General features: G+C 55.1%; 6 protein-coding genes and 1 non-coding gene across 12 annotated transcripts; 3 read left to right on the forward strand and 4 right to left on the reverse strand.

Moving 5' to 3' along the window:
• Nucleotides 1-868: 868 nt before the first annotated feature.
• TRNAR-UCU (transfer RNA arginine (anticodon UCU)) lies at nucleotides 869-952 on the reverse strand. The gene has a single exon. It is a non-coding gene; the product is annotated as a tRNA-Arg (tRNA).
• Nucleotides 953-13,470: 12,518 nt separating this feature from the next.
• Nucleotides 13,471-14,550, forward strand: HES4 (hes family bHLH transcription factor 4). Its single transcript, XM_047083380.1, has 4 exons — nucleotides 13,471-13,602; nucleotides 13,683-13,778; nucleotides 13,885-13,972; nucleotides 14,069-14,550. The coding sequence occupies exons 1-4, from the start codon at nucleotides 13,516-13,518 to the stop codon at nucleotides 14,428-14,430; spliced, it is 633 nt and encodes a 210-aa protein (XP_046939336.1). The 5' UTR covers nucleotides 13,471-13,515; the 3' UTR covers nucleotides 14,431-14,550.
• A 15,811-nt stretch (nucleotides 14,551-30,361) lies between these two features.
• On the forward strand, nucleotides 30,362-35,572 carry PERM1 (PPARGC1 and ESRR induced regulator, muscle 1). 4 transcript variants are annotated; one of them, XM_047085539.1, is made up of 3 exons: nucleotides 30,362-33,471; nucleotides 34,106-34,231; nucleotides 34,470-35,572. In XM_047085539.1, exons 1-3 carry the CDS (start codon nucleotides 31,470-31,472, stop codon nucleotides 34,583-34,585), a joined length of 2,244 nt encoding a protein of 747 aa, XP_046941495.1. In that variant the 5' UTR covers nucleotides 30,362-31,469; the 3' UTR covers nucleotides 34,586-35,572. The 4 variants fall into 4 exon arrangements, with proteins under 4 accessions (XP_046941495.1, XP_046941496.1, XP_046941494.1 ...); XM_047085540.1 differs by having other exon boundaries at nucleotides 30,362-32,586; nucleotides 32,689-33,471; nucleotides 34,106-34,547; XM_047085538.1 differs by having other exon boundaries at nucleotides 34,106-34,547.
• On the reverse strand, nucleotides 35,548-43,607 carry PLEKHN1 (pleckstrin homology domain containing N1). Its single transcript, XM_047085543.1, has 16 exons — nucleotides 43,498-43,607; nucleotides 43,292-43,391; nucleotides 40,379-40,525; nucleotides 40,195-40,275; nucleotides 39,994-40,066; nucleotides 39,524-39,651; nucleotides 39,311-39,442; nucleotides 39,045-39,125; nucleotides 38,199-38,274; nucleotides 37,933-38,081; nucleotides 37,659-37,808; nucleotides 37,297-37,437; nucleotides 36,986-37,126; nucleotides 36,642-36,851; nucleotides 36,322-36,370; nucleotides 35,548-36,230 (listed from the first exon to the last, which is right to left on the reverse strand). The coding sequence occupies exons 1-16, from the start codon at nucleotides 43,578-43,580 to the stop codon at nucleotides 36,115-36,117; spliced, it is 1,857 nt and encodes a 618-aa protein (XP_046941499.1). The 5' UTR covers nucleotides 43,581-43,607; the 3' UTR covers nucleotides 35,548-36,114.
• A 906-nt stretch (nucleotides 43,608-44,513) lies between these two features.
• KLHL17 (kelch like family member 17) lies at nucleotides 44,514-50,491 on the reverse strand. 2 transcript variants are annotated; one of them, XM_047085347.1, is made up of 12 exons: nucleotides 50,284-50,491; nucleotides 49,127-49,386; nucleotides 48,918-49,039; nucleotides 48,544-48,765; nucleotides 47,936-48,052; nucleotides 47,517-47,730; nucleotides 47,054-47,198; nucleotides 46,802-46,969; nucleotides 46,290-46,378; nucleotides 46,105-46,178; nucleotides 45,728-45,909; nucleotides 44,514-45,398 (listed from the first exon to the last, which is right to left on the reverse strand). In XM_047085347.1, the coding sequence occupies exons 1-12, from the start codon at nucleotides 50,391-50,393 to the stop codon at nucleotides 45,170-45,172; spliced, it is 1,932 nt and encodes a 643-aa protein (XP_046941303.1). In that variant the 5' UTR covers nucleotides 50,394-50,491; the 3' UTR covers nucleotides 44,514-45,169. The 2 variants fall into 2 exon arrangements, with proteins under 2 accessions (XP_046941303.1, XP_046941302.1); XM_047085346.1 differs by lacking the exon at nucleotides 50,284-50,491 and having other exon boundaries at nucleotides 49,127-49,405.
• Nucleotides 50,492-52,046: 1,555 nt separating this feature from the next.
• NOC2L (NOC2 like nucleolar associated transcriptional repressor) lies at nucleotides 52,047-65,110 on the forward strand. 2 transcript variants are annotated; one of them, XM_047084601.1, is made up of 19 exons: nucleotides 52,047-52,093; nucleotides 52,244-52,396; nucleotides 53,838-54,012; nucleotides 54,101-54,223; nucleotides 54,904-55,024; nucleotides 55,111-55,201; nucleotides 55,816-55,894; nucleotides 56,022-56,132; nucleotides 56,635-56,748; nucleotides 57,450-57,638; nucleotides 57,993-58,132; nucleotides 59,008-59,119; nucleotides 60,711-60,824; nucleotides 61,147-61,248; nucleotides 62,529-62,672; nucleotides 62,797-62,910; nucleotides 63,890-64,025; nucleotides 64,406-64,507; nucleotides 64,822-65,110. In XM_047084601.1, exons 1-19 carry the CDS (start codon nucleotides 52,068-52,070, stop codon nucleotides 64,926-64,928), a joined length of 2,253 nt encoding a protein of 750 aa, XP_046940557.1. In that variant the 5' UTR covers nucleotides 52,047-52,067; the 3' UTR covers nucleotides 64,929-65,110. The 2 variants fall into 2 exon arrangements, with proteins under 2 accessions (XP_046940557.1, XP_046940558.1); XM_047084602.1 differs by having other exon boundaries at nucleotides 54,907-55,024.
• Nucleotides 65,111-65,622: 512 nt separating this feature from the next.
• Nucleotides 65,623-86,102, reverse strand: SAMD11 (sterile alpha motif domain containing 11). The gene is made up of 14 exons (XM_047084600.1): nucleotides 85,586-86,102; nucleotides 84,325-84,416; nucleotides 80,198-80,379; nucleotides 78,798-78,848; nucleotides 74,690-74,814; nucleotides 71,365-71,454; nucleotides 71,057-71,191; nucleotides 68,934-69,096; nucleotides 67,732-67,847; nucleotides 67,423-67,501; nucleotides 66,825-67,339; nucleotides 66,456-66,580; nucleotides 65,985-66,095; nucleotides 65,623-65,868 (listed from the first exon to the last, which is right to left on the reverse strand). Exons 1-14 carry the CDS (start codon nucleotides 86,100-86,102, stop codon nucleotides 65,623-65,625), a joined length of 2,547 nt encoding a protein of 848 aa, XP_046940556.1.
• Nucleotides 86,103-133,873: the final 47,771 nt, after the last annotated feature.

Consider the following 133,873-nt stretch of genomic DNA (forward strand, 5'->3'; position numbering starts at 1 on the left):
AAAAGAAGAAAAATTAGGGGCGCCTGGGTGGCGCAGTCGGTTAAGCGTCCGACTTCAGCCAGGTCACGATCTCGCGGTCCAGGAGTTCGAGCCCCGCGTCAGGCTCTGGGCTGATGGCTCAGAGCCTGGAGCCTGTTTCCGATGCTGTGTCTCCCTCTCTCTCTGCCCCTCCCCCGTTCATGCTCTGTCTCTCTCTGTCCCAAAAATAAATAAACGTTGAAAAAAAAAAAATTCTAAAAAAAAAAAAAAAAAAAGAAGAAGAAAAATTAAACCCCTCTGGTTTTTGTGTGTTCATAATTTTGGAGTCCTATGAGATTTGGGAGGTGGGTGGTGAAAATGGGGAAATGAGATGGGAAAGATTTATATTCCCAACATTTATTTTTCCACTCTTTTACTTTTTTTATTTAAAAAATTATTTACTTTCTTATTTACGTAAATTTTATTTACTGTTAGCTAACTTACGCCTGCTATAGCTATTTGTATTAGCAAAAATTTGGGAACAACCTAAATATTCAACAATATGGGATTGATTAACTAAATTCCCCTCTATACTATAATGGATTCATTATGCTATGGGAAACACATGTAGCCGTTAAAAAATTGTTTTGCATAAAAGTATCTATTAATATGGAAAAATGTTTATGATACACTATTTGAATGAAACAGGTTACAAAATGGTGAGAGTAGGATGTGTTAACTTTTTTTTAATTCCCTTTTCCTTATTCCTTAAAATATATTTTTAAATTTTTTAAATGTTTACTTATTTTTGAGAGAGTCAGAGACAGAGCACGAGCGGGGGAGGGGCAGAGAGAGAAGGAGGCACAGAATCCGAAGCAGGCTCCAGGCTCTGAGCAAGTGGTCAGCACAGAGCCTGATGTGGGGCTCGAACCCACGACTGTGAAATCACAGCCTGAGCAGACGTCAGACGCTCAACCAACTGAGCCACCCAGGTGCCCCAATGTCTTCTGATTTCTTAATACTGACATAATGGCACTAGACTCTTCGTTTTCTTTTAGTTACTTCATCCCATTGTCACCAGTTGTCTTCCTGCTTTTGATAGGAGGAACTAAATGCAAAGTCATTAAGGAAGCAAACTGACAGAACCTGTCTCAGTTCCTGGGGCTGTCATAACAAACTACCACAGACTGGGGGGCTTGAAACAATGGCAAGAAGTCTGAAATCCAGGGGGACTCAATGACCAGTATTGTCAGGCTGGTTAAAAATAATCTAATTTTATGTAGTTTACAGAAGACAGGAATCACCTGAAACACAAGGATACAAGAAATTTGAAAGTAGAAGGATGGGAAGAAACATACCACATGACTATTAACTAAAATGAAGCAGTTGTAGCCATATTAACAATTTTATTAACATATCAACAAAGAAACTTTATATGCAAAGTGTCACAGAGATACAGAAGGTAACAATAAAAGGTTGAGTTCACTGGTAAAAGAAAATAACTGTAAACTTGTATGCACCTAATAATATGGCCACAAATATATAAGTTCTAGTCTCAAACATTAATATTCTACTTATGAAATTATAATGGTCACTTAGAAGGGGACCGTTAGTTAATATTTTGTCTCATTTACAAACTAACTTAAACTTCCTTAAACCTTTAAAACCTTTCAAGTCATTTAACATACTTGATTTTATTTTTAAACCCTTCACTATCTAAAAACTGCAACAATAAAAAAAACCTTTCCAAGAATGTCCACAGTTCTTATCTCATAGAGGTTTTAGTCTCACAGCCCAGACTCTTCTATTAGTTGCAAATCTACCACCTTTACCTTTTGTTTGTTTGTTTGTTTATTTATTTATTTTACATTCAAGCTAGCATATAGTGCCACAATGATTTCAGGAGTAGATTCCTTAATGCCCCTTACCAATTTACTCCATCCCCCCTCCCACAACCCCTCCAGTAACCCTCTGTTTGTTCTCCATATTTAAGAGTCTCTTACATTTTGTCCCCCTCCCTGTTTTTATATTATTTTTGCTTCCCTTCCCTTATGTTCATCTGTTTTGTCTCTTAAAGTCCTCATATGAGTGAAGTCATATGATATTTGTCTTTCTCTGACTAATTTCACTTAGCATAATACCCTCTAGTTCCATCCATGTAGTTGCAAATGGCAAGATTGTATTCTTTTTGATTGCCGAGTAATACTCCATTGTATATATATCCCACATCTTCTTTATCCATTCATCCATCGATGGACATTTGGGCTCTTTCCATACTTTGGCTATTGTCGATAGTGCTGCTATAAACATTGGGGTGCATGTGTCCCTTTGAAACAGCATCCCTGTATCCCTCGGATAAATACCTAGTAGTGCAATTGCTGGGTTGTAGGGTAGTTCCATTTTTAATTTTTGAGGAACCTCCATACTGTTTTCCAGAGTGGCTGCACCAGCTTGCATTCCCACCAACAACGCTAAAGAGATCCTCTTTCTCCACATCCTCGCCAACATCCGCTGTTGCCTGAGTTATTAATGTTAGCCATTCTGACAGGTGTGAGGTGGTATCTCATTGTGGCTTTGATTTGTATTTCCCTGATGATGAGTGATGTCGAGCATTTTTTCATGTGTCGGTTGGCCACCTGGATGTCTTCTTTGGAGAAGTGTCTATTCATGTCTTTTGCCCATTTCTTCACTGGATTATTTGTTTTTTTGGGTGTTGAGTTTGATAAGTTCTTACAGATTTTGGATACTAACCCTTTATCTGATATGTGATTTGGAAATATCTTCTCCCATTCTGTCAGTTGCCTTTTAGTTTTGTTGTTTCCTTCACTGTGCAGCGCTTTGCAGATTTTATTTTGATGAGGCCCCAGTAGTTCATTTTTGCTTTTGTTTCCCTTGCCTCCAGGGACGTGTTGAATAAGAAGTTGCTGTGGCCAAGGTCAAAAGGGTTTTTGCCTGCTTTCTCCTCGAGGATTTTGATGGCTTCCTGTCTTACATTTAGGCCTTTTCATCCATTTTGAGTTTGTTTTATTTTTGAGTTTACCTTTTAATGAGACACAACAATCTTTGCTCTCATTCAGATCTGATTCCTTTCCCCTACCTTTCCACCTGGCCAATCACTGCTCCCTGAGACGATCATCCTGGATGACGTCTGATTAGCTAAGGGCCTTTGGTCACAGTTCGAAGGTCATGCGCTATGGAATGATGAGGGTGGGCTGCCCCCACAGACCTCCTGATGGACAGATGTTGGAAGCCCAGGCACACCATGACTTGCTGAGAAAGTGGCACAGAGCTTGTTAGTCACCGTGGCTGACCAGGAAAAGTGTTGTCAGAGACACCGGGTGGGCCAAATTTCCACTTATTGTTGAAGTCTAATTAGTTGTAAATATCTGCTGGCTGAGCTCATTAAATAGGCAGCCCCTCCTTTCCGTGCTCTGAGGGAAAAGTGTCACTCTGTTTCTCCACCCAGCACTAGGAAGGCCGAGGATCCCCTGACCTGGGCCACAACCTCACTGTCCTGGACCCCATCCCTTCTCATGCAAGAGCCTCACCACCCACTTGGTGGACACATCCCTCTCCTAGCCACAGCTCCTTGTAATGGGTGTCCAGGGAAAACAGGACTCAGTGGAGGACAGAGAGTGGAAATAAAGCTGCTATCCCCACACTGACCAGCTATCCTAGAGGGCCACTCAAACAGCCCCATGTCTGGCTCTCCCCCAAACAGATTCTGGGATAGGGGTGGTTGGTCCTCAGGGAAGTCAAGCGATAGTCTGCAGATGAGAAAGATTCCTTTTGCTACAGGGATGGCCTATGGGGGCGGGGGGGGGGGGAAGAGAAGTAGAAGGCAGACCTGAGATGCAGGGGTTGCTAACCTGGGGAGGCAGTGACTTGGAGCTGTGGTATGGGAGGAACAAGGTGGGGGGCACTGGACTTAGTTCAAACCCACAGGAGCTGGTGAGGGCAAGGAAGGAGCACACCTGGACTCTGCCCCACATGGCCCCAAGACCCAGACACACCCTGTAATCCTATGTGGCCACCTGTGTGCTAGGGACAAGTCTTCTGAGTTCTGGACCACGTGAAAACAAGGCCTGGAGTCTGCAGTGTGGAGACCCAGGGCCCGTTGCGCTGGAGGTACCGTCAAGGGGAGGAGGGGCTTGGATTGTGCCCAACCAGGCTCCCTGACGTCCCTTGCCACTAAATGACACTTTCATCCCTTCACCCCAGACCCAGCAGGGAAGCAGCAGGCACCCGACCAACCCAAGGCTGATGGTGAAGGACACAAAACAGAAAATCCAATGGGATGCATCTGTGGGCCTGACCTGTTCCGCACACGCTTTCGATGGAAGAGGAAGTGGTGGGGAGGGGGAAGAGAAGGAAGGATCAGCCATCTTATCCTCCCTCTCTGCAGAATTCGCCTCAGGAGACAAAGCCCTGATACCCCATGAAGTCTAGCCCTTGCCCTGAGCCACACCACACAATCCTTCACTCTACCTGGTTGGGATCTGGGCCTTGGGGCCAAAGCGGGGAGGAGGAGACTCAGGTGGGATGGTTGGGGGAGAGGCCACCAGTTCTTAGTGTTAAGAAATTTATCCTAAACTTGGAAATCAGGCACAAGGATCCTTCCTATCCTTGAAGGTCTCTCTGGAGGTGCCTTGGCTGATATCCTTGAAGTTACAAGTTAATACGGTGTAGACATCTGTCCCACCAGACCCAGGGGACGTCAATCCTGGAGAAACACAGTCTTACCGCCCCATGTGACATCTGCCAGTGTTGTGCTGACCTGTACTCCTCCCTCAAAGCCTCTTGGAACCTGTTGGTTTCCTCTTTGGTGAGCTAAACAGACGCTGGACATGGGCTCGCTCTGCATTTGCATGGAAGTCGTGTTTGCTTTTTGGGATTTTTTTGCCTTGAAAATCATATTTTGACATCAGATATCGGAAGGTATCCCTCCATTGCTCAGATGCCAGTGGAACGGTCACCACACTGATTTTGGGAAAAGATGGTATCATTGTCTGGATGTTGGGAGATATCATCTCTGTCACTCACTCATTTGGCCAACACGTCTTTACGGAGTACAAGGCTACATGCCAGGTACTACCCTGGGCAAGATGGAGCTCATGTTCTAGTGTGATGGACAGACATCACACGGGATGGGGAGGTGCAGATGGCACACGTTGTTGACAGGGATAAGCAGGAAGAAGAAAGAGCAGGAAAGGGGGGAGTGTAAGTCCTGAAGTGGGGGAGGCAGAGAGGAGATACCAAAGTGGCCTTTGAGTAAACACCTCAGGGAGGGAAGAGCGTCCCAGGCAGAGACACGGATGCTGCAAAGGCCCTGAGGCAGCAGTGTGTCTGCACGGGAGTGAGGCAGTGAGGCTGGAGAGTGGATGCAGAGAAGTAGGGCATATGGCTGGCCACTGAACACACCAGGCTTTCACCATGGAGGGTCCTGGCCTGATTCCACTCAGGCCTGACAAGATCATCAGGACAGCTGCTTGAAGTGAAAGACCTTGGGTCAGGAAGGGAGCTGGAGACCAATCAGGAGATTCTGTGGAAATCCAGGCAAAAGGTGACGGCGACACAGTCAGTGGCAGGAGAGCAAATGTCCAGAAGTGGCGTTCGGATATATCAGGGAGCTAGAGCTGCAGTAGGGCCTGATGGGCCACTGTGGGGAGTGGACTCCAAGTGTTAAGCGTGACGGCAGAATGCTGGCCTGAGAATTCCAAGGAAGGTCAGACGCAGAGGAGGCAAGGAGCCTCAGTCAGGCCCAATCACCAGGCAGAGACACTGCCCGCCCCGGTTGTCTAAACAGAGAAATTAGCGTAAAGACTTATTCACGAGGCATCAGAAGCCTGAGGCTACATCGGAGAACATGAAGACACCTGCTAGTCAGTGCAGGTGAGAGGCTGGGCCAGAGAGAAGAGGCTGGGGCTGTGCAGGGTAGAGGCAGGTCAAAAGTAGTCCCGAGGGAGGTTGACCTCCTCACCTGTGCCCCTGTGGTCAGGGCCTCCTAGTGGGTGGGAACTCCAGGTTGGGTGTGAAACTAAGAGCATCGGTCAAAATCCAACACCACAGGACACTATCAGGAACTTGGTTATGGGCATGTTGCAGTCGAAATGCCTATTAGACTTAAAATCAGGTAAAGGATACAGCCTGGGGTTCACGGGTAAGCCCAGGCTGTGGATACCAATTGGAGTGCCACCAGCAGGAGCCTCAGTGAGGTGTGCAAGGGAGTGGGGACACACAGAGAGAGTGAGGACTCATGGAGAAATCAGAAAGGCAGAAGGAGTGGCAGTGAGGCAGGAGGGCAATCGGGGGTTGACAGGTCTAAGAAGCAGCGAGGGATGTGTAGGCACCTCGTCACTACTAGATCAGCCACGGGGACATCCTGGTGACCTTGGTGAGCTTGGTGTCCATAGAGTCTTGGCAGACCGGGAGAGAGTTGGAGAGAAGGGAGGAGAGGAAATGGGTTCACGAAGTAGGTGGTCGCTCTGGGATCTTTGCCACAGAGCAGCAGTGGCAGATGGAAAGTGAGGTGGGGACCTGATAAGTTGATGCCGTGTGTGCTTTTCTAACCCTGAACAGCAAAATGGGAATGAATGCACAGGGAGAGGGATTGAGGGTGCAGAGAGAGGGGATGGTGCCAGGTACCAGCCTCGTGCAGGAAGCACCAGTACACGCAGAGCACGGGGCTCAACCAAAGGACGTGTGATCTGCAGGCCTGTGTGTCCTCAGCTCCATATCAGATGAGAGCAGGACAGGGAGGAGGCACTGTGGGAGAGAGACCAAAAGTGTGCTAGAGCTGTTCAGGAGCACGCTGGGGAGGGGCCAGGAAACGTAAGACGCCTGGGCAGCATCAGAGCCACGAGAGGCCCGTGGTCCAGAGTGTAAGGCAAGGTTGATCAGTGGCTCGGTGCCTCTCTGGCCACATGCAGCTACAGGATGTCAGAAGATTGACGTGACTGATAGAGAAACACGGCCACGGCATCTCACTCTTGAATCTGGCTGGCCTTGTGACCTGCTTCAGCTGATGAAATGTTGGCGGGAGTTTCACCGTGTGAGTTCTGTAGCCCAGGCCTCAAGAGACCCTGAGTTTCCGCTTCACCCTTCTGAAATGTTGGCCAAGCCACGTGAGGAAACTGGTCCGGCTTGGGCAGGATGGGGCCACGTGGCAGAGCGCCAGAAGCCCAGTGACCACAACCCCACGTGTCCATACATAGTGCCACTTGTATCCTCGCAGCCTAGCTGACCCTCAGCTGACAGCACGAGTGGGGCCCTGGGGAAGCCACCAGCACCACCCAGATCCACCAACTGTGAGAAGGAACAAAGACACAGAGATAGCTGGGATTTAACATGGGTTATGGTTTGGCCAAGTGAATCTGACGAAGCAAGAGGAGGGGGGTAGGGTTAGGGAGCAGGCACAGTGGCTGATCTGGAGAGTCTCTCTTGATACAGAGGAGGGAAAGGCCATCAGGGGATGAGAAAGTACTAACCTGGGTCTTATCCAAGGACCGCAGATCTCGGCGGGGCTAAAGGGGAGTGGAGGGCATGAGCTGCAAGGTTGGGAACTCGTCAGAGAATGTGGGCCTTGAGGTTAGACTGTGGAGAGGCTGCAGTTGTGAGAAGGACCCTGGCCAGGGGAGCGAGCGGCCAGCTGGGAAGGTGACAGGACTGCTGAAGGGGAGGATGTACAGAAGGTTGGAGAATCCCCCGTGGATTCTGAGATCACCAGGAACTATGACAGGAGTGGTTGGGGAAAGTGACAGGGAATCAGGAGTAAAACAGGAAGGATTTTAGGGAAGCCCCCAGGCATGCAGACAACTTCAACAAGTTAAGATCTGATGATATGAGGTTCAAATCTGGGGCTTTTGTGCTAGGAAAGAGACAGGTCTGGAAGTGCCAAAGAGGAGGCACAAGGAAGCTCACCTCTCACCAGGTGCAGCGGTCCAAGAAGAATGAACAGCAGCACCCGGGGGAGCCAGTGGGCCAGGCAGCGTCCCATGCAGACAGAGCTTGGAGGGGCTTCTGTCACCTCCCAAATGTAGAGAGGTGTCAGTGCTCAGATTTGGGTGAAAGCATTGATAACACCCTGACCACTCAGCGGGTACTGGGGGTCAGTGCTGTCACTCAGCGGGTGCTGGGGGGCGGTGCTGTCACCCAGCAGGTGCTGGGGGGCGGTGCTGTCCCTTAGCGGGTGCTGGGGGGCGGTGCTGTCACTCAGCGGGTGCTGGGGGGTGGTGCTGTCATTCAGCGGGTGCTGGGGGGCAGTATTTGGGAGCTGAGGGAAGGTGTGTCAGTTCCAGGTCCTGTAAGGGAGGAAGATGCCCCTCTGGCCACAGAAGATCAGGGTCGTCCTGGAATGTTAAAACAGCGTCCACAGCCTGTGCTCCTGGCCTCTGCCTGGGTCCTGGGCATTATGCTTCCCTCACCTCTATCTTGCATCCTGGATCCCATCAGCCCTGGCCTCTGTCACTTTACAATACCAGCAAACACCAATAAAAGACTCAGCCCCTAACTCCCACCTTGCAGGAGAGAAACTGCAACAGTTCTAGCCTGGTCACTGGACAGCTCTGGTCCCAGCTGCCTGAGCCAATGGGCTGCTGCCTCTTGGCAGGAGAGGAGGGTACACGGTGGGGGGGGGGGGTAGGGACAGGGGCAGGTGGTGGTCTGTGGTGTCTCTGATGTTCTGGAATCCATGCGCCAGAGGAATGTGAGGGGCAGGGTGTAAATACAGTTGTTAACCCCATGTCAAAATTTGTGGTGGAGGGGGATGGGGCTGTTTATCGGTAGACAGCACTTCACAGGCCCTCAAGGGACATTGGCTGAATACTGTCATGTGGAATGCTCACAGTGGCCTATGTGAGACCTCCTGCCCACAAGGCTGGAGTCCCAGGTCTGGCCTAGAAGATACCTCTGTCTTTCCCCACAAACTCCCACACTGACTATCTTGCTTTGGCCCCCCCACTCCGCACGACCACCAGTGGGCCCCAGAGATGCCCGCTGGACCATCAGCCACCTGGGGCTTGGCCCACTTGGGCCTGGGTACAAAAGACAGACAGCTGACCTTTGATGGCTCCAAGAAGCACCTCATCAGATGGAAAGCCAGGGCTCAAAACCACTGAGCCTCTGTAAGGGTTGGAGGGGCGCCTGGGGGCTCAGTCGGTTAAGCATCTGACTCCTGGTTTCGGCTCAGACCTTGATCTCACATGAGATCAAGGCCTGCATCGGGCTCTGTGCTGATACAGAGCCTGCTCAGGATTTTCTCTTTCTCCCTCTCTCTCTGTCCCTCTCTCGTGCACGCACGCGAGCTCTCTGTCACTCTTTCAAAATAAATAAATAAACTTCAAAAAATTAAGAATGCTGAAGAAAATAGGGAATGAGGACAGCGAGGAAGAGGTGGGTGGGAGGAAAGGGCCCCTCTCCCGGGGTCCAGGGCTTGGTCCATCCAGCTATCCCAGTTCCTACTACTGTAGTCAATGACCCCAAGATGTCATAGTAAACAACCGTCCTGTGAATCAACAATTGGAACAGAGGGGTGCCTGGGGGGCTCAGTCAGGCAAACATCTGACTCCAGCTCAGGTCATGATGACATGATTCGTGAGTCTGAGCCCTGTATCAGGCTCTATGCTGCCAGCACAGAGCCTGCTTCGGTTCCTTTGTCCCCCTCTCTCTCTGCCCCTCCCCCACTTGCGCTCACTCGCTCCCTCTCTCTCTCTCTCAAAAACAAATGAACTATTAAAAAAAGTTAAAAACAATTGGAGCAGAGCACACAGGGCAGCTGGGAAAACATAAAGTGGGTGGCATGGCAACTTCGGGTTAGGGGTTCACTCACGTGTTTGCTGAGACGACTGGGCTATTGGCTACAATACCTACGCCAGGCCTTTCCATGGGACCTCTCCTTGCGGGCTTTCCATGGCACCAGTCTGTGCTTCCTTGCAGAGGCAGCCTGAGGGACAATGGCCCAGAGAGACAAGACCATACAGATAGCGAGGGTGCGGCCCTGTGGGAAAGACACAGTGAGGACGTCGGTGGTGAGGCCGTTGGGAAAGCTCTGGCCTAGAGAGGGCTCCTGGCTGGCTGGGGCTGGGAAGGCCAAGACACAGGCCCCTGGAGACCCTGGGTGGGGGCCTGCTTCCCTCTCTGGCCAGTGTCTGAGGATGAGCCTAGGGCGTGCTCAGAGTGTAGAGAGCACTGTGGGGCACATGATGAAGCTGAGGACAGGCATCCCACTGCCTCAGTCTCCCCTCTATCCAGTTGTCTCCACCTTCCTGGGTCTCCCCTCTACTCAGTTGTCTCTCCCTGTCTCAGTCTCCCCTCTCTCCAGTTGTCTCTCCCTGCCTGGGTCTCCCCTCTACCCAGTTGTCTCCCCCTGCCTCGGTCTCCCCTCTACCCAGTTATCTCCCCCTGCCTCGGTCTCCCCTCTACCCAGTTGTCTCCCCCTGCCTCAGTCTCCCCTCTGTCCAGTTGTCTCCCCCTCCTGGGTCTCCCCTCTATCCAGTTGTCTCCCCCTGCCTTGGTCTCCCCTAATCCAGTTGTCTCCCCCTGCCTCGGTCTCCCCTCTACCCAGTTGTCTCCCCCTGCCTCAGTCTCCCCTCTGTCCAGTTGTCTCCAACTTCCTGGGTCTCCCCTCTACCCAGTTGTCTCTCCCTGCCTCAGTCTCCCCTCTGTCCAGTTGTCTCCCACCTGCTCCCCTGGGGAAGTAACAACAAGGTATCTGACATGTACCCAGTTCTCTCTACGTGCTGCGCGCTTTCAGAATAGGGTCTCATTTATCTTCCCAATAATCCTGGAATAAATAGAAAGATGACCCATTTTACAGGCGAGGATGCAGGTATAGGAAGGTAAGTCAGCCCATCTAACAACTAGTGAGGGAAAGAATGGCCAAAAACGTAGTTCCTCAGGCCTCTCCTTCCAGTCTGAATCCCCTGCCTATCTGGCCTCCACAGGAGGCTAGGGGCCCCCCAGAGCCCACCCACATCTGGTCCTCCTGGAGGCAGCTTCCTCCATCACTCCCGGAAAGAGGAGGAGGCGCCAGTGGCCACCGAAGGTGCCCGCGGGCTTCTGTCCTCTGCAATCCTCATGACCTCCTCGACAGCAAGACTAGTCTGAGCCACGCCTGTACCGCCGGACCAATCACGCTCCCAGGCTTTTCGTGCTAGCAGGGTTGGGGGGTGGGGTCCCCTTCGGAAGAACCCTGCCTGACCCCAGCGGCTTTCCAATGCCCCCTCCACTCCTCCCGCATGCTCCTCTGAGGCCGGAAAGAGGAATGGGTGGCCTCATCTGGGTGCCCGTGTGCGACTGTGTGGTGGGGAGAACTTTAGCTGCCCCCTGCCCCATCCCTGCACCCCAGGCCGACTGTGGGGGGCATCGGTAGAGGGCAGGGGCAATCTTTGCCTGGCACTAGACTAGAATCAGCCTCGGAATGGGACGAAGGCCTCTGGATGGGACCCCAAAGTGGGACCCCGGGAATGGGTGTTCGGTCAGGGGGCAGCACCAACGACACTCACTATGGAGACCCACAACAGTGGAGGGAACCCTTTCCGAGCTGCCATTTGGCTCATTGCCTTGCTCAGAAAAGGCCCCTGAGGCTCTCAGATCCTTCCTGGAGCCAGAAGCCTCTGCCCGCCCCTTCCCCTCCTCCCTTGGCCTCCGTGGTCCCTTTCGAATTCTAGGGATGCCACTCCCTCACCCTGGGGCCTTGCAAAGCTGCATTCTGCCCAGAAGATCCCACCTTGACGTGAGGTGAAAGGAAAGATTTCTTCTCTCCCAGCAGCCCACCCATTTCTTTCTATCACTTCCAAAGGAATGATTATTTTGCTTGCCCTGTCATCCACCAGATTAGAAGCCCCAGGATAGGCTTCCCCCACCCCCAGGACTGGCCAGGCCCACAGTGAGCCCCAGAAATGTCTGTGGGATGGATGGCAACACTGCCATCAGGCCACAGTGGACTGGAGACTCTGAGTACTCGAAAGAGTATAGGCCAGCAATATAATTCAAAATGAAAATAATATCACAGTACCTGGCTGGCTTGGTCAGTAGAGCATGCGACTCTTGATCTCTGGTTTGTGAGTTTGAGCCTCGCCTTCGGTGTAGAGATTACTTAAATATAAAATCTTAAAAAACCAAAAACCAAACAAAAAACAAAAAGCCAAACCAGAACAAAACCCACCAAAAAAGCCCCCAGAATGAAAACAATATGGAACAGGAAGAGAAACATAGTCCTGTTTTTCCCACTATGTCACTTTGAAACAGCACATTTTTTTTAAGAGAGACAATTTTTTAATGTGTTATTTTAGTTTTTGAGAGACAGAGACAGAGTTTGAGCAGGGAAGGGGCAGAGAGAGAGAGAGAGACAGAGAGACAGAGAGAGAGAGAAGGAGAGAATCAGAAGCAGGCTCCAGGCTCTGAGCCATCAGCACAGAGCCCCATGCGGGACTGGAACTCACTAAGGCGAGATCAGGACCTGAGCCGAAGTCAGACGCTCAACTGACTGAGCCCCCAGCACCCCTGAAATAAGCAGATTTTAGTAACTGTTCCTCATTTTTTTGTGAGCCCTACTTTGCTGTTGGGTAATCTAGACGAATGTGACATCACCAGCCCCATGACATCCCCTTGTCTGGGCTATCACCATGTACCTTCACCAGAGATATCACCTCTGTTATCTGGTGGCATCGCCAGCCTGACCAGGTGACATCCTTACATCTTCCTGCGTGACTGGTGACATCCCTCTACCTGCAGCAGCACCCTCATTGGTTCTATGTCACAATTTAAATGTCCCGTGACGCCACCCTGCCTGCCTCATGACCTTGGGCAGCGGACCTCTGTCCTGCCCAGTGGCTGGTGTTCACTGTGTCACAGGCCTTGAGGAGGTGTGCGGGCCGTGGGGACCCCGGGAGGCTAAGTGCGTGGCAGGTCAGATGAGACCCTAGGCCCTGGTGGGGACTGGCGATGGCGGAGGAAAACGGGAGGCTCGTGGACTAAAGCTCGCCAATCCTGGGGCGGGCGGGGGTGGGGCGTCTGACCCACTTCCCCTGGAGAATTCTCCTTTCAGATTTCCCGCGCCGCCCACCGTGAACTCCGCGCCCCACCCCCACCCCGACCCCGCTGGGCTTCAGTGAGGGCCCCGCGACTCCGCCCCGCCCGAGGAGGGGGGGCGGGGCGGGGCGGAGGGGCGGGGTCCGCTGCCCGGGGCCGGCCGGAGAGGCCCGGCGCAGGCGTGCGGCTCCGGCCGTGGCTGCAGAGGCGGGGGCAGGCGCCCTTCCCGCGTCGTCCCGGCCTAGCTGGAGGCGGGCGCGGGCAGGGCGCCTCCAGTGGCCTTTGTCGCGGGCCCGGAGCGCAGGCTTGACTGACGTTTGGCGGGGGCCGCGGCCGGGGGCGGGCGGCCCCGCGCGCAGCCCGCGAGTGTGCTGGGGGGAGCGGGGAGGGGGAGCGCAGCCGCTCATTGGCTGGCGCGAGCGTGGGAAAGAATGCGGAGCCGAGTTCACACGCCCTGCGGCCGCGCCGCCTTAAGTAGCCCGGCGGCCGGCGACGCTCCGCGCGGGCCCGGAGGCGCGGGGGCGCACCATGCCCGCGGAGACCCCGGGGAAGCCGAGAGCCTCGCCGCCGGCCGGAGTGCCGGCTAAGCCCCGGAGCGCGGCGGAACACCGAAAGGTGGGGACCTGCCGGGCGCGGGGTGGGGGGCGTGGGGTGGGGCGGACGCACGCGGGACTCAGCCACAGCCCGGCCCGCAGTCCTCCAAGCCGGTCATGGAGAAGCGGCGCCGAGCGCGCATCAACGAAAGCCTCGCGCAGCTCAAGACCCTCGTCCTGGATGCCTTCAGGAAGGATGTGAGTCGGGGTCGGGAGGTGAGATCGAGGGGCGGAGGGGGGGCGGGTGCCGGGAGCCTCGGCGCGCCGCTGTGTTGCCAGCCGCCCACACCGTCCCTGTCCCCAGAGCTCCCGCCATTCGAAGCTGGAGAAAGCGGACATCCTGGAGATGACCGTGAGGCACTTGCAGAGCCTGCGACGCGTACAGGTGACAGGTGAGGCGCGGGCGGGGCGCGGGAGGGGGAGGTGACGGGAGGCGCTCAGGGCCACCGCGGCGGGAACCGACCGCCTGTCCCCTGCCGCCCCCGCAGCCGCGCTCGGCGCTGACCCCGCCGTCCTGGGCAAGTACCGCGCCGGCTTCAACGAGTGTCTGGCGGAGGTGAATCGCTTCTTGGCCGGCTGCGAGGGCGTCCCGGCTGACGTGCGTTCTCGCCTGCTGGGCCACCTGGCGGCCTGCCTGCGCCAGCTGGGGCCCTCGCGCCGCCCCGTCCCCCCGGCCCAGGTCTACGGCTGCCCGCCGCTCGCGGCCTTCGACGGTCCCTTCTTCCCCCTGCCGCGCCCCGGGTCGGTCTTGGCGCTGCGGCTCCCGCCAGGCCTGACCGGGGCGCCCCTCGCCGCCCCCAGGGCTGGCCTGCAGGGCCGGGGCGCGCCCTGGAGGCCGTGGCTGCGGTGAGGACTGTAGCGGAAGCTGCACCCCGTTCTAGGGCCGCGGCCTTTGCCGGGAGTGGACCAGAGAGTATTTGTTTCCAGGGCCCACATTGAGAGAGTTTTTATCTTTTTTTGTCCTTGTGAAGAGTCTAGTCTGACGTCTCTTTCAGCGCTTAGCTGGGGGTGGGGGTGGGGGCGGTCTGCTGGTTACTTTGCGCTGGACTTCCGGGGCGGGACTTCGGGTTGCTCTTCCCCACAGTCTGCACCCTCGGGTGGGCCCTTCCCTCCGTCCCTTCCCGCCCCTCCTCCCGCCCCCCCCTCCCCCGCCGGGCCTGGCTGGTGCGCCTGCGATGGTTCAGAGGCCAGCGACCCTCCTAGAAGTGGAGTGGTGCGGCGGGGCGGGGGGGGGGGGGTGGTGAGAGGCCCCTCAGGAGGTTCAGGCGGGAAGGTGACAGTCATCACGTTTCCCAGAATGTATCTCAGCGTGGGAAAGCAGTTGTGCAGCGTCATTAGGCAAGATGTTTGTTTGTTTGTTTGTTTTTGTTTTTTTAAGGTACTTTACCCCACTGCCATTTCTGTGGACCTTGGAAGGTGGAGACATAGTCACACACTTGTCTTGGGCAGCTGAGCTGTGGCCAGAGCCGAAAGCTTGCCCTGAAGTTTCAGCACTGGCCTGGTCCACTTCCTACTTTGTTCTCTTGGTTCCTTCAACACAAAGCTCCTTGGACTGAGTCAGCCCCAGGGCAGCGTCTGCCCAGGAGAGGGTGTCTGAGTCTTGGGGACAAGGAACTGGGGCAAGACTGGCAAAGAACACTTAGTGCCAGCGGTGGGAGGGGGAGGGGTACTCCCCCACCAGAGTCCAGTCTTGACGTGTGCCCTGGGAGGGGAGGTCTCTGCTAGTGGGAGAAGACTGGAGGGTGGTCCTGCCCATGCCTTTTTCCTGAGTACCTACTGTGTCAGCCATACAGTGCCAGGCAGTGATACTAGGCAGCATTGGACATCAGCCCTGGAGTCACTGTCCTGCGGTCCCAGGTCTTCCTGAGCTGCTGCAGGGGGCTGTGCTCCAGGTGCAACGAGAGGTGTTCTGAGCCACATAAGCTGAGACTGGAGTGTCTCACCCTGAGCCCATCTGAGGCTGAGCCAAGATTCATTTCCAACTGCCGCCGAGTTCATCAGATGGTTGCCTGCCTCCTGCTTGGCCAGGGCTCTTCAGGGAGAAAGAGGGTGGGTCACTGACAGAGGTTAGTCTGCTGCTCCTCCAGTGGCCTCCGTGGCCGTGTGGTAGGCAGGAATCACCTGGTTCTCCTACACTCAGCCATGCTCACCTGTCAGGGACTTCCAAGTCCCCACCAAGCCTGTCATCCCTGCCCTCTGGCTGCTTTGCCCATCTCCCTGAGAGTCAAGGACCTGGGTCGGTGGTGCTAGATGGTGGCAGCCACGTGGGCCTTGGAGATACACGCATTCAGTGATCCTGGCCGTGGGGGAACCTCAAAGTAGTGCCTCTGTCTCGGAGCTGCAGCTGTGGCAGGGCTGCGGGGAAAGAACAGTTGATCAAGGCCTGGGAACCCCTCTTTGGCAAGAGACCTGCCCAGGGTCTATTGCTGGAGCAGGGAGCTCAGCTTGGTTGGGGGAGAGCAGTTGCTCAGGGAGGGCCTCAGTGCAGAAGAGGGGTGGGGTGGGGATGTGAAGCCTGGTGGGGGGGAGGGCTGGAGGGTGGGTAGAGTTTGTATAAAGCAGGTGCCCACACACCCTGCAGGAAAGAGAGGGTCCTCCCTACCTGTGTGGCCAAATGAAAAAGAGCCACCTGGGGAAATCACCTGGAACTTGGGGCTGTCATGCTCTCCCTCCTCCCATAAAAGGGCAGTGATAACTGTAGACCAGATCCCTGGTGTCCCATTTCCTGCCTGCCTTACTCCCTGTCCTTCCCACCCCCACCTGCACCCCCATGCTACCTTTACTTCCTGTTTCTGGTAATGTCTTAACGCTGTTGCCAAAGGGAGATTTGCAGTGAGGACCCTCCAAGGGTCTCTCAGGCTCTGTCGGGGACCACACACAGTTCCTCAGCCACTCAAGCCCCTTCTGATCTCTGTGTCTTTGAACTCAGCCTCCTGGCTGGAATTCTCTCCCCACTTTCCCACCGGTCTCTGTGGGCTCCAGAGGCCAGGGCCATGTCTGTGTCAACCACCTTTGTCCTCACAGCTGCTTGGAATGGCTCAATTCATACTGACTTGATTAATTTGGATGGAGTCAGGAGGTTTGAGAAGAGTGTCTTTTGTTATTTTTGAGGTATAGGTGATGTACAATGTTACATTAATTTCAGGGGTACAACATAGTGGTTCAACAATTCCATACAGTGCTCGCTGTGATTGGAGTAGCCACCGTCAGGGTACAAAGTTATTACAGTATTATTGAGCATAGTCCCTGTGCTGTACTTTTCATCATGACTTATTTATTTTACTCAAAAAAAATTTTTTTTAATTTATGAGGTTTATTTATTTTGGGAGAGAGAGAGAGCAGGGGAGGCGCAGAGAGAGAGGGAGAGAATCCCCGCAGGCTGTGCATTGCCAGTGCAGAGCCCGATGCAGGGCTCGAACCCACGAAACAACGAGATCATGACCTAAGCTGAAACCAAGAGTCAGATGCTTAACTGACTGAGCCACCCAGCTGCCCCAATTTAAAAAAAAATTTTAAATGTTTATTTTACTTACTTTAAGAGAGAGTGTGAACAGGGGAGGGGCAAACATGGAGGGAAAGAGAGAATCCCAAAGCAGGCTCCTTATGGTTGGTGCAGAGCCCGATGTGGGACTCACACTCACGAACATGATCTGAACTGACGAGAGTCAGACACTTAACCGACTGAGCCACCCAGGCACCCCGGTGACTTATTTATTATATAACTGGAAATTTGTACCTCTTAATCCCCATTGCCTGTTTCACATAGCCCCCCACCCACCTTCCCTCTGACAACCACCAGTTTGTTTCTCTGTATTTGAATCTGTTTTTTTAAAGATTTTATTTTTTAAGTAATCTCTACACCAAATACGGGGTTTGAACTCACAACCCCGAGATCAAGAGTAGCGTGCTCCGATTAAGTCAGCCAGGTGCCCCAGGAGTCTATTTTTCGATCATTTGTCTTGTTTTTTAGATTCCACCTGCAAGTGAAAGCACATGGAATTTATCTTTTTCTGTCTGACTCCTGTCACTTAGCACAATACCTTCTGGGTCTATCTGTGTTGTCACAAATGGCAAGATCTCATTCTTTTTTATAGCTGAGAGGGGTGTCATTCTTGCTTAGATTCGGGAGGTCTGAGCAAGCACAGCTCAGGCTGAAGCTGGCCCCCTCCCCAGCAGCCTGCCCCTTCTCAGAGCTGAGGGCACCTGGTTTTCAGGAACAGCATCCTTGCCTCCAGCTGTGGGGAGCATCCCACCCCTCCCCACGCCCAGCCTGGACACCAGCCCAGTCCAGCAGACCCCCTCCAGCAGTTTCTACAAGGCCTCCGTGGGAGGAGTTACGGCCCCAGGTTTGCAGTAATCCCTCCCTCATCAGGGGTTCTCCTTCCCACACTCCCCACTCTTCCACCCCCACCCCCCCCCAGCCCCCAGATGGGCTCTTGGTTATTCCTTTGACTCCAGCCTCCTACCCACCCAGCCAGCTATTTCTGTCTCAGCGTTTGTCTTGCAGACACTTAGGAAGCACCGTCTCCTGGCCAGGCTGGGTGGTAGGAGTGGGGGAGGGGTCCGGACCTCCTCCTCCTGGGTCGGTTCCCTTCCATAAGCAGGCAGAGTCTCATTCAGTATCTGCGTTTCCTTCCAGCCCAGTTCCTGGCAAGGATCAAGGGTCAATAAATGTGTGCTGAATCCATACGCACGGTCAGCAGAATTGCCTGCCTCTGTGGGTGTGGGAGCCCTGTTTGTCCGGGTCCCTTCTGCCTGTGGGGCCAGAGCTGGGGGACCAATCGAGGACAGCAAATCCTAGGTTTTTGGAATTTGGAGAATCGGTCCCTATGGTGACAGAAGAATAGGTCCGTGAAACTGCAGTCAGTTGGAAATTCAGAGTAGGGGAGGGGCTGGGCTGTTTGGAGCCCTGATTTGTGAGAGGTGAGGCCTTAGCTCTGGCGCCAAAGCTGCAGTGGCCGCCCTGATTGTCTCCAGGCCCCGGCAGCCTCCTCCCATCACCTGGCAAGCTCTGCCTCGCTCTGACTCCAGGACCTGCTCCTTTCCAGAGGGGAAAGCTGAGCTGAGAGTTCCCACAGCTGTGTCTGGCTTCTCTGTCTCTGCTCCCCAGACTGCATCCATCCTGGGATGTACCGTGGTCAAGGAAAAAGGCCTTGGAGTCGACCACTTCCTGGAAGGCCACCAGTGGTCCCCTCCTGGTTTGCAGCCTTGTGAATGTGACCAGTAAGGTCCTGCAGAAGTGACGGGATGTCTCTTTAAGGTTAGGCTGCAGGTACATCTTGTTCTGTGTCTGCCATATTCACTCTGGGGGAGGCCAGCTGTCCTTTAGTGTGGAGAGGCCAACACGGTGTGGACCTGAGTGAGAGTGAGTTTAGAAGTAGGTTCTCCAGCCCCTCGAGGCTTCAGGTGAGATCCCAGCCACTTTCCACATCTTGACAACAACTTAATGAGAGATCCTGAGCCAGAACCACCTGGCTGAGCAGCTCCTGGACTCCTGTCTCTCAGAAACTGTGTGACGTGTCGTTTTAAGCTATTATACTTTAATTTGTTATGTGGCAGTAAGTAATAGTAAGTTGTACGTAAAATAAATAATAGCAATAAACAGCTAACGTACCCACGGTCACCTGACAAGTCACCCCCACCTGCCTTCCTGACAATGGAATGGTGGAAGAGGTTGGGTGGGGGTGAGGACTGGACTTTTGGGGAGAGTAACCCCAGAAATAGTCCCTACAGCTGTGGTCATAAGCGGAGGGTGGATTGATTCTGCTTTTGGCCAGTCTGGCTTTGATCTGGAAGCAGTTCCTAGCAAGCCCCAAGTGGATGGGTACATTGACAGGTCCAGGGCCCTGCCATGGTGCTGACCAGCCACAGGCCGGGTCCACCCCTGAGGGATCCAGGTGAGACTGGGGATCGTTTCTGTGGTGTAAGTGATAGGGCACCCTGAGTCAGAGCATGGGGTTGGGGATTCACAGGCTACAGGTTTCCAGTAGATGAGGGATGCTTCATGCTAGAGCCACAGGGCGTACCACCCTGGGTGGGCAGCTGGCCCTGCGCCCCCCCCCCCCCCCCCCCCCCCCCCCCCGCCCCAGCACAGACCCTGTGACCCTCAGGCCACACTGCGCTTCTCGGTGGGGTGCCTCAATTCTTTTGGCAGCCTGGTAACCATGGTTACCAAAAAGTACCTGGTTGCTGCTGCCTGGAAGGTGTTTCCTCCTGGTGTCCCACCTGACGCCCGCCTACCTGGTCGCTTTGGGCTCATTTCCTGGGCCTCCACAGTCGGGAGTCTTAATGTCTGTGTGGGGAGATAGGGGCTCAGCGAGGAGTAGAAAGTCAGTGCTGGATGCTCGAAGCCCTGGGCTTGGTCCTCATCAAGCCCTGACCTTAATGTAACGGAGGTCCACACGCCTGAGCCAGCAGGAACATCCTACCCGGTGGGCCAGGAAGGGGAGCCTCCCTGCAGCTGCTTGTGCCGGCCAGAGGCTGGTGGAGAGGAACGCTTCTCCAGCCCTGCCTCTCCCCGCACTCACGGTCCCCCCCCGCCTCCCTTGCCCTGTTTATTTTTTAGTGTTTATTTACTGTGTGTGAGAGAGAGAGTGGGGAAGGGGCAGAGGGAGAGGGAGAATCTCAAGCAGACTCCATGCTGTCGGCGCAGAGCCTGACGGCAGGGCTCGATCCCACAAACTGTGACCTCGAACTAACAACAAAAAAAGTGCCCGGGAGCCAAAATCAAGAGTCGGCGCTTAACCGGCTGAGCTAGGCCCTGCCAGGCCCTGTTTAGCACAGTGAGGGGGAGCTCAGCAGCCCCTGGATGTAGGGAGGTGGCAGTGCCCATCCCAGCCCCCGCGCTCACCCCCCAACTTGTGCCACACGCTCACACCCAGAGGGCGGGGGGCTGACTGGACTCCCTTCTCATTGTTTTTTGAGGCCGCGCGCCCTGCAGTGGGTGCCCTGGACCTCAGCTCGGCTGCCTGTCTAGGGTCAGGAAAAGTGTCACGTATGTAAGTTCTGGCCGAGCTTCTTTCTGTACATTGAGACCAGCTCTGAATGCAACGCTGGGGTGGGACAGGCCATCGTCTGGCTGCGTGAGCAAGCAATTTCCTCCTCTCCTTTTCTGCTTTGGGAAAAGGGAAAGTTCCATGAATTGGCTCTAGGAGTTTGGTTTGTAAAATTAAGAGGTGAGGGTCACATCCCAGGATCTGAGCTGACCAGTCTGCCCACTTAGAGCTGGCAATCTTTGGGCAGACTTTTCCTGGAAGAGGGCCCTCGCCAAAACCAGACCCCCTCTGGCACCCTGATCTCGGACTTCCAGGTTCCAGAAGTGTGAGACATATGTTTCTGTTGTGGATAAGCCACCCAGCCTGTGGTCCCCAGAGGATTAGACACCAGAGCTAACTGTTACCAAGTAGACTGGTGGCAGGAGGCTGTTGCTGACTTTCCAGAAGTCGCCGGGCAAATGCCTGCCCCTCTGAAGACAGAAACTAAGGTTCGGGTGTCTAGGCTAATGCTCTTTTGTGTATGTGGCTCCTCCCTGGCACTAGGGTACACAGAAGGACCCCCCCTCCCCCCGCAGAGGGCACACACGGGGTCCTTCCCTGGCACACAGGCACAGACAGTTGGGAGGGTGGGGCCTGAGGAGCCGCGGGCTTCCCCCCAACCCCCATGAGCCTCATCACCTGCCTCCAATCTGACCTTTTCCCCAAAGGCGGCAAGGCAGCTTCCTCCTGGGTGGGGAGACCTGCCTGCCCAGCATGAGCCCCAGAACCCTAGGGAATGTCTGGGCCACCCCCGTCTGGAGCTTGGGAGGGTTGTGTGAAATGAATGAAATAGTGCCAGAATGTTCCAGTCCCCAAGAAGTTCTTAGGGCTGGCAGCTGTGACTGCACGGCCTGTGGCTGCAACAGCGTGTGCATGTGGTAACTGGGCTGTGGGTTTCTTGGCTGCCATCCACTGGAGTCTGGGGGGCACGGTCCCCTCAGACCTGCGATGTGATGTCGGGGGAAGTTTGGAGAAGGGAAGGTGGGGAGGGGGGAAGCAGTTACCTGCTGTTCCTAGAGCAGCCCCTGCCTCTGGGCTTCCAGGGATTGTCCCACCTAGAACTGGGCGGGTGACTGAGGGGGACAGACATGCAGTGCCAGAGACACACAGTCCCATGGTCAGAGCTAGAGACCGAGTTACATAGAGATAGAGACCCCCTCAGAGGTGGCCAAGGCCTTTCCCACAAAGACATACAGACTCAGACCTTCTCTCCCATGTCCTTGAACTTCCTTCAGTGTGCTCTGTGTTTGGGAAGGCCACAGACATGCATCCCACACCCACAATCTCTGGGTGGGGCACCCGTGTTGGGCACCCCCTCAAGGTCTTGTCAGCACAGGAGTGGTTCAGGGAAGGCTTCTAGCACAGACTGATACTGAATTTTATTTCTGCTGTCACTTCGTTGTGTGACCTTGGGCAAGTTACAGAATCTCACATGTAAAATAAGGTTAGTAATTAAGTACCTCCCTGGTAGTGCTATGTGGTTGAAGGGATTAAGTAAATAATCTGCATAACGACAGTTGTTTCCAGCAAAGATGGAGTAGCAGGGACCAGATTTACTTTCTTGCCTGAAACAACTAAAAACTGGACAAAATATATGGAATAGTAGGCTTTTCCCTCAGTGGGTCCCTGAGAAGTGAGAAACCAGTGAAGTGAGCCCTGTGTTGCCCCAGCTGTCAGAAGACGGTGTTTAGGCCTTGACCTCAGGGAGGGGAAGCTAGGCAGAGCTTAGCCGACTTCCTGAGTCCAGGAGGCAGAGCTGGCAGGGTGGGGCTGGGGGGACCACTGCGGCTGGAGTCCTGTGACAGAGTGTCAGCAAGGCGAGAGAAGCCACGGAGGGGACTCCAGAGACATGCAGAGGGTCTCCCTGAAGGCTGATTGGATCACACTGGGAGGAAACTCCTTGAGGCCAGGAAAGGAGCCTCCAGAAACGATTGGAGAGAAAAATCCTCTGAGTTTACCCAGGCTCATCTCTAGCCAGATTGGAAAAGCCCGTAATTCATAGGGCACCTGGTAGAGTATTCGGAAGGACTTGTTCCAGTAGTGAGGGATAATTAGCCTTACGGCGAGTGCCGTTCCTGATAAAGTTTATGAACAAGGCCCCAGGGGATCAAGCTGTCTCCAGACAAAGCCCCAGAACAAAGCCCAGGAATATTTATTGGAACACAGAAATATCCAGCACCCAACAATTACTATTCATGATGTCTGGCAGCCAGTAAAAAATTACCAGGCATACAAGGAAGCAGGAAAATATGACCCATGATAGGAGAAAAATCGATCAATTGAAGTAAACCAGAAATGTCACAGGTAATAGAAACAGTGGACAAAGACATTAAAACTATTGTTACAGTCATACTTCATATGTTCAAGAAGCTACAGGAAAGACTGAAGGTTTGAGAGACCTTCATAGAAACCCACTGAGCTTCTAGACATGGGTGTGATGGCAGATTAGACGTTGAGGAGGAAAATACTAGTAATAGTGAACTGCAAGTATACCCATAAAACCTATTCAAAGTGAAAGAGACTTAAAAAGTAGAAAAGAAGCAAAGACAAGAAAAGCACATTAGTTAGTTGTGGGACAACTTCAAGTGGCTTAATATACATGTAATTGGAGTCCCAGAAGGAGGAGGAAGAGGAGGGAAACAACAACAACAACAACAAAAACCACTGAGAGAAATAATGAATAGAATTTTTCCAATATTGATGTAAACTATAAACCCACAGATCCAAGAAGCTCATTGAAACTCAAGCCTAAGAAATTTGAAGAAAACTACGTCAAGGAGCCTCATAATCAAACCGCCGCGATACGGGGCTAAAACAGTGGTGTCCATTCTTGCCACTTCTGTCCGGCGGTGTAGGGAGTTCAAGCCAATTAGGCAAGGAAATGAAATAGAAGTCACCCATATTGGAAAGGAAGAAGTAAAGCTGCCTGTGTTCAAGTGACATGACCTTATATGCAAAGAAATCCACTAGGAAAACTATTAAAACTAATACATGAATTAAGTGAGGTTGCAGGGTGCAAAATAGATATTTTAAAAATCAGTAGTATTTCTAAACACTGGCATCGAATACTTTTGAAAATGAAATTAAGAAATCTTTCACTAATAATAACATCAAAAAGAATAAAGTACTTAGGAATATATTTAATAAAAAGTGCAAAACTCAGGCTTTAAAGCAACAGAACATTTACTGAAAGAGATTAAAGAAGTTCTAAATAAATGAAAAGATATGTCATGGATCAGAAGATTAAACATTGTTCAGATATTGATACTTCACAGGGGTGCCTGGGTGGCTTAGACAATTGAACATCTATCTGGCCCTTGATCTCAGCTCAGGTCATGATCTCATGGTTTATGGGTTCCAAGCCGCCGCGTCAAGCTCCGTGTCTCTGCTTCTCTCTCTCTCTCTCTCTCTCTTTCTCAAAATACATAAACTTAAAAAAAAAAGATGCTAATACTTTACAAATAGGCCTTTGGTTTTAATGCAATCTCTAACAAGGTTTTAGCTAAGATTTTTGCAGAAACAGACAAGCTGAATTTCCAAATTCATATGGAAATTTAAGCAACCCTGAATATCCAAAATGGTCTTGAAAAAGAAAAGCAAAGTTGGAGGGCTCAAACTTCCTGATTTCAAAACTTATTACAAAGCAATAATAATTAAGACAGTGTGGAACTAGCATGAGGTTAAGCATAGTGACTGGTGGAATAGAACTGAGAGTTCAGAAATAAGCCGTCATATTTACAGTCAGTTCATTTCCAACAAGAATGTCAGGACAACCTAATGTGGGAAGAGTCATTTCAACAAATGTTGGGACATCTGATCAGCCATTCCCTTCTTCACACGATACGCAGAAATTAACTCAAAGCAGATACTACACATAAATGTAAGAGCTAAAACTTTCGTAAAATTTTCAGAAGAAAATGATCCTGGGTGATGAAGGGCCTTAAGCAAAGCCTTTTTAGGCATGATACTAAAAGCGTAAGTGACAAAAGAAAAAGGATAAATTGAACTTTGTAAAAATTAAAACTTGTGCCTCAACAGGCATTATCCAAAAAAATTTGAAAGAGGAGAAAAACATTGCAAAACATGCATTTAATATATAAATATGTATTAATAGGTATTATATATATATAATATATAGGTAACTCTCAACTCAATAATAAAAAGACAACCCAACTAAAAAAAAATGGGTGAAAAATCTGAACAGACATTTCTCCAAAGATATATAAATGGCCAACAAACACCTGAAAAGCCACTCAGCATCATAGCCATCATGGAAATTTAAATCAAAACCACAATGAGATACCGCTTCACACCCACCAGCATAGGTATAATTAAAAAGGGGCGTCTGGGTGGCTCAGTTGGTTGAGTGTCTGCCTCTTGATTTCAGCTCAGGTCATGAGCCCAGGGTCCTAAGATTGAGCCCTGCATTGGGCTTTGCGCTGAGCTCTGAGCCTGCCTAAAATTCTCTCTCACCCTCTGCCCCTCTCCCCCACTGGTGCTCTCTCTCTCTCCCTCTCAAAAAAAAAAAAAAAAAAAAAAAAAAGACTGGCCCCGTCAGTACAGCATATGACTCTTGATCTCAGGGTCATGAGTGAGAGCCCCACATTGGGTATAGAGATTATTATTTACTTATTTTTTTTAATGTTTATTTATTTTTGAGAGAGAGAGACACACACACAACTCCAGGCTCCAGGCTCTGAGCTGTCAGCACAGAACCCGAGGCAGGGCTCGAACTCACGAACTGCGAAATTATGACCTGAGCTGAAGTCGTACGCTTAACCGACTGAGCTACCTAGGTGCCCAAGATTACTGTGAAAAATAATAAAATAAAATTTAAAAAAATTTTAAAGTACAGATGGGGGTGTTAGCAAACTTGTGGAGAAATTAGAACACTTTTACATTGTTGATAAGCATGTAAAATGGTGCAGCCATTTTATTTATTTATTTGATATTTTCCTTTTTCAATTTATTTTTTATTTTTATGGCTCAAGCACAATTAGTTTTTTGTTTTTTATCCAAGTTAGTTAACATGCAGTATAATAATGATTTCAGGAATAGAATTTAGCGGTTCATCACTTACGTATAACACCCAGTGCTCATCCTGACAAGTGTCCTCCTTAATGCCCATCCCCCATCTAGCCCATCCCCCTACCCAGTGCCCCTCCAGCCGCCCTTAGTTTGTTCTCTGTATTTAAGAGTCTCTTATGGTTTGTCTCCCTCTCTGTTTTTATCTTATTTTTGCCTCTCTTCCCCTATATTCATGTTTTGTTTCTTAAATTCCACATATGAGTAAAATCATATATTTATCTTTCTCTGACTGACTTAATTTCTGTTAGCATAATAGTTCTAGACAGTGTCACCTAACTATAGTTACCAAATGCAGATTGGTGGTTACCTTGGGAGTAGGGGAAGGAGGTATCACCAAGAGCATAGGAACCTTTAGGGGTGATGAGCATGTTCACTCTCTGGATTATGGTGATGGCTTCCTGGGCATCACAAATGTCAAAACTTAGCAAATTTTACACTCAAATATGTGCAGTTTATTGTATGTAAATTATACCTCAATAAAACTATTTTTTAAAAAGTTAAAAGCTCATAATTTGTGTAAAGCGTTTACGACTGCTTGGCATGTGGGGTGTCTGGCTGGCTCATTTGGTAGAGCATGGGAATCTTGATCTCAGGATCTCAGCCTCGTGAGTTCAAGCCCCGTGGTGGGAGTGGAGTCTACTTAAAATAAAACTTAAAGAAAAGAGAAAGACTCCTTGGCACATAATATCTACTCATCGAAATTGGCTTACTTTTACTGCCTCAAGTTCAAGGGCTCAAGGGGACTACATGGCTTCAGGAAAGGGAGCCCAGCATCCCCTAAGTGTCCATTCCCTCAGACCTGGTAAGGGCCGGAAGGCCTGAGCTCTGTCTGCTTCCGGTGGAATTCTGGTGCCCTCGTGTGGTCCCTGGGGGTACAGCAGGCTGCCCTCTACTTCCCTCTCCCTGCACCTTTCCCCCTGCTCGGGCCCATGCTCCCGGCTCCATGGAATGTGTGTCTGACTGCCCATCTATCCATCACTTGTTCCCCCTGGCCCAGGTCTCCACCAAGACTTAACATCCACTGTGGAACATATCCTGATGTGCTGTAGAGCTCTGCCTGGTTTCCTCATCCTACAGCAGACATCCCTCCACTGCCCCCCACGATGAGGTCCTCCAAGATTGGGTGGCAGAGGAGGAAAGGAAAGCCTCTGGGTAGAGCTCAGTCCTCACATGGCCTCACCCTAGTCCCCCTGGTCCCTCCCCGCAGTCTCAGAGCTGGTCTCCCTGCCTCTCCCAGGGCAGCCAGGGCAATTGTTAAAAAGCCCCTGTCCCAAACCCTCCAAACCTCCTCACCTTATGGGGCTCCAGCCCCATGTGGGGCTGTGCTGCTTTGCCCCTGTAGACAGATAAGCCCACACACGTGTGCCACCCAAGCCCTTGACATGGCACTGGGCCAACTAGGTGTCCACACGGAAACAAAAAAGTGTGGCAGGACCTCCCATCAATACCAGGTGGGTTGCAGATACAATTTGAAAGCTAAAACGGCAAAGCTTTAACAAAATATACAAGGACACCTTTATGAAATCTTTATGACTTTGGGGCAGGCAAAGGTTCTTTAAGAGAACAGAAATGGTGATACCATAAAGGAAGCTGTTGATCACTTGCACCATATTAAAATTTAAAACTGTTTACCAAAAGGCACTGTTAAGAGAGTGAGAATGTGAGATTGAGGGAAGGTATTGATAATACAGACAGCGGTGAGGAGTTCTCGTCCAGAGTGCACAAGCCCTACAAACCAGTGAGGAGAAGGCATATGAAGGTGGCACAGGCACCGGGAAGACACACCCTCGAGGGAATAGAAAGGCCAGGGGCCAAAGGGAATGTGGATTAAATGCAGTGTGGCATGACCACGGAGCCACCAGAGCTCCGAGTGGCAGAGACGGCGGTCCGTGAGGATGCACAGCACAGAGACGACCCGCGCGTGTCCTGCAGTCGGAGCAGATGCACAGCCACTCGGGAAACCGTCAGGCAGTGGCTTCTGAAGCTGAACAAGCTCGCCCCCCGACCCGACCCTCTGGTCTCTCCGAGGCCAAGTACACAGGTTTTCCGAGAGAAACGTTCGGGCATGTTTGCGACTGTGAAGTGGAAACAACCCAAATCTCCTTCCACAGAAACGTGATGCAGAGACGAGGCCACTGTTGGTGGTGAAACTGACCAGCACAGCCCCCGAGGTGCCTGACTCCGAATCACGTTGAGGCTCCGAGGAGGCAGATGTGAGATTGTAGAAAATACACATATTCGTTTCTGCTCCCAGTTCCTGGCCCAGAGCTACTGAAACCCTTGTGAATTCCTAAGTGATAAGAGCACCAGGACCACCTTTTGTTCTAATGAGCTGACTCCGGGTGGGCTCTGGGATAGAGATACTCACCAGAAGGACCAGCCGTGATTAGAAGCTTGGAAATTTCAGCCCCAGCAACACCCCCTCTTCCGGAGAGAGAGGGGCTGGAATTGGATTTAATGACCCATCATGCCTATGTGAGGAAGCCTCCATAAAATCCCGATCGTATGGGGTTCACAGAGTTTCCATGTTGCTGAACATGTGCAGGTGTGGGGGGAGTGGCACCCAGGCCATAATTCACCCCACACATCTCTTCCATCCGGCTGTTCATCTGTACCCTTTATCATACCCTCGTACAGTAAACCGGTAAACGTAAGTAAATGTTTCCCTGACTTCCGTGAGCTGCTCTAGTAAGTTAATCAAATCCAAGGGGGAAGGGTCATGGGAAACTGGTTTGTAGCCAACAAGTTGTGGGTGACCTGGGGACCCACTACCTGTGACTAAACTCGGAAGGGGGGCGGGCAGTCTTGTGGGACTGAGCCCTTCACCTGGGGATCTCATGCTGTCTCCAGATAGATGGTGTCAGAATTGAGTTAAACCGTAGGACACCCAGCTGGTGTCAGAAACAGAAGTGAAGTGTGTTGTGTGGGTAGCACAGGAGACTCACAGGAGAACAGTGTGAGTAGGAAACTAGTTTTTCTTTTTACACAGACGCGGAAAGGTTCTTAGGGCACAACTCCACTTATGTAAAGTTCACTATGGGCCAGGCTGGCCTGCACGAGGTGGCCGGGTGGCACACACCGACAGGCAGGGTCCTTTCCTACACAGTTTGTGCCCTTCCTGCACATGTCATACATTGGCTGGCTTACTGGGAATTGAAGCGCCCCGGCCTTGCTCCCCCTGTGTGAAGCTGCCTCTCCACCATCACCCTTATGGCCTTGGCCCTCTCTGTCTCCCACCCACTGAGTCCTGTCCCTCAGGCTCTCAAGGGCCTTTTAGTCCAAGGCCCTCTCCTCAGAGAAGTCTCCAGCCCCTCTAGGGCACCCCTTCTCTCCACAATACTTCCTTCTTCCATTGTGTTGCTGTCGGAGATGATCTCATCTACCTGTCTGTTTAGATGTTTGCTGTCTGGCTCCCTTACTCCCCCTTCACATCCCTTATAGCCTGGAAGCCACAAGTGTGTGTTACAATGACCTGTGTGGGATGGGCACTATCAGCCCTGAGATCAGGATGGCCTGGAGTGCAGCTAAGGGCGCTGGGTCCTAGCTCTGCCGTTTGCTAGCTGTGTGGTCAGGCAGGAGTCGCTCACCCTCTTTGTGCCTCACCAGGCTTAACTCTGAAAACAGGGTCTTCTTTGTGCCCCCTCCCAGGATGGATAAGTTTTGGAAAGAGTGCTCAGGGAGGCCTGGCAGAGGAGGCGCACTCTGGAGGCCCATCTCTGAGGCACTGTTACCCCTGCCTGCCTACTCTTGGTGACTGGTTGCGCTGGGGGTGGCAGCACCAGGCCCCGTTTCTTGAAGGAACAGACTCTGTTTTGCCTCCTCCTTCTTGTGCCCACCACCGGCGTCTAGGTCAGGAGAGATGCTCATGCAGAGTAATGCACTTTCCTCCCCTGAACCCTCCCAACCCTCTCTAGAGGCCAAAGCCCATTCCCCTTCGGCATGCTGGCTACCAAGAGCCCTCAGTGGCCCCACTTGTCCCTTTGCCCCCACCAGCAGGTGCAACAGTGCTGCCTGGGAAGGGGCCAGTAACCCTCTGGAGGCCGGAGGAGAGAGGTGCACGCCTCGCTCCACTATTCCACACCCAGTCATCAGCGGCCCACCTCCAAAGGATCTCTAGGAACATTCTGGAAAGGTCATTTCCCCTTTATCATCACTCAGTAACCCTCTCTATTCCACACAGACGACAGGGCAAGGCCCTAAGACCCAGACAGGCCTGGGCTGGTGGGAGGTGGGGGTGGCGCTGCTGGCAGGGCGGGGGGTGGGGGGGGTGGGTTCACAGCAGGTGAGGCCACTTTAAGAGGAAAAGTCAGCCCGGGCCAAGAGTGCAGTGTGGCCTTCAGCTTGGGAAAGAGGAGGCCCGTGCAGAACCGATTGCAGGTTCGCATTCTCTGGCCAGCATCTGACCTGCCCAGGAAGGTGTCCCTCACGTAGCTGGAGGCCCCTCAAATGCCATCTATTTGTGGCCTGGACCTTGACGGCTGGCAGGAGACATGTGACCACAGGGATGGGGTATTTTTGGCAGTGGGGGTGGGGCCTGTGTGGTGAGCCCAGCACCATGCCGCTCTGGGACAGGCAGCTCGGACGCCCAGCTCCACTGCCCTGGCTGGCCACAGGGTCCCAGGTATGACACTGTTAGTCCCTTGTTCCCACCCCAAGAAGTCCGAAAGTCAGACAGCCCCAGAGGGACTTTCCCAAGGGCCAGAGAGGAGGGGACATTTCAGTGGGTCAGGAAGCCACAATGCTCTGGTCTCAAGGAATCTTCATCTCAGCACCGGCCTGACCAGAGTGACCTCCCACCTCCCAGGGTGCGGTGGTGGCTGGCCAAAGGTCAAAGGTCACCTCCCATAGGAGGCTGAGACACTAGGGGCTCTCAGGCAGTTGGGGTCGCCTTTGTTCACAGAGATGAGGCAGGCGAGGGGGCTCTGCTAGCTGGGCAGGCCTGGGTCAGGGGCGCAGACCTTGAGGATGGCTCTAGTAACCCGCTGGGAGTTAGGAGGCTCATTTCTGCTCTGTGACCTCCTGCCTAAGCAAGGGGCAGAGCCAGGTGCTCCCTGGTGACCTCTGAGTGGGCTCTGGCCAGCACTAGAGTGACCTTGAACTCAGGGGAAGCCCGGAAACCTGTCCCAGCCAAGGATGGTGGAAGGTCATCTCCAAAGGCTGGTCGCTTGCTGGACGCTGCCACCCCTCCTCCGTGGCCAGCTGCCACCGTGGGCCGTGGGGACAGGCCAGAGTTGACCATCCCCCACGTGAACTGACTCCCAGTGAGTGACCCTTGAAATGGGTTTTGCTGTATGAAGTTTACTTTGGTACCTACCGTTCTGCAGGAAAGCTGGAGAAGGTGAGGCTGACCTAGCTGCACAGAAAATGCTCAAAGATGAGACGTAAACCACTTCTGGGGACAAAAATTCAAACACAAGGAACCCTGTTTTCTTAGTGTGCCTCACTATTTGATTTGCAGAATGTAACGTATGTCATTACACGGTTATCATCAGGGGTCAGTTTGGAAGCAGGCAAAGCGGGAGCCGCGCGTTCTCTAACTCGGAGGAAAGGTCGGGTTTGACAGCAGCTCAGCTTCCCCCCGGATTCCCTTTTCTGCTCTCTTGCAGGACATAGATGGAGTGCCGGCCCCCGAGCCGAGGAGGTGGGGGGCACCCCGGGGACTGGGCAGGGTGCTGGCAGCGTATGCTGGCCTGTGTCCGGGGCCTGGGTCCGTGAAGATCCCACCTAGCCTCAGGCTGTGCTGCTCAAGCGCCTCTGCTGACCTGAAATGGAAAACTTCCAGTACAGCATCCAGCTGAGTGACCAGGACTGGGCCGAGTTTGCAGCCACGACTGAAGAGTGTGGCCTCCCGCGGGCCAGCCTGGCCTCTGCGGATGAGCTCTTGTCCAGTGACATTGACCAAGGGGACAGCAGTGGCCACAGTCCCCCTGGGCCTCCACCCCTCCTCGAGGGGCAGCCGGCTGCTGGGGGGAGGGGCTGGCCTGGTTTCAAGAAGGAGGACAAGGCCGCTGCCCGGCCACTGGTCAGCAGGTCTTGGCGTGAGCCGGTCTTGGCCCCGGGGGCTGATCAGCAGATGCCCGGCACGTCCGCACAGTCAGAAGCTTTGCCGTCCCTCGCATCTGACGCCGCCCCTCTAGGTCACAGCTCGTCGCTCCCAGGGCCAGCGTCTTCCAGAGACGAGATGCAGAGACTTCTGCAGGGGCCAGCCCCCCAGGACCCCGATCCTAGTCCCCCTGGTGAGTCTCCTCAGAGCCCCGAGTCTCCCGGCTGCACCACTGCTCCCCAGAGGCCCCCCGGCACTCCTGGAGCCGCGCCACGCAGCCCTGGCCGGAAGAAGAGGCACGCGGCCGGAGCCAAGGGGGGCCGGTGCTCGAATACTCCGGGCTCCGCTCCCACCCACCTGGGCTCCCTGCTGCCTGCTGAGGCCAGGCCCAAGGAGGACCTTGGTCTGGCTGGGTCCAGGGGGAAGGGTCTCTCGGCTGGAACAGCAGAGCAGACACCAGGAACCAGGCAGAATGGACTGAGTCCAGAGTCTGCAGGAGCGCCTGCGCAGATGACCAAGCAAGGAACAGATTTGGGTCTGTCTACACCAGTCCCTACAACTGAGCAAGGTACGGACCCACTCAGAATGACCCCCAGAGCCGAGCCACACACCGCGTCCACACCTGCCCAAGAGACTCATCCGGATATCTCCGAAGCTAAGTCAGATGTGGCTCCGTCTACAGTCGCCTCCAAGCTTCAACCTGACATGGCTCTGTCTATACCTGCCCCCAAGTCTAGACTGGACATGGACCTACCTGTGGTGGGCCCAGTGGTTAAGCCAGAGGAGGACTCATCTACACTTGCTCTGCCTCACCTTGTTTCCAAGACCCGATCCGATGCAGGTGTGTCTACACCTGCTCCCCTTCCCCGGGCTGGGCCTGACTTGGTGGAGGTGGAGGCTGCCCCAGTGGCCAGGCTGTGTTTGAGCTCTGTTGTGTCTCCAGGAGGACACCAAGAGAAACCCAGAGGGGAGCCTTCGGCAGGTGCCCCTGGACATCACTCGGGGGAGCCCCCCCCACCAGGCTCTGTTCAAGCACCCAAGAAGAAGAGAGTGCGATTTTCCATGGCCGTGCCCAGCCCCGAGGAGCCAGGTTTGGGAGAAACCTCAGGCCCGCCCTCACCAGCCACAGCCCGGCCCGCGCCTCCCAGGACAGCAGCCGGGGGCCGAGACAGGCCTGGAGGCTGGGATGCCGTGGCAGTCGGGCCCCGGTCCCCCCAGCCTCGGATCCTCAAACACCTGCCTTCCCCTCCCCCCTCTGCCTCTGTGGGGTCTAGGCCCAGGAGCAGCTTTGCAGTGACCCTCCCAGAGGCCTACGAGTTCTTTTTTTGTGACACTATTGAAGAGGAGGATAAAGATGCCGTGGAGGCGGCAGAAGCTGACCAGGCGCTGGCCGGAGTACAGTGGCCGGACACGTGCGAGTTCTTCTTCCAGGACCGCCGAGCCCAGAGGTCAGGGCACTGGGGGGGCCGCTCCGTGGCCCACCCCCCACAAGCTGAGCCTGTGCCAGCCTGTCCGCCTGGAGACCCCGTGCCCATCTCCATCCCCGAGGCCTATGAACACTTCCTTGGGGAGGACGTGTCGGGGGGCGTGCTAGAGCTGGCTGCCCTTCCCCAGCTGCAGGCCACAGAGCCCCCCGGGTCGGTCCCCTGGGGAGTGGGGTCTGGAACCTCACCAGAGCCTAGCCCAGTCACAGCAGAGCCGCTCAGCCTGGCAGTCAGGCAAGCAGGTGAGTGTCGCGTGGGCCCCGGGGCTGTCCAGGTCCCGGGATCGTACTGTCCAGAGAGTTCAGCCAAGCAGGTGAGTGTCGCGTGGGCCCCGGGGCTGTCCAGGTCCCGGGATCGTACTGTCCAGAGAGCTCAGCCAGGAGGGCTGCTGGGGAGGGGCAGGCTAGGACCCCGGGTCGTGAGCCCTTAGGGGGGCCTTACGGATGATCCGGGAAGGAAGGACCAGCTCCTGGCCATCCCAGGACACAGTCCAGGTGGGGTGGATTAGGCCAGACACCACGGCCACTCAGGAACTTGTCTCTGCACCGACCGTCATTCTGTATCCGGGCCCAGATGACAGCAGTGCCGTGCCCCCGGCCTCTAGCACAGTAGACACCGGGACAGCTCACGCTCAGGCCTTGCTGCCTGCTGGGTCGGGCACTCAATAGACTTTCTCTCACATTTCCCTGCAAGATATTTTACAAACCAGGAAATGGTACCCCAGCGGCAAATCCTGCTGAGGTCAGCTTGACTCAACTGCGCCACACACTACCCTGTGTCTTGGGACGGGGTACTACACGGAAGAAGTGACTCAGCGTGTCTGGGACAGACGAGCCTGGGTGGAGCCGGAGCACAGAGCATGCTTCTTTTCCCTAGGAGAGCCCCGGGAGCCTCTCACCTCGTTTACCTTCAGCCAGAATGACATGTGCCTGGTGTTCGTAGCCTTTGCCACCTGGGCTGTGAGAACATCAGATCTGCACACCCCAGACGCCTGGAAAACAGGTTTGGGGGCCCTGGGGGAGGAGTGGGCTGGTGCCCAGGATGACAGCTGGTGTCCAGTCTCAGCTGCCGGGCCAGCAGGGATGAGGGGTGCGTGGAGAGGCACAGATTTCTCCCCGACCCACCCCTAGTTCTGCTGGCCTCCTCCTGCCCTTTGAGGGCCAGGCCGTGTGGATAGAAGACAGTGGCCAGACCGGAAGGCAGCCGGCACTCAGGAGGCTCTCTCGTGCTTCTCTTGCAGTCTTGTTGGCCAATATCGGTACCATCTCCGCCATCCACTACTTCCGCCGGCACGTGGGGCAGGGGCGCCGCAGCCGCAGGCCCAGCCGCAGCCGCAGCCCCAGCCCCAGCTGGTAGGATCCAGGCTTGGTCCAGGAAGACACAGGACAAAGAAGTGGCCCCAGGGGCTCAGGACGAGGTGCCGCCTCAGGTCTTGCCCTTTGATCCCTGTGTCCTATGGCATCTAGGAAGGAGCCAGTGTCCTCGGTCCTGGCTCCCTTGGATTCCACCCAAAGGTCTAGCCAGTGGCTGAGGCCAAGGCTGTGCTCCACACCTGGAAAGAGGGAGATTCTGGAAGGCTGGGTGGGTAGGGCTGAGCAAGGAGCTGGTTAGTAAGGTGGCCAGATTAGCAAATAAAAACATAGGGTGTCCGGTGAAACTTGCATTTCAGACATGCAGTATTGGAGATTGTACTAAATTACGCGTGGCTTATCTGAAATCAAATTTAACGGGGTGTCCTATGTTTCATTTGGTGAGCTGGGGTGAGAAGCAGGACAAAGTGTTGGAAACTAGAAGGTGTCAGTGCAGCAGCAAGGCTGCAGCTGGAAATCCGGGCAGGGGGCAAGGGCGAGGAGACTGGGTGGCCTTCAGGTGGAGGGGGCGTGTCCCAGAGACTGTCTGCCCTCTTTACAAGTGGACTGGGGTAGTGAAAACCTCTGAGGCCTCTTTGACCCCTGAACCCCAGGGGCGTGTGGCCAAGGCCTTCTGGGCTCCTGAGACCGTGAGCAGGAACCCACAGGGGCCTATAGGAGGGCGGCCCTAGCAGGGTGAGGGTCCGTAGGGCAGAGGCTGGAGCCCCTCCTGTGGGGAACCCTGGACGAGGTACAGGGGCAGAGTATGGTGGTGTCAGGTAAAGGGACTGAACATTTGGGGTTGTCCCGGGGCTTTGTGGAGCCAGAGATGGGGCAGGAACGTGGGTGGGAGGCTGGTGGCGGCAAAGCAACGGAGGCTACCAAGCTGGGTGCCGGGTCGGCGTGTGCACAGGGTCCCCAGGACAGGGGACTTCTGGCTGCTGAGTGGAAAACGCGGGGACACGCAGCACAAATAAAATCTTTATCTTTCTTGTTTAGTCTCTTGTCAGTTTCTCCCAGCCGGCCGCAGTCCACTCACATTTGCCCGGAACACCCTCCTGCCTCTGCTTGTGATGTCTCAGACTTCGCTGACCTCCTACCCTTGTGCTCTCTGACCTCACGTGCTCTGACCCTCACTACTCTTTCTCAGCCCTCTGGCCTTCACACCTACGCTGTTCTCCCACCCCCAGGTAAAGCCTGCACCAAGTGGCCTCCCCGTGTCTTCCCTGGAGGAATGGTTCAAGTTTGGTCCCTCCATGCATCCTGCTCTGATCTGTGTCTGACCTGAGCAGTGTCACCAGGCCATCTTCGGTATGAGGCCCTCTGCCTGGCCCCTCCAGAGCCCAGGGAACCTCAGAGTTCTGGAGACCCCTGCACCCTGTTGGGGTCAGACCCTGACTCAGCCTTCGATGGCGTTCAGGTATTGGATGCTGGTCAGCCTGTGGCCCTACAAAGAAAGACCCAGCTCTGCTGCAGACCCCCACTCCCGGGTTAATGCTGGCGGGTAGTCCCAAGAACCAGCCGGCCCAGGGGCCATCAGATCCACTGGATGAGCCCCCCACCAGCCTCAGGTGCTCCGCGGGGCCAGCGCTTGTGGGAAGGAGATGAAGCTTTGTCCCAGATGTTGTCATAGCTCCTGAGGGGATGGCCACCTGGTGGGGGGGGGGGGGGACAGAGATGCATGTGCCTTCAGGAAGCAACACCCAGAGCTCCCTTCAGAAAGAGGCAAGGGCCTTCACTCACCTGAGGGAGGCAGCAGGGGGTCAGGTGAGACTTCTCTCACAGGGGAGACCTGGGGACCCCAACCACAAGTCTGAGATCTGAGCCCTGGGGAAGGACGCTTGGAGACCAGCCCACGAATCTGCCAGATCCCACCCCTACCTTTTCCTCCCGCATCTACCCTTCCTACAGCCTCCCCCCAGCCTGCTGCTGCTTCCTGTCCTTGACCTGCCATATCTTCCCTGTTTCCGTCTGTCCTGCTCCCCCAGGGTCCCCGAGGCCACACACTGTTTCCACCTCCCCGCAGAACCCTTTGCCCAGCAGGGGTGGGTGCTGCTACTCACATGCTGAGGGGAGTCTGGGGGTGGTGGACCCTGGCCCTGGACAGAGCCTCGGTGCCGCTGAGAGGCTCGCGGCTGCAGGGCTCCCTTCTTGGAGAGCAAGTGGGGACCGGAGAGCCCAGAGCTGGGGTCAGAGACAGGCACAGACACAGGGACCGAGGGGAATGCGCTCGAGGACTCAGGTCCAAGTGAGCTCTGCATCGCGCTGAGGAACTGCAAGAAAGGGGTGGTGACCTGAGGCTCTGGACCAGAACCTCGGTAGAGCTGAGGGATCCCTGTCCCCGAAATGCCTTGGACCTCAGCCTGTGGACACATCCGGCCCTTTCCATCCCCCACGGGGAACTGACCTCATCCAGGCCCTGGACATCTGCGATCTTGTGGTAGGAGGTAGCAGGTGGTGTGTAGGGATCAGCATAGAGCGGGGACCGTGGGGCCTCCAGAGGCTGGTCTCGGGCCTCGGGGTTGCCCTCCGGGCTGTGCTTGCTCAGCTGCAGGCAAGAGGCAAGAGGGACAGGTTTCCTGAAGAGGAGGTGGCCTGAGTCCTCCCTTCTCTGAGCAAGAAGGCCTCTAGGTGGCTCCAGGGCCACCCGGGCCTGAGAAATGGAGGCCAGGGAGATGAAGGGTGGGATGGAGAACCGGGTCAGCGTGCTGGGCTCACCTTGGTCAGGTCCAAAAACAACGAGGTGGCCGGGCCGGGCCCCTCAGCCCGGGCCTTGTTCCTGGGTGACCGACTGCTGCTGCTCCGTCTCGGCTCTGCCCTCTGCCTGCTGGTGCCGGTGCCGCCAGGGTTGGCCTGGTCCTGTGGGGACCAAAGACCTTCCAGAAGGTTCCCTAGGGCCCTGACCCACTCAACCCCATGAGGCTGCACAAAGTTCCCTTCAGTCTGAGTCTCCTCCCCTGGGGAACTAGGGTCCTGCTTGAAACGGGGTGCCATGGGGGTCCAGGTTCCCCAACACAAACTGTCCTCGTGACTCCCTGCCCCCTTCTTCTGCCTATCCCTCCCCACTCCCAGATGCTCACAGGCACAGGCTGGGCGGGGCAGCCTGTGGTGGACGGCACTGAGGATCCAGGGAGAGAGTGGCTGGTGTGCGTGGACGGGGGTGCTGGGCACCCTGAGCCCCAGCTGGTTCGTCCATCTGAGGAGAGTGAGCCTCGGCCACCACCCAGGACCTGGGCACCAGGGGGCAGGCAGAGGGGAGGTGAGACAGACAGCGGGACCCCTCTCCCTCCCCACCCACCCTTCTGCCCAGAACCTGAGAGGTGGGTGCAGCGTCTGGCCTTGCTGGCCCCTCACCTGTGAGGACACCCGCAGCCCTGGCAAGCTCTCAGGGCCAGGCGGTGGGGGAGCTCCGTCCCCGTGGGAGACCGTCTGCAGGCAGAGCAGCCAATGGCTGTAGTCCTCGTAGCTGGCACACAGCACGCGAATGGTGTTGATGAGACGGCCTAGCACACGGACACTGTGAGGGGGCCTGGCAACAGAAGCCCCCCGCAAGGCCCCACTGAAGAGCTGGGGCACCCGGGAGGCCTGTGCCCGCCCTCCCAGCCCAGGCCTCCAGCCACCTTCGATGAGGAAAGAGCGGATCCGCTTCTCCTTCTCCTCCAGGTTGATGTGGATGGCGCTGAGTGGGAGCTCCCCCTGTGGGGGCAGTGATGAAAAACGGAGCCTCAGTCTGGGGTGGGTGCAGCCCCTGTGCCTCTGCCTGGGCCCATAATTCTGTCTCACCCTCCAGAGCCGGGCTGGGCCCTCAGAGCACAGGCAGGGGGCAAGGCAGGCTGCGGCTGGCATCCCCGAGGGAGGTCAGTGCTCCCCGTCTCTCCTGAGGGATACCTTTACCCCTGGACTCTGGGTAGGGCCTCCATCAGCCAATGGCAGGCACAGATGGATGCTTCTGGGGACTGGTCCCCTGGGTCACCTATTAAGACTGGGGGTAGGGTGGGAGGGATCATGCAGGAGACCCCTGTACGTTCCTCAGTGACTGAGGGTAGAAGGTTACTGTGATACACGTGACAGACACACTCCAGCTCGAGAGGACCCTCACACACACACACACACACACACACACTGGAAAATGTCCGCTCGGAGGTATAGGCCCCTCTCAGAGATACTGGGGGCCAACACAAGAGTGCCTCCCAGGAGGGGTTCTGGCCCCATGCACCCTGCCTCGGTGACGGTCCTGCTGGTGGTGGAGGATGCTCTGGCATAATAAGGGGTCCGACGCAGGGGTCCCTCCTTAGCCACATCACAGCTGAGACCAGACTGACCAGGGCAGCGGGCCAGGTGGGTGGGGCCAGCACACTCTGTCCCAACAGGCCCCGAAATACAGGTTCCTCCGGAGCCACTGCCCTCTCCCACCCCCACACACAGGGTGTCTCCCTGGGGCAGGTCCACAGTGGGGAGGGACCCACCTTAAAGCAAAGCCCATCTGCTTCCTCAGAGAAAATGGCCAGTGATGTCGGGTACAGGACCAAGAGCCGGTCCCACTGTTCCTGCAAGGGAGTCAAAGGCAGAGGGGGGGCTCGACCAGTGTGTGCGAGGGCCTGGACCCCGTTCCTCACCCCCCCCGTCTTTTGTCCCCTCCTCCATTCCCCCTCCCATCCGTCCTGTGCCCCCATGTCTTCATCCCTGTGGCCCCATCTCCTGTCACCCCTGGGCCCCCCCGCCTCCCACGCACCTGTGAAGGCAGATGCTGAAGCTTGACCCTCGAGGCACAGATGGCACTACCCACCATCTGACGCCCCGATGCTGTCCGCAGCCGGGTCAGTCTGCGCTGCAGAGTCCAGGGCAGCTCGTCCTCAGGGAGGCCCTAGTGGAGGGGGGTCGGGGGCAGGCAGAGGGTGTGGGCGCAGGGGGGATGGAAAGGGGGGTGGGGGTTCCTGGCACTCACCTGCGGGGGCGATGAGTGGCAGTGCTGCAGCCCTCCCGCGAGGGCCATCTGCTTTTCCAGGTGGTACAGCCAGCGGCCCAGCTCAGCCTGGCTGGAGCAGAGCACGAGAAGGGGAGCAGGCAGCGGGCCTGGGGGTGGAGGAGTGGAGTGGGCTGGGCCAGCAGCCCACAGGAAAGGCCCTGCCCAAGGGATCCGTGGGCACCCCAAGGCCTGGAACAGGAGGAGCCTGTGACACCGTGTGGGACCATCGGCCACTAACAGGGCCACATTCGCAGCCCTGGAGGTCCCCTACCCGCTACCTTGCACCCCTGCCCAGCAAACGCTCATGGGCACACTGGAGGAAAAGCCAGGACCCCCCAGTGCACTCAGGGTCCCTCCATTGTTCTGAAGCTCAGCCAGACCGAGGTCCCCGAGCAGCCCCAGCTAGAGGTCCCTCCCGGGGGCCAGGTCCACTCACGCCCCCCACACACCTGTGATCTGGAAGGCAGGCTCTCTGGATCCCTCGAGCGGGCAGACACTCAGCTCCATCAGTGGTAACAGCCCCTGCCAGAGCACGGGGGGGGGGGGAGAGGAGGGCTGGGGGACCCCTAGTGGGACGTGGATGCCCGCCTCCCAGGAGGCTGCTCTCTTCCTCTACCCCTAGCCTCCGCCCTTTGCCTGTTTCCCCGCACCTGGAAGGTGAGTCCTTTGGAACCATGGGCCTGGAAGTACAGGTAAGAGGGGAACAGCTCCAGGAAGCAGTCGCTGATGTCCTGGGGGAGAGCAGGGCTGCCGGTGTGACGGGCTGGGGGTCAGGCCCCAGGCTGGTACCCGAGCACCCCTGCCCCCTCCCCGCTCGGCCCGGCCTGGCCCCACCTGGCTGTGCTGGAATCGCAGCTGGACCTTGGCATAGTGTATAACCTTGCCCAGATTCCTCACAGGCACCCTCGGCCGCCCCTTCTTGAACACACTCAGGAACGGCTGCTCTAGATTTTCTCGCTGGCTCTCCAAATCTGGGATGTCCTGCGGGGAGCAGAGCTCAGGGGAGGGGGCCTCACCTGGGACCAGCTGCCCCGCCCATACACACCCCTACAGTTACACAATACAAAGGTTAGGAACACACACACACACACACACACACACACACACACCATCGCTCATAGGTACAGAACCGTATACACACTCACAGCTTCTTAACGTGGAAGTAGTGGGAAGATACACACACGAGCGAACACTGCCTGCCAGTCATAAAATTACATGGCCCAGTGGTAGAGACAGGGAAGTCTGAACTCAGCAGAGATCCAACCCTCATTTTAGACATTTCCTCAGCTGCGTACCCTTGTGTCAGTTACTCAGCCTCCAAAGACTTGTCGGTCAGAGGGGTTTGGGGGCATCTGACGGAGACGGTGCTCGAAACACTCCCATGCTTGTAGTGTTGGCTGTAAATATTTAATACCTGGTTCTACAAAGTGGGGGAGGCGATTTCGATGTAAATACTCCCACCATGGCCCATTTCAAACTACCAGCATGTCAGTGACTGGGGAGCTGGAAAAAGATGCATCAGATCAGCCCTTGAGAGTCTGTGCCGACAGCTTTGGCACACCACGGCGGGCCCCTTAACCTCACCCACAGAGAAGCCCAAGGTCCTGGAAATGGCTCAAAGGGTCCTCTGTGATCTGCCCCCTCCTCTAGTCCTGTTCTCTCATATCAGGCACAGGCTGCCTCAGGGCCTTTGTACTTGCTGTCCCTCTGCCTGGACTACTCAGGCCAACTCTCTTCTCACCCATCAGGACTTGGCTCAGATATCACCTTCTCTAGGAGATCCCTTCTGGGTAACTTTGTAACCTTCCCTGATCCCTCTGCACACCTTTCCTCCTTTACTTTTCTCCTTAACGCCACCACATCTGACTTATCATATCTTTTACTTGTTATCTGGCTCTGTCACAGGGATGGGAATATCAAGAGAATGGGGTCTTTGTCTATTTTGCCCACTGCTGTATCCCCAGGGCCTAGGCCAGGCCTGGGATGTGCTGGAGGTTCAGTGCCTGTCTGTTGAGGGGAGGGGTTGTCAGTGCCCACACACGCTTAGCTGATTCTGGCACACAGGGGGTCCTCTGCGGTCGGGGGGGTTAATCATCAGATTGGGAGTCGGATAGGGATGGGTGTTGACCTGACACCCTGGCTGGAAGGGCTGAGGTCTAGGGGCTCAGGGGCGAGTTGGGGCCATGCTTCATTTGGGTGCTAGCAGGGGCCGTCTCAAAGGCTGCTGAGTCCCGGCCAAGCTAAGCCACCCCTTGGGCAAGCCCAGGAATGTGAACAGGCTCACGGCTTCCTGGCCTCCCTGACTCTGGGTGGGGCCTCCTGTACCCACACCCAGTGTGGGGAACAGCTCAGGGATGGGACCCATGAAAATTAGGCCATGGAGCAGGAAGGGCCACACAGCTGTCCCTGTGGCCCGGGCCCAGCCTTAGGGCCCAGGGAGGAGTTAGCTCATAGCTGTGGCAAGGTTGGGTCATTTGTAGGTTCAACCTGCCTGGTCCCCTTTCCTGCTATGTCCTGGCAAAAGAGGACCACCAGGGCCACCACACCTCACGTGACTCCACCAGGGTCACATGACGTGTCCCAGGCTGGGACAGAGAGAGTCGAGGTCTGAGATGCGACCACATGGAGGGACTCCAGCCCAGCCCAGCCAGACCCTGGACAGAGTGCCCTGCCCACTTCTCTGAGACAGCATGGTTTCTCGAGCCAAGCACTTTGCCTGCGGAGAGCCCCGGGATCACAGAGGGCAAGAGAGGGGACAGGGGTGGGCTTCCCAGCCTGAGAGGAACACGTTGGAAAGGTGAGCTCTGGAAGCCCACGCCAGCTGCTAGGCCTCAAAGGGGCAGTGCGAGGACAGAGGGATGCAGGGTGTGGGCCCTGGCCCAGAGTCACAAATGTTACTGCTTCTATGTCTCCCAAGAAATTGGAGGCTCATTTCCCTCACGTGCCGGGGTCTCTGCACATAGCAGAGCCTCACCCCTACCCAATGCTATCCAAGCTGGGGAAGAGGGCTTGGGGTCTCTCCCCACTCAGCTAATCCTTAGCCTCAAGGAGGTGGGCAGGGTGAGAGGGGGTGGAATTCAGTTCAGAGGCGGGCCTAGCACACGGGAGCCACATCCCTGCTGTGTGGCCTTGGGGGGGGGCGGGGCACAGTGGGCTGCTGTGGAATGAGGCAGTAGTGGTTGCCGAGATACCCCCTGGGAGAAACAGGTCCAGAGTAGGTGAGAGGCTGGCTCACTGTTCACCTAAAGCCTCTTCCTCTCAGAGTAATGACAGAGGGTGGGGGTTCACAGCCACACCACCACCGTGACACCCGCGCCCACGCGGCGACATAGATACATGCGCTTGGTCCATCTCGAATATGCCTGGACGTGCTGTCCCGCGCCCAAGTCCTGGGGGTGGGCAGACACCACAGGCACGGTTCTGAGTGGACAGCCTGACCCTGGGGCCCCCTCCCGCGTAGCAGAGAGACTCCCGGAGGCCCCGCCTGTGGCCCGCCCCTGCCCGGTGCTCCCTCGCCCCACTGACTCAGTGTCTCTCAGTTTCGCTCTCCACTCAGACTTTCGGCCGCATGAGCTCCCTAGGGTGGGGCAGCGTCTGCTTCCTCACCTCACTCGGGATCTGACTCCCCCTCCAGGCTGAGGGGGTAAGACCCTGGGCTGAGCGAAGATAGGACAGGCACACACAGCCACACGGAGACCACCGCCACCGCACCCCCGTGAGCTGGGACACGCCCACCCGCCTGCTCACCGTCCCGGGGACGTAGTAGAAGATCTTGTCAGCAGTGGTGTCCCCGTCAGGACCGGCCTCGGTGCCAAACAGGCCAGCCAGCTTCCTTGCGCCATCCTCTCTGGGGACAAGTGAAGTGGGGCTCACAGCCTGGCCCCAGAGGCAGACTGAGGGACACCCTGTGACCTAGTGGCCGAGGCTGAGCTCCCCCCACCCCCCGCCCTCACCTATTTCCCTTCAGCGAGGGCTTTCTGGAGAAGGAGGCCCGGAGCCTCCTAGGGGCCTGAGGGACGCAGTGGCTGTTCCCCATGGGCGGCGGTAGTGGCGTGCCCCAGTGGAACAGGTCGACTGGTCTGTGTCCCTCGGTACTGAGCCTCACGTCCCGCCTCCCAGGCGGGGCTCTGGGAAGTCTTGCCCTATACCTAAGGGCCGGACGAGGGTGGAGCCTTTCTGGGAGGGACCCACCCTTCCCTGGGCCCAAGCCTTTCAGCTCTCTGACCTGGTCCTCCACACACACAGGCTAGGCTGGAGTTGGGGTGGGGGTAGGGGTGTGGGGGGTGGGAAGAGTCTTCTCCTGGGGTCCAGCCAAGAGCACCCATCTTGGCCTCCAGTCTGTACAGCAGTCGCCTCAAAGGCCTGGTTTATGAGTATGTGGCCTGCCAACACTCGGGTTGGGGTTGCCTGGGGCTGGAGCTCCGTGAGCCCAAGGATCCCCCCCCTCTCTCCCCTGCCTGATACAACCCCTCCCCACTGAGAGCACACATCCTGTTTCCACCCAAATGCCATTGAGTCACCACTGACTAAGGGGGTGTGTGCTTACTCCCAGCTGCTGAAACAGGAGTGTGCAACTTCAGGGAAGGGGAAGCCAGGACCCTCCCGCAACCTCTCCGTCCCTGGCCAATGCCCAGAAAGGAGGCCACAAACCTCCTGGGTGTCCCCAGGACCATCACGGTGAGGCAGGGGTAATGCTGTGTACACCCACCCCCCTCTCCAGAGCCTGGGATGATGAGATGGGACCATGAAGGCCTCTCCAGACCGTGCTGACAGCAAACCACACTCCTGGCTGGGTGCTTGTCCACAACATCGCCTCCCTGTCCCACCTGGATGTGACGATGCTGCCTCAAAGCCCCCAGCTGCCAGCGCAGAGCCTCACCCAGCCGCACGCCTGTCCCCGCGCCCTCCCGGTCATTCCAGGCAGGACCCCAAAGGGTGGAGATGTACACTCAGCCTCAAGCCCCCAGAGCCCAAGAAACATGTTTATTGTTCAAGTTGGCTCATATTGCTGTGTGGGGTCTGTGGCACGCTTGTGCTCAGCTCAGTGCAGGATCCAGAAAAGACACCATGCCCACGAGAAGGAAGCCTGCTGCTTCATGACTTCCTTGGGAGTGTGCCTGGCTGGGTGTGGTAGGGGTGGTGTGCAAAGCCCAGGCTGGAAGGGTCTGCACCTGCGCAGAAAGCCCCCACCCCACTAACCCTGGCCTGCTGCTCTGCATCTGCCCCTCAGTCCATCTAGGTCTGCAGAGTCTGAGTTCACCCCTGACCCATCTCTGCCTGGTGCCCCCAGTGGGGCCGCAGGACTCAGGGGAAGGCAGCTTGGTCCCAGAGACACAGGACACTTCAAGGGGAAACTGTAAACTGGTGGGTGCTGCGCTGCTCATCGATCAATAAACAATGAATAAACCAACCATTAAGTAAATAAACGGTACACACACAAACACTGAGGAACGAACACAGAAATGGACAGCCTCGACGCAGAGAGACAGGGACACACAGGGCAGGACTTTCCCGGTGGGGGTCGAGCACCCCGCCCCCGACACACGAGGCGCTGGGGCCACCCCTTGGGGCTTAAGGCATGTGGGAGGCCGCGGGGCTGGGTCTCTGTGCAATCCGCGCGGCGGCTCAGAGGCTGGTGGACGACACGGACAGCGTGGGTGAAGAGGGCGGCGGGAAGTTGAGCAGCTCGAGCACCGCCGCGCCCACGCTGCTGCGCCGCGTGAACATGCAGGACGCGGCCACCCACTTGTTGGTCCTCGGGTTATACTTCTCGATGGAGTTGAGGCTGGAGCTGCCATCGTTGCCCCCCACCGCGTACAGCCAGCCGTCCATGGCCACTAGGTCGTGGGTGCTCCTAGAGGCGTGGGGGTAGGGTCGGGGTGGTGAGCCTTGGGGGTGGGGCCAGGGAGGAGCTTCTGGGGGCGGGACCAGGAGAAAAGCTTCTGGGGGCGGAGCCAGGGAAGGAGCTTCTGGGGGCGGGGCCAGGGGCGGAACTTCTGGGGGCAGGGCCAGGGGAGGAGCCTCTGGGGGCGGGGACCTGGAGCTGGGGCGGGGGGGGGGGGGGGGGGGTTACAGATGGGAGGGGTCGGCACACCCCACAGGGGTGAGGCCCTAAGACCTATCTGCCAGGCGCTGGTAGGTGGTGGTGACAACCCCCGGGCTGTGGAGGAGGGGCGAGCGCACCTTCGGATGTTCATGGGTGCTACACTCTCCCAGGCACCCGCCTTAGGGCTGTATCTCTCCACAGAGTTGAGGCAGCTGGTGCCATCATTGCCGCCGGCCACGTAGAGAGCCCCCTCCAGCACGGCCACCCCTGCTGAGCTTCGTCGGCTCAACATGGAAGCCACGGGGGTCCACGCGTTTACCTGTGGTTGAGGAAAGTGGCTGGGGGCAGACCCACCACAAGCCTCCCTTCTCCACAGCGCAGACCCCTACTCCGGGGCAGGGTATCTGTGCGAAAGGGATGGGATGCAGAGGGTTGACCCTCTGGGTGACGTGGGTGACCAGAGTGATGACCTCAAATAGCTCTTAGAAAGGGAGATCAATGTGAGGGTTCGTACCTGGGGCTCATACTTCTCCACAGTTGCCAGGTGCGATGAGCTGTCGTAACCACCCACCGCGTACAAGTTCCCATCTGCAGAGAGTCAACATACCCACGGCGTGCTTGCTACATGTGGGGTCCTTAGGGTGGGGGCAGGTAGGGGTGGGGGTGTGGGCACTACACAAAGCAGGCTCTGTCACCCACCAAGCATGGCCACACGCACGTATCGCCTCCGGGTGCTCATGGCAGCGATGGACGTCCATGTTCCCGTCAGAGGGTCATAGCGCTCAGCACTGTGGACACCAGGTCTGCTACTGACCTTGAGCAGTGGCAGAAAGGCTGCCCTGGTTCCAGGACCTGCCCTCCCCTATGGAATGACTACAGTCCCATGCTGGGCAGTCACAGAGACTGACCCCAGAATCCCACTGCAGCAAGAAACAGGCCTTCTGGGTGGGCATGAGCCACTGGCTGGCTGCCTGAAAGACCCTGGGCAAGTGTCCACATGGGCCCAGCCCCCGGGCTGCTGGGAAGAACTTGAGAGGAAAAGAAAGGGCAGCTGGGCTGGTGCAGATGGAGAAGCCCAGGGCACCGGGTGACTCGAGTCAGGTGGGATCCCCCTTTGCTCCCCTCAGGCATGACTTCTGCAATCCTGATGCAGCCACACCTACAGCCAAACCAACCCCAAGAGGCCACCCGGCCCTGACCCCGGCCACTACCTGTTGAGGCAGGAGGCCCCATCGTAGCCACCAGCTGCATACAGGAGCCCATGCAGGGCGGCCACACCCAGGCAGCTGCGCCTTGTGCCCATGGACACCTCAGGCTGCCAGGTGTTGGTCACGGGGTCGTACGACTCTACGGTGGCCAGGTCTGAAGTCCCATCGTAACTAGGGGAGGGGTCCGTTGCCGGTCAGGATTGGCCCAGCGGGTATGTGCTGAGCCCCTGACCCCAGACCAGCCTCCGCACTTACCCACCCACGGCATACAGCCGGTTCCCAACTGCTGCCACGCCCACCCGGGCCCGGCGCGTGGACATGGAGGCCACCACGTGCCAGCGGTCAGTGCGTGTGTCGTATGCTTCACAGTCCCCGTGGATGGCGAACAGGCTCCCTCCACCTAGGGATGGGGAGGTGACAGGGCAGGACAAGGGGCCCCAGGGAGGCAATGGGCTGGGGGTCTCTAGCATAGGTCAAGGTCAAGAGTATGGGGGCTCGAAGGGTGGGTGGGGGTGGGGATTGGTGAGTGGGTCACACCACTCGGGGTCCTCTGCAGGCTGACAAGAGGAGCCGGTGTGGGGTGGGTGCAGGATGTGACCAATATAACGTGGGGTAGGCTTGCGCTGGCTTACAGATAGAAGGCATAGGTCAGGGATGGGAGGGGAGAAGGAGGTGATGTGGGGGCCTGGAAACCAGGGGACACGATAGGTGAACATACCCACAGCAAAGAGCACAGGGCCAGCGCCCTCACAGCGCCGGGGCCGCGTACGGCTGGTGCCCAGAACGCCCCTCTGCTCAGGCAGCAGGTGGAACTTGAGGGCCTCAATGAGCAGGTCCTTGCAGTCAGGGTGGTGCCTCACCAGGCTCTCGGCATCCACATGGCCCAGCAGGAAGTCCCGGCTCAGCAGGGGCAGGCGCACACACTTCATCAGCTGGGGGGTGCAGGGGTGCCATGGTCAGGGGGCAGGCCCCAGTGAAGAGACTCACTCTCAGACACCCTGGACCCTTCCTGAAACACGTGCCTGCATCACTCCTGTGAAGGGTCTCTGGACACGGCAGAGCCCAGGTGCACCCAGGCCCTCAGCCACTGTGCAGCCCCTCCCGGGTACACTGGGCCCCCCCAGGCGCTGGCCTCACCCTTGGGACATGCTGTCTCCGAGAGTCCACGTCATGCTTGACCCAGCTCAGGACGGCACGGTAGACGTCCTCCTCCGAAGGCACGTTCAGGCTGTCGCTGGAGACCAGTTCCAGCACCTGGAGGTGGGGACCCTCAGACCTGAGATCTGGGGAGGGTCTTGGGGGCCCATGGAGCCCTGAAGGTGCCTGGGAGGGAGAGTCTGATAGGGAGCCCAGAGTTCCTATGAGAAGGGGCCAAGCAAGGTCAGGAGCCACAGATTTGGTTCCTGGAGACCTAGGCCCAGAGCAGTCCTGGGGATGTGGAACCAGGGACTAGAGGTTGTAGGCAGGGATGTGGTCAGGGCAGGATGGGATCAGAAGTCAAAGGTTGAATGCTTAGGTGGGTCAGAAAATGGGGATGAGGTTGTGGGGCTTGGTTAGGGGATGGGTCGTGAGCCTGGAGCGTGGGTCAGAGGTTGGGAACAAGGGTTGGGGGCGGGGGGGAGGGGGGCAAAGGGCCAGGTCTTAAGGGCCAAGATGAAGGGAGCCAGGGGTCTAAGGACGGGGTCTGGGGTCCAGGGTCTAGGGACTGGGTCAGGGTCGAGGCTGTATGCCAGCTGGCACGTTACCTGCTTTAGTGGCAACAGCATGAACTCCTCAGTCTTGGCCACATCCACGAAGTGCTGCAGCACGTACCTGTGTGCTGCCTTGAGCAGGTCACCGCAGGAATGTGTGTCAGCAAAGCCCCGGATGCCCAGGCAGTTGGAGGGGTCGAGCTGACTCAGCAGGAACTTGCAGCAGGCGTCACGGACGCCATTCAGCTGCAGGAGGCTGGCAGCTGGGAGCAGAGTCTGTGGGGTGAGATGAGAGAGAGCCAGGGGAAGAGGGACGGAGAAACGGGACGTGAGGCACTGAGGGACAGGGAGAGGCACGAGAAGACACCGGGAGCTGAGGCACGAGGCCCAGGAGAGGTGCCGTGGGTTGTGAGATGAGGCCCCCTCACCTGTACGTTGCCCTCGCCCACGACGATCTCGGCAGTGTATGCAAACTGCACCAGCTGGTCCAAGGCCTGAGGGTCAATGTCGTGCAGCGTCACGTGCGTCTGGCGGCTCTCACTCATCTCATCTGTGGGGACAGCGGGTCAGGCCGGTCCCTGCCCTGTGAGATCTGCGGAGCCCCCCAAGTGCCCAGACTGGATGTGGTGGTACTTGCTTGTGAACATGGCGTGGAAGTAGGGGCTGCAGGAGGCTAGCACCACCTTGTGTGCTCGGATCTCCTTGGCTGCCACGTGCAGGACGATGTCACACAGGAGGCCACGCTGCCGCATGCGGCTCATGGCCACGAAGGCGTCGTGATAGTGCCGTTTGGAGTTGTGGGACACAGTGTGGCCCTCACGGCTCAGCAGCTGCATTGCACCCTCCATGGGGGCCGTGGGCCGGGCCTGCCGAGGACGCGCACGCTCTGCCTCTGGGCTGCAGGTGGGTAGTGCCGGGTCAGGGTGCACTCTGCAGGGAGTTGTCCACCCACCCCTGAAACCTCGGGCAGGGCCAGGACGCCCAGGAGGTCACCCCTCCGTCCAGCAGCCCGTACCTGGCTTCCATCAGGGACCACCCTCCTCAACTTTTCCTCACATACGGGGAGCCTCCCTGGAGTCCAGCAAAACTGCCCTGTCCCTGTTCCTAGTGTGAGGTTCAGTCACGCACCTGATGTCGACTGTCGGGCCTATACGGCTTCCTCTGCTGGGACCCTCCTGGCACCACACTCCCCCCTGCCCAGGTGTACCCATAGGAACCAGGACCCCCCTCTGCCTGTGACTCTCCCAAGAACCAGGCTTCCTCTGCCCTCCTTGGGACCAGGTTCTCTTCTGTCTGGTGACCGGCCACCGTTCCTGTTTCCCATGAGTCCAGTGTCCTCAGCACGAGCTGGGCACACAGGACGTGCATGAAGCGAAACTGGCTAATGCTGTATGACAGCTCTGAAGAAGACCCCTATGCCCACCATCAGGCCTGACCTCACTTGACCCTCCGGAGCGGCTCCACCCGCCCCTCTTCCCCGCCCCCCCCCCCCCCCAACACGCATCCTGCAGACAAGCCGCCTGAGTCTAAAGAGCGCAGCCGGAATTCAAGGGCGGCGGGAGAGGACAGAGCCTCCGGGAAGCAGCCACCTCTGGACGTCCTGTCCCAGGTCTCTGTGTGCGCGATAAACGGAGGAGGAGTTGTACCCTCCACCGGCCGGCCGAGTCTGCGGGGCGCAGAGGCCGCCTCCTCCGGGCAGCCTGCCAGGGTCGGCGCGCGCCCCTCCTTGTCTCCTTTCCGGACCCACTCAGCCCCAGGTCTGGCTTACGGTCCCCAGACCCTCGGCCCACTCACGCCGGCGGCTGCGGCGGCGGTGGCGGCGGCGGCGCCTCCGGCCCGGGCCCCGGACTGCCGTGCTCCGGGCTTTGTGTCCTGCCAGCCGGGCGCTCGCTGCGCGGCTGCATGGTCTCGGCCGCCGGACCCGCCGCGATCCGCGGAGAACGCACAGATGAACGGACGCACTGACGGCTGGAGGGCTGCTAGGCGGTGGCGGCCGGCTCAGCTTCCCTCGGTCCCGCCGCCTGCCCGCAGCCGCTGTTTCTCGGCGCCGCCCGCTCCGCCTCCCGCGCAGCCCGCGTCTTTGGGGACTGAACGAGGCACTCTAATCCTCCCAAATGTCTGGGCGCTCTGCCTGCCTCCTCCTCCAGGAAGCCCCCTGGGCCCCGCCCGCCGCCTGCCTAGGAGAAGCCTCACCGAACCATCATCCATCCCCGCCAATTCATTCAAGAAGCCCCGCCCCTGTTAGCACCCTGGACCCGAAGCTTGGAAGGCCCTGCTGCCCCTGGGGCCTGAGGCAGCCCAGGACCACATCCTCCCTGACCCTTTGTGACCCCACGCAGACCACTTTGCCCGTCTGGCCTTTGCTGAGTTCGCTCCATGAACCCCTACAAATACCAGGCCTTGAACTGGGTGGGGCGGGGTAGGGTGTGGTAGGACAGGGGTGCATGGCCTGGGGGACCTGGCAGGAGCCACGACTGCTCCCAAGAGGGCTGTGGGATCTGGCTGTCCAGGCCCACAGAGCCTTGCCTTTAGGTAGATGGGTGGAGGGAAAGAGGGCACAAGCTGGCCTTCCACCTCCTTTCTTCTCCAGGCAAGGCAAACTTCCAGCCTCTGGGCCTTTGTCCCTGCCGTACCCAGGACAGGGCAGAGGAAAAGTGGCCATTCATGCCCAGCCCCGTATGTGGACTAGGACTAGTGTATTCATAGGCAAGTTCCCGGCAGAAGACTCGCTGGACTGAAGTACAGGCACAGTACTTTAAGGAAGATTTGGCCAAACGGACTTCAGTAAGGGCTCTGGGATCTGTCCATTGCCCACCCCCCCCCCCCCGCTCCCGCCCCGTGATGTGGCCTGTCCAGTGAAATTGTAATGACTCTCATCATTCTCATCCTCGTTTGATCTGGATGAGACTTGCCTGTCCCTCAGTGTTTTTTTTTTGGTTGTTGTTTTTTTTTTTGGCGAACTGCCCATCCAAGGCATTGCCTTTTCAACTAGACCGTTTTTCCTACTAGGTTGTTGGCTTTTTATTATTGATTTGTAAAAGCTTGTTGCATAGAAGTCCTCTCTGTCAAGTGTTTCCATCTGGATGCATTTTGTCCACTGTCAGTGCGTTGACATCTCACAGGCACGTGCCATGGAGCTCTAGGGAGGCTGCGGGCAGGGCTGGGAGAGGTTGCCCCAGGTCCCGGCCTCTCTTCCCTCAGACAGGTACCGCTATTACTGTCTCTTAGAACCAGGAAGGACACAGATTTGTGAGCAGCAGGTCAGGATTCTATCATATGCAGTTCTGCCCGATTTTCGAGAGCTACAGCCCCTCACTCAGTGATGTGTGCGGGACCCATGACTGAACCAGGCCTGCGCCATTAGCCCCAATTCCGCCGGCCACCGTGGGAGCCCGGAGCCAGGAGGATGTGAACGCGCCCTTCCGCCTGGATGCCTCCGGAGCCACCGCTGGAGAAACTTAGAGCCACCGGTGGGGCGCGGAGGGGCGGTATTGGGGGCGGGGCCCGCCTGGAGGAAGTGCGGCTAACGCACGGCATTCTGGAGCCGGAAGTCGGGCGCACGCTGAGGTTTGGCAGTAATGGCGGTGGTGCGGGGCACCAAGCGGTAAGTTGAGGCTCTGAGGATCGATTCGGCTTTCCAGGGGACCCTTATATTCACAGGGGCTCTCCTTGAGCTTAAACGCGTTCCTGGTGCAGCAAGGCTGGGGCAGACCGGCCTGGCAGGGAGTCCTGATCCAGATGTCGTAACCCGCAGGCGGCTGGCGGAGCTGACGGTGGACGAGTTCTTGGCTTCGGGCTTTGATTCTGAGTCTGAATCGGATCCCGAAGGAGCCCCAGAAGCGGAGACGTGGGCGGCGTGTGAAGCCGACCGGAGTGTGGATAAGCCAGGCGGAAGCCCCTCGTCCAGGTGAGGGGAGCGTTTCCCGCGGGACGTCTGTAAAGCCAGACCCTCTTCACCGTCCTGGCCCACCCGTCACGTGTATGCTGACCAGTCCTGGGGCCTGAGGATCGCTGACCCCTTCCCCAGACCCTTCGCCTTACCCATTCTTTCTTCCCGTGTTTGCTGAGGTTCTGTTCTGTGACAGACGTACATTGGTGAATAATAGGCCCTTTTCTGGTGTAGAGGAGCTCACTCAGTCTCGGGTGATTCACGACGTGTGGTATGTGAGAAGAAATGAGTGCGGCAAACAGGAAAAATAGAAGGGGTAGAGAAATGGGGAGCATGTTGGGCACCAGCTGTTGCTGTGTTTAGTGGAGAAGGCCCTTTGAAGAGGTGGTAGTTGGACAGAGACTTGGGGGAGTAAGCCACGCAGGCGGGAAGAATGCTTTGGTATTTCATGCGGCAGGAACAGCCAAGCTCCTGAAGTGGGAGCGGGTCTGACACAGAGGTGAGTGTGTATGGAGGAGCAAGGGGGAGAGTAGTAGGAGGTGAACCAGGAGAGATGATAACGGGGTCAGATTTTGTAGACAGTTTATAAGACGTGCGCTAAAATGGGAAGCCATCTCAGGGTTTTGAGCTGTGAAGTCACGTCCTGTGACATGCAATTCAAGAGTCACTTGGGTTGCTGTGTTGAGAGTAGGTTGGAGGGTGTGGAGATAGGGAGAGACCACAGTGGTAATTGGGAGAACTGAGAGATGGTGTTGGTTTTTTTTTTTTTTTTTAATTTTTTTTTTGACGTTTATTTATTTTTGAGACAGAGAGAGACAGAGCATGAACAGGGGAGGGGCAGAGAGAGAGGGAGACACAGTCTGAAACAGGCTCCAGGCTCTGAGCGGTCAGCACAGAGCCCGACGTGGGGCTCGAACTCACGGACTGTGAGATCATGACCTGAGCCGGAGTCGGACGCTTAACCGACCAAGCCACCCAGGCGCCCTGAGATGGTGCTGGTGTAACTAGGAGGCATGAGAGGCTGTGAAGGGCTTTTGCTAATTAGGTCTCATGGCACATTGCATGCTGGGTATGAGAGGCAGAGGTTGTCTTTCACCTGAGTGCCTGTAAAGGTAGAGTTACCCACAACTGAGGTGGAGCAGAGTGCTGGCAGAGCAAGTTTGGGGGAAACCACAAGTTCAGTGTCGTATGTGGGTTTGAAATGGCAGGTGTTGAGGCAGTTGGCTGTGCGAGTGTGGAGTTTGGGGGAGAGAGGAATCTGCTGAAAACTTACTGCTGGAAATCCCCTACCTTGGTTGTGGGTAGCTGTTGTGGAGAGAGCAGATCAAGCCCTGTAGTTTCCCTGTGGAGGCTGGCGAGCTTACAGTGTGGAGGACAGGAAGCCTTACCCCACGTCCCCTACTCCCCAGTCCTGTGGGCTATGCCTGTCCTGTGGACTTGACGACCCCTGCCTTCTCAGTCGGCGTAAAGGTCGTGCGTCTGAGCATAAGGACCAGCTCTCTCGGCTGAAGGACAAAGACCCGGAGTTCTACAAGTTCCTTCAGGAGAATGACCAGAGCCTGTTGAACTTCAGTGATTCGGACAGCACCGAGGACGAGGAGGAGCAGCTGCACACTCTGCCCGACACGTTGGAAGTGAGGGCTTAGGCAGAGCTGGTGGGGGCAGGGGCACACTTATGGCCTCTGCATCCTGCTCCAGCCTGGTCCTCTGTGTCTGGTGCAGGAAGCAAGTGGGGAGGAGGAAGATTCGGATGAGGATGAGGTCCCCAGAGGACTGAAGGGGAAGAAAAGGGATTCTGCTCCTGTGACCCTAGCCATGGTTGAGAGGTGGAAGCAGGCAGCAGTGGTGAGAAGTGGCATGGTGTGGGCAGCTGGACACCCCCCACCCCTTTGGGAGTCTGCCCTTGACTCATTTTAGTTACCTGGGTCCGTGGCAGACGGGAGGAGCCCCTTCTCTGAGCCCCCACACCGGGGTCCTCTTCTGCACCAGACCTTCATGTGAAGGATGTCGCATGGTTCTGCCTTTATGCTCAGAGGCTCCAGGATTGCATTCTCCCCTTCGGTCAGAGATTCTAGGGGCTCTTTCTGCTCTCTTCCACTCAGTCTCTCTCTCGGGCTCCCTGTTCCCTGAAGTCTGTTGTGGGTTAGGACATAGTCTCTGCCTTTGTCAGGAGCTAGAGCCCTTCCTCCAAGGGTTTTACGTTGGTTTCTGCAGAGATAGGAAAGGACAGAAGGGAGAACCCTAGAAACCACCTGGTGCAGGCCACCATCCAGATCTGGGACCTTCAGCCTCTCCCCTGAGCCAGGCTCCCTGCCCTTCCAGGAAGATTCTGGACTCTGGTTTTTTGTTGTTTTTCCCTGCACGTGGCTCAGCAACACTGCCTCCACCTCTGCTCCGTGTCTCAGAATGTGGGCGAGGGGTACCTTTCTGTCACAGCAGGTTTCTGGAGCTCTGGTTGCCTATTGCTCTGTCCAACACAGCTGACCGCTTCCCCAACGTTCTGGGTCCTCTTATCCCTAATTTAGCAGCACCTTACTCCGAAGCTGTTCCATGAAGTTGTGCAGGCATTCCGGGCTGCTGTGGTCACCACCCAAGGAGACCAGGAAGGTGCTGAAGTCAGCAAATTCCAGGTCACGGACAGTGCTGGTGAGCTGGGGTGAGGGGACCTGGGATGCAGGCTCTCTGTTCTGTCTTCTGTCCTGTGAGTGGTATCTGTGGTCCCCTCATTGCAGTGTTCAACGCCCTGGTCACCTTCTGCATTAGAGATCTTTTTGGTTGTCTCCAGAAGCTACTGTTTGGGAAAGCCCCCAAGGACAACAGCAGGTGAAAGGGAAGAGGGGAGGTAGGGGGGTGTGGTCAGGACCCCGCACTGGGGAAGGCAGAGGCCTTGTGATTTGGCAGTCCCCCTCTCGACCCAACCAGCACAGAGGGATGCCGAAGACGGAACCAGGCCCTTTGCCGGGCTCCGGGGAGAGGCTGGGCGGGGCCAGTTGGGTGGCTTTGTCCTTCCTCCTTTCTGTTTTCCTTCTGAAAAGGTACATTCTCTGCCCACAGTTCCTCGGGGGGCCCCGAGTGTGTGCTTGGCTTTGCACCCCTAGTTTCTTAGGTCAGGATTCTCCCCTTTTCACTCTTTTTTTCTCTTCAAGTGAATATTTCATCCACTCTTCTGCTGTTTGCTCTGGGGATGGTGTGTGTATCTGTAGGTAGGGGCCTCATCGAGGAAGCTGACAGGTGATGGTGGAGGGGATAGCCGTTGAGCGAGTGGGCAGCAAACACACGTGTCGTGAGTGGTGCTGGCATCGGCCAGGCACAGACTCTTGTGCGAAGGGGGCCGCTGCACTGGGAGAGCAGTCACCGTGAAGGGTGGGGGGCTTTGGGGGGAGGTGTGCGGCGCGGGGGGGTTCGCTCAAGATGGGGTGGGCTTGGTCTCTCTGCAGGGTGCTGCAGCCGTCCAGTAGTCCGCTGTGGGGGAAGCTCCGGCTGGACGTCAAGGTCTACCTGAGCTCAGTCGTACAGGTGCAGTTCCAGCGGGGAGGGGGCCTCCTGTATCCCGCGAGGCCTGGCTGAAGCCAGTGGTGCAGTCCTTCCTCATGTCCCAGACGTGAGTGGGTTTGGGGCCTCGCTGACCCTCCTGCTTCCCCAGCTGGTGGCCTGTGTGACGGAGGCGACAGCAGCGGCGGCCGTGCTCCAGCATGTCAGCAGTTCTGTGCCGTACTACTTGACCTTTCCCAAGCAGTGCCGCATGCTACTCAAGGTACCCGGCTCTCTCCCTTTGGCACTGTGATCGGAGGCGCGCGTGGCCACCCCTCCAGCGTGCCCCGCTCCCAGCCAGAGTGGGGGTGGCATCTGCGCCCGCCCCCCACCCTACGCCCTGCTGGGATTCTGTTTCGGTCAGCCCTCTGCCCTTGGTGCCGCAGGCCCGGTCGTGTGAGGCAACTGCTTTCTGACAAGAGCTGTAGCAAGACGAGCTTTTCTTGTCTTCTAACGTGCCTTTCTGCTTAACTGACTGAGCCACCCAGGTGCCCCCTAACGTGCCTTTCTGGATGTGTGCCTAACAACAAAGCTGTGTTTCTGTGGTACGGCCTTCTTGGGGAGCCTCGTGTTACCTTTCACGTTTTTGTTACTTTTTCACCGAGGTGTAACCGTAGCTCTATCCTGAGGTGCTTTGGGAAGGGCTGTCTCCTAGCAGTGGCCACGGGGGCCTCTGGCTGGGCTTGGGGAGGCTGGGGCAGGCAGTGATGTCTCTCCTTCTGCAGAGGATGGTGATTCTGTGGAGCACAGGTGAAGAGACATTGCGCGTACTGGCGTTCCTGGTCCTCGTCAGGGTCTGTCGGCACAAGAAGGCTGTCTTCCTGAGTCCTATCCTTAAGGTAGTGTGGACCCCCGGCTCCTGCCTCCGATGCCCCCCAGTCTGTGTCCATTAGAGTCCGGTTGAAAGTCTTGGTCTGAGGTCTGGGCGACTGCCTTTGTGGTCAGCCCCTCTTGCTGAGGCTGTGGCTCTGGGCTGACCCAGGCCATCACTGCAGTTCTCTCCCTAGGAAGTGGGGGACAGTGACAGGGATGGGAGCTCTTGGTCCTCTGGGGCTCCACATAGACTGCTCTGCACAGCTCTCCCCTCAGCAGATGAGGACATCAGGTGTGGAGAGGGACAGGGAGCCTGCTGCTTGGCTGCACGCCTGGGGTGATGTGTCCCACACAGTGACCCTCTAGAAACCCCTGCGTGGGCCTGGCCTGTAGCTGCAGCTTTTCTAGCCCCTCCTTCCCAGTCCCTCCGTGGTCTCCTTGCCTCTTCCTGCAGTTATTCGCGCTGCGTTTTCCTTGGCACCGCACCCTCCCTGTAAGTCTCCTGTTCCGTGCGTGGCAGACTTTGTGTGGGTATACGTGTGTGGCAGCTGAGCAGCAGAGGGCCCAAGGAGCAAGTGCCACGTAGGGGGAGGGGTCTGCAGCAGACGTGGCCAGCCGTGGCTCCCACTGAGGAAAGGCCCAGGTGTCTGGCAGCGGCTTGGAGCTGGGTAGCGGGTGCACAGTGCCCTGGCAGCTCGGGTGGCCCTGACTGGGATCTTCCTGGCAGCAAATGTACATCACCTACGTGAGGAACTGCAAGTTTACCTCCCCCGGCACCCTGCCCTTCATCAACTTCATGCAGCGGACCCTGACCGAGTTGCTTGCCCTGGACACTGGCATCGCCTACCAGCATGCCTTCCTCTACATTCGCCAGCTCGCCATCCACCTGCGCAATGCCATGACCACACGCAAGAAAGTGCGTGATTGGGCTTATGGGGTGGGGGTTGGCATGTCTGGGGTCGGGCCCCACCCCACCGTATACTTAGGGCTCCACGGCTGAGGGGCTGGGACCTCCTGGAAGCCTCCGTATTCCTGTGTAGCCCTGGGGAGAGACAACCCAGTGCCTTGGAGGGCTCAGGGCCCTTGCCGGTGGGGGCTTGGGGAACAGGTGGAGGGTGCGGGCAGCTCTGAGGGTGGGTCAGGGGAGGGGGTGGGGTAGGTGGTCGCTGCTGCTGCTGGCTGGGACCCCGTGCACACCGTGGGTGAGGGAGGGCTGGATCCTTCTGGGACCCCTGGGCTGACTTGGAAACGGACTTCACTCTGTGCCCAGGAGACCTACCAGTCAGTGTACAACTGGCAGTTCGTGCACTGTCTCTACCTGTGGTGTCGTGCCCTCAGCACTGTGTACCCCAGCGAAGCCCTGCAGCCCTTGATCTACCCCCTCTCGCAAGTGGTGATTGGCTGCATCAAGTGAGTCACGGATGGGCGGGGCCACCCTGAGGGCCAAAGGAGGTCAGGGCCAGGGTTATGTGGGCTGTTACGGGGTCAGGGTTGTACAGACTGTCTTTGGACAAGGTCATGGGAGGCTGGTTTAGAGGAGAGGGTTACACAGGGAGGCATCCTGGAGGGTCAGGAGGAGCTAGTTCTCCAAGGGTGTGAGCCATCCCTGGGCCCTGGGGTCTGTTACTTGGCAGCACCTGTGGAAGGACCGGGAGTGGTGCCATCTGTGGCCCAGAGGCCAGCATGGGAGAATGCCCCGGATTCATGCATTCTGGGAGATGCTGGGTAGAAGGGACTATGTGCGGTTTGAAGGGAGTTTGGGTGTCTGTCTTACCATGGGGTTCTTGGGTAGCGGGTCTAGTACAACGTGCCACATTTCAGTTGTAACCATTGAGCTTTGGTTTCTGGGGGCAGAGAATGGAGGAGCCGCGTGTGCCCAGGTGGCTGCCTTTGTTAGCCAGGAGGGGTCGCCCCTGTGCTCCTGAAGGAGGAGCCTTGAAAGCAGGGAGCTGGGAAGAAAGAAAGCTTTGAATGAACCATCTCCCGCTGCTCTCCTCCTGCATTAAAGTGAAATTAAGTTAAAAGCCGCGTGGGATGTTCTCTCACCCGATAATTGAGTGAGGAGGCAGGTCCTTAAGACCCGGATTTTAGTCGGGGACTTTTGGTCTGCCCTGTTCTGTCTGGAGGAATCAGATAGGGCAGGTGTGGCCACTGACCCTGACAGAAGTGACCAAGAGGGGCCCTTCCTGAGGTTCGAGCCCCATGGGTGGAAACAGGTCATGGGGAGCCAGGCTGGGGTGGTGAGGCTAGGGCCTCTGCTCACTCCTGCCTTTCCATGCCCCCAGGCTGGTTCCCACTGCCCGCTTCTACCCCCTGCGCATGCACTGCGTGCGTGCTCTGACCCTGCTCTCGGAGAGCACCGGCACCTTCATCCCAGTGCTGCCCTTCATACTGGAGGTGAGAGGGTGCCTGTCGCTTGGGGTGGGAGGGGGCAACACAGTGCCTCTGTGCTCTGCTTGGAGGCGCTCCTTGCTGCGCACAGACCGCCTATCCCGAGATGCAGTGTAACCCTCCTGGGTGCTGGTGTTCTCATCTGTAGAGGAGGTTTTATGAGGACATTGCTCTGTGCAGCGCCTTGCTACCTGCCCCAGCTGGGGTGTGTGTTGGCAGGCGAGTGGCAGGGAGGACAACGACAGCTGCTCTGCAGGGCTGGCCTGAGGGTGCTGGTTTTAGGACACGCTTGAGTCTATTCCAGTGGGCAGGAGAGCTGGGCTGGAACCCTAGATCTGATTCCAAAGCTGCGTTTTTTTTGCATGCTCCTTTGTGTATGCGTGTGTCTGTGCGTGTCTGTGCGGATCTGTGTGCATGCTTGCATGCCCCGGGGGTTAGGCCCCACCCCACCTTATACTTAGGACTTCACATCTCCCTACTAAAGAGGCCCTTAGTGCCACCTGCTGGATGGGCCGGATTAGTGGCTCAATGTGGCCAGAGCTGTGGTCTGCACCGGTTTACCAAAGTAGGGGAGAGAAGGGAGCCCCTGGGGTTTCTCTTCTGATTTCGTGTTTTCTTTTTGCACAACCCTTGTACTGGTCCCTGCGTCAGCATGCCATAGACCGGCATGTCCTTTTCACATCCACAGGTGCAGGCCTGTCCTTTCCTGAGAAAATAAGTCACAGAGGCAGAAGGAAAGCTCTTTGCCCCCAGGGCGTTTTTGCCCTTGCCTCCCTGGGTGGGTGGGAAGGGGTGCTGAGAGCAGCCCCTGCTCCACCTCAGGCTGAGCCAGGCTAGAGAAAGGGCAGTGCTCCCCTAGGGAAACCTGTTATTAGCACAGTCATGGGTGCTTTTTATCTGGAGCTGCGCTGAGCTCAGCTGTGAAGCATCATCCTCTGCTCTGTGGTGTCTTCAGCATCGGCCACCCACCCCCCTCAGGACAACATCCTGGATCACCTCTGCGCGAGGGTGGTGAGGAGGGGCCAGGCATGGCTCCCGCTCCGCTATCCCAGGACAGCCCGCAGCCTTCGGACATGGGGAGGACTTCCCTGAGAGGCAGAGGCCGATGGGCACAGCCTGTGGTCTCTGTGGAGGATGAGGGGTTATGAGCTCCTCAGGCCCTTGCTGAGACCCTCTGGCCATTGGCATATCACTCCCAGGATGCAGCCTTGGGGTTGGGACCAGGCCTTGGGAATGCAGTCATGGGTGAGGACGTTGCAGTGTCAGTGACCCTGTACAGAAAGGACCTTTCTTTTGTTTCCAGACACTGGTTCTTAGGGCTTCTTGGTCTGGTTTTAGGAGAGGGTCGGTAGCAGTGTGCACAGGTGTGCTTCTGGTCCTGCCCCCATTGGCCAGAATCCCGCTCTGCAATGAAGTGATGCCCTTGGAGGCCGGAGCTCTGGAAGGCAGGGGGTCTCTGGGGTCACAGGACTGGCACTGCATGTGGCTACCTCTCCCTGGTTTGGGGGCCTCTAAGGATCTGGGGTACAGATGGGGGGGGTGGGATACAGTGGGACATGAGGCACAGCAGGCCAAGCTGAAGTGGCTTTGGGGACAGGTTTTCCAGCAGGTCGACTTCAATAAGAGGCCGGGGCGCATGAGCTCCAAGCCCATCAACTTCACTGTGATCCTAAAGCTGTCCAAGGTCAACCTACAGGAGAAGGCGTACCGGGTAAGGCTGGCCTCCAGGCCTCCTGTGGAGACGCTTGGGAAAATACCTTGGGCGGGGTCATAGCAGGATGTTCTAGGGCACCGAGGTCAGTGTACGGGGTGACTGGAGTCCAGTTAGTGTGGACGGGAGGGGGCTTGCTGCCCTCCAGTCTGTGTGGGCCTTCATGGGGCTCTTGCGGGGGAGGTGGTGCTCCTTGGCCTCAGCCATATTGAGCCAGAGTGTGGCTTCCGGGGAGGCTGTGGAGGCACATCCTCCGATTTCCACCCTGATAGCAAGCAGGCGTGAAGAGGGCTGAGTTCTCCTTTCTTCTCCGCTGCCTCAGGATGGTCTGGTGGAGCAGCTGTACGACCTCACCCTGGAGTACCTGCACAGCCAGGCCCAGAGCATTGCCTTCCCCGAACTGGCGCTGCCCGCTGTGCTGCAGGTGTGTGCCAGCTGTCCGGCTCCTTCTTCCTTTCCCAGATGCCTTGATGGCGTGCTTCGTAGCAGACTAGGCTGTCTTCATGGGCTCAGCTTCCCATTGACACAGGGGCCAGAAGGAGGCATCCTTGTCACAGCCACACAGGGTCAGTAGCAGAGCCTAACCTGCTGCGGGGTTTCATGTTGGTGCTGCCTCATCATAGGTAGCATGAACATAGGGGTGTGGAGTCCTGAGGGGTGGGGTTGGCGCAGGCGAGTTAACGGGGACCCTCGGACTTGCTAGCTCCTCCCCAGGCCTGTCACAGCCCAGGGACCAGACCGACCAAGAATTCTCTTCTAGGAGTAGTCCTGGTAGAGTAGGCTGGACCCGGCCCCCCAGCCCTGGGTCAAGCTGGTCTCCTGACTGTATACTTTCCCAAATGGTCCCGCATGCAGGTTTGGGGCAGGAGGAAGTCCCGGTCAGCCTCAGCACCAACCCTGCCTCAGTTTTCCTTCAGGTGATACAAGGGTGGGGTTGGAGTCCTTTCTCTCACAAGTCCCTTCTGGGCCTGTCAGAGGTCCACTTGCTCTCAGCCCAGGTGTTTGCCATCTCAAGGAGGCAGGGGCCTTTCACGGGAAGGGCCAGGTCCTGTCCCTGATTCTGGTGGGCAGAGTCAGCTCCCCCAGCTGTAGGCCTGCTTGGTGAGTAGGGGTGGGCTGCCCGCACCCGAACTGCACCTGGTTCAGAGGCCCATCCAGACACATGTGGCCGTGTAGGCAAGGCTTTATTTCTGGACTCCAGGTCCCAGAATCATGGTCTAGAACATGGGTCAGCAAACTGTTCTGGCAGAGAGAGCTAAATGGTATTTTAGGCTTTACAGTCATGTGGTTTCTCACAACTGCTCAGGTCTCCTCTTTGAAGTACAAAAAATCCACAGAAATGCCTAAGTGAAGGAGTGTGGATGTGTATCAATACAGCTTTATTTACACAGACAGGCTGAGGGTGGGATGTGACCTGGAGGGTAGACCCATGCCGCCTGTTCCTCTGCCCGGCCCGTAGGGTGGGCCGTCCGCTCACCAGCCCCCACAGGGCCCAGACAACAGGGGTCATGCGGCACCACGCCGCGGCCCCCACCCCACACCAACGTAACTGCCCCGTTCCCCAACTGTGTGCCCTAGGGCTGTGAACACACGTTTCCTGCTCCCCCATCACCTCCCTGTGGTCATGTGTGATCCCGGCAGATCATGGTCTGTGCCTGGACCTAGGCTGAGCACCGCGCCCCCCCCCCCCCCTTCCTTTTGCAGTTGAAATCCTTCCTCCGGGAATGCAAGGTGGCCAACTACTGTCGGCAGCTACGCCAGCTGCTAGAGAAGGTGCAGGAGAATGCTGAGTATATCTGCAGTCGCCGCCAGAGGGCCTCCTTCGGTGTGGCTGACCAGCATGCAGTGGTCAGTTGGGAGCTGGTGTCTGGGTGGGTGGGGTGGGCAGCACTGCCTGAGGGCACTAGTCAGTGTAGGGCTGGGGTTTGGAGGTTTCCCCAGGGTGGACATGATCCTGAAACTCTCCCCATAGGACACCTGGGAGAAGCAGACCCGAGAAGAGGGGACACCTCTCACCAAGTACTATAGCCAGTGGCGGAAGCTGAGAGAGCGAGAGATCCAGCTGGAGATCAGTGGCAAAGAGCGGGTATGTCTGCAGAGGAGGTTCGGAGCGGGGATGTGGGCATGACCACCTGGTTTGTTCTGAGACCAGGGTCTAGCACCCTGGCTCTGACTTTAAGACCAGAGTGGGGAAGGGGGCTTGTGGGAGGAAATAGTCTCAGGGACCATGTCACCAGGACGGTTGGGGCCTGTTCCCAGCTGCAGCCCGTCCTGGGGCTGCTCTGGAGGGACAGACATCATGCATTACTGGGTGACCAGGGGGCTTCTCTCATGACCTCCAGGAGGAGGTCCTTACGCCTTGTCAGGCCTGACTGGGCTGGGGACTTGGGGGGAATAAGTGGCCAGACTGACCTTACTTCTCAGGCCAGCCTGTGGACACCAGGAGGGCAGGCAGGGAGGGGCAGGAGGAGCTGTGCCAGTGGGTGTGGCATGGTGTGACTTGAGGGGACAGTTTCGTGCTGAGTGGCATGCCTGTGACTGTATCCCTGTCCTGGTATCATGGGACTGCAGTCCCATGATGTGATGGCTAAAGACGTGGAGACACACAGGTGGCGGGGGCGGGGGGGGGCTGTAGCTGGGCCTTCAGCCAGTGGGTGTAACTACGCTTTTGATGGTACTTAGTGGCCAGTGTGCATGGCTGGGGCCCCCTCACCTGCCTGGCAGGGTGGGTGTCCAGGAGTCCTACCCGGCGATGTCTACCAAGTTGGCCAAGCAGAGTCTGTGTGGGGGACGGGTTGGGAGGCAAGGCCTGAAGGGAAATGGAAAAGGGAATAGGACGCTGGGTTTGGGTAAAGTCTGTCTTTGGGAATGGGAGGGAAGGACAGTAGCTGCGGCCAGGGCTCTTGCTGCATGACGCGTGTTGTGACCCAGCTGTGGCTGTGAGCTAAGCCTTGAGGTGGAGGGTGGGGCCCGGGGCCGAGACATGGTGGGTTGGGGATTGGGCCAGGTGGGTTCTCTCATGGCCACCAGACCACCCTCACTACTCTGGTTTTGGGTCTTTCCAGCTGGAAGACCTGAACTTCCCAGAGATAAAGCGGCGGAAGGTGGGAGGCAATAAGAATGAAGACAGAGTGGAATTTAAGGACCTCTTTGATCTGGACAGTGACGAGGGAGACAGTGCCATGGATTTCTCAGAGAGAGGTAGGGGCCTGGGCTCCTGAGCCTGAGCTCCCCGTGGGGAAGGGGTAGGTGGCCCTGGAAGGCTTCCTGACACATCTCATGGAACCAGAAGAGGGTGCCTGCTTCCCCCTGGCTGCCCACGTTTGCGGTGCCCCTTCTCCCACCACTTCACTTGCTCTGAGGTGAGGGCCTCCCAGAGTTGGGACACGTGTCCCAAGACCTTACTCCCTCGCCTGTACTACTGGCTGGACACTTCTGAATCCTTTCCACCTGTATGAAGGGGGCCCGAGGGAAGGGTGGGTGGGTACGGGGTTCTGAGCCTGGCCCACACTCCTACATTAGCTGTCCCCAGTATGTATTTGCTGGTGGGCTTACTCCCATGGGCTCTTCTTGGTCCCCAGGGATGCCTGGGTCCCCGAGAGCTTGGCAGAGGGTAGAGGAGGAAAAGGAGGAGGAGGAGGATGGCAGCCTTAGCAGCCAAGAGGAAATCAGCAATTCAAAGGGTGAGTGATTTCCTGGGAGTGAGGGGTGGTGCAGTGGCCCTTTGAACCTGCCTGTTCAGGAACCCAAGGCTGCCGTGGGCAGTCACTTCTCGGTGGGTGGGTGGGGCCATTGGGTGGGAGAATGGCTCTAAGCTGGGCTCACACCCCTCCTTGAGGTTGCCACGCCAGCTGCTCCGTTCCCGCTGGCTCTGGCAGCCAGTAACAGTGGCACCAATAAATTAATTAGGGCTGTGATTAATTAGTGATGAGTAATCTCCAAGGCTGGCTTCTTCCTGATAAAGCAGAATTTATGTAGCCTCGGTCTCTCCCTGCAGATGGAGACCCAGACACAGAGGCGGGGCTGCACCTCGGGGAGCTGTGGCGGCTGGCGCAGGGACCAGAGGATGAGTTGGAGGAGCTACAGCTCTCTGAGGAGGATTGAGGGCTGCCGGCCTGGGGCGGGGCCTGCGGGGACTGCCGTGCGGTGTTCCCACCTTACCAGGCAGCCAGGCTTGTGTCTTCTTGGCCGGTGCTGAGACCCGAGGCCAGGGCCTGCGCGGTGCGGGGGAGGGCAGTAGATGGTGGACTGGGCTTTATTTTCGCAACATGAAAGACCAGAAAGTACCGAGCCCTGTGCAGATCCCTGGAGTGGCGGCTGTGGGGATGGAAACCAGCACCGTGGAGCCTGCCCACAGTGCATACCGCACTGCTGGGTTAGATACATCAGCCCCGTGAGGGAAGCTGGTCTGGAGTGGGACTCTGCCCTGACCTCTCACCCGATGGCAGGATGCTGAGAATCTCGCAGAGAACTGTCCCGGTTCCAGAGAGAGCCAGCAGGCATGGCCAAGGCCAGTGTGGCATGATGTGCCTTCTCTGTCATTCTTTGGTTTGTCTGCAGGTACCCAGGATGCAGAGTCCCTGTGCCTGGGCTCAGGTTTGGGTCCCCAGGCTGTCTGCACCTGACTCTACTCCCAGAAAGTTTCAGAAAGTCTTTTCCTTTGATGTCATGTTTTCCTTTAAAAAAATCTTTGTTTTTGCATCCAAAACCAAAAGGAAGAGAAGCTGTGGAGTGGGTCCTTTGTATCAGAGCTGCTGGCACCGAAGGGCTTAGGGATTAGGGTGGTCCACCCACCAGGTTAGCACAGAGGCTGGGAGGGGTCTGCAGGCCCTGGGAGTAGAGCCACAGTTCCATTCTCTTGCTTGGGCGAGGCTCTCCCAGCAGGGGGGTGCCCCCCACCATAGGGGGAAGGGGCCAATGCTGGGGACAGGGCCTGCTCTCCAGAGGTGAGCTCCCGCTCTGGGGCCCGTAGTGTTGGTGGCTGCAGTGGCAAAGCCACAGGGAAGCTGGCCATGTAGAAGACTCGGCCCAGGCGCTTGGCCACCTGCGGAGAGATGGGCCTGGGTGGGGGGGCCTTCTGGGTTGCTGGCCTGCAGCCACAAAGAGCCTCGGTGCTGACCCACCATTGTGTGGAGACTGCTGCCCCCAGCTGGCACTCACCTGGGCCCGGATCTTGAGAGCAGGCCCGAGCTTCAGCCCCATGGTGGTCAGGAGGTGCTCCTCTGTCAGCAGGGGCAAGGTCTCCCCGTCGATCCCCTGTTCTCTGAAGACCTGGGGGCGGGCAGAGGTCCGGGCCTGAGTGCTGGGACCAGTGCCCGCCCGCCCTGCTGAGTCCCTCCAGCCCACCAAATACTGAGTGTCTGGGGTTGCCCCAAGGCTTTCCAGCGAGAGCAGGGCCAAGGGAAGCTGCTGGCACAGTGTGCCAGAAAAGCTTGCAAATGGAAGGAAGGTCTGTGTGTTGAGCGTGTACGTGCCAGTGTTGGAGGCAGAGGCACTGACGCGGCACAGGGCAGGGGGAAGCATGCAATAGCATCCCCCTCCTCCCCACACACTGTTGAGGAGGGGAGATGGGGAGGGGCGGGGAGAGGCGCTCGGAACCATCTCAGGAAGGTGTCCCCCCACCGCCCTCACCGGTGCATATTCTCCACAGCCAGAAAGGCCCCCCACAAAGCTGCAGACATCATCCACTGTCCACTTGCTGAGGTCCTCAGGGGCTGTGGCCTCCTCCCCATCCATGAAGAGTCCCCCCATGGTGCCTGGGTTGGGGGGGGGGGTGGTATTACTAGGACTATTGCCAGCTCTTTCCTAGGCTCCCACCCCTGTCTGCTGACCTTTGCCCAAAATGTTCAGAGATGTTGGACTGAACACTAAAAAGGATTTTTCTTCCCATGGACACCCTCCCTGAGACCCAGGGCGTGGTGGGGGGAGGGGGCGCAGAAGGGGAGCTAGGATTCTTTCCACCCCATGGAGGGATCTAAAGCATGGAGAGGGGATGCCCACCTGTGTGGAAGTAGGGGCTGACGGCGTAGGGTAAGCCCAGGGGCAGTGGAGGGGGCAGCATGGACCCTGAGAGAAGCCCCTTCCCCTCAGGGCTGGCCCCTCCAGTTGGGGCTTGGCCCAGGGTGGGGCCCTGGCCCCCGGCGGCCACCATCTCAGGGTCCTCTCCTTCTGAATCCTTTGGGGGCTCATCCTCAGAGCCATCTTGTGCCCAGAGCCCAGCCCCCGTGGTCTCCTTGGACTCACTGGAGTGGGCTGAGGCAGGGCTGGGTCCCCCCTTCCGAGGGGCTCGGCGGACAGGCTCCCGGGGAGGGGTGGGTGGGCCGGGGCCCGGGGGTCCCTGGGGGGGCAGGGCCAGCAGCGGCGCGGAGCTGTGTCTCAGCACCAGCATGGCCCCGCGCCGCTGCAACTCCTCGGCGCCGTCGGCGGGGCGCAGGGTGGCTTCGGGCGCCAGCAGCTGCGGCCGGTGCGCGCTCTCCAGCTCCTTCTGACGCAGCAGCTCTGCCGACATCTCCAGTCTGGACCAGGAAAAGCAGACGGTAGTGTGGGTCATGTGGCTCGGCAGGGCCACCTCCTCCTCACCGGTCGCCACGGCACCTACCGGGCCAGGTTCTGCTTCCGCAGGAGCTCCTGCTGCCGGGCGAGCATCTCCGCCTGGGCAGGGGGCAGGAAGCCGTAACCTGGTGGGAAGGGGACAGACCACGAGGCCAGGTGGCCGAGTGGTCTAGGGCCGCCCAAGCCCACCTGGTCCGTCCCTTGGCTTCGGCAGGGGCGAGGGTTGGTACTACGGAAGCCCTCGTGGAAACCGGGTCGGTCATAGGCAAACCCGGGTGCACCCACACCAACGGCCTCCCGGCGTGCGCGCTCACGAGCCCCTTAGGACAGGGTCGCGCACCCGCCTACTCCTCACCTGGGGTCTGGCACAGGGCCGAGGGCACCCCCAGAAAGGGAGGCCGAAGGTGGGGGCCCAGGGCGATGTGAGGGGCATTCTGGGGCGACAGCAAGGGGGGCGGCTGCGACAGTTCCCTGTGGACGACGGGGCGGTAAGAGTGCGCGCCGCAGGCCCCGGCCCCGCGCGCCCCCTCTATTCCCGTAACTGCCCTGCGCCCCACCCCCCCTTGCCGCCGCCGCCGCCGCCGCCGCCTCTACTAATTGCCGGCCCCGCGGGCGGTCGATGCACCGCTCGTTACGGCTCCGGGTCGCGCGCCGCCCCCGCCCCCGGCTGGCGGCGCCAATTAATCTCGGCGGCGGCGCGGAGGCGCTGACCCGGCGGGCGGCGGCGACTGCAGCGGTAATTACCGCGCGGGGCGCGCCGGGCCCCCGCCTCCCCGCTCCCCACGGACCCTGGGCGGCTAGGGGGGCGGGGGCGCAATTAGCTGCAATCCTGGAGGCGGTGGAGGCAGCTGCAAATAGCGCTCCGTTGGGGGGGCGGTGCGGAGGGCTGGGGGCTCGGCGTTGTTGGGGGTTGTACCCTGGGGCCCGGCTGGAGACCACCGAGAGCCGCCACAGCCCTTCCCGCCCCCTAGCTCGCTCACCCCTTGGCCTCTGCAGGTGGACGGAGGGCGGGCGGGGGGGGGGGGGGGGGGGAGGGCTCCCTTCCCCAGCTCTCGGCTGACTTCAAGGTTTCCAGGCCTCGCACTGCTCCTGCTCCCATCTTCTGCCTTCTGCCCCCTCCACACCCTCCTCTCCACGGACTCCCCCAATCTGCCTCTAGCCCCCACACCTACCTGTTGGGGGAGCAAAGCCCTCAGCTGTTTCTGGAGCACCTGGATTCAGCCAGTCCCACAGTTGCTCAACAGAAAGTGCCATCACCCTTAGCACCCTGCCCAGAGGAGGGGTCACCCCCCCCCCGCACCCCCCCCCCATTCTATTCCAGGAGTGTTCTAGGCCTCTGACCAACTCGGGGGTCAGACCATGAACCTAGGGCCAGCACACTGCCTGGCACACTTTCTGTACCAACATGGCTGCGTGTGACTGGCGGGGGAGGAGAGTGTGTGCACGATGGAGGGCAGATGCAGGCTGTGGACGTGACCTGCAGAAACCAGGTGCTAGGTGTATCTGAGAAGCCAGCAAAGAGAATATGGGGCCTTTTCTGATGTGGGCACCCAGTACCTCTCTGAGAAGGATGGGGTGCCAGCTGGCACGGTGCCCTCTCGGTGCTGAGCCAGGCCCTGCTTTCGGCGCTGACCTGCCGTGGATGAGGGTAAGTGGACTTCCAGGCCACTGGGGCTCCTCACAGATGCTGCTGCCACCTCTTGCCGGACCCTCAGGAGATCTGGGGAGGTTGGGGGGGGGGGTGAGGATGGTCAGTGGTGGTCTAGAGGCCAGACTCCCCCAGGGCTGGTGAACATAGGACACTGGCCAAGGACACCAAGGAGACCAGGTGCTGATGAGAGCATGTCCTCAGAGCGACCTTGCCGTTTGGTCATGGGGACGGAAAGATGAACAGAAGGCCACAGGGCAGGGGAGACCAAACCCTTAACAGTGCCGCTAGCTTTGTATGGCGCTGGGAGTGGGGGTTGGGAGGCACCCACCTGTATTGAGAGAGGGGCAGGTTAGCATTGAAAGCGATGTGGGGATGCCAGTAACCAAGATGCAGTGGGAGGGAGGGGAAGGCCTCCCTTTCAGGGGCTTCTGTGGCCTCTGAATGTTGATATTGACAGGAGTTCAGAGGTTATGGAGATCAAGGCTGCAGGGGGCCTAGAGGGATGGTGTTGTGCAAAGACCCAAGAGTGAGGGATCCTCAGGCAGGCCTGCTCCTGGAGGCGTGGGGATGGGTCTCCAGCCCTGGACAGACGATGCCCAGGTGACTTCCTTCCCGGTAACACTCCGTGCACACTCGAGGAGTCTAGCCCTCTGCTCCCCATCCGGGTCCCTCCATCCTGCTCGGCCGGGCCTCTGAGTCTTCCCCCACTCCCACCGTCACCCTCCCCACCCCCACCCCCCCTCGCCCGCCCTGCGCAGCCCCAGCCTAGGCCGCCGCCGCTGCCGCCTGTTTATAAATTAATTACCCGAAAAGCGGAGGTGGGCCCTGCCCGGGCCGGGTGCCAGCCCGCAGAGCCCAGCCGGCGCGGCCGCCTGCATCGATCCCAGCGGGGCCCCTCGCCCCCGCGCCGCCCGACGGCCTCGGTTATTTACAGTCGGCTCCGCGGCGGGGGCGGCGGCGCAGGGCCATGATTGACAGCCCGGCTCCCGGTGCTGCTCCCCGGTGGCCGGCGCCCCCTCCCCCGCGCAGGCCAGCCGAGCGGGGCCCCAGGCAGGGCAGGGAAAGCAATTAAAAAGGAAGATTTTTAAATTATTAACATTTGGTGAATTATTCAGGCTCTCGGTGCCTGACTGCCCTGGGGGACAGTGCCTTGTGTAAGGAGAAGAAATCCTGCCCCCTTTCCCAGCACCCCTCACCCACCTCCAGCCAGAAAAGCCAAGCTAGCGGCAGCACCGTGGGCTGGGGTCTGCCAGGCCAAGGTGCAGCTGGTCAGGGTGCCAGATGGTGGGTGGGTGAGGTGTGTCCATGAGAGGCAGGAAGGACAGATGGACAGAGCACAGGGTGGGGAACCGGGTGGGGCAGGGTCCCCGCCTCCAGCTGGAGCTTCTCCTGAGCACCAGTGAGGTCCTGGTAGCCACATCCCAACTGCCGCCCATCCTGCCTTCTGGATGTCCTAGCCTGACTACTCCCCTCCTCTTGGCCCCTCCCACCTAGAGACCCAGGCTGACCCCCCAGGTGAGGTGGCTAGCACAATCGCACACATGGCCCTGACAGCTGGAGTAGGAAGGACTACAGCATATAGACCCGGGGACAAAGAGAAGCTGCATGTACTGGAGAGAGGCAGGTGGGCCTGGTTCAGTCCCCACCTCCCACTCTCACCGGGGTTCACCTCAGACTCTGTTTTCTGTGTCTGTGAAATGACAGTGTTTGCGTGTCACAAGTGAGGCATGGCTCTGCTAGACAGTCTGGGAGACAGTGGGGTATGCAGGTGGGGGATCCCCCACATCTGCCCAGGCAAGTGGCTGCCTGGGCAGAAGGGGAGGAGAGTGACTCCTCATTGCCCACCTACAAGGGGCCTGTAGGGACCGAGGGGCCTACAGACCCACATCCAGACCCAGATTTGGTCTTAGCAGCCAAAGACCCCAGGGCCTCTTTTCACACTGAGCAGAGGCCTCCAGGGGTAGTTAGAGCCTAGCACATGTGGGTAGACACTTGGTGTGGGATCGTGCCATGGGGAGGGGGCACATACCGTGGCTGGGGAGGCCCAGGTGGTAGAGACGCTGCGGGTCCTCAAAGGTGCCGGCCTCACTCAGGGCAGACACAAGCCGGCGGTAGTGATCCTCAGGGGCCATGCTGGGCCCTAGCTCTGGCAGCAACAGAGTCTCTGTGTTGGGAGGAGCATAAGGTAAAGGGATTCTCCTTCAGATGCCACCATGGGAGAGAGGCAGAACCTCCCCTCTTAGACCCTGCTGTGGGGCTGATTTTGCCGTGGCAGGGTCTGAGTTACCCCCTCCCTCCTCTGGGACCTGTCCCTCCACCTTGAAGTTGAGTTCCCACCTTGGGGTGGCTTGCTTCGTGCCTTCTTCTCCAGTGGGCACTCACCGCTGACGTGGGGGGTGCGGCCTGGCCTCTTGCCCAACAGGTCACCTGGGGGAGGGTAGAGTGAGCCCCGCCCTGTGTCTCAGGGCTTGGAGGGGATGGAGGCTGGGAAGGCCAGGGGCAGGGAGGGACCCAGCCCAGGCCTCGGTCCCTGCCAACCTCAGCTCAGAGCCTAGCACACGTGGGTAGGGGATCGTGCCATGAGGAGGCCCAGGTGGTAGAGATGCTGGGGAACCAAATCCATCATTGCTCAGGTGCCCTTGGATCCTGGCCAGGTCAAAGCCTTTCCCAGCCCAGGCTCCCAAAGGACATCTTGCCAGCCAAAGGACATCTTGCCAGGCTTTGGACAGGTCAAGGGACAGTTCTGATCCTGGGCTTTGGGGTATGTGTGTATGTGACAGGAGGTTTGTGGTAACAGATCAGGTGGCAACTCAGGACCCCACAGGCACCCTGCCGCCCCTACCCAGCCAGATTAGTCTCCTGTACAAAGTAATGGCCCCTCCTGGTCATTCTGCTAAAGGGGAATGGAAGGCTTTGGTTTAGACCAGAAGCCACTTTACCTCCCCTATCCTCTACCTGCTCAGGGAAGTCCCTAGGCAGCAGGCCCCCAAGGCCACCTTGAAGCCTCCAAGGTCAGGCACACCTGCCACACCAACTCCTGGGTACCTCCACCAAGGCCACACCCCTCACTGCCCTCAGAAGGCCTGAGCCAGCACCCTGGCCTTTCCGGCCACACACGTGCCTACCTGCCTAGCTGGGCTCTGAGCTCCTGAGGGCACCCCTGAGCAGTCTCACCTGCTCTACACAGCCTGGCCATAGTAGTGGGGGGAGGGGCAGCCCCACTTCTCTCCTGAAGGCCTCTCTCAGGTCCTACATCTAAAACATACTCATCTGTCTCCCCAAGGCAGCCCCTTTCCATCCCAGGCCCTAATCCCTCCTTCCTGAGCTCAGGGCCTGGGGTGGGGGTCTCTGCTGAACAGCTCAGCAGATGCCCTGCTCTCCTGGGACCACCCCAGTGCTGGCCTCCAGGCCAGATCCTGTGCTCTGGCCCCCTCTCTGACCTGAGAGGCCGCCTGGGTGGGTGGGGTGAGGGGGCTACCCCCTCTGTGAACCAGGCCTGCCATGACACCTCAGCAAGGCAGGCTTCCCAGAAGCCTAATTCCCAGAGCCTAATTCCTTTCTCTTATTCCCTTAATCTGTCATTTTTATCAGGCCGGGGAAGTGCGGCAGCAGTGAGAGGCCGATCAATCTCCACTTTACAGCTGACAGAATGGTGCTAATAACTTATTGATCTCAGCCACCTCGCTGCCACTGGCCTGGGCTCGGCAGCCCAACCCCTGCCCTGGGAGACGAGGTCCTCACTGCTTGGTTGAAGGGTCCCCACCTCAGTGACCTGGCAGGACAGGTAGGGGGCACAACCAGCCTGAGGGCCAGCCCCCAACAGCCTTGGGGGCTCAGGGCAGGAGGGCCACAACATCCAGCTGTGCTGGGCCTGGAAGCGGCTTTGGGCTGGGTCCACACCCCATCCTGCATACACCCCTTCTGGGTTTAGCAAAGAACCCAGCACCCTCACTTCCCTGAGTTCTGTTTCCCATTTTCCACAGTGGAACCTCCCCTTCCCCTTTCTCTTGGGGGATGAAGGCTCCCCTCTGTCTGGGGGAGGTGCTGCTGGAGGCAGAAGGGCCCACAGTGAGACTCAGCCCTGTGACTACAGTAAGATCCCGCCATGGAGATCTGGGGGCCCACCAGTCCCTGATGAGGGCCACACTCACTCATAGACCCACACACACAGTCGTAAGATGCCAGCGTGGACCCCAGCTGAGCCCCTCACAGTCCTCCGCGGCCCTTCCTGTCTAGGATCCAGGGAAGGACCAGGGCTGGGGTTGTGGGAATAAGATTGACAAGCGGCTCCCGGAGAAGCAAGAGGAGGTGACGGCAGGCAAATGTCTCCACCCAAGGGCCCACAGGCACAAGTGGAAGCCAATGGGGGACTGCAGCCCCGAGGAGAGGGCAAACTCTGACAAAACCTGGGCACAGCGCACACATGTGACACTCCATGCAGAGCACCTGTGACCCCTGACATGCTTGTACGCCCGTCTCAGCATAAAGTGAGAGTGAGGACACAGGTGTGTGGCATGGTGACACCCGGACACGGGGTGTGAGCTGGGTGCGGGGCCACGCAAAGGCCCCAGGCATGCAGCCCCAGCTGGGAGCAGGGCACGCATGCACACTCGTGCTGTGTACCGTGGGGAGGTCTCCATGTGTACGGGCAGCATGGGGAGGGCCTGCTGGCTTAGAATATCTCAATCACTGTGTGGCTCCCGCAGCTCCTCCCGATCGATGGGGCAATTAGATTTTATCAGCTGCCTGCTCAGCCGCCTCCAACAAGGCTCCAGAAGCAGCCCCCTCACACCCACCCCACAAAGGCCTTCCCAGGCACAGGCACGCCTGGGGGCACTAATGGGGGTTGACCGTCTTCTCCCCAGCCTTTCTGAGAGCTGTAGCCACTGCCGGAAACTTCCCTGCCCAGGGTCCGTAGGACTGCGAGGGGCCCCTGCCAGCTCCTCTTACCTCCCCTTTAGCTGAAGCTCAGCCATGCCCCATTCTCTGCAGCAAAGCCTTGTGGCCTAGTCCCCTCTGGCCTACTCCTCTGTTTGGGGGGGGGGGCGCGGTGTCCCCCAGCTGCTCCCTCCTTCTGAGCTCCTGCTGCCCCCAGGAGCCGTCCCTCTGAGATGACCCCAGGAGCTTCTGAGCTAGCACTCTCCTGCCTCACCCCTGCAGAGATGCCCCCTCTCTTAGGTGATGGACCCCCTTCCTCCAGGCGCCTGTGCTCCATGGGGCCGGTGGGCACTTTCATGCATGTAGAGCGTGTCCCTGCCCTCAAGTGAGCCATTCACGATGTGCATTTCTGAGCCTCTATGAGGCCTGCACATCCGTGACTGTCCTCCTGCTTCTGCTCCTATGGGAAGGGGATGGCAGTGGCCTTGGCCACTCCAAGCCCACCCCAGAAGCAGCCACGGTGGAGCCACTGCCTGTGCCTCCTGTCTGCCCAGCTGGCCGGGATTAACACAATTACCATCACATGGAGCCCCAGGGGACAGCCGGCCTTGCCACCTCCCGCCTCCGCTGGCCTCCCTGGCTGCCAGCCAAGGCTGCTGGGGGTGGCGGCATCCAGAGCTGCTGAGCAGAGACACTGGGAGGGTGGCAGGGCAGGCTGTCCCCAGGCTGAGCTGCAGTGGCCCTGGCAGCCCTGTTCTCTCCCCCCTGCCCCCCAGCTCCTCACCTGCAGCTCCCAGGCCGATCTCCACACCACCTCTCTGGAATTCACAGCGGCTCTGATGCTCGGGCATAACGAGGTGGCGGCTACGATGGACGCTGGATATGAGGGTGGGCAGGTCACTATCCTGGCTGTCGTGAAGCAAGACAGTGAGGGTGAGACCCCAAGAGGCCATGTGCCCAGTGCTGGGTACAGCAAATGCCTGACCAAGCTCGAGTGTGGGCACGCATAGAGCCCGAGGACAACACAAAAGTGCAAGGCATCCTACACACCTCTCTGTGGCCTGTGACAGCACACATGTGGGCATCCCCACGGCCGGTCCCAGGGGAAACATCTAGTGGGTGTGACCTATCCAGCCCCACCCAAGACCACTAGGACCTGCCAAGTGTCTACCTGGCACGGGACCTTACACTCAGGCCCCACCATTGTCCCCAGGGAGGGCGTGTACAGAGCTCAGGAGCCCAGCTCAGTTTTGCCATGCTCTCCCCAGAGTGACCAGAGCAATCACCAGGCAAGGGGGGGGGGGGGGCGGGGTCTGCTCATGAGAAGGTGCCCAGAGAGGACACACACTGTCATAGATGCACATATCACTTATCTAGCATTTAACTACTGTGCTTCACTAAGGAAGTTGCACGCACTCTTTCAACTAAAACTTGTAACCACCCACAGACCCTCAATTTCTTCAAATAAGGAAACCAAGATTCAGACCAAAGTCCTGCAGCCAATGAGGTGTGTGCACACACAGGGACACGTGTACACTCACCCAAAGGGCCTAAAGAGCATGCACCTACAGACACACACAGACACACAGACATACAACATGAATTGGGAGCCTGGTCCTCCCGTGTGTTCAGGACACTCTGCTCTCCCCAAGGCTCCCAGCTAAGAGCCTCAGCCACCAGGCATGTGCGGGCCTGGAATAAGCATGTATTTAACTCTTTTGTTTCCTCATTTCTCTTCCTGCTAAATCAACTCAATCCTACACCACAGAGTCCCAGAGAAAAGAAGGAGTGAGAAGATCTCAGTGCGACTGTGTGTGTAAATGGCCCCATTTGCTGTTGATGTTCTTGGCACAGGGAAGGGTCACCCGCCATCTCACAGATACAGCCTAGAGCAACAGGAAGTCGAGACAGAATAGGAGAGGAGCAGGGAGGGCCCTTGGCGCCCCACCCTCCCCAGGACCATTGTTCCCTGGCCCACCTGTACCAGAGCAGCCTCCCAGCTGGGCCCCTGCTAGAGGGCCTCCACGGAGTGACCTGGGAACCGACCCTAAACCTCATTAAGTAGCCCCCAGCCCCCCTGGCCTGGGCGGCTGGAGTAGGCTAATCCAGGCTGGCCCCTAAGCAGATCAGTTTCAGCCCCCAAAGACTCCAGGGCTGGGCTCTAGAGCCTTCTGGGAGACCCAGATGTGGGTTCTCTCCCCACCCCCACCGCCTCTCCCAGGAGGAGAGAAGGGCCCCCCCTACGCAAACAGGAGTGCAGGTGGGGTGGGAGTAAGTACTTTATGGGATTAATTGGCAGCAATTCTCATCCCTCTATCATCCTCATCAATGCGAAGGTGTTGAGGAGAGAACTGCTGTCCTCAGCACTAGGGAGGGGGTGAGGGGGTGTCTAGAGACGCCTCCGAGTTCTCCCCTGAGGGGATCCAATTCTGGTGTCCCCAGGGCTCCTATAGGAAGTGAACCAACTACCCGCAGACCGGATAGGTGAGGAAAGAGCCCATCAGTTTGTTCCCCATGAACCCTTAGTCCAGCGCCCACACAGGGACCTTGGACTGTACCCTCCGCCCCCCCCCCCCCACTATGGCCGTCAGTTCTTTTACTGACAGGTCAGTTGTTCGGGCACAGGTGCTGTGGCACGGTGGAAGTGAGGCCTAGTGGGAACCAGAACACTGCCGCCCACCCCACCCCTGCTCTCTGCCTTGGGGGTTTATCCCACAGGGCCCAAGACAGCCTGGAAAACATGTTCTGGTCATCTGGCCACTCACTGAACAAAATATGCCAGGTTTTATATAAAGAACTACAAAGAAACAGCAGGCTGAAAATGCGTAAGCCTTGCATTTGGCATCCCAAGTACGAGGTTCCTGTGGCCATGGAAACACCCTCTGCTGCGTCCTGCTGTGCACAAGGGACAAAGCCCATGAGGGACTTAGGAGGCTCTCTGTGGCACCATGGAGTGGGGCTGTGTGTCAGAAGGTGAGGGGGAGAGCTTGAGTGACAGAAGGGGCTACATGGAGGAGGGTATGCTGCGAGGATGAGGGAGAAGGGTCTTGCCCCTTGGACCCCAACTCTCTCTGAGGGGCACCCTGGGCTCCTCCAGGCTCCCTCCGCGACTGTCATACTGTCTAGTCCTTGCCCATATCCTAGCCAACTCAGGGGCCTCAGGAGGGCAGGGACCATATCTTCTGCCTGCTGCCTGGGGTGCATGGCCCCTGAGGTGGGAGTTTCAAGCAGGCAGGCCAATGGATGGAGAGAGACAGACAAACGGAGAGTGAGAGATGAGGACGTTCGAGCAGACAGGCACTATCGAGTGGACGGATGCAGAGATCGAAAGGATGAGAATAGCAGAGAGACGGACGGACAGAGCCTAGAGAACAGACAGGAGACAAGGACAGACAGATGGGGCCAAAAGGAGCCAGGAAGAGACAAAGACAGAGCCGGGGAGGGGGCAGTGTGAGGCAGCTGGGCTGTGTGCCTGGCCAGAGGCCGAGGGGCCGTATCAGCAGGTAGAGGGCAGATGGGCTGTAAGTCCTCTTGACCATGCTCTGCCCCTGCCCCCAAACTGCAATCTCCCCTCTGGTAAAATCCAGAGAGTCATCTCAGCCACCTCTGGGAGCTTGTGCAAGAGTGAAGGACCCCACATGCACTTGGACTTGGCCCCTTACCAGGGGCCCCCTGCGTCTGGACACCTGGGACCTTCTCTCACTTTACAAGGCTGGGGTGGATGAGGAGGGGGCTGCAGGCAGGAGGAGTCATTCTCAGAATGCAGGAGCCTCCCTTGGGTTCCCTATAAGCTTCGCTGACAAATTTATCCTGTGGCTTCCCAAGTAAAAGGCTCATAAAATGTCATCAATGTTCATGACGGTTCATAAAAATGAACAGTTGAGTGGGCAACTTCAGAATGAGGTGGAAATAAGTTTGAAGGTGTTTTCGTTGTAATCCGGCTCCAGGACCCAAACGTTTTCAGAGATGTACCTAAGAACACATATGGCACAGGGCCAGGCTGGGGGTGGGGAGCGCAAGCCCCTAACCTGCTGGGCCAGCCCCTTCCTGTGTCCTCCCTGGAAGCCCCAGGGTAAGACTTGACCCCGCTGACCAGAAACCGCAGCCTGGGCTGCAGCCACAGACTGACCATCCTCTGCCCCTCTGGAACCTGGAACTTGGGCCTTCTCAATGTCCCCCAATCTCCTCATCAGGTCCCCTCATTGTCTCTCCTTACTAAGTCTTGGGTTTGCAGCCCCCCTGCCCTCCCCCATGCTTCTACAGCCTGAAGTGCCGTGTACTGGAGCAAACCTCCAACCTCCTGGGCAGGGCCTCCAAGAAGGACCCCATCAAAACACTCTGTCAGTCCTCTGCTCAAGAACTTCTGGTGGCTCCTCACTGCCTGGAGGACCCTGTCCTACAGCCTCAGCATCCAAAGTTCTTTAGCATTCAATTGAGTCAGACCTGCCAGTTCCCCCCAAACCCCCACCCCCATCCCACACATCCCCTTGCCTTGTTCTTCCATACCTCTGCAGACTTCCTCTTTCCCTAGTAAACGCCTATGCATCCTGTAAGATCCCATGTACACACCACCATTCTCACCTCCTGGTGGGTCTTTGGGAGGGTGAGAGGGAGAGGTCACGGCCTCATCTTTGGGCAGATCGACTCAAATGGCCAGTCCCATGTGGGAAGGGGAGTGCACTCTGGCTCCAGGATTGGGCTGCCCAGAACCCATGCCTGTGCTGCTGGCAAGGCCCGTGCACAAGTCGACAGACAGACCACAGAGTAAGGAGGGGAGGAAGGGAGGGAGCTAGAGAGATTTAGCAGCAGGCCCAGGGGACATGGGGCAACAGGTCTCCATCCTGCCCATGCACAGGGTATGGGGAAAAGCCTGGCCCAGACCCGAACCCTACCTGCAGGACGTCTCTCGGAAGGAGATGTTCACGTCCCAGTGGGTGTGGACTCTGCAAGGAGAGAAGCAGAGGGTCAAAGTGGCCTCTGGGACCTAGTACGTGAACAGCAGGGCATGGGTATGGCATAGCCCTCATCTGCCCCAGAGCGCTGGCCCCAAGGGAACTGGGCTGGCTCAGCTTTGTCTCCTGTGCCGTCTGGTACCAGCTCAACCAGCCGGTGGCTGACATCAGGATAGAAGCATGGGGTGGGAGCCAGTTCCTGGTCTCACGGAACAAAGAAACTGGGAAGGATGGAATCGAGGCTGCCATACCTCTGCCTCTTGGTGCAGTGAACCCAGAAGAGCTGCCACGTTGTGCAGAGGGGGCAGGGCAGCCTAAGGCTTCTTCTGCCCAGCAGCCATATGACTGAACCCAAACTGCTTGTTGTTAGAGCTGCTTCGGCCAGGCTGGAACTAGGGCACGGAGCAAGCCCCCAGACTGCCGCTAGCACCGATGGTTCAGTGTCAGCCCAGGTGGGTGCAGCTCCCTGGGTCCCAGGTGCTACCAGTCTGCCTCTTGAAAGCGAGCACTGCGCCCCGTAGGTAGGAGGGATGCCAAACAACAGTACGACAGTCAAGTAAGGAAATAGCTCTGCCCTGTGCCTGTGTCCTCACCCACAGCAGAAAGACCCTCGGGCTGAAGGAAGGTGGTTGGAAGCCTGTGTGGGCGTGTCAACTTAGCCAGCGGGGGTATGGGGGCTGGGAAGTGGGGGTGTTGGGGGTTTGGGAGGGTTATTTGAGGGTAGGAGAAATTGGAACATGTTAAAAGACTAGGCGAGAAGAGAAAAGGCCTCGAGACTCTGGGGATGTGTGACATGTGCTGGATGGACAGACAGACAGATGGAGGGATGAAGAGGTGAGTGGACAGAGGGAGGTGCCTCTGCCAGGAGGGGAGAGGGTGGGAAGTCAGGAATAGTGACCCTCAAGGCTGGAAGGGACGGTGAGAAGCCAGGGGAGCCGCTGCTTGCCAAGGAGAATGAGCACGAGCGTTTTAGGGGCTGCTCAGCCTCCTCCTCTCTGCCTGGCTGTGGTGGCGCCAGGCCATCCCTTCCTGGGTCTCCCTGACTGCCCTCCTCCTAGAGCCGCTGGCCCAGCCTCCTTCCTCCCCCCGCACAGAACCATGTCGGCCCCTCCCTCCGGGTGGGTTCTCACTACGGTCCCGTGGCATGGAGGGGTTCAGGCTATTTCAGCTTCGGCAGATACCAAGACAAGAAAATCCAAACTTGGGCCCTGTCCTGAGGTCCAAGGGCCCGCACCCTGGCCTGGCTCTCAGCTGCCTGGAGGCCCCAGTCTTGATGTCCCTCCCTCACCACCACAGCCAGAGCCCATGTGCCCTCCCCACCTGGTCATCGGTAAAAGTACCTTCTCTTCATGATACGGACATGGGGGGTGTCCTCCTGCTTCAAGCCTGGCCGCTGCCCATAGGCGGGGCCGTTCCCATCGCTGTCACCATCACTGGCCGAGAAGCTGGTGGTCAGCTCCTTCTTTAGGACCCGCGCAGTGGGGAGGGCAACCGTCCTCTTGTCTGCCAGCCGCCCCCGGTTCTGGGAAGGGAGGGAGCAGAGGAAGGTTAGGCTAAATCAGGACCCTCAGCCTCCTGGGCAGCTTGCACCCCAGGCCCAACCTTCGGGCAGGGCCCGGGTGACAGAAGCCCTCACAGCAACCACTAAGATCAAGTAGGGACCATCAAAGGCCCTGCTAAGGTGCTTCTAGCCTGCAGTGCAGGCCCCAGGGTCCACAGGAGCCCCGGTGGCCTCAGGCGAAGACAGGAGCAGAGAGCTGAGGCCTGGGTCAGCGACCCCTCCACAGACCACCTTCCTTGCTCCATGCCACCCTGGAGGGGGGTGAGGCGAAGGGCTGTGGGCCCTGGCCAGGCTGCTCATGACACATGCCTTGTCCAGACTCCATAGTCCAGCCTCGCTCCCTCCACAGGCGATCAGCCTGAGTGCGGGGATGTCCACCTGGAGGCCAGCCCCGGCTTTCCTGGTGCCAGGGAGCCCCAAGAGGCCGTGAGAGCCCCCACAACAGAGGTCTGTGTTCTGCCACTTGTTCAATGTGCCGTTACCACTGTCTGCATGTGTTTGCCGGACAATCCCACACGGCTCCTGTGTGAACCCCCAACCGATGCCAGGTCCTTTTTCTGTTCTGCTAGTGCCATGCCAGGTCCAGTTCAAGGGCAGTGTGAAGCCTGAGTCTGGGGCCTGAGCCTGCTGACCCCTTGCAAACTGCAGTCCTGGGGTTCGCAGGTCACCTGGTGGGGAGGCCTTACCAGCCCAGACCCTTTGACCCAGCCTCTGGGGGCCCAGCCTCTCCCCTGCCCCTCTCGGGGCCCAGCCTCTGGGTCAGAAACAGAGATTCAGTATCTCTCACAATACCTACTTCTCCCCACCCTGCACCCATGTTGTGAGTATGTGGATGCATGTGTGTGCCGTATGCTGGGAGATCAGAGCAGGAGGCATTTGCACAGACGTGGAGGCCAGTCCGCACTGAGCTTGTCCACGCTCAGAGCATGCTCACACACCAATGGGACAGGCAAGGTCCCTATATACCACCGCTGCCTCCAGTGTCTTTAGGTCCTGCCGCCCCAGTGGAAGAAAAAAGTTATTGATTATTTTCTGGTGGGCAGGAAGCTTTTTCTTATTCAATAACAGGTTGCTGTTTCCTGGAGGTGGCAGGGATCTTGGGATTATCTAATTCTCTCTCATCCTTTCAGTGACTGAGGCCTCCTCAGACACCCTCTTCCCTGTTGCCAGGACAATGCCACCATACCCGGGGACCCGAGGAGGAAGGTGTGAAGGAGGGTCTTGCCTCACCAGTGTCATCCTGGACCTAATGGACAGCTGTGCAGCCACCACAGTAGTCCTGTCCTCCAGAGTAAGGGTCCTTCTCTTCAGACCCAGCCCACTCAAGCTCCAGATTTGGGCAGTGGTGCCGAGAGCCAGGGAGCCCTGGTCTTCTCCCCCTCCTCAACTGGGTCTGGGGACCACAATTAGCCCCATCCCCAGACTCCAGGAGCCAGTCTCCATAAGCCAGCCCTTATGAATCCATTGGGACACCCTCATGTTCCTCTCTGCAACACACTCAATGAGATATACGGGACAGCGTTGGGGTGGGTGGGGCAATGGAGTCTGAGGGTAGGCCTGAAAGATGAAAGGGCCTGCTTTGTGGCCCCTTCTGAGACCCTGGCCTTGGCCCTGTGCTCTATTGGAAATAGCAGAGAGTGGGTGAGGCTGTAGGTGTGACCGCCTGTCTGGTCCCCGTGCCTCTCTGTGCCAGCTAGTGGGCTCCAGGGGAAAGTGTTTTCAACAGCCCCTGGCCTGTCTGAAGTGTGCACTGCTGGGAAGTCCCCTCAGCCCTGCCCTTCTCTAGCCTATTGTAGCCCAAGCACCTGGACCTCCTCTCCTTTCTGCTTTAGTTAAACTATTCTCTCGAGAAGAAAAGGAAATGCATTTCCCTCTGCTTCTCATCTGTAAGACAAGGAAGAGGAGAGGGGAATGACAGCAGTAAGACTGCCACCTGGGACGGAGCCTGACCAGCTGTGCTGGCCTGGAGTGGCTCCTGTGAAGGGGAACTGAGGAAGAGGGACCAGGGCCCCAGCCAAGGACAGAGAACATACGTGCCTCCCAGGCACACCCAAGACCTCAACCCGTGCTCGGCAGCACAGATTTGAAAGCTGGGTGCCCAGCCTCTGCCCCTCGCCAAGCACTGGCCCCTCAGAGTGCAAGCGTGGGTACATGAAAGCCAGCTTGCATGGCTGCACGATCCCTGCGCCACATGCACACCCACATTCTGCCCCTGGAGTATCTGTGACTCTGAAGTGTGTACGTACCTTTGGGCCTGGCTGTGGGGGGGTGTGGAGCAAGGCAGTCTCTATGTGGCTAAGGTGGATGCTAGAAAGACAAGGAAGTCTGTGGAGCTCCTTCCTAAGGGTGAGGTACAGCGATAGGCTTGGGAGGGACCAGGTTCAGGAGAGGCAGGCCCAGGTCTGAGGCATCCCTCCTGTAGGGCAGTGACCTGAGAGCCCCAGACAAGTAGGCAGTTCTAGGCTGGGCCTCATCCCTGTCTGACCTACCCACCCACCCTGCCCCCAATCCAAGCAGTGTCCTGGGGAAACTGATACTGGGCTCAGGCCACCTGTACCCCACACTCTTGGGAGAGATCTCTGGAAGAGTGGGTTGGGAGAGGCGGGTCCCCTCCGACCCAAGGAGAAACTCCAGGCCAGCCTGGAAGGTGCCCAGAGGACTCTTCTCCAGTACCAGCTCCTTGGAAAGGTGCATATGTGGGGAAGGAACTCAGTCTCTTGCCCCAGGCAGGAACCGTGGTGGTGGGCAGGAGGCCGGCTGCCTGTGCAACAGAGTCTGGCGATAAGCCCGTGTCAGGCACGTGATTGGGATAGGTACACAGGGGAGGCGTGGCTGTATCCCCCTTCCCCTGTCCAATCTGTGCGTCTGATCTGGTGTCTGTCTTCACAGGGGTGTCTGTGGCTTCCCAGCTCGCCCAGCTTAGCTACCTCCGGGGTCCACAAGGAAACCAAGACGTCCCTTTCTCCTTCCTACCTCTAGTCCAAAGCAAAGAAGCCGAAGGTGGGTGTCTCGGGTCCTCTCTCACCACCTCCTGTGAGAGGGTGCTGCTGATGGTGCCAGGAACAGTGGCATAACCCTAACTGCCACCAAGAGCCAGGGCCCTAAGTGGCTCTCCCCCAGAAGCTCAAAACTGGTTCCTCTCAAGAGACAATTTCCTCTTCAGATCAACCCTCCGACTACCGCTGCCTGGAGGACATGTGACATGGAAGACAGTGCTTCAGGGGCAGGCACAGCACCCCGATCTCTGCTGCTCCGCTAGGCCAATGAGGGGGTCGTATATGTCTGCGCTGGGTTGGGGACCCCACATCAGCCTCCAACCCCAGTTCTTGACACTAAAGGCCCACACTGCTCAGATTCTGCCCCTAATTGGGTTGTATCTTCAGACTCTCCTGGACATCCAGAGCCTTGCCCAGCAGGGGTCTAGCTCTTGGCATCCCAGAGACACATGTTAGTCACAGCTAAGCTGTGACCACCCCAGAATGCACATCCAGGCCAGCCAACACTGTTACATCCCAGAACAAGTTTTACCCTGGGACCAGCCTCTCTCCCAACCTGGGCCAGCTGACACAGTGGGACCCCCCCCCCAAACATGTGACAGGCAGGATCCCCAGGCCACAGCTGGATGACATGTCCAGGGAGGACACCTTCACACCCTGTCCCCAGGACCTCAGGAGAAGCAGCTCCAAGGCTCCCCAAGGAGTGGCTCCAAGATAGGCGTGATCAGGCCCTGCATCCAAAGGGGAGAGGGCTCCCCCAGGATTCCCACCCAAAGCAAAGTCTCCCCTGTTTGCTCTTCAGGGGCTCCCTCCTGCACACTGGCACGGACTCTGGATCCTAGAAAACAGGCACAAGCTCTGCAGGGGAGAAAGAAGATCCCAAAGCCCCAACTTTTCTCCCACATCTCACCACTGGGGAGGATATTCGACAGCCTGGACAGTCGCAGATCGGAGGGTGCACCTGCAGAATCCCCTTGGACATAAGCGTCTTCAGACTTTTTCCTGTGAGGAGGGCCGAGGCAGAACCGGTGAGAGAGCAGGGCTGGGCACAGGTAGAGTCGACGCACGCAGGAACGCTTTCGGGGCGCAGTAAACTGCAAGGCCCGCTCCCCCTCCCGGCACGTGTGTGAACAACCACCTCAGTCCAACTTCCGAACCCACCCCCAGGCCCTGCCGCCCACCCCACCCTCGCGGAAGCCACGGGGATCTGCAGAGCTCAGAAACTCTAGTTCCCGGCGAGCGCCCTCCCCTGACCAAAAGCCGCCTCCTCCCCGCCCCCTGCGTCCCCCCTCCCGCGCTCTAACCCTCTCCAAGCCTGTCTGCGGGGACTGGGAACCGGGCCCAGGAAGGTCGATCCAGCGCGCAGGTGAACGGCGCCGCCAGGACCCGGGACTGCGCGTGACCCCGCAGCGGGAAGAGGGCAGCCACAGCTGAGCCGCGAACCCCAAAGCCCAGCGCGACCGGGTCCCTAACTTTCTAACGACCCCCGGCCCCCGCGCCTGGCGCTCGCCGCGCCTCCCCTGCTTGCCTGCTCAGGCGCCCGCACCTCGCGCCCTCGGAGCCAGACTCCTGAATTCTCCAAGCAGGCTGCTACCAGCCCCGCTGCCTTTCCAGCTCCGCGCGCGCCCCCGCCCCGACGCGCGCCCCCGCGCCCCCCACCTGCCTGCGCCACCCACACACCTTCCCCTTCCCTCCACCAAGTCCCACCCGCAGCCCGGCCGCATGTGTGTCCCTCGACTCCCGCCGGATCCTGGGGGCTCACCGACCAGGGAGGGAAGTGTGTCCCGCCCAGCCGGTCTCCCGCAATTTCCCGAGTTCCCGTAAACTTCCCCTGAGCCACAATGCCCAGGAATCCCGCAAAGACCTTCCGAGTGGGAGGAGGGACCGGCTTGCGTGCAGTTGGGAGCCCAGAGCACCGCGGCCCAAGCTGGGGTGACGGTGGAGGCCGAGGGAGCTCTGCCTCGGTCCACCAAGGCGACCGTGCTGCGGAGATGGGGGGGGGGGAGGGGGCAGGGGGGGGTTGGGAGGGCTGGCGGGGGAGTGTCTCTGCTGCAGCCCCGGAGCCGCAGCGCCCTCTCTGGGCGGAGACGGAGTCTCCCAGGTAGCAGAATGAGGGGGTCCCGACCCAGGGGTCCTCGGGGAGCGTAGAGGAGGGACGGTGGCGGCCGCACCTTTGTGGCGGATGCTGCGCTTCCAGTCCTTGGCCGTCTCCCGGCCGCTGACGAACTGGAACTCGTTGGGTGTGAGCCACTCCCCGCGGTGGCGGATGGACGGACCTTTGCTGCCCTGGCAGAGTTTGCGCACGTAAAGTAGCGCGCGGTTGGCGCCGCACTCCACCTCGATGCACGGCTCGCCGTTGTCGAGCAGCGGCTGGAAATCCGGTGCTGCGGCCGCAGTGGCAGAGAAGCGCTCGAGGGCCAGGGGGTCCCGGGGCAGGTGGAGGTACGGGGCGGCCTCGTGTAGGCTCAGGTAGGCGCGCGGCGAGCGGAGTGACGGAGCCAACAGCGCCTCGTAGCCGGCGGTCGCGGCGGGTAGCGAGGCGGCCGGGGGCAGGGCGGCCGAAGCTGGCAGTGGTGTCAGGTAGCCTGGGAGCGGCGGCAGTGGTAGTGCGGCCAGGGTCGGACGGAAGGCGGCCAGAGCCAGGGCCAGGTCCTCGCGGCCTGGGAGCTCCTTCTTGACCGCCGGCATGGCGGGCCGGTGGCCCTGCAGCCCGGCTCTCCGCCGCCGGCGCAACTTGCTTGGGCCCGGGGACTGGAGTTGGAGCTCGAGGGCCGGGGGCCCAGGAGTCGCCTGGCCGCGCGCCCGCCCTATCCGCTACTGCACCCCAGCACCTGCCGCCGCGCCGCCCGCCGGGCCACCTCGGACCGCTTCCCGGCCGGCTGGCGGGGCCTCGGCTGCCCGAGTCATGGTGCCGCGGGAGCTGCTATCGATCTCCTATCGCGCTCCGGAGCGCCAGGGCTCCACAGGGCGCCGGGCCACCTGCGCCCGCGCCCCGTGAGGCGGCCCCGCGCCCCGCTCGCCGGACTGCCCGCCGGGCCCAGCCTGGCAGTGGAGTCGGGAAGTCTGCGGCCCTTCGCCCCGCCCCGCCCGGGGGTCCCAGGCCCAGGTCCCGCCTCGCCGCCTCGCCGCCCCGCCGCCCCGGTCGCGCACCCGCGTACACTGGCGCGCGCCCGCCCGGCGGGGACTTGGGAGACTCCCGCCGCCGCCTCCGCCGCCGCCGCCGCCGCCACAACTTGGCCCATTTAAACGGCCCCGGCGCGGCGGGCGGGCGGGCGCGGGCTCCGGCAGGGGGTGCGTGACGGCCGACTGGGCTCACGCGGCTGGCGGCGGGGGGTGGCGGGACGGGGCTGCACGCACCCTTGCCTCATTCCCGAGTGGACGAGGATAGGAGAAAGGGAGTCCCGGGTGTGCGAAGGGGCGTATGCCAGCGAGAAGCCGCGCGCACCTACCGCGCCATTGTTGAGGGAGTCACTGGGCGCAGCTGGAGTCCGGGACTGCACGTGGGGAGGGGGCGGGCCCAGGACCCGGGAGTGGGCTCCTGGCCGACGGGGGATCGGTGGTCTGGGACCGCCTGCCTGCGTGGCGGCTCTGGGTAGGAGTGTTGGCACAGCGGCGGTGGGTGGTGGGCATTACTGTCGGGCGTGGGTGGTCTCCTCTGCATCTGCAGGGCGTGAGGCTGTGGGTTTGTGGTGTGTGGCCTCAGCAGATGTGTTGGGGAGGCTTCATGCTCTGTGAGTAACAACAATTCTGTCAGCCATTGCCACCTTACTATGCGCTTTACATGCCTTAGTTCACTTGATCATCTCAGTGAGTTTTCCTCATTGTGTCATTTATAGATGAGGAAGGTGAGACACAGAGAGGTCAAGTAACTCTCTTGATGTCACACAGCTGCTTTAAATCCAGGCAGTCTGGGGCGCCTGGGTGGCGCAGTTGGTTGAGCGTCCGACTTCAGCCAGGTCACGATCTCGCGGTCCGTGAGTTCGAGCCCCTCGTCGGGCTCTGAGCTGATGGCTCGGAGCCTGGAGCCTGCTTCCGATTCTGTGTCTCCTTCTCTCTCTGCCCCTCCCCCCTTCATGCTCTGTCTCTCTCTGTCTCAAAAATAAATAAACGTTAAAAAAAATTGTTTAAATCCAGGCAGTCTGACACCAGGACAGACAATATCTGAGCCACGTTGTGGGGCAGGAAGGTGGGCTGGGCCCTGTCTGAGTGAGGGTTGGGGGATGTGGGGAAGAGGAGGGACCAATGAATGTGGGATCGTGCACTTGAGAACATTTCTGTTCCCTATTAGGAGCCGGTCTGGGGAAGAGGAACCCGCTACATCCATGTTCACTTTGGTGTCCTGAGGTAGCAGGTCTGGAGTGAGGGTAGCTTTTCCCGCCCGTCTCCCTGCACAGCAGCATGTCAGCTTGCAGCAGGAGCATTAGGAGAAGAAACAGAAACCCACTAGCAGCTGCTGAGACAGGTTTGTCTTTCCCTGGTGTGTTATTTTGGACAAGCTGGAAAGTAGCCTCAGATCCAAACCCAGCACGCAGACAGCACCCCCTCCCCCCCGGCAGCCCTGTGAGATGCGTTTGGCAGGGTGTCCAGACAATGTCGGACCCTAGATGCACATTCACCTTTGGTGGCCCTTGTCTTGCTCTCAGGTGTGGTGCCTCCGTCTCTAATCGATGCAGGAGGCTGTTGCTGCCCAAGAGCCATGGCCCACGGAGCAGCCATCATGTTAATCTGTGGTCATGGCACAGTGTGGAGAGGCTGTCAGGACTCAGAGGGGGGCCAACTGTCTCGTCTGGCCACAGCACTGACACTGCTTTCAGAAGATGGTTTCCTCCACTCACTTCTTCTCATGTTTGTCTGCACCTGTTCACAGATCCTTAGGCCTCCTAACCCCTGACCTTTAAACTAAGGTTTGGGGAGGGAAGCCTAGTGAAGTATGTCTCTAGATCTGAGAAGGTACCATGTAGCCTGCGGAGGGAGCCTCCCTTCCTTTCTGCAGGACCACCCCTCACTCACCCCTGGCCTCTTTCATCCTGAACAGGCCCACAGTGGGGAAGGAGGGGCATAGAAGGCCCCAACCTTGGCTTTCAGGAGCAGGATCCAGCTGGCAAGGTATGGGGGCTAACCTAGCTCACCCAACCTAACCTCCATGCTACTGTCTTGCCCCACCTCTCTTTGGAGGACCAAGGTGCCTTCCTGAAAAGACCATGACTGGGGTCAAAGTTCCCTGCAGAACCCCTTCTCCTCCAAGGGCCACTCCCTGACTCCCAGGAGACCCCCTTCCAGGGGCTGTCCAGGGCTTTGGCTAATCAGTTCACCCCTACCCCCACCCCTACCTGTTTCCCCCTCTTCATGGGAAATAGACCTCTCTGCCCACAGGGTCAGAGCCACTTTCCCGCAGGGATCAGACGTCCTTAGTCCTGGACATTACACTCCTTCCACAAGGATCTGCTCACTTCTTCCCTCCTATCCACCTCTGTCCTGGTTTGGCATCTGGGGCCCCGTGTGCTCCACTGCACTTCTGACTGAGCCAGAGGTCAGACGGACAGAATTTTGGCTCTAGAACCACCCCTCGCCTCGCGTTCTGGCCTGGCGGCACCCCGGGGGAACACTGGTGGGCTAGGCGGCCAAAGCCCCTCCTCCGACCCGCAGAGGCCCCGCCCCCTCCCCTTCCTCCGGGCCTCCGCGGCGCCCTCGCTCCTCGCGGTACCCCCTCTGGGGGCCCTCCGCCGCTGGGCCGAGGCCGGAGCCGCGGCCGCCACCGCCGCCGCCGCCGCCGCCGCCGCCGCCGCCGCCAGGGAGGGGGAGGGGGGTCATAAATAACCCGCGGGGCGGCTCGGCCTGAGCAGCGCAGACTGTGACCCGAGACGTCTCCGGGGAACGCGGGGCAGCCCGTAGACCCTGCTGCCCCCAACCCGGGGCTCGGCCAGCCATGACCGCCTCCTCTGGCGCTATCTGACCCTGTCCACAACTGGCGTTCCTGGCAGAAGCCTCCCTCCCATCCTGGAGTGCCTACCTACCCTCATCCCCAGACTGCTCCCCTTAAAGCCACCTTTTGAGCCATTCCTTCACCAAGCAATCATTTATTGAGCACCAGATGTGGAACCCCGGGAAGAGAGATGGGTGAGGTTGGAAGAAGAGAGGTGCAGAGGAGACCTGCTCCCTCAGCCTTAGTCTTCCTGAGCTCATCTAGGGTGACTGTCGGGGTGGGAGAGCAGGCCCAGACATGCCAGACGCAGGAAGGCATGTAGGGACAGATCACACAGGTGTGGGCACAGCTGACACAGCTGTGAGGAAGCACATCCACGGGTACACATACATGTGCCCAAAGCCACCAACAGACGCATGCATTCTCAAAAGCTCATGCCTATACGCTTCCATATGCACGCACAGCAGCTCCCCAAGCTGCACACACAGCACAGAGGCTGACATTCTCACCACAAACATGCACAGACAGTATGTGTGTTAACTTACATCCAAGATCAAAGACACCACCAACACCTGTGCAAAAGCATACATAGACACACAGGCCTGCAGCATGAGCACCAGATGGATATAGCCGTCATACCCAAGACAGCGTGTCTGGAGCAAGGGTCTGCTGGCTGGCAGCAGTGTTCCACTCGGAAGGGTTAGCCTGGGAGGTCAGAGGTCAGTGGCGAATCAGCTAGGGCTCCTTTACACTCCCTGCTAGAGTGGTCAGAGCTTCCAGGAATGTGTCGGTTCCCAGCTGCAGGTCAGACACAGGAGGGGCTGCCCTGCTAAGACTTGCCTTGCCTTCGGCCCGCCGTGAGCTGGCTGCAGGCCATGCCTCAGGAGTAGACATGTTTCCGAGGCCAGCCTGTTCACCGACCTTAACTGATGCCATATAAAGGAGTAGAGAGATAGGGCTTAGGGTCAACCCTACATTCCCCTGTGGGTTCACAGACTCGGGGCACCGACAGGGCACACGCTGCCAGAGCATTGGTAACATATACCATGATATTCACCTGCTGCATCACGCATAAGCAGCCACACACACACACACACACACACACACACACACAGTGACCCCAGGCAAAAACACAGTGACACAGGTGAGCTTGACACACCACAGGGTGCACTGGATACACTCGGAAGCCATACAGAGGGAGTTGTTGGTCCGGCAACGTGAATGGGAGTCCTGGCTACCACTGGCTCTGCAAGCCAAGTTCCTCTGCAGGAGGAGTGAAGACACCCGCTCACTGGCGTCACCGGGGACAGAGAGCAGCACCTGCCTCGGGCAGCCTGTCACGTGCTGTGGCCCCTCTTGGGCCTGGGTTGTGCTGGAGTTAGGCTGACACAGGTGGTAAGGGTGGCAGACCCTTCAGTGGCCTGAGATGTGGGCCCTCCTAGCCAGCCACTGAATGACCCAGCCTTCTCCGCCCTTCTCAGGACCTTACTCTCTCCATCTGAACATGAGATAGGGGTTCAAAATCTGTGGAGTCCTTTGGCCCGGAGCAGAGCAGTCAGGGTGAAATGTGGCTACAGGTGCCCTGGTCAGCACGGTGAGGCAGGCCTAGCACACTCTTGATGCTTTCTCCATAAATGGGCCCAGAGTACAGGAGCTGGGGGATGGGTTCACCCCAAGGTAGGGCCAAGCAAAGGGCAGGAATAGAGTCTTCTAGGGCCCCCGGAGACAGAAGAATCTGTCCCAATGAATGGGCACGTGGGCTGGTTCCACCCCTTTCTGTCCCTGCAAACATCACCTGGTCTGCTGCCTGGACGTGGCCTGGGGTGGGAAGGGGGTCGAGGGGACCCCTGGCTGCAGCTGTTGTCCTGCTGTGTGTCCATGGGGTTGTGGTCCTTATCCCTCATGGCACAAGCCACTGCAGCACCATACTCGTTCGGATGTCAGGTCAGGGAGATGACCAGAGTGGAGTGGCAGAGCTATCGGAGTGGTGCTGCACGCAGACTCAGTTCCAGTCCCATTACACCCCCGCGTCTCGGGAGTGTGCCAGCAGGGGCTGATTGTGAGGGAAGAGCAGACCCTTACCCGAGAGTGTAGGGCTACCCATGTGCTCACGTGTGTCTATGCTGTGTGCTTATGTGTGAGTGTGCTTTCCTCCTCCTGTGACCACGGCCCTGCTGCTCACGCTCAGTGCAGATCCCACATGAAGGCCTTGGGGACCCATGCTCCTCCCTGTGGGGGTGTAGGCCCTGGAGGGTCAATCCCAGCTGTGCTGGTCACATGTTCACTCTTGGCCTGCTCACCTGTTTTGGCCTGGGAAGACCTGTGAGCATTCGGAACCTACCACGGTCCTGATAGAGACACTAGGATGTGCCACCCTCAGTCACAGGGCAGCAGTCAGGCCTCTGGGCGGGAGGAATGGGCTCAGGCGGGCCTCTGCCAGGACTGTTAGTGGAAGTTGAGGGAGAAAGGACGTTCAGGTGGGGACCCTCGGCACAGAAATCCTGGAGGAAGAGAGAAGCTGGAGGTAAGGGGCCAGTTGGTGGAGGGCTAGGAGGGTGGGTGGCTGGAAGGTACTGCCCCCAGGCCCAGCTCTGAGAGACTCCCAGCCTCCACAATGAGCCCAGACTGGCCCTGGAAGTGACTGTTTCTGTTGGACTTCCTGCTAACTGTGAGCTCCCTGCGAGCAGGACTTTTGTTTGTTTTCTGACATACCCACCACGTGTCAGCATTTGAGGCTTTTTACAGGGCTCCACCCTGGTGTGGCCCCCTCCACCCTCCCGGCTTGGCCTCCCTGGCCTGAGGCAGCCCCAGGCCTGCTAACCTCTTCTCCCAGGACCTGCCCACTGGGCTTCTGCCCAGGCAGGACTCTGAATACCTTCCTATCCCCAGAAGCTTCTTAAGGTTTGGCCACAGACATCGTCTTCTTCAGAGAGAGAGCGAAAACTCCCAAGTCTGGGGGAATCTCTTGGCCCGGCCTCATCTACCATGCTCCAGCAGGGTTGCAACTCTGTGCCTGCCTACCCTGGGAGGAGGGGTGGGTTGTTTGGGCGTACTTCACGCACAGTCCCACCATCAGGGTCACCCAGATGACCAACAGTCACCTTGTCATCATTGATTTGTCACATCAGGGATTTTCAGAAGTAGCATGCTGAGGTGGTCAGTGAGTTTTACTGTTTCACAACTGCAGCCCAGGCTGGCTTTCTGAGGTGATGACTTAGCCTGACCCCATCCAAGGCCCAGTCCTCCTTGCAAGGCTTGGATGAGTTGGTGATATGCCTGCTGAGTGCAATGATGTCGTTGTGGGTGCCCGTCTGGGTATGAGGGTTCCTTTATTACTGCAACTGTCCGCGTCCTCCACCGGGTCATTTCATCTTCCGCGTTGCTGTCTGCGGTTTCACAACAGAGTAGCTCTGCACATTTTGCCATGAGAGCGGGAACTCTGTGATGTCCGACCCTTTGAAGTTCTGCACGGTGCCCCAGGTGCAGCCCCAGAAGTGTGTTGGACTGAAGAGCACAGCCTGGTGTGGGCTGAGACACTGAGCAGAACCCGCCTGCAGAGGCCGGACCCACACCTGCCGTGGGCAGGGGAAGGGCAGCGATTCCAGGGTTCTGTCCAAGGCCACAACTTGGCACTTTCTCCAGGGTGTTTAACAAAGTCCCAGGTTGGTCCTGGGGGCCTTCCCACCTGTAGACTGGCCAGGCTGCTTGGAGGCCCATGGAAAGCGCGAGCAGAAGAGACACCGGGCAGGACTGGGGCCGGTCAGAGGGGGTTGTCCCTCTGCATAGAGGAGGGTGGGCATCCCCAGATGTGGAGTCCTCATGCCCTGCTCAGAACAAAGGAGCCTGACCTTTCAAGCTCTGTGTACATGCAGATGCTAACAGATGTCAGCGTGCTGCAGACTCCTTCCAGCAGAACAGATAGACCGTTCTTTCAGACTGGGAGGCCTTGCAAAAACCTGAGTTTGCCACATGTTAGCAGTTGAGTAACTGTGTGTCTGAGTCCAGCAGGTGTGTGTGGGCTCCCGGGCTCCTGGGGCTTCAGAGACAGGATGGGGTGATTCATGACTGGTGAGGGGCAAAGCCAGGACTTGGGCTGGGTCATCCCATCTTCCAGCCGGGAACATGGCCCTCAGCAACCTTGTCAGCTTCTGCATAAACCTTGTTTGGCATCAACACATTGGGATTTTCCTTGGTGCTTCTAGTTGACGCCTTGCTATGTATTAGATGAGCTGCACTCATGGGCCCTGAGACCCTCCTCTCAGCTCGGCCTCCCCTCTCATTCCTCCCTTCAGGACCCTCTTCTGCCTCACCCACCCCTCAAGCATAGGATGGGTGGGGGGATGGATTGATGGGTGAACGAGTGTATGATGGGTGAAAGGGTAAGTGGGTTAGGCTTCCACTCTAGGCACCCTTGCCTTTCACATGTACTTCTTTACAGGTTATGGAATCTGAAAGTCTATCTTCAGTCCAGACGCTCAAGAGTCTATAGCCTGCCATATGCATCCACCCCACGGTCCCCTGGGTCCCTTTTCCACCATCATGCTGTCATGCCTACCTCTCTTGCAGTCACTGAGCTGGCACTACACTCCTCCCCATGAGCCAAGCAGCTAGCTTCATCTATGCTCCCTTCTAGATTCCTCTCACTGCTGAATACCTAACCTGGCCCCTCTCACCTATCATATTTCTCTGATACTCCCAGACTCTGCCTGCGCTCACCCAGTGCCTGATGGGCACATCTGGCCAACTTGTTCTCCAGGGGCTCCTTTGGGAATAGTCCAGGACCCCTGGCCTCCAGGCCTTGCCTCTTCCCCAGGGCCCAACTTCCTGTTTCCTTGTCTCCCCTCAGTGTCTCTGAGTGAGGCTGAGTTGTTTCCTCTGCCCAGGAGTGCCACTCCCTAGAATCACTAACCAATGGCCCCGTTACCACCCGTGTAGCACCTTGTGTCTTTGGGAGTCCTTTCCTCCATTGAAAAGTTTTAAATTATAACTTATAACTCTATTGGTATAAAGATAAATATAGCCCATGATAGATTCATTCTTCAATATTCATCGTTATTATATTATTTTTTCATTCTGGTTTTAAGGGAAATTAAAAGTAAAATGTTTTGTGGTCTCTAATAGTACCAGGAGTCCAGGTTCTGTGCTTCCCTCACCTGGTGGTAATGTTGGCCCTGCCACCACCTACTTATCTTTAAGACTCACAGCAGCACCCCCTCCTCCAAGAAGGCTCCTAGGAGTACACTCCATTCCTGTCGGGGTCCCTTGTACCCCCGGACACCAGCACATACCCTTGGCGCCATAGATTTACTCCTGTGCTGCTGAGGCCCTGGGCAGATGAGGGTGTTCAGAGGGGCCAGGTGAAGTCCCCTTGGGGATGCTGATTTGGGTGACCTCACTTAGAAGCAATCCTGGCTGGCTGGTGCAGAGGCTGGGCAGGAAGTATCAGTAGCAGAGAGAGGTGGTATTGGCAGAGACTGAGATTTGGAAGAAAGACTTGACCTCTAGAGAGGGGCGGGCAAGGCCAGCAGATATTATTCCCAGTTCTGGGTGGCAGGATCCCAGGCCCAGGGTGGCCCATAGCTGCCAAGACCTTCCTGTGTCCGCCTGTGGGGACTCTGGACAGGTTGTGTCTGTACCTGCAGGTAGAGCCGGACCCCTCAGCCCACACGGAGGCTCCAGGGTCCCACCAGTGAGGGACAACGAGGGTCCCTCTGGACCACATCTCTGGAGGCAGGGGGCTTGACTTCCCTCTTTCTGCCCCCCCCCCCCGCAGCCATTTGGCCCCCAGAATTCCCAGGCAAGTCCCGCTTCCCCCAACCCCCAAACCCCACTCTGGCTCTGGCTGGGTTCCCAAAGGTCCACCAGGGAGGAAGGGGCACAGACATACACATGCCTGGGTGCACACCGGGTCTCTGTCTTGGCCCCTGAGTGCCCAGCCTGGGGATTCATAGTGGCTGCTCAGTCTGGTGCTCTGGGGATGGGGATCTAAGGGCAGTTACAGACCAGGTCCAGGGGATGCCTCAGTTCCTGGTGCCTGCCCATGATGACAGGAAAGACTGATCCCTGGGCACCACCAGGCTACTCTGAACAGCACAGGAGGGTTCCAGAGCAGAGGACTCCCTCCTCCCCCCCAATTCTGGCGCCTGCAGCACTGAAGCCAAGACCAATAAAACACCCACCTCACAGGAGACAGCTTTATCTTGTTGATCGGAAGTCTGCCAGCCCAATTTATGATGGAACATAAGCTCTCCAAATCTGAATTTATGCGCTGTAGTATAACGAGAGGTCAATGGGATTAAAAGTGGGCTCGTGAGAGAGCCACAGGCGGCTCACTCCTCCGTGCTGCCACAGAAACCTCATGGCCTGAGTCTCTGAGTCCCAAGGGAGGACAGCCCAGCCCAGCACCAGGACAGGAAAAAGGAAGGCAGGGGAGAGACCAGCCTGAGTAGGGGGAAGAGGATGGGAGGCAGGCAGGAGAAGCAGGGGGAGCAGGGCACAGGGCTGGGGCCACTGATGGCCCAGGCCAGCAATGTCTGATGAGGCAAACACTGGGGGAGAAGGATAAAGAGAGGGAGGGAGCAGAGGTTGTCATGCAGGAACAGGGGCGCTTTCTCTCTCTGCCAAGCCCTGGGCTAGCCCCTGGCCCCGAGAACAGGTAGGAGATGGCCCTGAGGCAGGTTGAAGGACAGAGTTCTGACCCTGGCCCAGGGGCACGGTGCCTAATGAGGTTGAAGTGGGCACACTTCAGTCACCCCACCTCTCCGTCCCCTCCTTGGCACCCTCTGTCTTCACATCCCCTTGGGTTCCGGGTGAGGGTGAAGGAGGGGTGTGCTCTGTCCAGGTGGGGGTCTGAGCACCCATCCAGCGTGAGGCTGGCTTTCTGAGCTCAGACTAGACCCTGACTTCAGAATTTGTACAAATAAACGAAATGAAAAGTGCTGGCAGTCCTGATCTGATTACGGAGTCATTCATTCTTTGGTCGTTAATAATTTGTGCAATAAAGGATTGCGGCCGCTCAGCGTGAGGAGGAGGCTGTGGCCCAGCCTTCCCTTGGCGCCGGGGCCGCGGGAGCTGGAAACATAAATTATTAGTTTCTTATCGCTCAGCCTGCCATCGCTCATGCTGCCAGGGGCCTAGCAGGAGCCAGCGGCAGTTCCACTGCCTGCCTTGGCCTGGCTCTCAGCTGCTGCTTGTTGTGGAGACTCTGGGTGCGGACCCTCGTTGTCCCTCACTGGTGGGACCCTGGAGCCTCCGTGTGGGCTGAGGGGCTGCAGCTGGCATGGAGGCCAATTCTGGAGCTAGGGGAACTTTGGGGTTTCAGCTCTTGTGCCCCGAACCTCAGACTCTCCCTCTCTGTAAGTGAGGCCAAAGCACTGGAGGTTGGGAAAGCAACCACACGCTCCTGGCCCATGGCACGAGCTCAAGAAGGGCAGCGGTCATTATGAGCAACACAACAGAGGCCCGCAGACGGCTCCCCCTACTGACCACCCCCCCCCACCCCCCACCGCCGCCCCAGATCAGGGGAAAGGAAAGGTCTGCCTCTGGGTTTGTGTCAGCTCCTCCGAGTATGTCTCTGCCTTCCTGGGTGGGACTCAGAGCAAACACCTGTACCTGAGTGTCATACCTGCAGACTTGGCATTTGCTCCCTGGCTCATTTTGTTTTCCTGTGTCCAGCATTGGTAGGTAGGCAGGCACTGAGCAAATAGTCTAGGCAAGGGTGCTGATGGAGGCACCCAGTGCCCAAGCTGCAGAAGGCTGGGGCCTGTTGGGGTGGCTGGGAGATCATGCTGCGCCCCTGGGCTGTGCATCTGTACCCCCAGATGGAGCTCCGAGGTGTGCAGAGGAGGGGGGCTGAACGCAAAGGCTGCAGATGAGTGTTCCGGCCCAAGTGGTGATTAAGGCAATTATGGTAATTACAGAAATGAGCACCCTCAGGCAGGGCTCCCAGCCTGCCCACTGCCGTTCCCTGTCTCCACCCACAATCTGGGGAGGCCGAGGCGAGGTTGGGAAATTGGGTTGGGGGGGGGGAGGGCTCTGCCCTAGACTCCACATATCCTGGATGGAGGGTGCAGACAGAATCCGGCTGCGAATCCGGGTGTGGGCACTGACGTCTGCCTCCTACCAGCTACTGGTATCGGACCTGAACTCTGATGTGCCTCCTGCCTTGGCTTGCTTCCTGGGGGACTGGGGTTATACCCTAAGGCTACCTTGAACCCGCCAGGTTGGTGAGACCTGGTGGCTGGGGGTGTGCTGCACAGAGTGCCTGAGGCTGCAAGCCCAGGGACCTGCACCCACCCCTTCCTGGCTTCATGGCCTTGGGAAGACCTTTAACCTCTCTGAGTCTCAATCTGTAGAATGGGAATGAGAATGAAACAAGACAGTTAATATATGCTGAGCACCAGCTGTGCCCCAGGCATCCTAAGTCTGCGTACAGTGGGATGGAGATGAGGCCTCCCGGGAGCCGGGCCTGCCGGGCGGCCACCTGCAGGATCTGGGTCTGAGCCCAAGTCCCCCTGGCGGAGATGCTGCTGTGTCCACATCCAAGAAGTCTGCCCTCTTCCCAGAACTGACCTCTTCTGGGAAGCCCCAGAAGGTCCCCACTGAACACAGTCTGTCTTCGGACTTCTTGGACACCTGGAGACAGTTGTAGTGCGCCTCTTCATGCCCTTGTGTGCTCACTCCGCCACCCCCACCATTTCTGGGTCAGCATCACGTGACTGACTTTCCTTCTCATGGGTCGTGTTTTCCTGCTTCCTGCCTGGTGGTTTTTAGTTGGGTGACCAGGATTGTGAACTTTGATGGGTGCTGAATATTTTCATGAATATTCTTGTACTTTGCTCTGGACATCAGGAAGTCATTGAGAGGAAGTTTGGTTCCTCTAGGTCTTGCGTTTAAGCTTTGCTGGGAGGACCAGAGCAGCGTTTGGTGTAGGGCTAATTTTGTCCTGCTTTGAGTTGAGGTCTTCCGGACTGGCTCCTGGACCGAGCACTCTTCACAGCCCCGTGTGAGCTCCGGGCAGGACTTGCTGTGACCCTCTCGCTGGTTTTCCTGGCACGTTCGAGCACGTTCCTCACGCTCTGCAGATCTCTAGGACTCCCCTCTCCGGTGCTGCCTCCTGCAAACTCTAGCTGCCTTAGCTTCCCGGGACTCTCAGCTCCTTCTCTCCCCTCGTGGGGACCCCTGAGCCTGCCGGGTCCCCTCCCTGCACTACAGCTGGAAATGCTCTGGGAAGTGAGCTGGGCCTCTCAGGGGCTCCCTCTTCATCACATGATACCCAGTGTCTTGAAGGCCATGTTTTCTGTATTTGTCTGGTATTTGAGGTTTTTTTTGCTTTTTTTTTTTCTGGCAGGAGGGTAAGTTTGGCTGCTCTGTCTTATCCATCTTCCTGTCCCATGAGTGTGCCTACGATGTGCGCCGTACCTGGTGTAGGGCCTGGCATATAGGAAGCTCTCAGTGAATGTTTTCTGAGCATGCCTGAGCTCTTTATGTGACCCAGTTCTGTGGCCCATACAACCTGCAGCACACCAGACCCCTGGCCCCATCACTTTCTGACCCAATCACAGCCTGGTAAAGCTGGGTCATCCTGAACTTCAGCCCAGGAAAGGGGCATCAGAGGGGATTCCACGGTCAGGGGCCTGCGAGCCACAGCTCCCTGAAGCACTCCCATCGTGGTACCCACTGGCCACCTCCACCTCCAGGACCTTGGGCCAATCCCTGCTGCCTAGGGTGACTAGCAGCTTTGCTGTGGGGACCAGGAGGACAGGGAAAGAGGGAATGGGCCACAGCACAGGAACTGTGAAGGTTCACCCCATGCCTGGAGCCACAAGAGCTGGGAGTGGGGGCTAAGTCCACTCTGGGGAGCGCGCGATGGACCCTGGGCCAGGAATCCATCCCTCAGCAGGGAGGGCCTCATCACCAGTGCCCTAGGATGCTGTCACTGGGGGAGGAAATTCCATCTTGGTAAGTCCCTGGGAATGGAGAGAAGCCTTAAAGATGCTGGGTTTTCTTTATTGCCTGGAAATGGTATCTGTGGACTGTATGAACAGCAGCTTCGGTCATAAACACACACACATGTGCCACGCAAGGCTGTGCATTTGCTAACATGCGTGTACACACGAGACACAGGCAGGAGTGGACATTTCCTGAAACTGAGGTGGGTTCAGATCTTGGCCGATCGCTACCCAGGGACTCCAAGGACAGGGTGTCTCTGACATGGGGAGCTCGGAGTGGGGGAACTCTTTGCAGCTGGCCCTCTAGCTGAAGAAGCAACCTGGGGCATGGTACCTGGAAGAGGTGGACAGCTAACCTGCAGGCAAACAGGGGCCTTGACTTCTACCTTCGCAGATAGATGGGCAGACAGCATCAGGAATGGGGTATTCCAGAGCAGTGTGGAGGGACAGAAAGGAGGGGAGTGAGGGCACCATCTACCTGAGTCTTGGGTTTGAACTGGGCTCTGTTTCTTCTGTTTGGGGGACAGGTTGGATCCAAAGGCTCCTATGAGCCAGGCATTCTTTGAGTGACAGGTGAACCTCTTTCTCAGAGAGAGAACCTGGGCCCAGTCCCGAATGCCACCCACCTTCAGCACAGCCAGCATCAGGGTAGAGCATCCGGGAACCCCATGTCAGAGGCTTCCATGGGGAAAGGATGCTGCCACCAGCCACCCCAGGGGAGCTTGGAGACCAGTGTTACTCCTGGGAGGTGACCTCTGTCCCCACAAGGCACTATTCTCAAAGGCAGTGAGTTTGGGAAGCTCAGTGCCCAAATAGCAGGCACCATAGACACTCTACAGAGCCATTTTCCTCCCCAGCCCCGAGCTGTCTCTGATGAGCCCCCTCCTTCTCGTCCCACACTCGCTCCCCTTTTAGAGTCTTGCCTTGCCCCCGCCCCATGCCTGGCCTTGTGGGCAGCCCGCTTAGGGTACTGCTGTCTCTCCACTGGCCTCTCCTGTACGGCCCAGAGTGTTTGACCTGTCATTTCTCGACTCATTAACTCCATGGCTCCACTGCCTGCAAGATGAACACACATTTATTATTTATCCCTGGTTTGTTTCATCAGCACTGAGTCGGACTCTGTGCCTGTCACAGTGTTGCCCACCCAGGCACAAAGGTGAGTGGTTCACACAGCCCTTTCTTCCTGGTGCAGGAGACAGAAAAGGGGCTACCTGAAGCTGGTGGGACCATCCACATTCCAGGACAGCACTTTGACACCAGTGCCCTCTGTCCGATTCTACTTGTCCTTCCATGCTAATTTCAAGTGCTGCGTCCTCTTTGAAGCTTCCTAGAGCTCTCTGGTCAGAATGAGTCCATTGTCCCTTGAACGTCTGAGCACACTTCGCTGCATTTCCAGAACTCTGACTCTGGATCTGGCTGGCACAGGAATCTGATATTCCTACCTGATCTGTCAGCCCCAGAGGGGTCTCATCTCTACTCCAGGGGCCAGTCAGCTCTCAGGAGGCCTTGGAAATAAGTGTCACAATGACTCAGCAGTTCACAAGCATAATCTCAAGTGCCCTTAGAGCAACCTGTGTGGTCGGTGCTCTTTCCACCTTCTTTTATAGATGACAGCTGGCAGGTGGTGGAATAGCTTTGAGATCTGGGCCTCTGGACCTCTGTGCTTTACCGAAGGAGCCCACAGCTGCTCTGGGCCACGGCGTGCCCCTGGGGTCATCATTTTGATTATTAATTAACCCCTTAGTTATCAGCAAAGGACTTCTCACGAATTCCTGGGCTGAAAGAAGAAGAAAGCAGGGGATCCGGTAGGGTCCAGAGGAGCCATCGGATATCATTCTGCTGCCTGGGACTGGCACTAAGAGGTGCCTGACCTCCAGCTGTCTCAAGGTCCAGAGGCTCCAGTTAGGATGGGCAAGGGCTCATCTGACACCCGAAGCTGTTGGAGGCTTCTTTGCTGTGCTCACCTGCAGCTACATGGCCACTGGTCGTCCTGCCTGTATGCTCATGAGCTGCCTGCTTCCTTCCCTCAGCACCAGGCAGAGCTCCTAGACACCAGACCCTCCTCCTGTCTGCCCTAGCACCCTACTCCGTGGCTCACCACGGTTTTCTGATCCCTCCAGGCCCTTCATCTGGGGATATAGCCTTTCCTATCTGTGGCCTTGCCTAGACTCTGAATCCCAGCTGCTACAAGGCTCAGCCCCCAGCCCCCATCCCACCATTACTCTGCAGAGGATAGACACAGAATCACACATGTCTTTTTACCAAGAGTACACATGAGGACGCACAAATCTACTAACTTGGCCCTCGCCAGGCTATGCGCTAACACAGAGATAATTCACCCCGGGTTTCCCTCACCCAGGCCCAGAAACCCTGAATGGGGCACCCCACCCCCACTCTGTATGGTCGCCTCTAGACTGATTTCATTTATCACTGGCTGAGGATGAGTAATTTTATCGTGAAACACAGTTCAGGGTGATAGATGAGGGAGTGGGGACAGGTGATCGCCTCACTGCCTCCCTCCCCTTGGAGAGGGAGTCTGCAAGGAGACTCTTGCCCTTTTATAGAGGGAGAGCAGCCTAGGAGGGGGGAGCAGGAGGGGAGCCAAGATAGGGTGGCTGGCAGGGCCACGGTGGGCGTGGGGTTGGGGAGTAGAAGGACACAGACTAGGTTGGCCCCCCATGAAGAAGATGAGGCAAGGCCAAAGTAAGGAAGCAGACATGTCCTTCCCCCCAAATCTTGCGCAGGGCCGAGGCCCAGAGGGTCCTACTGGGGTGGTTGCAGGTATGTGGCTCCAGTGTCCAGACAGAGAAAGTGGAGAAAACTTTTCTCTGAAAACCTCCATAATCTTTTCCTCATCTTGATCTTAACCTTGTCTTCTTTTTGCGGTGAAACTCTCTGAATCGATACCCTTTTCACCAGTGCCCGTCTCACCAGCATGAGCACATGTACACTTTTCAAAATAACCAAGACTATCCACACTTGTCACATAGATTTAGAACCTATAGTTTTGGATTTTCTGGAGCCTCTGTGGCTCCAATTAGGATTCTAGCCTGAATGGCTGGCTGTCAGTGGTGGGGGGGTGGGGGGTGGGAGTGCTGGCCTGCTCAGCCACCACCAAGGTCCCTGGCCATAGTGGGGTGGCTGAGGGCTCCACGGGGTGCCGAGGGAACAAGTCCACCCGTTTGTATGGCATGCGAAGTTCCTGGGGTCTGGGAGGGGGGATGAAAGCATCCAGCCCCGGCTTTCCCCTAGGTGTGATCAGCTCCTCCCCCAGCTTCATGACCTGGCAGGTTGCCCCATGGCTAGACACGAGGACAGACAGATTCAGCCCCTACTGGAGACCTGGGACCCTGCCCGCTCTCCCGCGGGGAGGGGCACAATGTTGGCTGGCTGGCGGGCGCTCTTCCTACTGGCACGCGCTGGAGCGCGCTGACAACCTCGCTGTCACCGCGGTTGACGAGCACCGAGAAAGACAGTCCCCGCCAGTCCCCCAACGGGGGCGGGAGACTTGCGGGGTGGGGGGCTGGCGCAGGAGCAGAGCTGTCCCCAGGCAGCCGGGCAGCGCGTCCCCGGAGGCCGCCGGCGGCGCAGCGGAGGCGCCAGGCGCGTCCGGGAAGTCTGGGCGGCCGTCCGCCCGCAGCTGCCCCCGGGTCCTGCGCCCGAGCCAATCGCGACGACTCGCCGGCGGCGTCAGCTCCCCCTTCCAACCCCCTACCCGGCGCGCGCGTCGGTAATTTAACCCTTCCCTCCCCTCCCCGTTCCCCGCCGGGTTGGACTGCAGGCCAGGGGAGTGGCCTCTCCCATCCCAAGTGATTCAGTCTGGATGCTGGCACGGAGCTGGGGGGGGGGGGGGCGGCTGGGGTGTGTGTGTGTGTGGAGGGTCCGAGTCTGGCCTGCGGAGCTTGGAGTGTCCTTGGGGCCTGGTTACACCGCCCAGACAGAGATCCTGGTGGGCAGCCTCAGCAGGCTGCAAGTGCGGGGACCTGCCCAGCTGGGTCCTCTGGCCCTATCTGTGGTCAGTGGCGTCTCCCAGGTCACTAAGGAGACCACACATCATTCCTTGGTCCCATACTCTACCTTACCCCATCCCCCCAGGTTCTCTGCAGCCATATCTGCGCTCCTGTGGTTCTTCCCAATATCGCAATAAGGACGCACTAAAAGCAATGACTGTTTTTACTAGTATTATTAGTGTGGTAGGCACTGTGCTGTTAATTCAAGTCACGAAGCCAACGATCACGGTGTTGCCCCGGGTTGCAGATGAGGAAACGGGTCCAGAGAGACCCAAGTCACAGTAGAGGAAGCTGAACAGGGTCCTGTCTCCTGCTTCGGGACTAACGCCCCCTCCATCCCTGCTCCTGCACCTTCCTCTCTTCCCTCCGTCACATTTCTATTGTGCGGATCTACCACAATTTGCTTACCCATTCATCAGCTGGTGAATATTCGGGTTGTTTCCACTTTTTGGCCATTGCAAACAATGCTTCAGTGGACATATGTGTATATATATATTTATTTATATACAAATATATGTATATATATTTGAGTACCAACGTTCCGTTCTTTGGGTGTATGTGCCTAGGAGTGGGATTATAGGATCATATGGCAATTCTGTGTTTAACTTTTTGAAGAACCGTCAAGTGTTTTCCTCAGTGGCTGGACCATTTTACGTTCTCACCAGGAGTGTATGAAGACTCGAACTTCTGTACATCTTCACCAAGACTAGTTATTTTTCTTTTTTCTTTTTTGTTACAGCCATTCTAGTGGATATGGAGTGGTACCTGGTGTATTCATTTTCTCGGATGAACAGTGGTTTCGGGTGGCAGCGGTTTACCAGTGGGGTGGGAGAGAAGATCGAGCTGCCTGGTGATGGGGTGAGAACTGTACACATTGCCTCTGATGGTTCTAACAACCCTCTGGGAGGCACTTTTATCTCTATGACAAAATAGCCTCACAGAGGCTGGGGGACTTGCTTAGGGACATGTAGCTTCTTACCCCAGGAAAAATTCTCCAAAGCCCCCTTCTCCTCTATTCCCTATTGTCCCTATAAGTCTTGGGACATCTGGTCCCCAGATGAGCTCAAACAAAATCCCACATATATTCACCCGGAAGTGGGGGATTGGGTAGATGTCAGGAGCAAATTTCTATAGGCAGATACTTGCTGGAACATGTGCCTCTTTCTGTGAACCAGGGGTCTAGAATTTAGGGAACCTGGCCATTGTTATGATGTCTCCCCCCCCCCCCCCCCCGCAAGGCTTCCTATTTGCTCACTCTTATTTCCACACGTTTATTTTTTGAAATTCTTCAGCAAGCAATGTGTGGGACGTCCAGGGAAGGTTGGAGCAGCATTTCAAGGAGGAGCAGCGCCCCCTCGTGGCGGCGCTGCGCTCCTTCGTGAAGGACCCACAGCAGGTCCAGCCTGGGGGATCAGGACCACGGATGGGGATCCGTGCCCTCTCAGGGACACGTAGGCAGGAGCCCATGGTATCTAGGGACAGGACACGGATGCGAGGAGGGCAGGAAGGGGCAGCCCCTCAGTCATCCAGGTACTGGAGGAGGAAAGGCAAGTGTGAGCAAGCACATGGGCCCGGCACCCCAAGCCCCACGGGTCCTGCTTCTTGGGCAATGGGAAGGGGTATCAGTGGAGCCTCACCAAACTCCTGGGAGCAGGGGCTTCTTTGGACCTCACAGGTTTGAGGGTGGAAAGGGACCTCCACACTCATATTTTCAAAGCTCTGGCTCTTGAGAAGTGGTGGCCTAGTGTAGGCCCTACCACCCTTCTGCTGCTGTCCCTGGACTTCACGGGGGCTTCTGAGAAGAGCCTGGTGACACAATAGATGAGTCGCTGAGGGGTAGAAGGCCTTGCTTCAAACAACAAAACGGTAAGACAAGAATTCGGGGACCCTGGGACTCACACCATCCTGTGTGACTGGCACAGAGCTCATCCATGAGCTCTGGTGGCTTTGCGTGGCTCAGTTATTCTCACTGATAGGGAGACATTGCAGTGACAGAGGGAACTCAGGCTGCAGTGGTTTAGTCTAGAGCTGCATCTGTCTCCCTGAGAGACCCTTCACTTGTACTGAATTCCAGGTCCCCCTAGCCCAGATCCAAGCTCTTTCTTGGGACTGGTCATTGGTGATGCTGTCTGCGGCTTGCTGATGTCCCCTCTAGTGTTGGTTCGTTCCTCACCAGCAGAGGAAAGGGCTCCCCTGGACTCTCCCCCGTGTCCTCCTGCACAAGCCTAGTATGCAACCTTTTTTCTGACATTTTGGAAATGTTTTTCTAGCTAAAGGTCCAACCTTTACGAATTACCCTCCACAATAGTATGGATTTACATAGATTAACATAAAATTATGTAAGGCCTAGTGAGGAGGCCGAGCTAGTGTCCAAAGAACATCAGCCTCTGGATTCCTTTCCAATGACAGGCCCTGGGGTCTCTGATGAGGGCCTTGTGGATGAATTGATGAGCTGTATGGGGGGTGGGGGGGTGGGGGGAACGGTCTAGAGGAGGGAGATGAACACATGTTGGCAGATGTGGGGTGTTCATTTAGTCTCAGCTCCTAAGTGCCCAGTATGTAGAGATGCTGGCAGTTGCTCAGAGGCGGGGCTTTGAGTATACCATGAAGTAATGGCTGAAAACTTCCTTAACCCGAGGGAGGAAAGACATTTGAACCCAGGAGGCAAACAGAATTCCAAATAAGATGAACTCAAAGACACCAACACCAACACACATCGTAATTAAAATGTCAAAATTTAATGACAGGAGAGAATGGTAAAAGCATCAAGAGAAAAAACAACTTATTACCTACAAAGGAATCCTCACAAGACTGTTAGCAGAGTTTTTGGCAGAAACTTGCCAGGCCAGAAAGGAGTGGCACGATATATTTAAAGCGCTGTTGGGGGTGGGGGTGGGGGTGTATGACTGGCTGGCTCATGCCAGTGGAGCATGCAACATTTGATCTCAGGGTCATGAGTTCAAACCCCACAGTGGGTGTAGGGCTTGCTTAAAAATAGAAATAGAAATAAAATAAAAATGGGGGCGCCTGGGTGGCTCAGTCGGTTAAGTGCCAGAGTCGGCTCAGGTCACGATCTCCCTGTTTGTGGGTTTGAGTCCCATATCAGGCTCTGTGTTGACAGCTCAGAGTCTGGAACCTGCTTCCGATTCTGTCTTTCCCTCTCTCTCTGCCTCTCCCCTGCTCACGCTCTGTCTCTTTCTTTCTCAAAAAGAAATAAACATTAAAAAAATTAAAAAAGAAATAAAAATAAATAAAATTACTTAAAAAAATAAAACGCTGAAAGAAAAAGCTTGCAACCAAGAATGCTCTCCCTGGCAAAGTTATCATTCAGAATTGAAGGAGAAATAAAGAGTTTTCCAGACAAGCAAAAACTAAAGAAGTTCATCACTGCTAGACTAGCCTTACAGGAATTGTTAAAGGGAGTTCTTGAAGCTCAAAAGAAAGTGTGCTAATTATGAACAAGAAAACATGAAAGTATAAATATCACTGGTAACATAAAGGTAGTGGATTAATCACTTATAAAACTAGTATGAAGGTTAAAAGCCAAAAGTGGGGAAAATAGCTGTAACTACAATAATTAGTTAAGGAACACACAAGATAAAAAGAAGTCAAATGTGACATCGAAACCATAAAGTGTGTGTGGGATAGTAAAAACGTAGAGCTTTAGAATGCATTCAACCTGAAGTTATTATCAAGTTAAAATAGACCATTAAAATATATCATTATATGTAAGCCTCATGGTATTGGCAAACCAAAAACCTGTAGTAGATACTCACAAGATAAAGAAAACTGATTCTCAGCATAGCACTAATGAAATTCAAGCTACAAAGGAAGAGAGCAAGAGAACAAAGGAACAGTGAGGAACTATAAAAACAACCACAAAGCAATTAACAAAATGTAAATAAGTACATACTTATCAATATTTACTTTATGTGTAAATGGACTAAATTCTCCAGTCAAAAGACATAGGGTGACTCAATGGATAAAAAAAACAATACACATCTGTATGCTGCCTACAAGACTCACTTTAGATGTAAAGACACACACACTCTGAAAGTGACAGGATGGAAAAAGATGTTCTTTGCAAATGGAAACCAAAAGGAACGGGGGTAGCTATACTTATATCAGACAAAACAGACCTTAAAACAAAGACTAATAAAAAAAAAAACAAAAAAAACAAAGACTAATAAGCAGTAAAGAGGAGCATTACAAAATAATAAAGGGGTCAATCCAACAAAAGGATATAACATTTGTAAATATTTATGTGCTCAACATAAGAGCACCTAAATGTATGAAGCAAATATTAACAAACTTAAAGGGAAAAATAGCAATATAATAATAGTAGGGGGTTTCCATATCTCACTTACATTAGTGGACAGATCATTCAGAGGAGAATAAAAAAGGAAAAATTGGCCTTAACATATGAGACCAGATGGGTTTAATAGATATACAGTTAACCCTTGAGCAGCACAGGTTTGAACTACAGGAGTCCACTTTTATGTGGATTTTTTTTCAAGAAATACAATACAGTACTGTAAATGTATTTTCTCTTCCTTATGATTTTCTTAATAACATTTGCTTTCCTCCAGCTTACTTTTTTTGTCAGAATAAAGTATATAATATATACAACACACAAAATGTGTGTTAATCCACTGTGTATGTTATCATTAAGCCTCTGGTCCACAGTATGCTATTAGTGGTTAAATTCTGGAAGAGTGAAAAGTTCTACATGGGTTTTTGCCCTGCAGTGGGTCAGCACACCTAACCCCTGCATGGTTCAAGGGTCAAGTGTATACAAAACATTCCATCCAAAGACATCATTTTTCTCAAGTGTACATGAAATATTCTCTGGGATAAAACATACATTAAGTCACAAAACAAGTCTTAATAAATGTAAGAAGACTGAAATCATATGAAGCACCTTTTCTGAGCACAACAGGATTAAATTAGACATCAATTGTTCACAAATATGTGGAGATCACAAAACATGCTACTGAGCAACCAATGGTCAAAGAATAAATAAAAAAATGCCTTGAGACAAATGAAAATGGAAACATGACACATGAAAACATATGGGATGCAGCAAAAGCAGTTCTAAGAGGGAAAGTCATAGCGATACATGCCTACATGAAGAAACAAGAAAAATCTCAAATAAGCAACCTAACTTTATACCTCAAGGAACTAGAAAAAGAACAAATTCCAAGGTTAGTAGAAGGAAGGAGATAACAACATCAGAGTGGAACTAAATGAAATAGAAACTAAAAGGACAATAGAAAACATCAGTGAAACAAAGAGCCAGTTCTTTGAAAAGATAAAGAAAATTGACAACACTTTAGTTAGAGTCACCAAGAAAAAAAGAGAGAAAGAGAGGGGTCAAACAAATAAAATCAGAAATGAAAGAGAAATATCACAAGAGACTACTGTGAACAATTATATGCCAACAAATCTGATGGCCTAGAAGAAATGGATACATTTCTGGAAGCATACAACTTACCAAGACTTAATCATGAAGAAATAGAAAATCTGAACAGACCAATTACTAGTAAGAAGATTTAATCAGTAATATAAACCCCCCCACAAACAAAAATCCAGGACCAGATGACTTCAATGGTGAATCCTTCCAGACATTCAAAGAAGAATTAATACCCAATCCTTCTCAAACTCTTCCAAAAAGTAGAAGAGGAGGGAATACTCCCAAACTCATTTTACAGGGCATTACCCTGATACTACAAGTAGACAAAGATGCCACAAGGAAAGAAAATCAAAGGCCAATATCCTGATGAATATAGATGCAAAAATCCCAAACAAAATATTAGCAGATTGAATTCAATAATACATTAAAATAATCATACACCGTAATCAAGCAGGATTTATTACAGGGATGCAAAGATGGTTCAACATCCACAAATCAATCAATCTGACATACCGTATTAACAAAATTAAGGATAAAAATGATATGATCATCTCAATAGATGCAGAAAAACCATGTGACGCATTTCAACATGCATTTCAGATTGAAAAAAGCTCTCAACAAAGTGGCTATAGAAGGAATGTACCTCAACATAATAAAGGCCATACACGACTAGCCCACAGCTAATATCAAAGTCAACAATGAAGAGCTGAAAGCTTTTTCTCTAAGGTCATGAAAAAGACAAGGATGCCCACTCTCAGCACTTTTAGTCAACACAGTTTTGGAAGTCCTATCCAGAACAGTTAGGCGAGAAAAAGAAATTAAACGCACCCAAATTGGAAAGGAAGAAGTAAAACTGTCACTATTTGCAGATGACATATTATATATAGGAAACCCACTAAAAACCTGTTACAACTAATAATGAATTCATTTAAGTTACAAGATACAAAATCAATGTAAAAAATCTGTTGCATTTCTGTATACTAATATTGAACTATTGGAAAGAGAAACTAAGAAAGCAATCCCATTTATAGTTGTATCAAAAAGAATAAAATGAGTAAGAATAAACTGAACCAAGGAGTTGAAAGATCTATACTCTGAAAACATTGATATAAAACATTGATGAAAGATATTGAAGATGACACAAACAAATGGAGAAATATTTTGTGCTCAAAAATTGAAAGAATTAATATTGTTAAAATGTCCATACCAACCAGAGCAACCTACAGATTCATGCAATTCCTGTCAAAATTCCAGTGATATTTTTCACGGAAATAGAAAAAAAAATCCTAAAATTTGCATGGAACAACAAAAGACCCTAGATAGCCAAAGCAATCTTGAGAAAGAACAAAGCTACAGGCATTGTGCTCCCTGATCCCAAACTATATTGCAAAATTATGGTAACCAAAGCAGTATGATATTGGAGTGAAAATAGACTCATAGATCAATGGAAGAGAATAGAGAGCCCAGAAATAAACCCATGCAGATATGCTCAATTTACTACAAAGGAGGCAAGAATTGGGGCACCTGGGTGACTCAGTCGGTTAAGCGTCCGACTTTGACTCAGGTCATGATCTCATAGCTCATGAGTTCGAGCCCCACGTTGGGCTCTGTGCTAACAGCTCAGAGCCTGGAGTCTGCTTCAAATTCTGTGTCTCTGTGCCTTTGCCCCTTCCCGGCTTGTGCTTTGTCTCTCTCTCTCTCTCTCTCTCTCTTTCTCAAAAATAAATAAACATTAAAAACAATTAAAACAAAGGAGGCAAGAATATATAATGAGGGAAAGGACAGTCCTGCAGTAAATGGTGTTGGGAGAACTGGACAGCTACATGGAAAAGAATGAAACTGGACTACTTTCTTATGCCATACACAAAAATGAACTAAATATGGATTAAAGACTTGAATGTAGGGGCGCCTGGGTGGCTCAGTTGGTTGAGCTACCGACTTTGGCTCAGGTCATGGTCTCATGGTTTGTGAGTTTGAGCCCCACGTCGGGCTCTGTGCTGACAGCTCAGAGCCTGGAGCCTGCTTCAGATCCTGTGTCTCCCTCTCTCTCTGCCCCTCCCCCACTCATGCTCTGTCTCTCTCTGTCTCAGAAATAAATAAACATTAAAAAAAATAAAGACTTGAATGTAAGACCTAATACCATAAAGAAGAAGAAGATATAGACAGAAAGCTCCTTCACATTGGTCTTGGTGATGACTTTTAAATTTGGTGACAAAAGTAAAAATAAATAAGTGGGACTATATCAAACTAAAGAGCTTCTACACAGCAAAGGAAACCACCAGCAAAACGAAAAGGCAACCTACAGAATGAGAGAAAATATTTGCAAATCATATATCTGGTAAGGGGCTAATATCCAAAATATGTGAAGAACTCATACAACTCAATAGCAAACACAAATAATCTGATTAAAAAATGGGCAGAAGATCTGAATAGGTTTTTCCAAAGAAGACACACATGGCCAACAGACACATGAATAGATGCACAATATCACTCATCATCAGGGAAATACAAATCAAAAGCAAAATGAAATATCACGTCACAGCTGACAAGTGTTGGCTAGAATGTAGAGAAAGGGGAATGTTTGTGCACTATCATGAGAATGTACAATGGTACAGTCACTGTTGAAAACAGTATGGAGGTTCCTCAAACAATTAAAAACGGAAATACCAGATGATCCAGCAATTCTATTTATGGGTGTTCATCCAAAGAAAACAAAAACACTAATTTAAAAATATACAGGCACTCCTATGTTCATTGCAACATTATTTACAATAGCCAAGGCATGAAAACAACCTCAGATACAACAGAAAAGTGGATAAAGAGGTTGTGACACACACACACACACACACACACACACACACGCATGCACGCACGATGGGATATTATTACTCAGCCATAAAAAGTGACCAAGTCTTGGGGCACCTGGCTGGCTCAGTTGTGGAGTGTATGACCCTTGATCTCGGGGTCATGAGTTAAAGCTCCATGTTGGGTGTGAAACCTACTTAAAATAATAAAAAAAAGGGATTGCCATCTGCAACAATGTAGATGCACCTTGAGTGACTTATGCTAAGTGAAATAAGACAGAGAAAGACAAACACTATGATCTCATGTATATTTGGAATCTAAAAACAAAAAACTTGAGCTCATAGATGCAGAGAACAGATTGGTGGTTGTCAGAGGTGGGGGTGGGGGAGGTGAAATGAGTGAAGGGGGTCACAAGGTACAAATTTCCAGTTAATAAAGTCATGGGGATGTAATGTATAGCATGATGACTATAGTTAGTAATAGAGTATTGCATATTTGAAAGAGTAGATTTAAGAGAGTGGATCTTAACCGTTCTCATCACAAGAAAAAAAACTGTAATATGTGTGGTGGCGGGTATTAAGTAGACTCGTGGTGATTATTTCACGACACACACAAATAATCTAATCATTACATTGTACAACGGAAACTAATAGTGTTGTATGTCAATTATATATATATTTATTTATGTTTATTTTTTAGAGAGAGAGAGAGAGGGCACGAGAGGGGGAGGTGCAGAGAGAGAGGGGGACAGAGGATCTGAAGTGGGCTCTGTGCTGACAGCAGCAAGCCCAATGTGGGGCTTGAACTCATGAACTGTGAGATGATGACCTGAGCCAAAGTCAGATGCTTAACTGACTAAGCTACCCAGGCGCCCCCAATTATACCTCAATTAAAAAAAAAAAAGACTATGACTTCCATCTCGTCCCCATACTCACCCTGAATAAGCTTGGTTACCGTGTTGTGAAGCAACTTCATGAAGGACAGGGACAAGGCCTGACCACAACCACCTGACTGAGTTTGAAAGTGAAGTTCCTCAGGTCAAGCCTTCAGATGAGACCATAAACCTGGCCAATAGCTTCACAGAAAGAGGGCTTGGGAGGCAAGGTAATTTAGGTTGTAAGGTCAGGAAGGGCTTTGTGAGGCAATGACATTTGAGCTGAGCTTAGACCATGAGAAGGAACCAGGCACCGGAAGGTGGAAGAGACCCGGACTCGGAACAAGCTTGGTATGTTCCATGGACAGAGAAGGTTGGTGTGGCTGGAGTGTAGTGAGTGAAAAGGAAAGAGATGCCATGGAAAGAGTTTCGGTGGATCAGGTGAGGGAGGTTGGGCTCTGAGCAGGGAAGGTGCAATGTGAGTAGTCTGGCTTCAGAGCTTGGGGCCCAAGAATGTTCCAAGGTTCAACAATCTGGGACACTCAGACTGAGAGAAGGAGCTGGCACTGTAGGCACACAGTTAACAGTTTATTACAAGGAGAGGATGTGTGCTCAAAGCTGTCCGTTCTAAGTGGGACATCCAAGCAGAGGTCTTGAGTGCATAGTTTGAATACGTGCGTCTGGAGTTTAGAGCACAAGTCTGGTGTGTAGATGCATATTTGGGGGAGCAAGTATCAGCAAAGTGAAGCCACAAGTGGTTTGAAGCCACGGGAGCATTCTCTAGTGGTGTGTGTGTGTGTGTGTGTGTGTGTGGACAAAGCTCTGAAGGTAGCTAGGAAACTTTCACCTGTGGGGACAGCGACCCCTGGGGCAGAGGAGGAGAGCCAGAGGGACATTTGGAAGAGTATCCCACGAGGGTTGTATGGTCAGCAAAGCTAGTCAGAAGGCAGGGAGGAGGAGGCTGAAGATTGTCCTGGACCGGCCGCATGGAGGCTGCTAATCGCCACACAGATCCTGACGGCGGTGGTGAGAAATGGGAGAGGTGAGGGAATGGGAGCCACTTCTCCAGAGAAGGGATGCATGAAGCAGGCTGCAGGAAAGGCACTGGACTGCCCCAGTCCTGGACACGGTAGCCACCAGCAGTCTGCTGAATTGAAACGCTTGAAGGTAGATAACGAACAGACTGGCCTTGTGGAGGAGTTAGCAGGCAGGGAGTCTACACCACTTGAGTGCCACCCACTGCAAGTCCTCAGATGCACCTGGGGTTTCTCTGGGGCTCCTCTCCAATTCACATTCCCATCAGTACCTTGACAGTGTGGCAGGGCACGGCCAGCCACCACCGCTGATGACTACCACAGCTGTCCTGATCAGGGACAGAGTCATGAAGGGTTTACAGCCCCTAGGCCTGATGCCCCCTGCTTGTGCCCAGAGCCTCTCAAAGCTTCCACGAGGCAGCTCCCTCTGTTTCTTACCCTCCAACAAGACTGTCACATCCTATGTACATGCCAGGCCACTCTCCCATTGTTTCCATGTCCCCTCTCTGCTCTCCCCACGCTCCCCTGCCATCAAACTCACCTTTCCTCCTTTGGACAAAAAACTACATTCCTTTCCTTATACAGGTGAAATGTCTGAGCTCCAACCCTTCCCCGAAAGTCACTGCGGTACCTAGTCTATAGTCCATGCTCATGGCTGAGTCCTGTGCAGGCAGTGCCATGCATCAGGAATGTCTGAAGTTAACCATGTCCCCAGATTCCCAGTAGGACAGTCAGCATGAGGCCTGGCTGCCCTTGGGAGGTGTCTGCAGTGTACCTGCCCCAGGTGTCCCAGCCTTTCCTTACCTGCTGGGCTTTTCCTTACCCGCTGCGCTGCTTTTTCTCAGCTTGTCCTTCCTGAGCCTTTGCTTATGTATGAGCAGTTAGCACCCTGCTGTCCTCTTGCCCAGAGCTTAGCCTGGGGGGATATTACAGTCTCCTTCCACTTTTCAACTCCTCCCTTCCCCCTCTCTCAACTGTGCTGTTGGGAAGAAAATGAAGGGGGGGGGGCTAGGACCTCGGGGCTGGGGGGCATTGGGGACCCACAGAAGGAGGAGGGGACTTGGGACTCAGGGCCATTAGAAGGGAGTGGGCTTCGGCCTGGCTTGTGTTGAAAACAGATGAGGTCCCCCTGCTCATCTGCTGGGGCTAGCAGGACATCAGTCTGCTTTTCCGGGGATTGGAAGCTGCAGCCTCACAAAGTTACAGCCAGGCTCCTCCTACTGCGGTGGGGGCAGGGGCCAGAGGGTCCACACCCCGCATGCATCTCATCCCTGGGTCCCTCCTTTCTCTCCAAGTTATACTCCCCTGCTTTTAAACAAGCGTCCTGTGTGCTGATGGCCAAGAGGTCCTGGTAAACGTGGGCGGAAACCAGGCCCTGGCACGCAGAGGTGGACCCGTTGGCCAGTGCAGCAGGACATCTGTGGGACAACCCTTTGGGGGGATGCTTCTCAGGACGCTGTGCTGGGCAGCCCACACATGGCCCCATGCTGATCGCTCTCCCACTGACCTTCCTGGGGTTCCATCTCCAGCCCCACATCTGGAGGCCCAGAGACACTCAGGCTTGGCCTGTCCCAAATGAAGTTGCCCCAAAACTGTGCTCAAACAACCTCTCCGCAGGGGTCACTTGTCTGCCTACCTCTCTTCCCCTACATTCAGGACTACCTTCTAGACACCATCCCTGCCGAACCCTCCTTGAGGGGGTGGCTTGGGGTCTCACAGGGGGGATGGAGAATCTCCAGTGCTCTGAGGCCCAAAGGTTAAAATGTGGCTCTCTTGGTTTTTCTGTGTGCCATTGTCTTATTGGCTTGGGCTCCCATGACAAAAACACCATAGACTGGGTGGCTTGAATAATGAAAATGGACTCCTAACCTCTAGAGCTGTGAGCAAATACATTTCTGGTTTTGAAGCCACACAATCTGTGGTGTTAGTGACGGCAGCCTGGCAAACGGCTACAGTAACACTCAGCTGCCCATATATATCTGGAGTGGGTAGTGCTCCATACAACAGCACTCCTTGCAAACCAGCTTTGCCTTTCAGAGGGGACGCTGACAGACTTCCCAGACTCAGGTGAGAGGGGGTTGTTATTAACTGGCTCCCACTAACCCACCCCTCTGCCCTCTGGGAGGCCCATCCGCTTCTCCTTACAGGGAGCGCAGGGGAGCGCGGTTCCCGGGGCAGTTCGGGCTGAGGGGCAGAGTCACCAGGCCCAAACAGCCTCCTTCAGCTAGGATGAGACCCTGAGGGTGGGTGGAAGGCTTGTCTGCAGGAGCCTCTTAGGCTCTGCCCAGTTACAGCTCAGGACCCCAGGCCAGGAGAGCACCCCCGCCCGCCCAGTGTTCCTTCCATCTGTTTCCCATGGCACCCCAGATAGTAAGTCGTTATCTTGGGGCTATTGGTCAACTTGGTGGCACAGCCAAGGCGCCCCCAAGACTCCTTCCCTCTTATGGTAAAAACTACTTCACACTCATCACGCATGGGCAGTCCCTCAACCCAGGCTAGCGTGCGAGGACTGAACTCTCCTCCCCACCACACAAGCGCACCTCCACACTGACATCTCTTAGTAAATAAAATTACCTGCCCACCCCCCATCCCGCTTAGTGTCACACTCGCTGACCCCCTAGACACCTTGCACACACAAACACATTCTTACACATGGGTGTACGTACATGGCATCCCTCCACACACATACAGATGTAACCCTGCTCCTTCACAGTCATCCGTGTCCCCCAACACCCAGTCCACATGGACCCTGGCCCACCCACAGGTTATACACACAGTACATACACCCCCTCCTCACATGTGCCCATGCCCCCATCACTTCACCCCACCCACCCTTGGTTGCCTGTGCAGACTCCTCTCTCACATAGACTCCTCCCTGTCCCACATACCTAGAAGGAAGGGAGGGGTTTTCCAAGTGCATCTTTTCCCTGGGACCCCCTCCAGAGACTCCAGGTCAGGGAGGCTGGACAGAGTGCTTTTTGTGGGCCAGGGTATGGTTGGTCGAGGTGGTCTGGGTCATTTCTTTCAGAGAGAAATGGTCCTAGCCCCTCCTTGCTGTGCCTAGGAGACTTGGGGACCTTATTTGTCTTGTGTGCACATAAGTAGTTCCTAACTGGGTGGGCAGCTCAGGAACCTGAGGCCAGCACTTGCTCCCATCCCACTTACTGATTTCCAGATGTGGCCTCCAAGGCCTTTGTCACAGAGGCTCGCATGGTGTCCGATTTGAAAAGGCGTTTGACCCAGAAGAGAGGGCAGTTGAGGTCAGGCCATGGAGACCGCAAATCTGGGCTGCAGGAAAACCTGGAGGGGCAGGGCAGCAAGGCTTTTACCCCTTCATTATTACCCAGCTCTCCTAGTCAATAATTCTTTACATTCAATTTTTTTAACGTTTGTTTGTTTATTTATTTCTGAGAGAGAGAGAGAGAGAGAGAGAGAACGAGCATTGGAGGGGCAGAGAGAGAGGGAGAGAGAGAGAGAGAGAGAGAGAGAGAGCATTGGAGGGGCAGAGAGAGAGAGGGAGAGAGAGAGAGAACAAGCATTGGAGGGGCAGAGAGAGAGAGAGAGAGAGAGAGAGAGAGAACGAGCACTGGAGGGGCAGAGAGAGAGAAGGAGAGAGAATCCCAAGCAGGCTTCACACTATCAGTGCAGAGCCCGATGCAGGGCTTGAACCCACAAACCATGAGATCATGACCTGATCCGAAACCAAGAGTTGCCCCTACATTCAAATTTTATTTTTTCACTACTAGGGTGAATTAATGGGAGCAGCTATTAAAAGAATGAGCCTCCTCTAGTCAGGTTTCCTGTCCCAATCCCCCAGAACCATCGCTGTAAGGTCATTGCTGACCTCCACATTGGTAAATGCAACATGCCCTATAGTTGATCCCTTCTTCTTCCAGACCTCCAAATGCTGGAGGGCTTTGTCCTTGGGCTTCTTCTCTGTCCACACTGACTCTGTGATGATCCTATCTGGTTATACACACGCTGGTGGCTCCACACATACCCCTCCCCGCCAGCCTCCTTCTCACATGGACTTGTATTTGCGTGCCCAGCTCTACGCTCACACCTCTTCATGGATGCTGATGCTGTCAGAGCCCACCCACTTTTCCCACCTTTCCTCCACACTCGCCTGTAGCCTTTTTAAAAAAAAATTTTTAATGTTTATTTATTTATTTAGTTTTTTTGGGGGAGGGGCTATTTATTTAGTTTTGGAGAGAGAGGGAGACAGAGGATCTGAAGCAGCCTCCTGCTGAGAGTGGAGAGCCCGAGGCAGGGCTCATGCTCACCAACTGTGAGATCATGACCTCAGCCGAAGTCAGAAGCTCAACCAACCGAGCCCGCACCTACAGTTTTTTATTGCAAGCCCCTGAACTCTACTGAGGGCTTTCTGTGGTTTCAGGAACGTTCTTGTCCAACGTGCCAGAGAATTCATACTCTGGTAACAGCCTCTTACCAGAGATGGATGGGGGTCAGTGGACAAAAACTCTCAGCCATCCGTGCCAGGGTGCAAATCTGAGCTGTGTTCTGCGGTCTCCATGAAGTCTCTGAAAGGACTGAGTCTAGTTTCCCACAATGATAACCTACCTGCCCCCCCCCCCCTTATGATACCACCCCTAAGAGAAGAAAAGAACTACTTGCACTCAGATACAGCCTAAAACCCATTCTCAACCCTAGGTTTCTGCACATCTTCACACCCTGGAATTGAATGCTACTCAGGCCAAACTTTTGGCCTTATTGCAAACTCCTCTCTTGTCACACTTTACACCCCTCTATCTGAATCTGACCCCTCTTTGTCCACCGCCACCGCCACCGCCACCGCCCTGGGCCATGTTGCTATTGCCTCATCTGCAGTCTGTTCTTGACCTCGTGGTGGGACCGCAGATCAGCTCGCGGGTTCCCCTGCGCGACTCTCTCTTCTCAGCCTTCCCCATCCCACCCGCCCCTCCGCTCCCTCCGCCCCCTCCACCCCCTCCACCCCCTCTGCCAGGTGCCTCATCTCTTCCCGAAGGGCGGCCTGGAGAGGCTACCCATCCCGGAGGAGCGCCCTCTGCCTGCCTTCTTTCTTCCTTCGCGTTCGTCCCTCTGCCTCTGGGCAGTGCAAGCATCCGGGGGGCAGGGCTCTCTCTGTTATTTATGATGAACAGCGCCAGGCAAAGCAGAAACGCGATTAATGTCTGTTGGACGCTTCTCCCGCAACCCGTGGCCCCTCCACCATCCCAATGACCAGCTCTGAGACCATCTGCACGCCAGGGGGATCCACCCGATGAGGCGAATCCGCTTTCTTTGCCCCAGGAGTAGCGCAGACACGCAGGTCCCTGGACTACAAGTCCCAGAAGACGCCGCGCCGCCCGCGTCGTTCGTGTCCTTTCCGATGTGGCGCTGAGCCTTCTGGGAAGTGTAGTCCACGCCGCTTTCGTGCGCAGCCTTGGGCAACCAAAACGGGCCTGTAGTTTTTGGCTGATCGGCTTTCTCCAGCGGTGAACCCACTTCTTCTGCCTTCTTCGCCTCGTTGTGAGGAAAGTCTTTGGACTCCCTCCCTCCCATGGTGGGCCAAGTGCCCCTCACAAGTGGCCCATTATTTGTGCGCCTTTAGTTGTGGGAGCATTTACTGTGTCCATCAACTTTATTGGCTGATGTCACCCACCTCTATGAGGACACCACCCCACGCAGGGCCCGCGCACAGCATTTTGTTCATTGATTCGATAGCGTTTGACCACCAGCTGCATACTAGGCTGTATAGGAAGCCCTGAAAACGTCCCTGCCCTGGATGCAGTTTTAACTGTATGACTCTGGCTATTGTATTTAAAAAGGCCTTGGGGCGCCTGGGTGGCGCAGTCGGTTAAGCGTCTGACTTCGGCCAGGTCACGATCTCGCGGTCCGTGAGTTCGAGCCCCGCGTCGGGCTCCGGGCTGATGGCTCGGAGCCTGGAGCCTGTTTCCGATTCTGTGTCTCCCTCTCTCTCTGCCCCTCCCCCGTTCATGCTCTGTCTCTCTCTGTCCCAAAAATAAATAAACGTTGGAAAAAAAAATTTAAAAAAAAAAAAATAAAAAAAAATAAAAAGGCCTATAGAGGGGCAAGGGCTGAGAAGAGGGAACCTTTAAAGAAAGAAAAGCACATAGGGGCGCCTAGGTGGCTCAGTCCGTTAAGCTTCCGACTTCGGCTCAGGTCATGATCTCCCGCTTCCCGGGCTCGAGCCCCGCGTCTGGCTCTGCGCTGACAGCTCAGACCCTGGAGCCTGCTTCGGATTCTGTGTCTCCCTCTCTCTCTGCCCCTCCCCTGACTTTGGCTCAGGTCGTGATCTCACAGTTCGTGGGTTCGAGCCCCACATCCGGCTCTGGGCTGACTGCTCGGAGCCTGGACCTGCCTCGGATTCTGTGTCTCCTTCTCTCTCTGCCCCTCCCTCACTTGTGCTGTGTCTCAAAAATAAATAAATGTAATAAAAGAACTCATAAAAAAAGAAAAAAATCACAGGCCCAAATGGTGTCACTTAGACCAAACTGGGGCTGGATACCTAATCTAACCGCAGTTTCAACCTCTCCCAGAAATGTAGTCTTCACCGGTCAGTCAGGAATTGTTCAGTCAAGGCCCCTGAGTCTGCCACATGGGCCTTCTCTATCCTCCAAAGAAAGATGCAGATTACCTTCGCTTTTCCCTCTAAGGGAAAGTGGCATGAAACAATCCATTCCTTTTGCTGATAACTTTCTTGTCCGACGTTCCTTCTATAAAAACCTTCCCTTTCATACATCCTCTCTGTTTGCTAACTAGGATGAAGTCCCATTCATGAGTCATTTAATAAAGCCAACTAGATCTTTAAAATGTACCCTGTTGAATTTTTGTTATTTAACAAGTCTTCTCATGGTGTGACCTCGGGCAAGTCAGTTAACACTTCTATGACTCAGTGCCCTCATCTGAAAACTAAGTATAATAATAGTATCTACCTCATAGGGTTGATGTCAAGATTACATAAGTTGTTAAAAAGAAAATCACATGCCCCAGATGGCATCACTTGGGTTAAGGTCCCAAGTTGGTTAACCAAGACTTAATACCAACCTAACTGCAGTTTCAAGCCCCCAGGAATGTCACTTTCAACCTGTCAACATGGGAATTTCCTGGTCAGCATTAGGAAATTTTCTTATAGACACCTTTTGTTCTCCTTAGGACTGTAACCTTGCCTAAAATAAAGGATTGTTTGCTACTAATTTCCTTTTTCCTGCTCCCTCTCTGTCTTTAAAAACCTTTCCTATGTCTAACTCAAGGGAACTCCTCTCTGCTTGCTAGATGGGATGCTGCCTGATTCACAAATTGTTTAATAAAGTCAATTAGATCTTCCAATTTACTCAGCTGAATTTTATTTTTTACAGAGTTAATGCAGGGGGAGTATTCAAAGCAGTGCCTAGTAGAGAGAAAGAGCCATGCATAATTTAATAATTCTCATTATTGTAATCAATGCCACTGCAGGTGAGAGGTGATAGTGGTTTTGGCCAGGTGGTAGTGACAGAGTAGGCAGTTAGTTAGACATGAGCTGGAGGCAAAGGCAGTGATAAGTAGGTGACACATTAGAAGCCTGAGGGCACAACACCCTGAACTTTGGGGGGCTGACAGACCAAGAGCCACAGGTGCAGAACACGCACTCTCCTCTTCAACCTCTGCCCCAGGGTAACCTATAGCTTCATTATAATATATTTACATTGTGGTTTCAACCTCCCCCATGGGGGAAGATGGCCCTGACAGTACTTTGTAGGGCCCAAAACTCCCTCTCTCAACTGGTAAGAAGAGTCCCTTAGGTGACTGGAAACAACCTCAGTCAGAGACCACCCTAGCTGTTTAGCAAACATAAAAAGAAAAGACACCCTTGACCCCAGTGCGGTTGCTACTACCTCCAGGCTCACTCTCCTTTTTGAGAGTGTAGTGTCCTTAATAAACTGCGTTGTGCTTGCTACCTTCCTTCTGGCTGTCTTTATTTGAACATGGGTCCTCATGTAAATCTTCCGCGGGGGATCCAAGAACCAAGCCCTCCATTCACATAATGCAGACTCTCCTACCGGGAACAGTAGCAGTGGGGCTCATGAGAAGTAGTCACCTTCTGGAGTCGGTTTTCAGGTGGAACCCACACATTGTGCTAAAGAGTTGGATGAAGAGTGTGACAAGGAAGAGTTTTGGCCTGAACAACCAGGAAGGCGATGGCATAATTTCCTGAGTGCAGAAAGACTGGGAAAGGCCGGCTGTTAGGAAGCATCAAGAACTGAGGTTTGGATATGTTAAGTTTAGGATGGCTATTAGACACGCAACACAAAGGCTGAATAGGGTTAGGGTTAGGGTGAGGGTTAGGGTTTGGTCTCAGGAGGCTCCAGGCGCTGAACCCACAGTAGTGCAGTTTTTTCCTGAACGTCTGAGTTGAGGGCAAAAGGGTGGTGCTGGTCAGGGTTAGTCTTTGGTTCGAAGGCTAGACAACGTATGGGCCACTGGTTGGGTAGGCCTTAGGAATCCTTTCAGGCAGCTGCAGCCCTGTCTTCAAAAGGGCATAGTGATGTTCCAGGTTCTATGCCAAGTGATCCTGCACTGCTTCTGGACCCCAGGCAGGTGGTTTTGTCAGACTTTGGTATTGGGTCCCCATGGGGAGACAGCCCTAGCTAGGGTTGGGATTCGGCCGACGGAAGTCACCAGGGCGGGAACGACTGGAGTCTCGTAATCTCCCTCGATGGCTGAAGCGACGACCCATGCGACAGTGCGGGTCAAGTGTAGGGTTAGGGTTCGTGATAGGGTTAGGTTTCGGTTGAGGGTTCTGGTTAGTGTTAGTGTTAGGTCCCAGGAGGCTGCAGGCGCTGAACCCACAGCACTGCAGTTGTCTCCCTGAAGGGCTGAATTGGGGACACAAGGGAGGGTGCCAGACAGGATTAGTCTTTGGTTCCAAGGCCAGCCAAGTCTATGGGTCACAGGTCGGGTAGGCCTCAGGAATCCTCCTGGGCAGCTGCAGCTGGGCCTTGGAAATGACATGGTGATGTTCCAGGTTCTATGCTGAGTGATCCTGCACCGCTTCCGTTCCCCAGGCACGTGGTGTCATCAAATTTTGGTAATTGGTCCCTATGGGGATATATCTTTAGCTAGAGTTAGGGTTCGGTCCAGGGACATCTCCAGGGCGAAGCGACTCCAGTCTCGTGATCTCCCTCGAGGGGTAAAGAGAGGGCCCATGCCACAGTGCGGGTTAGAGTTCGAAATCAGGTTAGGTTTCGGTTGAGGGTTCTGGTTAGGGTTAGGGTTAGGTCCCAGCAGGCTCCAGGCACTGAACCCACAGCAGAGCAGTTGTCTCCCCAAAGGGCTGATTTGGGGGCACAAGTGATGGTGCCTGTCAGGATTAGTCTTTGGGTTCCAAGGCCAGGCAACTGTATGGTACACTAGTCGTGTAGGCTTCAGTAATCCTCTCGGGCACCTGCTGCCCGGCCTCAAAAGGACCTGGTGATGGTCCAGGTTCTATGCCGAGTGATCCTGCACCACTTCTGGCCCCCAGGTGTGTGGTGTTGTCAGACTTTGTTATTGGGTCCCCATGGGGAGAGAGCCTTAGCTAGGGTTAGGTTTCGGTCCAGGGACATCGCCAGGGCCGAAGCGACTCCAGTCTTATGATCTCTCTCGAGGGCTGAAGTGAGGGCCCATGCGATGGGGCGGCTCAAGTGTATGGTTAGGGTTCGAGATAGGGTTAGGTTTCGGTTGACGGTTCTGGCTAGGGTTAGGGTTAGGTCCCAGGAGGCTCAAGGCGCTGAACCCACAGCAGTGCAGTTGTCTCCACGAAGGGCTGAGTTGAGGGCACAAGGGAGGGTGCCGGTCAGGATTAGTCTTCAGGTTCCAAGGCCAGAGAAATGTGTGGGCCACCCTTTGGGTCGGCCTCAGGAATCCTCCCGTGCAGCTGCATTCGCGCTTTGGAAATGACATGGTGATGTTGCACGTTCCATGCCGAGTATTTCTGCATCGATGCTCTAATCTGTGTGTGTGCTTTGTCACACTTTGGAATTGGGGCCATGGGGAGAGAGCCTTAGCTAGGGTTAGGGTTTGGTCCAGGGATGTGGCCAGGGCTGAAGCGACACCAGTGTTGTGAATTCCATGGAGGGGTGAAGTCATGGCACATGGGCGGGTGTGGGTCTCGTGTAGTTAGTATGAGAGATAGTGTTAGGTTCAGGTTTAGGGTTAGGGTTTCGGTTCTGTTTAGAATTAAGATTAGTTCCCAGGAGGTTTTAGGCCCTGAACCTACAGCAGTGCAGTTGTTTCCCTAAGGGCTGACTGGAGTGCAGAAGGGAGGGTACCGGTCAGCATTAGTCTTTGAGCTCCAAGGCCAGACATCTATATCCGCACTGTTCGGTAGGCCTCAGGAATCCTCCTGTTCATTGGAAGCCGTGCTTTGGAAATGATGTGGTGATGCTCCACATTTCACACAGAATTATCCTGCACCGCTTCTCAACCCCTTGTGCGTGCTGTTGTCAGACTGTGGAATTCGGTCCCCATGTGGAGAAAGCTTTAGCTACGGTTAGGGTTTGGGCCAGGTAACTCTCCAGGGCTGAAGTGACACCAGTCCTGTGATCTCCCTGTATCGATGATGTGAGGGCACATGCATGGTGCCAATCAGGTGTAGGGTGAGTGTTAAAGATGAGGTGAGGTTTAGGCTCACGTGTATACTGTGGGTCACCGTTAAGATTAGGGCTTGGTCACAGAAGTCTCCTGGCACTATACCCCAGTAGGGCAGTTGTCTCCCTGCAGGGCTGAGTAGAAGGGTCTAAGGAGGGTCCCAGTCAGGATGAGTTTTGGGTGCTAGGGCCACTCCTCGGTTAGGCCTCAAGAAGTCCCCTGTGGAGCTCCTTCTGGTCTTTGGAAATGACATGGTGATGTTCCAGGTTCCATGCTGAGTAATCCTCCTCTGCTTCTGCGTCCCATGTCCGTCATGTCCTCAGACTTAGGAATTGGGTCCCCATAAGGAGAAAGCTTTAGCCAAGGTTAAGGTTCGGTCCAGGGATGTTGCCAGGGCCGAAGCGACACTAATGCCATGATCACCCTGGAGGGCTGAATGAGGGTCCATGTGCGGGTGTGGGTCATGTGTAGGGTTAAGTTTAGAGTTGGGGTGAGGTTTAGTTTGAGCGGTATGTGAGTGTCAGAGTAAGTTTAGGGTTAGGTCCCAGGACGCTCCAAGCGCTGAAACTCCAGCAGGGTAGTGGTCTCCCCAGAGGATTGAGTGTGGGCCTCATTGGAGCGGGCTGTTCAGGCTTAGTCTTTGTGTGCCAGGGCCAGCCTCGTGTGTGTGCCATCTTCAGTTGGGCCTCATCAACCCCCTTGTGCAGCTCCATGCGGACATTGGAAATGTCATGATGATGTTCCATGTTCCATGCCAAGTAATCCTGCACCACTTTGGGCCCTTTGTTTGTGGTGTTCTCAGAGATAGGAACTGGGTCCCCATCCAGAGAGATCCTTAATTAGGGTTAATGTTCCATCCAGGGACTTCACCAGTGCCGATGTGACACCATTCCTGTGTTTCGTGTGCGTTGGGTTAGGGTTTGGGATTGGGTTTGGTGTTAGGGGTTAGGGTTACAGTTAGGGTTGATGTTAGGGGTTAGTGTCAGGGGTGAGAGTTAGGTTTATTCATTAGAGTTGGGTTTAGGGTTATGGTTAGTGTTTAGGGTTAGGATTAGGGGTTAGGGTTTGTAGTTAGAGTTAGGTTTGGGTGTTAGGTTAGGCTTATGGTTTGGGTTTGAGTTTGGGTTTGGGTTATGGTTTGGGTTTGGGCCCCAGGCCCTGTTGGATATCCTCCCTCCCCTCACCAGCTGGCCTTCCTCAAATTCTGAACCCAGGCATCAGGCATTGTGTTGCCCCCAGGTACTGCAGTCTGGACCTGACAGAGGTGGACTAGTGATATTGATAAAAAAATATTTGACATCAGGTCCATATCCTCCCTCTGGGACCTGCAGTGTGCATCAAAATCGTGGGTTGCTATCCTCCTGTCCACAATCAATCTGAGGATTCCAGAAGGTAAGTGGAACACAATAGTCTTCTCTTACATCAAATTCAAAGACATTTTCTTGTCCCAGCTTTCTTTTAATTCTGAAGAGATGGCAATTAGTAATTGAAGGCATAATGGTCCTATAGGAAATTGATCTATATGACTGATGGACATTATTTTATCCATCCGTATCCCTAAAGCACATTTCTTGGAAATATTAGCCAAGGATACATACTGTAAATTCACAACAGAGGTGTAGCTCCCTGTAAGTTGCATTCTGACCTTGTCACATATGTGTCATCAAAGATATTATTAGTGACTTTTCAGATAAGCTCTCCACATCAAGATGGTCATGTTAGAGGATCTGGTATAAATGGAATTTCACAGATTCTAAATGAGGAATGATTTTTCATTTTTAATGTTTTTTTTTTTTTTTTTTTTTTTTTTTTGAGAGAGAGCCCGAGCTGGGGAGGGGGGAGAGAGTGGGAGACACCGAATCTGAGGCAGGCTCGAGGCTCTGAGCTCTCAGCACAGAGCCTGACGCGTGGCTCAAACTCATGGACTGCAAGATCATGACCTGAGTCAAAGTTGGAGGCTTAACCGACTAAGCCACCCAAGCACCCCAGGAATGATAGTTTATTGGCAAAGAAGGAGAAATTAAAGATAGTGTAAAGGATGTCTTTTTAATTGAAATATTGTTCACACATTTGTTGTATTAGTTTTAGGCATAAATTGTAGTCATTCCATATTTCTATACATTATGTTGTACTTAACCACAAGTGTAGCTATCATGTGAAAGCATGCAACAGTATTACTACAGGATTGACTCCACTCCATTGGCTGTCCCTTGTATCCCTAGGACTCATTCATTCCATAGCTGGACGCTGGTATCTCTCTCTCAAAGGTGTCCATTCTTTATCTAACCTAAGTATTTTGGTGGTAAACACAATTACCTCTTGTTCAGCATGTGTGAATTGGCAGTCTATTTTTCTGTGAACATTGCTTAAAACATTACAAAATATGTCATTACGTCAATAAATTCGGTTTCATTCTTCACTCACAAGAAAGGAGAAGGAAAAGATTTCTTTGTGTCCCAGGCCCTGTCACTAAAACCCTTCCCAATGTGGAGAACAGGCCTAGTTGCCCAGAGCACCTTCGGTCTCTCAGCTGAGCAACCAGGGCCTTCAACATTGAAGGAATTCCCATGGTGGCCAGCAGAGAGAGCTCGAGCACCACAGACCCGGAGGGGCGGGTTCCTCTGCCTAGGCAGTGATGGCCAGCAGAAGGCGCACCATCGGCTTTTCTGAACCAGGGCACCTCAGAGCAGGAAGGGCTTCTATTGCTCCCAGAGGACGCAGGACCTATGCCACTGCCTCAGTACAGAGAGCAGAGCTGCATTTCCAGCAGGTTCTGCCCCCCCGCCCAGGGGAGACCTTGGCAGCTTAGCAGCATCTTGGCATCTCCTGAGTCGCCAGAGAGAAGCTGCCTTGTTGTACTGAGTACTAAGGAGGGGGCGCTGGGTGGCTTCCTTGGGAAAGCTGGTTGCTGAGCTGCACAGGCCTTTGCGTTTTCTGGGCTGTTCCCATGTTTCATTCCTCCCCTTCCTGGACAGTATTTGAACAAGATGTATTTTACTAAAGGACTCGTGGATTGCGGGATCCCACATCACCTCATAGATGCAGTCGATGGTTTGTTCCAGATTCAGGCTTGTTTCCTGGAAGAAACCTTGACAGAAATTCAGAAGCACGGGAGCTGCATTCCGTTAGGACGTGAATACATGAAATGCTCGTCTCACGACCTTCTAGAAGAATGAGCTGGGACCCACTTTCCGAGTCCTGCTTGAACCAGAGACCGAGGTAAGGGCACAAACTCTCCCCCACATGATACATGCTTTTTAAAAAATTTCATGGTTATTTTTCCAACCTAGTGAAGTGATTGAAAACTACAGAAAACCTGGTAGGTGCCTGTCATTAACCTTATGTTACCTTTTAATTTAAATTCCAGTAGGTAAAGAGACAGTGTAATATTGGTTTCAGGTGTACAATATAGAGCAACACTTTGCTCATCCCAGGTGCACTTCTTAATCCCCAGCAGCTGTTTCACCCATTCCCCCACCTCGCTGTGGAAGTCCTCAGTTTGTTTCCTAGTTAAGAGTCTGTTTGTTTGTCACTGTCTCCTTTCTCCCCACCCTTTGTTTTGTTTCATTTCCATGGGTTAATGAAATCACCTGGTATTTGTCTTTCTCTGACAGGCTTATTTCACCCAGCATAACATTCTCTCGCTCCATCCACCTCGTGGCAAATGACAAGATTTCATGTTTTTACGGCCAAATAATATTACATTCCATATACTACATCTCAATTTATTCATCAGTTGATGGATGCTTGGGCAGTTTCCGTAATTTGGCTGTTGTAGAAAATGCCACTGTAAACATCAGGGTACATGTATCTCTTTGAAGAATTATTTTTGTATTCTTTGTGGAAATACCTTGTAGTGAAATTGCTGGATCGTAAGGTAGTTCTATTTCCAGTTTTTTTTTTTTTTGATGAATCTCCATGATGTTTTCCAGAGTGGCTGCACCAGTTTGCATTCCTCCCCACAGTGCGAGAGGTTTCCTCTTTCCCCACATCCTTGGCAACACCTGCTGTTTCATCATTCATTGATTTTAGTCATTCTGACAGATGTGATGTGTTATCTCATTGTACTTTTGAATTGTATTTCCCTGAATATCAGTATTGTTGAGCATCTTTTCATGTGTCTCTTGGCCATGTGTATGTCTTCCTTGGGAAAATGTCTATTCGTGTTTTCTACCCATTTTTAATTGGATTTCTCATTTTTTGGGTGCTGTATAACTTTATATATTTTGGACACTAACCCTTTATCAGATGTTGTTTGCAAATATCATTCTGTAGGTGTTTTAGTTTTGTTGATTATTTCCTTGGTGATGGAAGCTTTTTATTTTTACGATGTCCCATTATTTTTGCTTGTGTTTCCCTTACCTCAGGAGATATATCTACAAAGACGTTTGTACAGGCAATGTCAAATAAGATACTACCCTTGTTATCCTCTTGGATTTTTATGGTTTCAGGTTTTACACATAGGTCTTTATCCATGTTGGATTTATTTATGTGTATGTGTAAGAAAGTGGTCCGTTGTTGTTTTCTTTTGCAGGTTGCTGTCCAGTGTTTCCAAAACCACATGTTGAGGAGACTTTAAGTTTATGTATTTATTTTGAGAGAGAGAGCATGCAGAAGAGGGGCAGAGAGAAATGGAGAGAGAGAATCCCATGCATGCTCTGCACTGCCCTGAGATCATGACCTGAGCTGAATTCACAATCACATGCTTTGGTGCCTGAGCCACCCATGTGTACCAAGAGTATCTTTTTTTCCATTGGATATTCTTTCCTGCTTTGTTGAGAATTAATTGACCATATAGGTGTTAGTTCATTTCTGGGTTTCTATTCTATTGATCTATGCCTCTGTGTGTTGTTGCTGTTGTTTTGCCAGTACCATACTCTTCTGATCAGTACAGCTTTGTAATATAACCTAACGTCTGGAATTGTGATGTCTCCAGCTTTGCTTTTCTTCTTCAAGTTTGTTTTGGCTGTTTGGGGACTTTTGTCATTCCATACAAGTTTTGAGATTATTTGTTCCAGTTCTGTGACAAATGTTTTTGTTAGTGTGATAGGGATTTCATTACATGTGTAGATTGTTTTGAGGAGTGTAGACATTTTAACAGTATTTTGTTCTTGCCACCCATGAACATGAAATGTATTTCCATTTCTTTGGGTCCTCTTCCATTTCTTTCATCAGTGTTTCATAGCCTTGAGAGTACAGGTCTTTCACCTCTTTGGTTAGGTATATTCCTGGTATCTTGGGGTATTTGTGAACCTGTCAATGGGATTGATCCCTTACTTTCTCTCTGTGTTAATTCATGATTCATGTATAGAAATGCAATACATTTATGTACATTGATTTCTGTAGATTGTGACTTGTTGAATTCATATATCAATTCTAGCAATTTTTTTTCTTTTTTTTCAACGTTTATTTATTTTTGGGACAGAGAGAGACAGAGCATGAACGGGGGAGGGGCAGAGAGAGAGGGAGACACAGAATCGGAAACAGGCTCCAGGCTCTGAGCCATCAGCCCAGAGCCTGACGCGGGACTCGAACTCACGGACTGCGAGATCGTGACCTGGCTGAAGTCGGACGCTTAACCGACTGCGCCACCCAGGTGCCCCTATTCTAGCAATTTTTAAGGGAGTCTTTCATGTTTTTTTTTTTTTTAGAGCATATCATGTCAGTTCCAAATAGAGAAAGTGCTACTTCTTCCTTGCCGATTTGGATGAGCCTTATTTCTTTTTGTTGTCTGATTGCTGTGGCTAGGATTTCCCGTACTATGTGAATAACAGTGGTGAGAGGGGTCATCCTTGTCTTGTCCCTGACCTTGGAAGAAAAACTTTCCATTTTTCCCCATTGAGCATGAGATTAGCTGTGGGGTTTTCCTAGATGACCTTTATTATGTGCAGGTAGGTTGAGTCTCAATGTACTTTGCTGAGGGTTTTTATCATGAATGGATGTGACATTTTGTCAAATGGTTTTCTTGCATCTGTTGAAAGCATCATATTGTTCTTATCCTTTCTTCTATTACTGTGGTGCATCGTGTTGATTGATCTGTGAATATGGAACCACCCTTGCAGCCCAGGGATATATCCCACTTGATTATGGTAAATAATTCTATTAACGTATTGTTGACTTTAATTTGAAGGTATTTTAACGAGAATTTCGGCATACATAGTCATCAAGCTATTGGTCTACAGTTTTATTTTAAAAATTTTTTTAACATTTAAAAAAATGTTTATTTCTTTCCTTAGAGTACATAAAAGTGAGGGAGGGGCAGAGAGACAGGGAGAGAGATAATCCTGGCCATGCTCCACCCTGTCATGGCAGGGCCCAACGTGGGACTCGAACCCACGCACCGCAAGATAAAGTCCTAATCCGAAATTAAGAGTTGGACAGTAAACCGACCGAGCCACACAGGCGCCGCTGCAGTTTTCAGTTTTAGTGGAGGCTTCATCTGGTTTTGGTATCAGGGTAATGATGGCCTCATAAGATGAATTTGTAAGTTTTTCTTCTTTTTTATTTTTTGTAATAATTCGAGGAGAATACATATTACCTCTTCCTTAAATGGATGGTAGAATTCATCAATGAAGCCATCTGGCCCTGAACTCTTGTGTTGGGGGGAGATTTTTTAAATTACTGATATGGTATCTTTCTGTTTTCAGATTTTAGATATCTTCCTGTATCAGTTTTGGTAGTTTGTGTGTTTCTAGGAATTTGTCCATTTTTCTCAGAGTGTCCAATTTGTTGCATATAGTTTTTCATAATATTATCTTCTAATTGTATTTTTGTGGTGTTGACTGTTATTTCTCCTTTCTTATTTGTGATTTTATTTATTTGAGTCCTTTCTGTCTTCTTTGTGAAAAGTCTGCCTAGGTGGTTTTCAAGTTGATTACTGCTTTCAAAGAACCAGCCCCTGGTTTCATTGATTTGGTCTAGGGTCTTTTTGGTTTCTATATCCCTTATTTCTGCCTTAATCTCTATTATTTCCTTCCTTCTGCTGTTCTTTTTCTCATTCCTTTAGTTGTAAGTTAGGATTGTTTGAGATTTTTCTTGCTCTTTAAGGTAGGCTTGTATTGCTATATACTTCCATCGTAGACTGCTTTTGCCGCATTCCAAAGGGTTTTACCAGTGTATTTTCATTTTCATTTGTTTCAGTGTATTTTCTCATTGATTTCCTGTTTGACCCATTCATTTAGTAGCATGTTATTTAACCTCCCTTTATTTGTGGCCTCCCCCCCCCCGCCCTTTTTTTGTGGTTGACTTCAAGTTTCCTAGCTTTGTGGTCAGAAAAGATGCTTGGTCTGATCTCTGTCTTTGGGTACCTCTTGAGGCCTGATTTGTGACCTAGAATGTGATCAGTTCTGGAGAATGCCCCATGTGTGCTTGAAAAGAATGTGTACTCTGCCATTTTAGTATGGAGTGTTCTGAATACATCTGTTAAACCCATCTGGTCCAGTGTGTCATTCAAAGCCATTGTTTCCTTGTTGATTTTCTGTTTATAGATTCTGTCCATTGATGTGAGTGATGTGTTAAAGTCCTCTACTATTGTATTATTATAAATGAGTTCCTTTATGGTTGTTGCTAAATGTTTTATATACTTGGTGATCACATGTTGGGTGCATCAAAATTTACAATCATTGGATATTCTTGTTTGGCTGTCCCCTTTAGTATGAGATCGTGTCTGTCTTCATCTCTTGTTATAGCTTGCTTTCTTTCTTTCTTTCTTTCTTTCTTTCTTTCTTTCTTTCTTTCAATTTAAGTCTTAGTTGTCATACAGTGCATTCTCGGATTCGGGAGTAGAATTCGGTGATTCATCCTTTACATACAACACCCAGTGCTCATCGCAACAAGTACTCTCCTTAATACTCGTCCTCCATCTAGCCCAGCGCTGACCCATCTCCCTCCATCAACCTTCACTTTTTTTTTCTCTAACATTAAGAGACTCATGTGGTTTGTTACCACTCTTCTCTTTTCCTGCCCCCTTCCCATGTTTTCATGTGTTTTGTTTCTTACATTTCACATGAGTGAAATTATTTGTCTTTCTCTGATTGACCTATTTCACTTAGCATAATACATTCCAGCTCCATCCACATCGTTGCAAATGGCAAGATTTCATTCTTCTTGAAGCTGAGTTATATTTCATTGTATATACGTATGTATGTATATATGAACATACACATATGTACATATGCATATACATACGTATACACACACACACACACACACCACAACTTTTTTATACCTTCATCAGTTGATGGATACTTGGGCTTTCTCCATAGTTTGGCTACTGTTGATAATTCTGCTATAAATATTGGGTCCATGCAATGTCACTATTAGGTATTTACCCAAAGGGTACCAAAATAGAGTCTCGGTTTTAAAGTTTATTTTGCCTGATATAAGTATTGCTACTGGCTTTCTTTTGACATTATTGGCATGATAAATGTTTCTTCATTCCCTCACTTTAAATCTGCAGGTGACTTAAGTCCAAATAAGGCTTTGTAGGCAGCATCTAGATAGACATTGTTTTTTGTTTGTTTGTTTGTTTGTTTTGTTTTGTCCATTATACACCTTATCCAATGTCTTTTGATTGGAGCATTTAGTCCATTTACATTCAGAGTGATTATTGATAGGTATATATTTAGTCCCATTCTACTAGTTGTTTTGTCATTGTTTTTTGATGTTTTCTCTGATCCCTTCTTGTCTGTAACACTTTTAGTTTTTCATTTCCATTCAATAGCCGGATTTAAATATTCTTTTCTTTTGACTGGTGGTACATTTCTTTACTTATTTTTAATATTTCTTCTTTTTAAAATTTAAGCCCAAGTTAGTTACCTTATAGTGGAATACAGTTTCAGCAGTAGAATTTAGTGATCTGTCAAGTACAAAATATACCCAATACTCATCCCAAGGGCCACACCTAATGCCCATCACCCATTTAGCCCATACCCTTATTCAGTAACCCTCCAGGAACCCTGAGCTTCTTCCCTCTATTTAACAGTCTCTTATCATTTGACTCCCTCTCTGTTTGTATCTTATTTTTGCTTTCCTTTCACTATGTTCATCAGTTTTATTAAATTCGACAGATGAGAGAAATCATAGGATGTGTGTCTTTCTCTGACATATTTTGCTTAGCATAATAAAGTCCGGTTCCATCCACGTTGTTGCAAATAGCGAGATTTCATTCTTTTTGATCACCGAGTAATAGTCCATTGTATGAATATACCATATCTTCTTTATCCATTCATTTGTCAATGGTCATTTGGGCTCTTTGCATAATTTAGCTGTTGTTGATAATGCTGCTTTAAACATTGGAGTACATGTGCCACTTCGAGTCAGCGTTAGTGTATCCTTTGGATAAATACCTAGTAGTGCAATTGCTGGGTCCTAGTGTAGTTCTATTTTTTGTTTTTGTGACGAATCTCCATACTATTTTCCAGAGTGGCTACACCACTTTGCATTCCCACCAGCATTACAAGAGGGTTCCCTTTCGGTTCATCCTTGCCAACATCTGTCGTTTACATGTCGTTTAACATGGAGATGTTAATTTTAGCCATTCTGATAGGTGTGAGGAGATATCTCATTGTGGTTTTGATTTGTATTTCAGTGATGACGAGTGAGATTGAGCATCTTTTCATGTGTGACCAATCTGGATGTCATCTTTCTTTTTTTTTTAATTTTTTTTTCAACGTTTTTATTTATTTTTGGGACAGAGAGAGACAGAGCATGAACGGGGGAGGGGCAGAGAGAGAGGGAGACACAGAATCGGAAACAGGCTCCAGGCTCCGAGCCATCAGCCCAGAGCCCGACGCGGGGCTCGAACTCACGGACCGCGAGATCGTGACCTGGCTGAAGTCGGA

Source organism: Lynx rufus, unplaced genomic scaffold (assembly GCF_022079265.1).
Source record: "Lynx rufus isolate CCGP_SWC_20201006 ecotype Redwood Valley unplaced genomic scaffold, mLynRuf1.p SCAF_2, whole genome shotgun sequence".
Classification (NCBI taxonomy): domain Eukaryota; kingdom Metazoa; phylum Chordata; class Mammalia; order Carnivora; family Felidae; genus Lynx; species Lynx rufus.

Bases quoted from the DNA above. Each gene is read 5' to 3' on its own strand.
- HES4 (XM_047083380.1), top strand. From the start codon at position 13,516: ATGCCCGCGGAGACCCCGGGGAAGCCGAGAGCCTCGCCGCCGGCCGGA. The intron at 13,603-13,682 runs GTGGGGACCTGC...CCCGGCCCGCAG, and splicing joins GCGCGGCGGAACACCGAAAG to TCCTCCAAGCCGGTCATGGA. The intron at 13,779-13,884 runs GTGAGTCGGGGT...CCCTGTCCCCAG, and splicing joins TGGATGCCTTCAGGAAGGAT to AGCTCCCGCCATTCGAAGCT.
- PERM1 (XM_047085538.1), top strand. From the start codon at position 31,470: ATGGAAAACTTCCAGTACAGCATCCAGCTGAGTGACCAGGACTGGGCC. The intron at 33,472-34,105 runs GTGAGTGTCGCG...TCTTTTCCCTAG, and splicing joins CCTGGCAGTCAGGCAAGCAG to GAGAGCCCCGGGAGCCTCTC.
- PLEKHN1 (XM_047085543.1), bottom strand. From the start codon at position 43,580: ATGGGGAACAGCCACTGCGTCCCTCAGGCCCCTAGGAGGCTCCGGGCC. The intron at 43,392-43,497 runs GTGAGGGCGGGG...ACTTGTCCCCAG, and splicing joins CCCTCGCTGAAGGGAAATAG to AGAGGATGGCGCAAGGAAGC. The intron at 38,275-39,044 runs GTGGGTCCCTCC...CTGCCCCCACAG, and splicing joins CAGATGGGCTTTGCTTTAAG to GGGGAGCTCCCACTCAGCGC.
- KLHL17 (XM_047085347.1), bottom strand. From the start codon at position 50,393: ATGCAGCCGCGCAGCGAGCGCCCGGCTGGCAGGACACAAAGCCCGGAG. The intron at 48,053-48,543 runs GTAACGTGCCAG...CCCCACCTCCAG, and splicing joins TGCTGTTGCCACTAAAGCAG to GTGCTGGAACTGGTCTCCAG. The intron at 45,399-45,727 runs GTGCGCTCGCCC...CCACGCCTCTAG, and splicing joins GCACCCATGAACATCCGAAG to GAGCACCCACGACCTAGTGG.
- NOC2L (XM_047084601.1), top strand. From the start codon at position 52,068: ATGGCGGTGGTGCGGGGCACCAAGCG. The intron at 58,133-59,007 runs GTGAGTCACGGA...CCATGCCCCCAG, and splicing joins GTGGTGATTGGCTGCATCAA to GCTGGTTCCCACTGCCCGCT. The intron at 62,673-62,796 runs GTCAGTTGGGAG...CTCTCCCCATAG, and splicing joins TGGCTGACCAGCATGCAGTG to GACACCTGGGAGAAGCAGAC.
- SAMD11 (XM_047084600.1), bottom strand. From the start codon at position 86,102: ATGCCGGCGGTCAAGAAGGAGCTCCCAGGCCGCGAGGACCTGGCCCTG. The intron at 80,380-84,324 runs GTGAGATGTGGG...CTCCCTTCCCAG, and splicing joins GTCGAATATCCTCCCCAGTG to AACCGGGGGCGGCTGGCAGA. The intron at 66,581-66,824 runs GTGGGCATCCCC...CCCCCAACCCAG, and splicing joins CAGCCCCTACTTCCACACAG to GCACCATGGGGGGACTCTTC.